This window comes from Dermacentor silvarum, chromosome 9 (genome assembly GCF_013339745.2).
Source record: "Dermacentor silvarum isolate Dsil-2018 chromosome 9, BIME_Dsil_1.4, whole genome shotgun sequence".
In the NCBI taxonomy this organism is placed as follows: Eukaryota; Metazoa; Arthropoda; class Arachnida; order Ixodida; family Ixodidae; genus Dermacentor; species Dermacentor silvarum.
Genome location: NC_051162.1, coordinates 119,173,612 through 119,315,689, shown reverse-complemented (window position 1 = coordinate 119,315,689; position 142,078 = coordinate 119,173,612). Strand labels below are relative to the sequence as shown.

The window sequence follows — 142,078 nt, the reverse complement described above, 5'->3', positions numbered from 1 at the left end:
TACTCAAGTGAATTCACCCCTTTTGTCACTCACTAACGCTTGATGTTCACGTCCGTGAAATGAGTATGAAGCGAGTGCGGGTTAGTGGGCTTAGGGAGAGAAGTACGCCGACATATGCGAATAACTGTTATCACCATCAGTATAAAACAAACTTCAGGCACTAGTAGTCACAGCGTTAGCAAGTTTCTGTGATTAAGCTGCACGGCATGAAGAGTGGTTCATCAAAAAAGTACAAATTAAGTGTTATGGTTCATTAAAAAAGTACAAATGAAGCGTTATGAACAAGTGAGGTGGACCCGGACTGGGGTCTATTTTTAAATAAAGTTCTTCTCTCTCTCTCTCTCTCTCTCTCTCTCTCTCTCTGGACAAGTGACCACCTTGTTCGCATACTGGGGACTCTTGGAAGTGGACGTGGCCATCTATTATACAGAACGAACATTATAAAGTAATTTTTATATAAAGTAGCATGCGCGCATAGTTCAGCGACTAAATAAATAAACAAATCTAGTGTATATGGCTAAAAAAAGGCAAATGAATCTAAAAAATCTGACTGGCGTAAGTAAACAGCAGGGTCTAAATAAATAAACAAATCAAATTACTAACAAAAGGTGAATGAATGTCTACAATGTAAACCGATTTTGCGCCCTTAAGGTTATATTTTGTATCTACAACTCATGTCTTTACACCTTGTACTGGTGTAAAGGTGTAAGCTATAGACCGATTTGCACTGCTAAAGCCCCTAATGTTGTAAACCGGTTTACAATATAAAAGACCTGATTGGCGTAAGCATACAAGCAGGGCCTTCGAGGCTCGGATTGCGTCCCAGAGCCCGAAGAAATCTGTAGTCCGTGTCTGTCCTCGTATACCAAATGAAGCCCTTGCTGCTAATCGCTTGGTGGTACAGCGGCGACCGCCCCACTGCATGAGTTCAATACCATCAGGTATTTTGCACTCTACATAGCGGTGAACTGAGCTGCCGGATCTCAAGCAAAAAGCACTCTAGACTAAATAGGAAATGGGCGTCAGCTGTGGTAATAACAGTGCGAAGAAGCAGACTTCTCCAATTGTAATGAGCGGTGATGATGTTTCCGTTATTGCATCAAATAATATTGCGACGAATCACATTCCAGTTTGATCCACAAAGAACACAAAGATGCAAAATTCATGTATAGCACGAAACAATGCCCCCTGCCGAATGCCACGTTTAGTGGTAAATTCCAGTGCGAATGATCCCAGTTTAGCCGGAAGAGCCATGACTCCCTAAGCGACGTAGCTAGCTGCACAACGTAACTGGTCGTTGTATATGTCCATAGAAGCTGACATGAAATTTACCGCATTTTTCGCTTGAGTTTAATGTTTATTTGATTGAGCGCAGCTGACGATGTGAGGTATGAGAAAACAATTCGGAAAATACTCGTGTTTGGTCATAGTGATTGTTCTAATTGAAATCGAATAGGACTATTCCATTCGTTAATCGAAAGTTTCTAATGATCTCGCACCCATACAAGACCTGATAGGAGAGCTTGAAATGCTAGCTTAGTCCCCCAAACGCATGTCATACTACTTTAAACCATTTGTAGGCTGCATAATTTTCTGTTGCAGGTTGCAAGGACTAGAACCTGGACAGCAAACTTTGTTCTCATATGAGCCACTTTGCGACGAGTGTTACAGGGTCCGTGCTGTGTTTTACGTGCAGGAGTAACGGTCCCGCAGCAGTCAGTGTCGCGCAAATGTCACACCTAGAGAGTGCCACTAAAATAACAACGTTCTCTTCGTGTTCCAACGTGGGTACAGTCGGCCACGAAAGTTTATGGGAGAAGGAATTTGCGAAATAAATATGAATTCCCGCAAAAACTGAATACAAAGCCTCGGATTCAAAGTTTTCAATGTTTAGTAGCATTTGCGACCTACACAGTGACCCATTAAAAGGACAACAAAAAACTTGTTGCTTGATCCGTATGAGCAAATTGCTTTTCTACAACACCCACAAAAAATCTTACCGTGAACAGAGGTTTCGCAAGTTAGAAAATACGCGAATAAGAAAGGCGAGTGGTGACGCCGCCTTTAAAAGTATTTAGAGGCTCCAAGGCCTGCAGCCTTTAATACTGCAATGCCTGCAGTATTTCTTTAAGAAATACGTAAAAATGAATACAAAATAAAATACTGAGCGTGAGAAACCGAAGTACACTACATAATATTGCAACAAGCTTTTTAGGCAAAAAATAAATACATAAAGACAGATAAAATAAATTTTTAAGAACGCGCTCAGGGTTTAAACTAAGACGCAAACAGATGTCGCTTTGAGTTCACTGCGGTTTCGCAATAGGCCTGGCAATGTGTTGAATTTTTCTTACATCGACAGCAGGCGCAGCGAAAGAAAATTTCCCGGCATTAAAAAGTAATTTGTTCACTTGAAAATTGCCCAGAATTCTTTCTTTTTTTTTCTTCATGGTGCGAGGCAGATTCAAGTCACCACTACCGAAAAAAGAAATCAGCAGTCCTTTATTGCATTTGACGTTCTCTTCTGAACAAGTTTTTCTCCGACAAAACAAGAAGAAATACGTGAAAAAAAAAGCGGAACGGGGATTAGCATGGCCAGCTGCCTGCCGCCGTTACTTAATCCCCCAGAAATCTCCGTTGTGCGGTCTCAAATTCTTTCTATGTTGTTCTTTTTTTTTTGCGTCAGCAGCCATAATGCCACTGCCTTGGTAGATCTGCTGTCCTAGCCAGAATTTCCCGCCCTTTTTATATTTGGTCATTGTTCTCTTGCTACCTCACTTTCGACAGTCGACGCCGAGGTCTCGGGAATGTTGCGAAAGAGAGACCTGGTTTCCGAGAAACCTGGGACACCCTCATTATCTTGTGGAGGTCTTGAAACCGAGGAGCCCAGAGCTTTGAGAGGATTAGAGCCGGATTTAAAACCGCGAGCAGAAAATGAACGGGTAGCTTTCACTCTTTATTTTTTTTTTTGTATCGCCCATGATTGTCAAGCGTAAGCTTAGAATGGTTCAAGAGGATTTCAGTGACCGACAGCTTTAAAGTAAGAGCTGCCAGCGTTTGGCGATCGAGTTCAACGACGTAACGCTGCTCTTTTGAATTATCGCAGAGCTTGCGGAAAGAACCAGGACAGCTACAGTTTGTTTGTTTGTTCAGGCAGTAATTTGTTTAACTTGCATCTTGTAATGCTCTGTGTGAACCTTAGTACGGCTGCTAACACGGGAGGACATACCAGATAGGACGATAATGCGCATGTGGTCTCGTCGTCCTGTCTTATGTGTCCTTCCGCGCTGTTAGCCGTACCCATGTTTCACTCAGCGCATTAGAAGACGAACCCAAACTAGCGCGATTTCTCGCTTTACTCAGTTTCTTCAACAATGGCAAGAATGCTAACACCGGGTCTTCTTTGCATGTTCCCTGGCTGCAATGTGTAAAAATTCCTTGCTTTTTACACTAACGCAATTCGTTCATTTTCTTAATTTTACTTAACTGAAGCAAGATAACCAAGCTAACTTGGGAGGAAGCTTTATCTCGGGCCCACCCCCGATGCTGCCTATTCAAATACATGTAAAACGCAGAAACGGTTCTCTGGCATTACCAATGGGCCGATTTTGATTGCATTTGTTGCATTTGAGAGAGAAAGCTATATCCTAGTAACTGTTTGAAGCTGTATTATGATTTATGATCTGAATTGGTTTCAAAGCAACTTTCCAAAATTCATAAGTTTGAAGAAAACGGACGCACAAAGTTTACAAATTTGTGGCTGTGCACCAAGGACCCATATCGTAGTTCTCTAAACTTAATCCGTTACAGCATCCAAAGCGGACAAATTTGGTTTATCAATTTATATTTTTCGTGAATTTGTCACATTGTTTACCAGGGTTTTGCAAAAGTCTTACAAATTGCTGGCCTACTTGAGAGTAATTATAATACATCAATTTTGTCCGCTTTACATGTACCATTAGATGGCATTTACAGAATTGTGGTATCTTTTTTCTTTGCTGAGTTACATAGTTGTAAAATTGATAGTTTCGTTTTCTGAAAACTTGCAATTTTCAACGATATTTGTTAAAAAATGTACATCCCAAATCGAAAATTCGTTACCAGCAGTCACTAGATTCTAACTTTTTTGTTTTAGGTGCAAAAAACCTCATTAAATTCGATGCAGTGGTTGCCGGGAAAAACAATTTCTCCTTCCCCGTGTATTTAGATACAAGACCCCGAGCTAAAGCTTCCTCTTAAGTCAATCGGTTTAAGTAGGATAACATCGTTGACTAAGCTAATTGATTGTTATTGCGTTATTCAAATCTGAAGGTAGTCAATTTGCTTCGTACCCGCCGCGAAGTCTCGATAATAGGCGTGGTGGTGCTGTGCACGATGTTTCGGGTTCAATTTCAGGGTGTAGTATTCCGATGGTGACGGAGTATAAGAAACGCCACTATGAATGCCATGCTTTAGGTACAAGTTGTTGAACCCCAGCTGGTCCATTTTTTTACCGTATAGATTAAACACACCACAGATTTTTGCCTTTCTTTTTGCTCCTCTTAAATTACACTGTACATCTTATGATTGTACACCTTATGTACACCTAAATAAAGGACAGGGATTAAAATTAACCAAACCGATTAATAAAATGACAGCCTCACGAACGTATCAGAGTACCGTCAAGAGTATGGTCAACAAAAAGCTCCGCGATATGATGCGATAAAACAAAACCCTTAACTATATATGTCACGCGTTAGATACGGGCGTCCTAGGATGGGAACAAGAAAAATATGAACCCCTCTCCGTTTTAGTTTTTCCGCGTTCGAGTGCTCGCACGGCACTGCTGATTATTCAAAAACTATTGAATAAAAAATTCTGTGTTTCGAATATTAACTATTCGATTTGAGCACCGAATCAATATGAAATGTATTCGATTCGTTGTTCAAAACTTTCGAGTATGCTCTCACTCTATAAAAGGAAAGTAAGAACGAAAGGAAGAAATAAACAAACAAACAAATCAACAAAACATTCAAATAAGCAAGCAGTCTTGGGATCACTGTGGTAGTAGCTGCGTCCATGCACACAAAGAAACTTGCCAGCGAAAAACAGCGCATACGTCATTCAGTGCTTATCTGGTGGATACGTTTGATGCAGGAATTTGCCAACTCACATCAGGCAATAAATATCTGACACTCACCCTTGGACAGGTGTCCAGAATTTCGAATAGAACGGGCTCGCCGTCCACCATCATCTCACTTTTGTACCGGTTTTCTGCAGGCAACAAGAAAGAATACGCTGATAAAAACATTCGCACTTTGAGCAAACCGTTTCATCGGCTAAGCTTCACAAACGCTGCAGTCGCAATAGGGCAATCACTGAACAGAGGACACGGTGACAAACATGAAAGTTCTGTGTGTCTGCTTCCAAAAAAAAAGTGTGATGAGCAGTTTTCAACGAGTCCGAGCAATTTCTGATCTGGCACTCAAGTTTCATAATTTATTGTATCCCATTCCGAGGATCGATCACCGATTCCCCGCAGTGTCGAACGTATTCCGGCCATTTACCACTGAGGCGCATAGTTTCTCAGCGAAGTAAAAGTTAACAGCATCACAATGACACTAAAAAGGAACGCTAAGTCATGGTCTAATAGGGCAGCACACTTCCATGCAAAGACAGTAAACACAAGCGATGTTACAGTGCTCATGCTTGTTCTCTGTTTTACGTCCTTGTATCGAAGTGCACTGCCATATTACATCATGATTAACCAACTCGCCCACCAGTATGTAAACACTAGGTCAGTTTACTTTGACACAGTATTCGTTGAAAACTCTACTTGTGTCAGTTTTGTAGGGATAGGTTGGTTATTAGAGGAGAAAAATAAAGTTGAGAAAGTTCCATTTTAAATTCGGTGCCAAAGCCCCAGCGCCGGTGTACGTCAGAGTGACGTCAAAATCTGTGACGTCATGGCAAGCTAAAGCGGGAACTTCGAGGCACCGTCGCCGCCCGCCTTTAGTGTTTGCGCTATCCCCCGCTTACCAAGCCTCCCCTAACGGTACCATTGGCGTTCTTTTGGTACTTTTAGTTTATTTATTTATTTATTTATTTATTTATTTATTTATTTATTTATTTATTTATTTATTTATTTATTTATTTACTCATATACCTGCATCGCCTAGTATAGAATAAAGCTATAACATTTTTATCATAAGGATCTCATTATTATTTGCAAATCTCGTAGCTGTTCGAGTGCCGCCAGCATGCATGCCATTATCTATTTAATTAAGACTTCGCTGCATGCTGGAAACGTGCGAGATAAAGCTATCAGTTCTCGAAGAAGGTTGCGTACCTGTTTGGTGGTCATACTCTCCTATGTACCTCTTCGTCAGGAACCTTACAACCAGTGCTGAAAGAAATATGGAACGGGCATGTCAAGAAACGAAGACTTATTAACATTAAATGTGCAAGAAAAAAACAAATCTGGGTGTAAGTTTCAGTTTTTGACCTAAGGGCTTGACTGCACTTCACTAAAAATCCCTTTGTTCCTTTTGTTTTGTTATAATTACTATCGAATCAAGAGGAATGGTGGGCTAGGCCTCTTCAGAGCCGACTATCCCAAAGTTCGAAATATATAACCTGCCAAAGAAAGTATCTTATACTAACCTGATATTTTTATCTAACCTTTTACACATACCTGTGAAACAAAGAGAAAGCAAGATGCAAACAGCTAGCACTGCAAGCGCAACCACGTCACAAGCACTGTCACCGCAGGCACGGGCACCCGAAGTGAGGTCATTCGGGACAGTCACCACATCATCCCTTCAGGTCGAATCACCACGTCGTCGAATTCCATGCTAGCAGAAAGCGCCATAGGAAACCAGAGGCAGTCAATGAGATTGCTGTATACTAAGAAATCGCAAAGGGGGCTGACGGCACGTCTCTGCTTCTTAGGACCCCGGTTCAAGTACTTTGCTCAGTGATATAGAAGCCATCTTTTTAATGCGATAGCATTATACAAGCCAGAACTGCACCCACTTTTTGTGACGAAAACTACGGACCGATTCCGAAGTCAGTGCGCCCTAGCGCATCGTCTCGAAGCGCTAGCTGTCACGAGGGAAGAATACGAGGAATTGACATCTGACGCGCGCGCCAGACATCCCAAAAGCGACTTTATCGCGAGAGAAGCATGGCGTGCGATCGTAGCCTTATGGTTAAAGCATGGGGCTGCCGTGTTGGAAGACAGAGGTTTGATCCCACCATCGGTCACGCATTTCGCCATTGCATTACAGGTGGACTTCACCCACTTTGGAGCTATCTAACCGAAACATCGAAGTGTGTTGAGCCAGATAGCACAAGGCCTGCTAACTCCGATCCATGACGTCATGCTACCTAGACCAAAATTTCCATTGCCAAGCCTGGCGTGACGAAAGCGGTGACGTCGAAATCACCGCTGCTTACTCGCGAGCATCCCCGTTAGATTATATGGCAGTCGGACTAGGTAGCGTGACGTCATGGATCGGAGTGAACAAGCATTGTGCTTCATCGCAATCTAAGCATGCTTTAGAGAGCACGAAGGCCATCCCGCGTTTAGTGTAATCGAGTAACCATTTCTCAACGGATCGGCGTCATTTGTATGGACTCTGAAAATGAGCGTAAACCGGCCAGATGACTCTAACACTGCTAGGCCAGTTTCCAGGCTGGCTGGCTTTTCAAAGCGGACGCTTTCTTTATATTGCCCGATTTATACTACTCGTAACACTACAAGAGGGAAAGAGAGAGAGCCTTATTTCGTGTAATATTCGATTACTTTGCTACCTACCGTCCGTACTCCACCCTTCGGGTTACACTGTGAGTTTGAAATCGAAGCTGTCTGTGCCTGCTAGGTGTTCCTGCCGAGTGAATGAACGAGAAGTGAATTTCTGAGCCACGCCACAGATGTCCCTTTCGAACCGGCAACCGCTCAACATATTGTGTGCAGATATGACTTTCCCGTAATCTATATACGTGTTCTAAACTAGGAGGTCATGTGCAGGAAACGATATGTCTGCCCGTACGTATCTGTTTTAATGCATTCGAAAGATTCTACTAATAGTTACGACGAAAATAGCACAAACAATTTTATTCGTATTGTAAGGCAACAAGTATATGTCACTAATATTTGTAAGGTGTCATGCTCGAGGGGATCTCTAGAATTGCATATTGGTAGGTCTCGCTTCATGCATGTCATAAGTAAAACGTGAAAATTTCCTACAACTTTACCAAATTCTTATTGAAGCGTGTCGCTAAATTGAGACAAAAAGGAATATGCAGATGCTACGAACATGTTGGCATATATGTGAAGCGAAGCTTTCATGAAGCGGTAAATGAAATGCTTTAAATTTGCCCATTTTCGACACTTTGGCATAAAGGAAACTGGCGCATGCGCTCTCGCTCACCCGTGCTACGCAATGTCGCAAATCTTTTATTTGCTTATATTTGCTTATTTATTCTCATTTATTTTAGATGCATACCGGCTGCTTCTTGGCGGACTGCCCGTTATGGGTATGCGCCATAGTATACAAGTCAGTACCGTCATTAACACGTGGCGATCACCTTGAGCCAGTTGCGGTTGGCACGAGAGATGCATACGTACGTTTGTAGGAGCTTTAAAATGACAAGGCCGGCCACGAGGTGGCTGACGGCCTTTACTTCGTTGTCTTTTCGTATTGTAAGGCAACAGGTGGACGTGACTAATATTAGTAAGGTGTCAGGAAACCAGCAATAAGAAAGAAGTGTTTGTGGCCTAATGGATAGACCATCGAGATGCTGCGCCAGCGGGCCGAGATTCAATAGCCTGGCACCAGGCCTGTTTCTTTTTTTTTCCTGATAGAAATTATATGCACACTCCAGGCGCATTTCTGCCGCTGGCGTCGCCGTTATGTTTCGTATAAAGTCTAAAGGCGACAACATCGTCTCCGCGCTGCCGTGTGCTGTATGTGCGTGTGAAAGGGTGTGAGCGGGAGCCGACGACGGTGGCTCAATAACACGTCTTAAGTTCGGTAGTAAAGCGGATTTGTTAATTTTCGGTAATTAGTATCCCCGCGCTCTGTCATTCACTCACCGGCCAAGCAAGCCGTTGTACCGCACAGTACTTTCTCAAAAGTACGTACTCTCTCGAGCAAAAGTATACGGACCAGGGACTCCGCCTACGAATGTAACTTTAAATTGAGGACTGCAATCCCAACATGGCATTGCTAACTGTCAAGTGCACTGCTCAATTTGAGTTCGTGTGTCCGAATTACAAAAAAAATGTCAAAAACTTTTTTCGACGAACCTGTGGTTCGTATAATTTTTCTCGCGTGTGTGCACATTCCCCTATACCATACCCGTTCTCTCACTAGCTTCAAACAAATCGATGACCCCCGATCAATGTCGTAGCCACTGTGGTAACCCAGTGGCTACGGCCTTCTGAGGTCGACCTGCTACGACCTGCTGAGGTCGAGCGGTTCGACCCCGGCTGTGGCGGCAGCATTTCGATAGAAGCGAAATGCAAAAAAAAGCAAAAAAAGGGAAAAAAACGCTCGTGCATATTAGATTTAGGGGCACGCTAAAGAAACCCAGGTAGCCAAAAATTCATCCGGAGTCTCCCACTACGACGTGCCCTATAATCGTATCGTGGTTTCGTCACGTATTAACACCCCATAGTTTAATGTATGTATTTTTAACAAAGTCGTGACGTCCTTTTGACGCGATAGTTGAGCGCTTCAGCCAAACCCTCAGGTTTGTGAACTCGCTTGCCCATTACTGAGCAAGAAACAGGCGGGATGAAGCCGCGAGTCTTGGTACAATGCCAGGCGGCCTCACTACGTCATCCCGAGCACTTCGTCACGCAATTGTCTCGCCGAAAAAAAAATCAGAGGGTATTTTTTCACCCACCCTCACCCAAGCGATTTCCCTTTCCAAGTCAGTCTCAGCGGCATATTTTACTTATTCCCATTCCCTCGAAGCACCTGACGCATGCGCACACATGCTACGCATGCACGGGTCCAAGGTGACGGCACTGCTGGTTACATGTTTACAGCAGCGCGACGGAAAATCGCTTCATTTTCCGCAGTCGTTTCAGCGTGCATTGAAATAGTAATGCGTCGTTTTAAATGCCATAAAACATGTGATTCATTGATTGCGGGATTTATCGTCATTTTTTGTCATCTAAACTTTTTTTACGTATTTCTCTCACATACACCATTTTACGGAAGCGTTTAGGTGCCGCCATATTGGGCTATGATAACGCTTTTGTTTTCTGTCTTTAACAACGAAGTTTACGGTACTATACAGTCCGATTCGCAAGCATGAAAACAGTTGTATAAATGCGTTCAGCGTTTCATGACCATGTTGCGTGACTTGAACTTCTCATAAAACTAAGAAATTGCTTGTGTAACAGCCCAGGATGGCGGCTCCATGAATCGAATATAAAATCGTCTATATTCTCAAAAAAAATTCTCATTAAGCTCGGCTGTCGTGATGGCTCAGTGGCTGTAGCGTCATAGTGTTCAGCACGAGGTCCAGGGTTCGATCCCTGGCGCCGTCGGCCGCATTCCGATAGGGTGGCGGAATGCGGAAAACTCTCATGCGCCGCGCGCTGGGCGCACGCTAAAGCATACAAGTGGTGAAAATTAATCCGGAGCCCCCCACTACGAGTGTGCATCGTAAACAACGGTGCAGTCCCGGGACATGAAACCTCATCATTTAATATTTGAGCTCTTCATATATCACCATGTACACTATAGGTGTGGTGTGCTTGTATGCGATAATTTGAAGGTTGTTTTCTTTTTCTTTCATCGCGGCCCGTCATGCCGGCTGTCATTTCCTGACGAAGTCAAGAAAAGTTTGTTATTATTTCCGAAAGAGCAATACATGTAGGCATGTGCAGGTATATCCCTATAACTCATGTAATGGTTGTGGCAGGAGATGCGCTATAGCCAGCATCAGAAATAAATATGCAATTAACAAATTCACGGTAGCAAAAAAGTGAGAACATGTTGCGCCGCTAAGCACGAGGTCGCGGGATCAAAGCCCGGCCGCGGCGGCCGCATTTCGATGGGGATGCAAAAACGCCCTTGTACCATGCATTGGGGTTACATTAAAGATCCCCTGGTGGTCAAAATTAATCCGGAGCCCCCCACTGCCTCCTAATGAAAAAGTGGTTTTAGCACGTAACACCCTAGAATTAAATTAAAATTAAAAATTGAGAACTAAAAAAACAGTGTAGTGTTTGCGGGTACGTTGAGTGAACGTGGACATACGGCATTCAAATATTTTCCAAATACTGAACCAATATATAAATGTCAATGTAGAAGAGTGAAAAGCAAGCTAGAGAATCATTACAGACAGACATTGACACATTCCATCCGTGCGTTTACATTTCGAACCCCCCCCCCCCCCCCCCCGCCGTGTTTCACAGCTCACAGCACTGCTCACAAAACAGGTTAGACCATAAACATCTCGCACAGTACATCCCTAAATTTTGAATGCACTCCAATAAGCCTGACTCCCATCCGGCGCTCGATAATCGCAGCACAACGGCGTAGCATTCAGACCTCCAGGGGAAGGTATTCAGCGCACGTGCTCTTCGTCCTAGGTGTAACGCCCACTTATACACACATGATCTCTATATCTCTCTCCTATATCCTGCACCCTGATGTATATCTTCTCCACGTCGTCCACACCTCAACCGCTCCCGTCTCGCATCGATTTCCGTTCCACGAAGCGTTCCGCGTGAGCTCCTGCATTTCATATCATTTCCTAAGCTTTCCCCGTAAAAACGGCGAAACCTGCCACTATCGCCGCTTACCGGAAAGAATGCAAAGGAGCGGAAGGCATTCGTCGCAAAGTTCGTTGCCGTCTAATCGGTCGGCTGCGCGTACCGCACTGTGCATAAGTAAGAGACGTCTACCCACCCCTCCCGTCGTTTTGAAGCGTGTTTGTTCGGCACCTGAACACGCAGTCGCTGATGATGTTCCGTGTTACTTTTAGACAGGCCGGGGTGTGGTTGTTAACTATGCCGAAGGCGTGCAGCGCGTAGCGTTAAAAAAAAAAGAAAGATCGGCAGACTTCAGCGGTTGCTCCAGCTTTGAGCTCGTTTACTGCGAGAGCAACAGCTCCTCGCAGCGGATTATGAGCACCGTACTGTTCCCCTATGTCGCCAAGTTCGTCATATTGTGAGCTCTGATTATCTCAGAAGATTTCGAGCTGTTCGTTCCGATTGGATCGAAACGTATGCACAGCGAAATTCGATTTGACAGTGTGCAGGGGGAAAAAAGAGAACCGGAGGTATTCCTCTCGTACCCAAGCGTGCTACCATGAGCTCCGACTGGCTCTTGCAAGATAGCGTAGAGTAAGCTGTGATAAGCACGCACGATTTTGACCCAATCATTCCGATTTGCTGCAAGCGCCAATATCCTCCTTGTGCATTATACCACCTGACCACTTGTACCACTTGACCACTTGTACATCATATGTACATTATATTGTGCGTTATATTGTGCACTAACTTCAATTTTTCTCAAATTTAACTCGAAAGCGGTTACGTAAAATAGTCATCCTGTGAACATGAAGTCAGGAATGTGCAACTATGCGAACGCGGTTCGAGCATACTCTTGCCCTCAGCTTTTGAGAAAATGTACAGTAATTTATTCTGGACAATTGCGTCGTCACAGGCTGCGAAAAGCGACCGTGAGGTGCGTTTCGCATACCGTGATACCACATCAAAATTTGGGATGCAGCATGAACACATGGCAACCCGCCGCACGATTTTACATCTTCACCGCCTCCGGGTTTAGTCAAAGAAAAGCGGCTTTTACCATGAGAAACATGAAGAAATAGTTACTTCGTCCACGTACTACTGTATGCAGCATGAATACATGGCCCAACCTCCGGGTTGGGTCAAAGTGGCTTTTACCGCGTGAAACATGGGGAAATAGTTACTTTGGCCACGTACTTGTACATGCCACTACTGACATCGTAGCAGTGTACTTAAACAAAATAAATTGTTTATAATACGATTAGCATTTTTGGAAACTTCACCAATTGGGGTATGTGTGACGTCCGTATCTAACCTCTTTCGTGCCAACTTGGCTCACTGATTATGTGCACTTGGCCTGTGCCCGAAAAGACAACAAATTTGGGCCACTTGGTATGTTGCCCAAACAGACAACTTGGACCACTGGGTAAGTACAACAAGGAAATTGCCGCAGGGAAAGTGTCCATTCTTTAGTCGATCCCTCAGAGTAGGTATGTGTGACACTCTTACAAAAGAAATGCTTTAAAATTTATCCTGTGCCGGCGGCAAATTGAACCAGCTCCACATGCACGGCTTTTGCAAGCACAGCAACCCGACGGTTCAGCGCGACGCGCCACGAATGCACGCGGGGCAGCGAAGGAACAATTCTCAGCGTTCGCCCGCACCGGTGCGCCACGCATCTCAGAGGCCACGTTCGGACTTTGCGGCGGCGACGCTAGATGTCGCAACGTCTAAAGAGGGAAGCGGGGGAGAGGAGCTCGGTGCAGTGGGGTAGCCTCATACACGATACGACTTGGCAGTGGCAACACGGCGTGTCACTTACGTCACTTCAGCGCTAATCGCATTAATGTCGACAGCCGTCGTAAGATAGATCTTTTTTTCGAGTTCGTAACGTACCGGCTAGCAATAAGAACAGACTTAAGAAGGCTGTCTTCGGGTGTCAGGAGGACACGGAGGAGTTCGAGACTGTCCCGAATAGCATTTCCGCCAGCGTTTCTCCCGGAGAAAGCGTTATCGCGAAGACCCGTGGGCTCTTCGGCCTCGCACTTTTCGCCGCAGTGCACAGAACTGAGCCAGACTGTGAAATATTCGACTCGCGGTCGAGGAACGTAGCCGCCCACGGCACGCGAAGTGCGCGCAGCGAAGCGTGCCTCCTACAGTCGCGGAGGAGCGGATATATTTAAAGTTCGGCCCGCGCGACGCCCTGAAGACGACGTCACCGACGACTGACGCGTCGGGGAGACAGTGCCGCGGGGGCTGAAGCTAGGTGGGGCATAGACGCATGGCGAAATGAATGAAGGTGCATAGAAGAACGGCGGTGCTCTGGTTATTTTAGTTAGTTAGCCTGTTAGTCTGCATACCTGTTCTCGCCTGATTTCGAGCAGTGTTGCCGAGGCAGCATTCTGCGCTACAGCGAACAGTTAACAAGGCGATAAGCTAGTTTAGTTTGTTATTTGATTTGTATTTAGTTAACTTGTTTGTAAGTTAGTAAGTTAGCAAACGGGTTTGCTTGGTTGCTTGTTTTCGCTTGAGTTGGCGCAGTACTGTCGAAGCAACACACTGTTAGGACTAGTGGTTACCAGAACGCTTAACTATTCATGTATACTGTTTTGTGGGTTATTTAGATATCCTGCTTGCTTGTTTCTTGGTTTTGTCCTATTTGATTTTGTGCAGCATTGTCGAAGGGACAATGTAATTACGGACGGCCGACATTTAGTTAACAGGGTTCTTAGTTAATATCTTGTTATGTTGTTTGCCTGGTCGTTAGGTCGTTTCATTTTCCGTAGCGTTCTATGTCACACGCGTTGCCTGCTATAATTGGGGCGAGAATTGGTGTGCCAGCTACTAAAGATATGGCTTCCTCATCCGCTTGACGTGTGCGCACGAGCCACAATATAATTGTCGCAAACTAGAAACAAGTGTTGATCTTTGTGCAGGCAGAGAAATACGAGGCAGGACCCCATGGTAACTAATTTTTCTTTTTGCTCAGACTAACAAGTAGTTAATACTCTCCACGTCGGTAAACATACATCTATGCACGTATACATCCGTAATCATCGCGAATTGCGGCATTTATGACGCAATATATTGCTGAAAATGGTCCGTTTGCAAGGTGGCAATGAAGTTTAGTCAAATCGGTATACTGATCATCATTACCATTCTTCCCGTGGGAATATTTGTCACCATTTTTTTTTTTTTTTTTGTCCTCGGGCACCAAGCTCAAATCTTCAAAAACCAAGACGCTGCCTCTTCTGTTATCGTACAAAACTTTATTTCCTGTTTTCTCGCTGGCCCCCCTTGTAAGAGTCCACGTGCTTTCCTTTTCTCTGTGTTTCGTATCCAAGTTTACCGTCTCTGTTAAAAAGCTAAGGAAACGTGGCACAGCAGCGAGCACCCATAGTTCCTGGTTATGTTGCATGCAATCGACACTGCAGACGCAGCGCGTTAACGGCGGTTGCAAAAGCGCTCCAGCGTCGGCGAGACCGTCAACGGTTCGTTTTTGACGTTTCTCCTCTCATCCACGCTGGAGGAAGAATTGCGGTGAAGGAAAAACAAAATAAGAAGACAAGAAAGAAAAAATCGTGAGCCTCTCGTCGACGACTCGTAAAGTATGGAACCCGCCAGCACCGAGAGTGCAACTGTCGCAATAGAAAAATGTGTGATGGACGTGTCTGCAGAGCTTTGTGCCTTCTTATTTTTTAATTTTTTTTCGCTCTCTCCGCTATGACCCGTCAAACGAGGGCAGACGTGTACGGCCGGCTGTGACGAGCGGCGCCGCAAGAGTTGCGTAAAAGCGAGGAAAAAATCGCTGCGGGGTGTGAACATGGCTATGACTCCCACGGGAAAAGTTTCACGCCTTTATTGGCGTAATTTTCGCCCCTGCCGACAATCGTCGTCACTACCGCGTGCAAGTTTTAACACCGGGTGACCGGTGTTTTACTGTCGGGCTGACTCTGGAAAGTATAAACGTGCAAACCTTCCAAACAGGACCGGAACCAGTGCCTAGAGCTTACACCCTTTGAGGTGCAATTATGTCCCGCCATGCAGATACACCAGATTTTTTTCTCGCAAAAGTTGTCCCCATTCTTAGATGCATGTTCTCCTTTATGGACAAACATATATAGGGATAAACACATTTAATAACAGGACAGGAACCAGTATAAGCCAAGAGAGTAACTGATTTTGTGTACTGTTACGCCTTTATTAGGTGGATTACTAGTATAGGACAGAAACCCGGCTACTGCACTGTTATGAATACTGTTTGTTTATCTCCTTAAATATAAGCGAAAGAAATGCACATAAAAAAATGCCGCCTATTGCTGTGTGGAAAAATAGACCCCAGAGGGTATAAATTTTCCAAGTCTTTCCAGGCATGCAACTTGCAGGTTCATTTTGTTAACCTATCTGCGAGCTCACCGCATTAATGGTCGACAGGAAAAAGTCAGAAGGCATAAACACCACGTAGGCGCCGTAAGGTGGAGTCACTTTAGCTTGAGTCACCTGCATATAGCACGGCCTCAGAGATGAGGCAGCGCGCTCCCACCCAATCTCTGAGGCCGTGCATATAGCAAATCATTTCAGCGGAAGCCTGCAAGGAGGCGATAGTTTCGCGAAAGAGAAAAAAAAGGGTAATCTACTCGAAGGCTCCACTAAAAGATACATAGGAATTTCGTACGGGATTTTCACAAATGGAAGCTTCTCAGTTAAAAGGAAGTTCATCTATGTCTGATCATCGAAACCGGGTCCTACGTCCCACTACCACCCGCAACGGTACAAATTTAAGTTAAACTTACGAAACTTCAAGTTTACTGTGTTACATCCGATAATTCGGTATGACTTCTTTCGTTATATTGAGGTTCAACCGCAGAAGCAATCTATTCTTCCCCAGAGGAACTTCAGATGCACGAAATCAATCTCGAGCCTATCCACTGCAGCATCTTTCACAACACACATTTTAATTTCTGATAAATGCGTCCATTACCGTCAACTATATAGCATTTATTTATCTTGTGATGTGTGACGAGTAATATATTTTTTTCGCTTACGTGTAGTGCCGTTATATGAACTGATTTTTTTTTTTTTTCAATCACGTGTTCGGGTTTTGTCCTACCCTGAGCGTCGGTCATCTTAGTCCGTCGTAAACGAATAAACATGGCTTAAAATAATTTACTTTAGCATATTTTTGCTCAGGGCAAACGTATAGCCATGAAAGCGCTGATCGACTAATATTAACTGACAGAGAAAAATAAACGGCAATGCATTGAGATGCATTGCATTCTTCGCTCGAAAGTAATCTATGGATTGTGTACGGAAAAAAAAGAATGTCTGCCTTCCCTCTTCCCCGTTCCTCCCCTCATACGCCTTAGAGTGGCCCAAGTACTTGAACAAACGATACTGATTTAAATATGCACCTTTCTCGAAAATTTGGGCGAGAAACGACAGGACCGTAGGCTCAACCCTGTCTTTGAATATTATTACAATAAAAACGCAGACCACTATAAGTCCGTCATTCTAATGCTGTCCGAGGAAGTTCTCCTCCATGTCAGACTTATAATTTGTTCTAGTCTTGCTTTTCTTGACGCTTCCCTCTCTTGCAGAGTAGGGTAGCAAACCAAGTGCCACCTAAATCTGGTTAACCTCCCTGACTTTTATTCCCTCTCCCTTTCTCTCGTCCTCTCGACACACACACACACACACATATATATATATATATATATATATAGAGAGAGAGAGAGAGAGAGAGAGAGAAAGTATTCTAGAGCAGGGATCACGCTGACCCCATATATAGGAATAATTTCAGAGCACGACATACCTTGGTATTTACACAGTATGTGTCTGACGTTTCGGCTGGTGGACCAGTCTTTCTCAAAGTAAGAGTATGTACTGCGCATGTACTTGTTACTTTGACAAAGTCTGGTCCATCAGCCGAAACGTCAGAAATATTCTGTGCAATACCAACGTACGTCGTACTCTCTTCTTTGAAGTGAATCTATATATATATATATATATATATATATATATATATATATATATATATATATATATATATATATATATATACGCGTGTTGCATTTGGTTGTTTGAACGAGGCGTGCGGGCGCCATCACTCGAGCAAAGAGGAGGAAGAACGAACTGGACTGTGAAACAACCGGTCAGCGCTGCGTAATCAATGTCGCGGAACAATATATATATATATATATATATATATGTGTGTGTGTGTGTGTGTGTGTGTGTGTGTGTGTGTGTGTGTGTGTGTGTGTGTGTGTGTGTGTGTGTGTGTGTGTGTGTGTGTGTGTGTGTGTGTGTGTGTGTGTGTGTGTGTGTGTGTGTGTGTGTGTGTGTGTGTGTGTGTGTGTGTGTGGTGTGTGTGTGTGTGTGTGTGTGTGTGTGTGTGTGTGTGTGTGTGTGTGTGTGTGTGTGTGTGTGTGTGTGTGTGTGTGTGTGTGTGTGTGTGTGTGTGTGTGTGTGTGTGTGTGTGTGTGTGTGTGTGTGTGATAGTGTCCTTTCATCGAAGGACACTAATCCATACACGCTCTCTACCAAGCATCTCCCTCTCTCCCGTTGTTTACGGCGCTTGCGTCCTGTAGCAACGTCGTGCACAAATGCGCTTCCCGTGATCTACTGACCCATTCCGTTCCACGTCCGCGCCAGATCCGAAAGCTCCGACTGGCCGTCCGCGTTCTCCGGTGTTATTATTTATAGACCGCGCACGAAGAAGCTTCGAAGCGGCAGTATAGCCGCCTAAACGGGAGGACAAGGAAAAGAGAAAAAATTCAGAGCAGCTCCGAAGAAGTCTGCTTTCTAAAACATCGCCGCCGCCTCCCCCTCACCCAAACACCCAGTAGCATCTTCTATCCTTAACAAAGCAAAACCAAGTGGGCAAGTGAAAGAGCGATAGAAAAAGAAAGAAAGAAAGAAAGAAAGAAAGAAAGAAAGAAAGAAAGAAAGGAAGAAAGGGCCGTTTTAAGAAAGCGTCTCACATTGGCGGCTTCATTCCCAAACGCTTGTTGCGCCCTCTCTCTCTCTCTCTCTTCTCCGAGCAGAGGGGGAAAGGAGGAATGGAGCAGAGAGTTGAGCGGGGAATTCCCGAATGTCTTTTTCTTCGACCAGAATAGAGTCTCTCCTGCCAAGAGCCCTCCCTGTTCTCCATGGCCGGGGAGCTCTTCTATACCGATGTTATTTCTCTTGCGATGTTTCTTCGAGCTTACTGATACTACGGCTTCCGGCGTTTCGGACGACGCTCGTCGACACCTCATCTCATGTTTTCCTTTAGATTGTTTTAGCTATAGACTGTTTTAGCTTTAGCATGTCTAGTTTGTCTCTCTAGCTGACTCAATTACTGGTCGTTGGCGCAGTTATTGGTGATTGTAATCAATTACATTTTTGAATGAAGTAATTGTAATCGGTTATCCTTTTTTTTTATAACATGTACAAGTCTGCGACGAAGATCACCTGGCTGTATTCATACAGTTCGCTCGGTGGAATGCATCCAGCGATTCCCTGTACTCTACGACTACGGCGTTCTCATTATCGCTCTAATTAAGAATGAGCGTTTGCCCAGAGCGTTTACTGCGATGTTAATTTCAATCCCCTTGCTTTCTTTTTCCAGGTTTTCCCTGATTATTTTTAAGAAAAATTCAGGTGCTGTCTAGACACTTGGAGGTTCAGGCACAGAAAAAATGCGAGGGTTTCTAACTACGCGAGCCCATATTTTTCAAAGAATTACTACCAGTAAAATGTAAACCAGATGGGACGCGCTACGAGATTTGACTGAACCATGGGTTTCACGATATTTCAACCAACCGGCCAGGCTCACACTCACAGAACTAGTAGCAAAAGACACCAGTATTTTCAGATTGCGTAGGTTCAGTTAAAAATCTGCTTACTTCAGGCATACCAGCTGCTCCTATAACCATAATGGTGCCGATTTCCCCAACTCAATTAACTGGTGTGAAAAGAAATTATGAGTCTTTTTCCCAGAATTTTCAAGAACTGGCATATTCCCAGAAAATTACAGGTTTTCCCGGATGGTGAACACCCTGTCACTATATATATATATATATATATATATATATATATATATATATATATATATATATATATATATATGTTGTTGCAGCGAACACTTTCAAAATTTATTTAATGTTGCCTGTGTTAATGATCTGGTCTACTCGAAGAGGCGGACATTACTGCACAAAAAATTTAAATGCATAATCGACTAATCACCAAAAATGGAATAATTAACTTTTTAACTAATTACCTGATGGCCCATATTGCAATTTAAGAATTGTAGGCGTGGAGTTCGCAAGGCGCATCCGCTTGGAATTAATTCTCAGGATGACACCAGGTTAGAGATATTAATTCCCGAACTTTGCATTGGCCTTCCAGTTAAGTTTGTGCTTCAATGCATAAAGCGACGTGTTCTTAAGGAACTAACTGGAACGCCGATGCATTTCTCCGCAAAGTTCGGGAATTAATATCTCGAAACTGCTGTCATCCCGAGAATTCGTTCCAAGTGGATCCGTCTTGCGAACTGCACGGCTAAAAATTGTCAGTTGCAATATGGGCCATCAGGTAATTAGTTACAAACTTAATTATTGAGTTTATGTTAATTATTCGAATATACATTTCAATTTCCTGTGAAATTATTGTCCGCCTCTTCGAGTTGACCAGCTCATGAACTGGAATTGTGCTATCTGCAACAGTTAACATTTAAAAATTTTTGAAAGTGTTCGCTGAAACACCCTGTATATATATTTATGTATCAGTTTGTGTCTATCTATGCATATTTATCTATGTACCTCTGTATAGAAAAAAATTCCAGGGATTCGCATCCAGGTATTCTAGCTAGGACCTGGAATTCTTGCTGGCCTTGGTCCTCAGATATAGACCAGGACAATTCTTTTTTTTTTTCAGGTGCGAAGCTTTATTTTGGAGAGACCGGCATGGGTTTACTTTGTAAAGCATGCTGGCTCTCCCGTAATCGAGAGCAGACGTAAGCATGAAATGGCTACCGGCAAAGCAGGCTGGTGCCGCGAAACAGGCCAGAAAGCTTACTGAGCCGAAATGAACCTGTTTTGAACTGAACTTCACTGCAAGTCCCATCTCGCCCAAACAACAATCTGCGGCACGCCGGACGCTGCCGGCGTGGTCACGCAGCGTGGCGCCATCTCTCGGCGGAGGCGGCGCAACACCCGGGCCGCGGAACTCACGGACCGCTGGTGTTGAAAAGAGCACAGGCAACCCTGTCTCAGCGCCAAAAGATGACAATCAAGTGTATGCTGCCCTGCATCTGCCTTTTGAACGCCTCTATTGGAAATGAGAAATTAAACTTCAGCGTGCTAGAAGTTACAGTTTGAGTGATGTTGTGAACAAGAATTAGGACGAAATCGGAAGCAATATTTTTTTCTAACTTGTTTGGGCAGTAACTAGCGTATGCAGCGTACAAGGGTTTGGGGGCCAGAGACCGCATTTTCTGAAGTGTTGACTGGTTGCCCGGGTGATCTCGTTTTGCACTCGCGATGATTCCCGGATGTTCTCGTTTTGTTCTCGCCCCATTCTCGTCTTGAGTGCCCGGATAACGGCTCTGGATTGTGGCTCAGCGTCTCTTGAAGGTTACCGACAACGGGAGCTAAAAGCACTTCATGCTTAAAAACAGTCAGAGAAAACCCAGCAAAACATTAGAGGATTTGAAATTAACCATGTAGTAAACGCGCTTTATAGCTTAGTACTACAGTCGAGTGGATGACAAGTTTCTCTTTCATGAACCTTCTTTCACCTTGACGGATTCCGCAGAACTCCTAAGCCTGCCTGCCTGCCTTTCTCTCTATCTATCTATCTATCTATCTATCTATCTATCTATCTATCTGCCTATATATATATATATATATATATATATATATCCTTTTTTTACAACGACAGTACTTCGAAACTCAAGACTGGACTTGCTTTGTCTTTCTGTCCTTTCTGCAATGCCATCGTCGCAATCGTGTCGTCATCATCTGATGAACTCCTCTCTGATGATCCCCATGCCATTTCGTTAGCTCAAAGGAAAATACTTTTTGAGGGTCCCTTCGAGAAGATTGTCCTGAACTTCACCACTCCGCTGGTCCGTTTAGTCTGGTGGTGCTGCAGCTCTGGGTTTTAGCACCGGGAACGTTTGTAATACTTTTTTGCGATTTCCTGAACGATACAAAGGGCAACTGCAGGCTAAATTCTTTCGCAATCTCGTTCTTCTTTACTGCAACATTTACTCGTTATTATTCAATGCACATTCGTGTCGGTTAAACAATTTCATTATTACAATTAGTTACTTTATTCCTATATAACTTGGAATTTTCTTTATTATTATTATTATTATTATTATTATTATTATTATTATTATTATTATTATTATTATTATTATTATTATTATTATTATTATTATTATTATTATTTAACATTGTATAAACAGGAGCATTTCATTCATGTTTTTGAACTACCATTTGTAATACTATCTTGTATTACTGTAACACTGTATTACTGCACTGTATGCACCGTATTACATTTTATTAACCAGCTCTGCAAGAGCACTTAGATAACATTGTATAACCGAGAACCATCAATTTCTGTACTACTAACCACTTTGCTGCACCGTACGTTTTTTTTTTTTTTTTTTCTGTATTTGATGTAACCACTCCCCTCTTCAATGCCCCTGGCCCCAAGGGTACATGAAATAAATAAAAATAAATAAATAAATTTTTGACTCGTACCATCCAACTTCCGGTCGATTCCGCCCTCTCCCTCACCTCCCCCCCCCCCCCAAAAAAAAAGAAGAACCAAAAGGAGTCGATACTCCAATTACACTGAGGAGCAACTAACACGCCAATCAGCTACCCAACATTAGGCGAAACATTTACCGCATCGCTTCGGAGAACGAAGTTAGATAGCGCCAAACAGAGGGTCCTAGGCGTGCGAATGTTAATTACTTTTCCAATTCCTTTTTTTTTTTCAGTTCTGCTAGCCTTCTACGACACCCTAGGGGAATGTTCCCATTTGGCGTACGAGGGCCAAGAGAGGCGCGGAGAGGAGGGAGTGTTATAAATTGGGCCGGTGGAGAGACACTCCGTGAGCGAGTCAGCGGGCATAGGTGCGCGAAAACGATTCGTACGTCGTCACCACTTCGACTGGTTGCCTCTGCCAACCGATCAGAGTGCAGCCAGGCGTTACGAATAACATCGGCGTGGGCGGGTGAGTGGTCAGACGAATAACCGCGTTTGCCGACAACGTCGGATATTCCGTGCACTGCAGATAGGTTATTGCAACCGCACTGTCTGAAAAGTGTCTGTGTGTGTGTGTGGGAGGGGAGGGGGGATCGGTGCGTGGGTGCGGGGAAAAGGGTAATGGAGAACGAATTGGCTTTTTCTTTAATAAGCGTGTTAACTATTCCTCTGTCCTTAAGCCATCGCCACCTAAGCTAACTAACCACGTGGGCCTGTACACGCTCAACGAGACTCCCGACAACGGCTCAAACGTGAGCCCTGCCAGGTGCGGCAAACCATAGAAGCTTACGTAGTGCGTGACCTCGGAGAAATCTGAATATTTCCGCAGCCTTGGAAAGTAGTCTGGTATTCGGATTTTCAGCTTGTACTATGGTGCTTGTGAGCGACATAGCGTCGTTGTTTTACTGACTACGATCACAAGCTCATCGAGATAGATAGATAGATAGATAGATAGATAGATAGATAGATAGATAGATAGATAGATAGATAGATAGATAGATAGATAGATAGATAGATAGATAGATAGATAGATAGATAGATAGATAGATAGATAGATAGATAGATAGATAGATAGATAGATAGATAGATAGATAGATAGATAGATAGATAGATAGATAGATAGATAGATAGATAGATAGATAGATAGATAGATAGATAGATAGATAGATAGATAGATAGATAACGCGAACGACAGAACTCGGCGAACTGGAAAGAGTCCGTATCTTCTACCCAAACCAGTCAGTTTTTTAGATTAAAATATTATCGAGGTGCACGAGCTTAGGGCAACAGAAACAAGTGCAAGTGAACGAATGAAGGACTGAGGGTGTGTAGCCAGGGACGTTACGAGAAATTTTGGAAGCTGCGCTAGGAGTCCCTCCACTTTGCACTGTCCTGCACTCAATTACTGTCGCGGCACATCGCTTGGTGGCGCGTCGAGCCACCCCATTTTAGTCATTTCAGTGCCAGTAGCGCACATACATTTCGGACTAGCATATGCCGCAGCCTCGGAGAGCCAAGGTTAGGTCATAAGAGTAGTACAGCAGAGTTCTGATGACCTGTTTCCGAAGAGGGGGAGCGTGCCGATATCATCGGGTAGGCCCCTGGGTCCCTATGGCGTTAATCTTGCCCGGTGTTAATGACAGAGAGCACTGATGTTGTCGGAATCATAAAGGTTTGTTTGTCTCTTCTTTTGAGTCAAATCAATCTTAGTGCAGAGCGGGTCCCTAAGTGCAGAGCGGGTCCCGCTGTGTGGTTCAAACAGTTCCTATTTCGCCGCTTCCATCTTGCACGCAGGGCGCTCAATGTATAGAAGCCTCTATCTATCCATCTATCTATCTACCTATCTGTCTGTCTGTCTGTCTGTCTGTCTGTCTGTCTGTCTGTCTGTCTGTCTGTCTGTCTGTCTGTCTGTCTGTCTGTCCATCCGTCTGTCTGTCCGTCCGTCCGTCCGTCCGTCCTGTCGGTCGGTGGTCGGTCGGTCGGTCGGTCGGTCGGTCGGTCGGTCGGTCGGTCGGTGGCCGATTGGTCGGTCGTTCGGTCAATTAGGTAGATATTAGGTATTCGGTAGATACTGTCAAAGTGGCAAATGTTCGCCAAGAAATGCTTCGCATTTAAAACTGCATTTCATTGCTCAAAGGCAAAGATGAAGAAGGAACTACGCGTAGTACATTGCCACGTTGCTGCCGCGTCCGGTATTTTCACGCAATCTCGGTGATTTCGAAACGTACCTCAAGGTTGCTTTCGGCCGTCTGGAATCACACAGAGGTCTACATCAACTGAGCGTCAAATTTCTCGAAAGCGTATGAGAAGAATATGAGTAAACCACTTCTTTACAGTTACACATGCAATGTACTTCATACCCAGAAACAATATTTTTCGTAACTACTTTCCAGTGAATTTCGAAAAAAAATGTTGAAGGCAATGTGCAATGTATTGTACAAGGGGTCTTAGGAGGATACAGTTCGTGACGAGAACAGGCGCACGGCCATAACAGCCTTACAAGCTTATCGCTCTAAAGACTAGCATATAATGAGTAAAAGCTAACACCAGGCTGCTACAGTTCGTCGCCTTGAGCCGGTAAACTTGCACGCTAATGATATTGCAGCGCAGAGAGAATGGACAAATGAAACTTAAACTTAGGCTAATATCTACTATCTGCTACTATCTGCAACATCTGCAGATTTGGCCAAAGTCTTACGTGTCTATACCCGCCGACTGCTCACACCGTGGTGGCAGAAATAGCAGTTTCAGCCACGAATACGACCGCTCATTGTATACAGGCGAGCAAACGCCGATCACAAGGCGATCAATGGCGGGCTCCGTCACGTGAGCAAATATGGCGGCGACCATGGTTATGGCGCTATAAAGGTTTCATATATAGCGTGGAAAGAGGCGGTTGAAAACGCAGAGGAGCGGCGGCGCTGCTATATCGGTAGCGATTTACATTTTTTCTAACCTAATAATAAATTATACGCTTTACGCCGAGCCCTTATCTGTTTAATCATCATAAGGACCTACCTTACCGACTCAGTACGTATATACACGATCGTCAAAATCGTATATTAAAACCTCCTTGTTTCAGGGTCCCTTTGAGCTAAAGCTTCGAACCGCACCATAAGAATTCCTTTGAAGCCGGCAGATGCTGAACACGTTGCGTTCAATATATAGGTTTATGTCATTTCTGCGTGTTTCTAAGTTAAAGGTAACATGCCGTGAAAGGGGTTATCGCCGTGCAAGTCTGTGTTTTAATACTGACTAAAATTCTGCGATGTGTTTAGAAAGAAACAGCGAAGTTCTCCAGAGCAATGACTGGGGTTCTAGACGTAGGATGACATGTTTGTCATCCTCGCAATGCACGTGTCACAATAACAGTAGTGTGGACAATTGCTATTAATTTATGCAATGCGTTGACAAACGTCAGATTTATACGATTGTAAAGTATCGTACGTGATTGTGTATAATTGCATAACGTCGGCAATGTGTCGCAAACATAGCAGCAGGTGTAAGGTTGTCAATACGTTGCGGAATCCTATGAATTTCTCCATTGAGCAACCTCTTCTCGCCGCCTTACCTACTGTTGGAATATTTGATTCCCCTCCCCCGATAGATAACCCCAACCGGAGATATTCTCTGGTCAACCTCCCTGTCTTTCCTTTGCCTCTCTTTCTATCTCTCTCTCTCTCTCTCATTCTTTCTTTCCAATTGCCTCTAAGCAGTAAAACGTTGGGCTTAGAAGTTGCCACGTCTATTAGCCGTTTGCATAAGTCATGTTATGCTCTTTGTTAGCTCGTTATACTATGTTAATTTGCTCTAAAGGCAGGGTAAACTGAAACGCTGAATGAGTGTATATTGATAAAGTATTCTTGAATAACTACTTTCGTAAATTTTGCGATAACTGGTTTGATTATACTGCAAGAGAAAAATGACGGTCAGGCTTCAATTTTGAATTTCGCGGCCGAAACCCCAGGGCGAGCTGGTACGTGAGTGGGACGTCACGTTATTGCAAATAATTTTCTTTCTCACTTTCTTTCCCGTGGTTCAGTAAATGTGCTTGTTACTTCACTCTTTGGCTCTTTCGGAATACAGTGTAGTCAATCTTTACCAATAAAAACTTAACTACGGCCGAACAGACGGTCTCAAAACCTGTGGCGTCACGGCGAACTAGTGCGGCAATTTCAAGGTGGCGTTGCACTCCGTCCTTCATTTTTTGCGACTTTTCTGGCCGATACCAAGCGCCTTCTTACGATAAGAGTGGCTTATTTTATATTTTATAAGCGTAATTTACTAACACAGATAAAACTATCTTTATCTTCAGTGCCTCTCCAAGTGTCACAATGCTGTGTGCAGGCTCTGTACAGCACAATAAATTATCTTTTGTCTACCATTGTTCATACATTTCTCGAATATATTATTTGAAAAAGTAAAACATTTATAAAATCCGACGGATACGTTGGAGTCGATATGAAGTGGTAATTAAATGCTAGACAAAATACAGTTGAACCTCGTTAAAGCGAAGTAGGACAAGAAAGCACATTCGTTATATTCGATAGTCGTTGTATACATTTGCTACACAGTGTTGGCGAGAAACAGATTATATTTATTTCGTTATATCTGATAATTCGTTATATCCGTGTCCATTATATTGAGGTTAGATAAATGTGATGGGTGTAATTGCGTTTATTTTTATGTTACGCAAGGTGTAATTACACATGTTTATGGACGACATCGTTCCCGGGGACATGCTGAAATGCAAATACCAAATTAGGCGGCTGCACGATAGTGAACGTCGACACCATGACGTCACGAATACGAAGGCTATGTGTAATGCTTGTCTAGGGAAGAATGTAAATGAGAGATGTATGGGCACATAGAAGTAGGGCACATGTGTGTAAACATGAATATTTTATACCCCTTGTTTCACAGTGGCATGTGCACATGATGGCGAAATCATCGAGACTAGGCACATATATATTGACAGCAAATACACAGACATTCCAGACGAATTCTCGCCGTCGCCGTGATGTTCTGTATGCATTTATGTATATGTATGCTGGATAGTCGAACCCGGATATATCGAATATGAAGGGGATCACAAAAAAAACTACGGTATATAAGTATTTCGATCGATATATAAAATAAAACTTTTACGCAAGAATTTACAAGGGGATTTTAATCTTGTTCGTTATACACAATAATTCGTTGTATCCGGGTTCGATACATCAGGGTTCCACTGTATGTTTATCTATGCCGCGTATGCAACGTAGACGCCATAATATTCAACCACCAAAGTTGCTCAAGTCAGGTCTTAGGTTCCTGACTGAACTATTCTACAAAAGTTCCGAGAAAAAACAACATTTTTTTTATGTGGCGGCCGTGACAGTGGCTCGTGTGCAATGCCATTACAGATCTATAGACGGCGTGTCAAAGCTTTTTAAGGGTGCCCGAAAATTTTGCGCACCCACGTATAGTTGGAACACTGTCCGAACAGTTCAAGCGGAACGATAAACCTTGCTACCGCTGTCACTGGATGGTGACAACTGCTCATTTTTTTAGTGGCGCGTACCTAGTTGCACGTACCGAGTGCCGAAGTTGTCTGTTCAGGCACATACACACTTCGCAGTCTAATTCAGCATTCCTATGAACGGGTAAAACCATAAGCCTGCAGAGAAACGACGCTACCTTGGCAATAATCTATAGTTCAAGTAGTTATGCATTCAATCCGGAAGTCGCTTTCTCGTTCAGAAATCTAAACGCGCGAGGTGTCGCATCGCTATATATAGCCATGCAGAACCACGTTGACGCAGCAGCCCAACGAGTGGGCGCTCTAAAAGACGGCAGCTAGCAAAAGCCCAGAGGTATACAATCTGCGAACATGGCAGTAAATTGGTTAAAGTGGCCATAGTCACTCGCAAAGTCGCTTCGTACAAAATGTGCGTCTATTTCTTCGTTTCATCGTAGGCTACAGAACCGCGCTGTCACCGAAACGTAATGAACGAGGGATCCTTAAAAATTAAAAAAAAAACGACAACCATCAGCGAGCACAAACTTAGCTCCACAAGCTGAGAACCAAGCAGTACAATCTAGTTCCATAAACTGGCCACATAGTCGCTCGAGATGTCCGCTTTGGCTTTCAGAAAGGCGAACACCCGCACGTCCTATATAGCTTCGTCGCAACCGTTGCCCGCAAAATCCCATGTACCGCCGCGCGGGAGCATAACGAGGGATGTACGCTCTAAACTGAGACGCGACATCGACCTTGATCCACAAAGCCAGCGTTGCCATGTAGACTCGACCCAGGACGAGGCCACGCGCTCTGAGCGGAACCGCAGGTGTTTCTAAGTGGTCCCGCTGCTCAGCGCCCCGCCAAACATCGATTTCCTAACCTCCGGTTCTCCTCACGCAAGAGCGCGTGTGTTGCTCAAGAGCAGCGCGGCGAGTTGTTCGTTCCTAAAGCGCGACTCATGCATGCAGCCCCTCTTCTTGTCTTTTTCATTTTTTTTTTTTGCTTTAGTTTTTTTTTTTTCTGTTTCGCAACCATCAGCACCGAGCGCTGAGCTTCTCGAGAAAGGAAAGATAATGTCATCAACATCGGTTTGCGGCGAAACCCGCACTATTACAACCCTTCCGTCGACTGCGATGGAATTTGCTGCGAACGCTTCAGTAAACGCAAAAAAAAAAATCCCTAAACCGACCTCCTTGGCAGCAGTGAGTGCGTAGAAGCGATCACCATCCAGAAGAGCGACACCACCGACCGGATGAAGCCCGCCGGTGGCCGATATAGAGAAACCCGCGCGCGCACTCGTGGCTAAGCCTAAACGGCCAAGCCGACGTTGCACTCACCGCTCTTTCCTACGCCCGACGCTCCGAGCACGGCGATCTTCACTTCGGAGAGCGTCGATTTCTTGCGCCGAATGCCCCGGATGGCGTTGGAACTCATCTCGCCGTCGAGGAGCTTTAGGTATTCACCTCATCGTTGCGCCGAACTCGTTCTCTAAAACACGCACGCGCACGCACGTTCACGGGCGCTCCTAGAGAGACCACCTCGGAATGGAGCGAGAGGAAAATAAATAAATAACAACGAAAAAAAAAAAAACAAAGACGCGAGATAACGGCGAGAGGAAAAACCGCCAGCCACACGCTCAGCGCAGACTGCTCCGTCTGCTACGCTTGTCGTCTGCTGGCGCCTTCGACGGAGGAAGGGAGCGGGAGAGTGGGGGGATGGAGAGGATGCATTTGGCGCGGTTTCTATAACGGCGTAGTACTCTCGCCCGCTCGCGCAACCAGCGCGAGACCGGATGTGGAGGAGGAGGAGGAGGTGTGACGTCACGTCCGGTTGCTGCATCCTCATCCGAAGGAGCAGCGACGGAGGAGGCAGAGCGGCCGGAGGGTGATGATGGAGAGAAGAGGATTGGAGTGAAAAGGAGTTTCGGGAGCGACTTGGACCCCCAAACTAAGCCACCGTAACCGAACGTCGTCTGGCGATGCAAGCTTTCTCTGGCGCATTATATAAACGCGAGCAAGCTGTGCAAAACGGAGATAAGAAGAAGAAAGAAAATAAATGTTATACAGTTAAAGAGTATTTGAATAGCGGAAGTTTCAAATCGAATGGAATGCGAATATTACCGAGAATAACGATACTCTAGTATCGAATCCAATAGCGAATATTTGCAACATAAATATTCAATATATTTGAATAGTTTATAACTGCGTAAGTGAGCATTAAAAAAAAGACGATGTTACAAGTCTGTAAACTAAATATAATTGGACATCTTAAGGGGACAAAACTGAAATGTCGTACACGACCCTCAATTACTCCAGTAATTTTTAGTAATACATTTTTCGAAGCTCGCGTATACAATGCAACAACTTTAAGTCAGCTGTAAACTAATATATCCCCATATACATAATTAAACATATATTGGTATTCACGTAAGCTGCGAACTAAAACCTGCATATGCGCGTGATTAAACTAACATACGCACATTTTCTTTAGACACTCTAAGAGATAGAATTTACACAATTGTGACGTGTGTCTTGGGTAGAGAGCTATTAAGTTTTAAATATTACGTTTTTATTGTTTATTTCTTTATTTATTTAGTTTTCATTATTTTATCTATGAGTTTTCGCCAATTTTTGTGAAGGTCGGAGACACATTTCACGACCACTTTCTAAAATTAGTAGAATTTATCTTTCTCTCTTAAGCGCAACTAATTTCAACTCTATTCCGTGGTTATCTAATGAGATCATATCTGCGGTTCACAGGCATATGAATAGGGATACCAGAGTTGGCATTGAGCTACAGCTCTCTTACAAGAGTGCTCCGCCACCTTGCGACACTGTCTTGTGGCAAAGCCTTCCAATTTCTCTCAGGCCCAATCACGGTAACGGGCTTTCATTTTTCAAACATTCAGCACAGTTTTTTTCTTGCACAATTATACAAAGGTGCCTTTCCTTTTTTTGTCTACGGCGATTGCATTATTTAAATGCACTTACCGTTTCTCTTTGTCTCTACTCTTTTTTTATTATTGTTTCGCTTTTTACATTATGTTGTATAGGCGCTTTTATTTTATTTTGTTGGCATGGAACTTTACGTGATTTATGCAATATTTATATTTTCAATTATACATTACAGGCCGCTAATCACTTATTTCATCAAAGCAAAAATGTACAATCAAAGAGTACAAAAAAATTAAAGATATAGACTACCGTTCAGAACACAAATCGAAATAGCCATGCTGATGGAAAGATCGTGTTTCGTATTGGCTAAAACGAGCACTCGTTTCCTCCTACAACGAGGATCTATATTTTTAATTCTTCACGACCAGTCGCGACAAATGGCGTTTGGCTCCCCACGTGGCAAATGCACGACAACAATTAGTATGCTCTGTCACGTGACTTTCCATTAGTGAACGCCGCTCCTAGGATGTTATTTAAATAATGAAATGCAATACACTTTTTTTTATTACAATGAGCAGCTAGATTTTCAATTGTGGCGAGTAAAAAAGGGGCGCTGGCTTCGCGGGACATGACGCTATCTAGCCGACACATCACAAAACCATGATTTTGTTCTGGATGAGTTGGCTTGGCTTGTCTTTAGGTATAATAAGAACGCCGGGGACCAGCCATGGCATAGGTGCATACGTAGTGAGGAAAATAAAACAGTAGAAATCACAGAAAGGTGCGTAAAGCAACACACACTTATTGTAGCAGCGTTTTGATTTTCAAAAGTGGCTGAAAGAGTCAAAATGCGGATGGTTAATTAAAGATTGCTCAGATAAAAAAAAATTCTGCTTACAAAATTTACATGCGGTTTTCTAAGCAACCGCTGCAAGTAGAAATACTACCTGGGATGAGCTTTTCGTTGCGCCTTAAATAACTGGTTCCTTAAAAATCTATTTGTCAGTCCCTATAAATTTATTTATAGAAATCCTACGGGGTAGTATTTCTAGTCCATAAGGACATAGCGAGCAACAGTGATGAATTTCACAGCATTAATAAGAGGGTAGCAGTTGTCGTAATAAAACTGAATATGAGGTATAGAATAAGGGTAGTACAAGCCTACGCCCCAACCTCCAGTTATGATGATGAAGAAATAGAACAGTTTTATGACGATGTTGAATTAGCGATGAAATAGGCGCAAACTCAGTATACTGTAGTTATGGGCGACTTTAATGCAAAAGCGGGGGAAAAGCAGGATGGTGAGAAAGCAATTGGCAATTACGGCATCGATTCTAGGAACACTAGTGGAGAGATGGTGGTAGAATTCGCGGAAAGGAATAGGCTCCGAATAATGAATACCTTCTTCAGGAAGCGCAGCAACAGGAAGTTGACTTGGAAAAACCCTAATGGAAAAACAAGGAATGTAATAGATTTCATACTCTCTACCGATCCCAGCATAGGGCAGGACGTATAAGTGTTAGGTATAGGTAAAGAGCAGTGACCATAGGTGAGTGAGGTCTAGAATTTATCTCAATTTGAAGAGAGAAAGAGTAAAATTGGTCCAGGCCAACATAGATGCAGTAAGGGTAAAAGCAGACCAATTCAGGCTGGTGCTCGCAAACAAATATGCAGCTTTAGAACAGGATGATGAAGACAACATAGAGGTAAAGAATGAAACTGAAACTAGGCTGATCTCAGAAGCAACAATTGAAGTGGGAGGCAAGGCACCAAGACAACAAGTAGATGAGCTCTCCCAAGTTACAAAAGACCTAATAAAGAAACGACAAAGCATGAAAGTGTCAAGCTCAAGAGATCACATAGAATCCGCTGAACTGACAAAACTGATCAACAAGAAGAAAGTAAGGGTCATTCAAAATTATAACGTGGGAAATATTGAGAAAGCGGTAAAATATGGACGCCGCATGAAATCAGTGAGAAGAAAACTTGGCATAGAACAAGGCAAGATGTATTCACTCTCTTACAAGCAGCTAGGGTAATATCATCAGCAATTTAGATGACATACTAAAAGAAGCGGAAGAATTCTATACTGACCTGTACAGTTCCCAGAGCAGACAAGCTACTTTCATTCGAAGTAGTGATGAAAAGGCTACAGAGGCCCCTTCTATAACGAGCGATGAAGTTAGAAGGGCCTTGAAAGACATGACCAGGGGAAGAGCTGCTGGAGAAGATGGAATAACAGTCGATTTAATCAAGGGTGGAGGAGATATCATACTTGAAAAGCTTGCGGCCCTTTATACGCAATGCCTCATGACTTCAAGTGTACCAGAAAGCTGGAAGAACGCCAACATTATACTCATCCACAAGAAGGGAAACGTTAAAGAATTGATAAATTGTAGACCCATTAGCTTGCTCTCAGTATTGTATAAAATATTCACCAAGATAATTTCCAATAGAATCAGGGCAACACTTTACTTAGCCAACCAAGAGAACAAGCTGGCTTCAGGAAGGGATATTCTACGATGGATCATATGCATGTCATCCACCAGGTAATAGAGAAATCTGCGGAGTACAATCAACATCTCTATATGGCTTTCATATATTATGAAAAGCATTTGATTCACTAGAGATACCAGTCATTAGGCATTATGTAACCAAGGAGTAGGGACGCATACGTGAATGTATTGGGAAATATCTACAATGACTGCACAGCAACCTTGGTTCTCCACAAGAAAAGTAGAAAGTTACCTATCAAGAAAGGGGTCAGGCAAGGAGACACAATTTCTCCAATGCTATTCACTGCATGCTTAGAAGAAGTATTCAAGCTCTCAGACTGGGAAGGCTTAGGAGTAAGGATCAACGGCGAATATCTCAGCAACCTTCGGTTTGCAGATGACATTGTCCTATTCCACAACAATGGGATCGAATTACAAGAAATGATTGAAGACCACAACCGAAAAAGTGTAAGAGTGGGGTTGAAGATGAATATGCAGAAGACAAAGTTATTGTTCAATAGCCTGGCAAGGGAACAATAATTCAGGATTACCAGCTAGCCTCTAGAGTATGTAAAGGAGTATGTTTATCTAGGTCAATTACTCACAGGGGACCCTGATCATGAGAAGTAAATTTACAGAAGAATAAAATTGGGTTGGAGTGCATACGGCAGGCATTACCAAAATCCTGACTGGGAGCTTACCACTGACGGTGAAAAGAAAAGTGTACAATCATTGAATTCTACCGGTGCTAACATATGGGGCAGAAACTTCGCGGTTAACAAAGAAGGTCGAGAACAAGTTAAGGACCGCACAAAGAGCGATGGAACGAAAAATGGTAGGTGTAACGTTAAAAGACAGGAAGAGAGTGGTGTGGATCGGAGAACAAATAGAGATAGCCGATATTCTAGTTGACATTAAGCGGGAAAAATGGAGCTGGGCAGGCTTTGTAATGCGTAGGTTGGTTAATCTGTGGGCCATTAGACAATTACAGGATCGGCACCAAGAGAAGGGAAGCGTAGTCGAGGACGGCAGAAAACTAGGTGGGGTGTTAAAGTAGGAAATTTGCAGTAGGAAAGTTGACATCAGCTAGCGCAAGACAGTGGTAATAGTAGGAATTTGCAGTAGGAAAGTTGGCATCAGCTAGCGCAAGACAGGGGTAATAGTAGGAATTTGCAGTAGGAAAGTTGGCATCAGCTAGCGCAAGACAGGGGTAATAGTAGGAATTTGCAGTAGGAAAGTTGGCATCAGCTAGCGCAAGACAGTGGTAATAGTAGGAATTTGCAGTAGGAAAGTTGGCATCAGCTAGCGCAAGACAGGGGTAATAGTAGGAATTTGCAGTAGGAAAGTTGGCATGAGCTAGCGCAAGACAGTGGTAATAGTAGGAAGTTGCAGTAGGAAAGTTGGCATCAGCTAGCGCAAGGCATGGGTAATAGTAGGGATTTGCAGTATGAAAGTTGGCATCAGCTAGCGCAAGACATGGGTAATAGTAGGCATTTGCAGTAGGAAAGTTGGCATCAGCTAGCGCAAGACAGGGATAATGGTAGGAATTTGCAGTAGGAAAGTTGGCATCAGCTAGCGCAAGACATGGGTAATAGTAGGAATTTGCAGTAGGAAAGTTGGCATCAGCTAGCGCAAGACAGGGGTAATAGTAGGAATTTGCAGTAGGAAAGTTGGCATCAGCTAGCGCAAGACAGGGGTAATAGTAGGAATTTGCAGTAGGAAAGTTGGCATCAGCTAGCGCAAGGCATGGGTAATATATATAGTAGAGATTTGCAGTAGGAAAGTTGGCATCAGCTAGCGCAAGACAGGGGTAGTAGTAGGAATTTGCAGTAGGAAAGTTGGCGTCAGCTAGCGCAAGGCAGGGGTAATAGTAGGAATTTGCAGTAGGAAAGTTGGCATCAGCTAGCGCAAGACAGGGGTAATAGGAGATCGCAGGGAGAGGGCTTCGTCCTGCATTGAACATAAATATAGACTGATGATGATGATACATTTATTTCAAAGAAATCGAGGAAAGAACACGCAGCTCTGCATCGTGTGGGAACTGCAGCAATGTCAGCGAAAACATACACTGTCCGACGCCCAGCAGCTAGTCGTCCTGCATACCTGTCTCCAATCCGTCATTTTTTAGCCTCTCTATCCTGATTGCTCACGTTGCAGCTCATGGCGGTATACCCCGATGAGAACGGAACCGTAGCGGTATACCGCTATGAGAACGGAACCATCGCTCTACACCGCTATCAGAACGGAACCGTGGCGGTATACCGCTATGAGAACGGAACCGTGGCGGTATACCGCTATCAGAACGGAAACGTGCTGGTATACCGCTATCAGAGCGGAACCGCGGCGGTATATCGCTATGAGAACGGAACCGTCGCGATGCACCGCTATGAGAATGGAACCCTGGCGGTATATCGCTATGAGAACGAAACCGTCGTGGTATACCGTTATGAGAACGGAACCGCGGCGGTATATGCCGCTATGAGAACGGAACCGTGGCGGTCATCGGCCTCGCAACTCGAGCAAATATTGCTAAAGTACGGCGACAAAAGTTACCGTGTAGCCACCTGACTACAGCAGTTGACAGTGTGTGTAACTCTTTCATTACACGTTCGCGAAACGTATACGGCAAAATTAAAGCAACAATGTCGAAAGCTGGGCCAGTCGTGGTACATGATCGAAGGTGAATAACCCTGCTAAAGACACAACATACACACAGAAAGATAAGACTACGGGACTGCGTCGTCCCAGCTTCGTGCCATTGTCTTTTATTCCGGTGTAGGTTCTGTTTTCACCTAGTTATTCACCTTCAAGCCAAGTTAAAAGAGTCACTTTTAACTTCGTCAGATTAAGAGAAACAGATAAATTAGTGTAGACTGCCAAACTATTCTGCCAAAATTCTTTTTCTTGTCCTTAATTTCACGGTTAGAGGTTGGCTGCCGCCAGAGAAAGCGAAAGCCACAAAGACTTTTTTTTTTTTTTTCGCTACGAAACCACGTCGCCGGTACGTCAGTGGGGCGTCGTGGATTTCAAAGTATGTTTACGTATTTGCACAGTTGTGATCGCATTAAAATTTCTCGGGACTTGGCAAGTTCACTCTACGGCTTCTTTAAAATGCAATGTAGTCCATTTTTATCAATAGAGCCAGAGAGAAAAGAGAAGAGAAAGGCAATATGGTTGCGTATACGGGAGTACGGTCGGCAAGATTGTGTCTCCCGTGTATTTTTCCACACAAGCCTGCCGATTAGTGCTGCAACCGCCTCGAAAGCACAAAGGGCCGACACCCGCCCGAGAAATTCTACTTCTTGCAGGGCAGGTACAGAGCAAACAAAGAGAGGAGACGAGCGTCCACCACTGCTGCTGTTGGCAGAGTCAAGTCGCGCTTGTTCGCTTTCGCGTGCCAGTATTTATCCGTGTCGCGCAGTCACTCGAGGGGGCTCTCACATGTAACCGGGGTCCATTATTAAAGGGGACACTGGGGCTCGTACCCTCCGCCGGGTGCCACCGCTGAGCGTCGGCAGGAGCGGCAGCTTCACGCAATGGCGGCGAGTGGCGGGATGTGATGTGATATCAATGCATGTTAAAACGAAAACGAAGAAGGTATAAACGAAGAAGAAAGAAAGGTGTGACGCAATGCGCGCAAGTACGCCGACGCTCTGCGTCGCTCAAAGCACGTCGAAGTAGAGATGCATACAGCTATATTCTCGTCATCACGAGGAAGCTGTCATGACTGAGCTATACAGGGCGAAGCAACAACACTGCCACGAATAACAGCAAGCATTCAGCAAAGCGGCCAAACTTGCTCATCTAATTCCTACTTGATTTTGCGGACGGCGGTTATGCACGCTTGCCAGGGTGCATTTTCCTACCATCTACCCGGAAAACTCTTGAACTTGTCAGACGGCTGCAGGCCCCAGGTGTGTTTATGTCACTGTTGTGGCAGTTCATCATGCAGCAGTACCGATATTCCTTGGAGCCGACCAGCGAAACAACAAGAACGCGAGGAATAATTTTGCAAAGATCGCTCGTTTTTCGTGTTTTTTTTTTCTGGCCCTAACCGCTAGCCATCCTCTCATGGTAGGAGTAATTTTGTTGCAATAATCGATCTGCAGGAAACAGTGGAGGCGTCCGAGAAATCGGAGTGTCCATAATCATTGTCCAAATGTGCAATTTGTAAAACGCTAAGTGTCGGCTTCCCGCTAAAAACGATAAATGTTGTAAATGGCGGCTTCCCTGGAAAGTCGCGTTCTGTACCCTGCGTTTCTTGGTCTTTTCGAGCCGTCGAGACGGTGCATTCAATGATGTAAATTCTTTGACGTAACTGTGATAAACTGCGCAAAGTGTGACGCGGACACGAAATACACGCGACGGAGTTTCCGTACAGAACATTTATCGTAGTTTCATATTTTCATGTGTACAGAACAGAAGCAAAAGAAATACAGTCATGGGAGATCCTTGGTGAAATATCAGACGTCCAACATAGACGTCTCTATCGCTTCAGAAGCAGGACACTGGAGAAACTAATAATCAGGTGCTGCTTCGGGAAGGTACGTCAGTGGAATAATAATGATGATAATGATTATGCACAGCACATTATCAAAACATGCCATTTTTACTCACAATAAGCGTTAGTTCGGGGCCAACTCCGACGCCGCCGATTCAAATACATGTAAAATGTATAAAGTGCTTTTATGAGGCAACCTCTAGACCTAGATGAATGAAATTTGTTGAACTTGAAAGAAAATTTTGATTTAAGCCCGGGATTTTCTTTTACAAAATTTGTCGAAAACCAATGTTTCAACAAAAGTGAACCAGAATGCTCACAAATCAGTAACTCATCAAAAATAGATATCGCAGTTCCTGTAAACAGCATCCGTAATTAGGCCATGTAAAGCGGACAAATTTGATATATTAGCTTATATCTTACGTGAATTTGTTACATGTACGAAGGTTTTTGGATCAGACGTATAATACATCAGTTTTGTATACTTTAGATGTACTATTCAATGCAGTTTACAGAATTGGTGCATCGTTAGCCACTATAATATCGTTTTTCATAGATGAGTTCCAGAGTTGTAAACATGATAGTATCGTTTTCAAAAATATCGCGATTTTCAACCATTTTGAATAAATCAACGGCTCAAATAAAAAATTCCTACAACTAGATTTTACGTTTTCACTTAAATTCAACAAACCCCATAAAACTTGGTGCAGTGGTTGCCGAGAAAAATTATTTTTACATTCATATGCCCTTTGAACACTAAAAAAAAAAGGGGGGGGGGGCGGGGGGTTACACCTTTTGGGGCGTGTTTTGTCCTCAAACAATAATCGCCATATGTCTAGATCTTCAAGAACCAAAACTATCAAGTTTATAACTATGTAACTCAACAATGAAAAGTACTATCACAAATCCGTAAATTACATGTAATAGTACATCTAAAGCGGACAAAATGGATGTAATATACACGACCTATGTTTGAAGGGGTTGAGGCAACAAATTTGTGGCTTGCGAATAATTCAAACTAAATCTTATCCCACACCATTTGTGCTTAACAAAATTGACCAGGAGTTTCCCGCGGAATGTAAAAGTTGTGGACAGACTCCGTGTCTACTTGATCATATGTTCTGGCTGTGCCCTAACCAAAGGGCTTCGGACCTCAACAGTGAGGAGGACTTCGCATATCCAGCGAAGTCCTCCAAGACCAACTACTGGCCGTCCGGATAGCTCACGACATCGGGAAAGCCTTTGGCCTACCGGTGCCTACGTTGGCGGAGCCACCGACTTAGCCTGGGTGCTCTTGTCCTCTGGCCCTAGTTTCTCTGGACCAAAATAAAGTTCTTGCCATGCCATGCCATGCGCGTTCTTTGTTTCAAACGTTTCTTATTGCTCCAGGAAGCATGATACACGCTCGAAGATTCATATAATCTCTGTAAATAATTCAATATCGCATTATTTATGCGAACAATTTTCTGTTTTGCTTACCGGGCACCGAGTCGGGCAGTGACGTCACTGTCTAGGAAGCTCAGTCACGTGGGCCCACAAAGCTGTGACGCACGCACTGCAGCATCGTCTGCTCTCGTACACTCGTTCTGTACCAGCGCGGGCAAACAAACCCACGCCCACAGTTGTGATGGCTAGCTGCGGCAGCTCCGATTCGGACTCCACGTCTGCGTCCGATGCGGCTCATTGCACTCTAGACTCGACTCTCTGTAGTCTTGTCCGGTGCTGTGGGTCACCGCTCATTGTACGTCACTCTAATGTGGTATGACGTCACCAAAACTTTCGTTACGCTTCCAACGCAGTGACGTCGGTGTCAGTCACGCTAGCGATGGGTCTCGATCGCGAGAACGAGCATTTAGGCACTCTTTGGAAGCGAATTAAAATATGTTTTAAACGTTTGCTGTGTCCAACGGTTCATGTTGAGTGTCCATGCATACAAAGGAAGCCTACAGCAGGCTTTTTATAGCCTCAAAATTTGGTGTCTCAACCCCTTTCACACTAATATGTGAGTAGGACATTTACAAAACCCTTGTAAACATTGTAACAAATTCACGTAAGATAAATTATTATAATTTTAGTCCGCTTTGGATGTTCTAACGGATGCAGATGAGAGAATTCGATATCTATTCTTGGTGCAGAGTTACGAATTTTAAGCTTAGCGCTTCTAATTTCTTCTTTTTTTATCAAACTTTGCGTCACTTTTTGGTAAAGAAATCCTGACCATAAATCAAAGTTATTTCACTCACTCACTCATAAATCAAAGTTCCGCGGGCACTTTCAAAGACCTTTGAACCAAAGATTCTTTACTTCAAGGGAGATTGCACGCTGTCACACGAGCTCACCAAAGGAGGCCTTCTCGAAGGGAGCTTTGAGTCAAAGGAGGCCGCGTTCGTCCTTTGAAATCTCAAGGGAATACTCTCGAGCCTAGAGGGTGTCCGATAGCAGAAATAACAACGTTTATAAATACGGAAGTTTATTTTTGACCTGTTTAGAACAACCTTCTAAGTACTAAATACTAGTAATAAAATCCTAAACATTTCTGGGACACCCGCAATCTCGATCATGAACTCGCCGGTACAGCAGCGTCGGCACGGCCTGTCATCAGCGGCAACACATTGCAATAAATACCTCAGTATTTGGTAAAGTAACGACCTTACTACGCGTACATTTTGTTTTGATGTTTCAATGTAATAGAAAAAGTAAATATCGCAGAAAAAATACTGCATAAATGTATTGTAAGACGCATTCGGGCCCATATTCTTTATTACTTTTGAGGCGACGGCAGCGCTAAGGATGCGTTTCGGCTTTTGTTAAAAGCTTAAACCGAGACCGTGTAGCACTGACACATATCCCTTGAACTAATGTTCCTTTTAAAGCTCTATGCTTCTTAACTTCAAAGGACCTTTGGCACGCCCGTGTGACTATTCGTTCTATTTAAAATGCAACTAGCTTAATTAAAATCAGCCTAGGGGTTATCGCAGAAAAGCATTTCTGCGTTTGACATTATAAACAGGGATAAGGTGCCTCAGGCCTTTCTGAGGCACCTTATCCCTGTTTATAATCCTTATTCCTCGTGTGCTACTCCATTAGTCAGCCTTCATTTTTGATTTTGCGTTTGACATTGTTTGAATAGCCGGCATCACAGTTGGGCCCGAGCTAGGGTTGTCGGGACTGGTGGTGTAGCGTTTATTAGGGTGGCAATGTCTCAAACGACACGGCTAAAATGGCTGTTTGTCCTCTCTACGAACTGAAAAAAAGTTTACTTTAAAACATGCTTCAAAATTCCCGCTATACCTTCTTTTGTTTTTTTTTTTTTTTTTTTTCGTTTACGTCTTGCAGCGCCCTCGCCGAGCACGAGTGTTTTTTTTTTTTTTTTTCCTCTATTTTTTATTTTCTCCTGAGGAGCGCTTATATTTTGAGCCTACGTTGAGAACGCTACCTCATCGTCAAATTGTCTGGACCGCGGACGAAACCGCCAGTACTCTGGAGCTTTGTAGCTAGTAAAGGAGGCATTGCTTTGAACCAATGCCTCCCTCTCCGTCTTGCGCTGCTTTCGGCTAAACTTGGCTAAGCAATACTCGGCCAGCAGGCAACCGCGGGCAGTGAGATTTCAAAGATGGTGGACTACAGCAAGTGGAAAACAATCGAGGTGGGTGATTTACGGTCGTGTTTCTGTTATTAAGCGGCGCTGCGGCGGCAGAATAAAGCCGCGGGAAGTGTGAGTACCGAAGGAAACCGATTCGAACCGCTCAGATTGTCTCAAGTTTTCAATGAGTAGCGCGAGAGCATCTTCGACGGAAACCCGAACTGACCCTGCGTGGATCCTTCTAGAACGCCGCTTCAAAACCCTGAACATTACGAGACCGATCGCCGACGTTATATGTTTCTGGACGAGTGCCCGCTTCTCAGTAGAAATCGTTTCACGTGCTTCATAAACAATTCACTTGTCGACCGCCAAGCAAGACTTGCTCGTCTGTCTAGCGGGTCTTGCTGACGGTGGATGTAAATGCCGTTACGCCCTTTTGAACCACTTCGGTCTTTACAAAAGGTTGTTCGTATCATTGCTCTGTTTAACTGGGCGTATTATTGCTCTGTTTAACTTATGCGCCAAAGTTTAACTGAGCGCTAGGTGCTAGGTGTCACAAAGATTGCTGTGCTTTTGAATTACTGTATTTCCGTTTTCGCTGCGACAATTGTCGCCGAGCTGTTTATTCGCGCCGTTTCTTGCGGGTGCGTTAAGTGGTGTCAAAGCGCTTCTACGTTCCTGCTGTCGCGATTTTTCCTGTATTGATGGCAAAAAGAGGCAGATTACATCGTTCGATCATTTGATGTTCTTATGATGGAATGATTGAAGATATTCCCAATATTCTACGTCGACGTTTTCTCGTAACGCTGCCTAGCAGGGCTCGCAAAACAGTTATTTGCATCGTGTTTGCGATGTGACAAAGAATTAGCACGCTGAGAGTAAAAAAAAAAAGTATCTATATGCCAACGCGAGAGACACTTTGATTCAATGTTCAGCAAAGTGACCTTGGAAAATTGTGTAGGAAACGAGCGGCAAATGATCTCTGTTGAAACGTCGAACCCGGATATATCGAACACACATATAACGAATTATAATGGATAACGAACAGCAGTAAATTCTCCTTGAAATTTTTTAAGTACAATTTTTATTTTATATATTGAATTACCTGTATATCGAACTTTTTTGTGATCCCCTTCATATTTCATATATTCCGGTGCATACTTAATTGTTTAGGTTTCACTTCCCAGACACCTGCAACGCTTTTCCAGTGTTTCTATAAGCAGCTTCACTCGAGTTTTTCAATCGTTCTTTCGCGGCTAAAAATGGAACGATGAATTAATGCGTTAGTTAACCATGTGTCACCCAAATTTGAACATTAGGAAAATCAGCATCGTGAGTGCTATACGCATAACTAAAACAAGTGTCACGTGTGCGTATATCGGGTCACACAACTTTATGTTCAACTGTTCATTGCTTGGCGCGCCTTTGCCAGACCTGGTCTTTGTGCCATCATCAACTCGTCATCATCATCAGTCCGTATCTAAAGGTTGACTGTGATTCACCTATTACTTAATGAAGCTGATACTGTCAAGCTGTTCCGTTTACTGATTTGGCTGTTAATTCATTGCTTCACACATTGACTTGTCAACTGCCTTTTAATAAAATGCCCAATTTGCTAATTGTACAATACAGTCTTTGCTTTTAGAGTGCTTTTTTGTTTATTTTTTGCTTGCAGTTATTTTTATCTGTGTTCGTTTCCCCTCTCGGGAGGGCATAAGGAACACAGGTATGACAAACTAAATGTAAAGTTTTTTTTACTGATATCAGCTTGTAGCATAGGCAATTGAACATTGATATAATAAATGCGGATCTAACGAATTATCGCATATGACAAACTAAATAACGAAATTGTCTCCCCGCTGTTACACTGCCACAGATATGTTTATAACGTATATCAGATGTAATGAAGCTATTTTTTGTGTCGTGCAACTTCATTTCAACGAGGTTATACTGTACCACCTGAAATGTCGATGCATTTTTATTAATCGACATGAAGATTTAATATATACGTGAGATACTGGTATTTTCTAAAAATTCTTAAAGCAACAAGCACCTTTCCCGAACTATTCGAGTTGGTGATGTTGACCCTTGGCACTGTTTCAGGTGTCGGATGATGAGGACGACACGCACCCGAACATTGACACGCCGAGCTTGTTTCGATGGCGGCACCAGGCACGCGTCGAACGGATGAACGAGATGAAGAAAGAACGGGAGGAGTTCAACAGGAGGAAGGCCAAGTGAGTTCCACCTTTGAATAAATATATTAATAACAATAAAACTGGACCTACACTTGAATTAATGTCGAAACAGTCATACGCAGCCGCTGGTTGTTTTGCCCAACAACCCTGTGTTGTCCTTTGTAGTTACATGCATTATTGCGCCAGGCAAATATTGTGTTCTTATCCAACATTGTGTTCCTATCCTCTCCATGCACTTATTAATTTTGTCAACTGAAAATTTAGTTTCATCACATTTTGTGCGTCTTCGGAATAATGAAAAAGTATACAGCTCCAGAACGATTAAGAATTTTCAATTTTTCACTGAGTTTTGTCCAGTTCACACAATGTGGATTTCGTGTGAGGACTGTCAGTGGGAACGCCAGGTACGAGAGCATGAACTCCTTCGCGTATAGCATACTGGGAAAACACCCAATCGGCCACTTTAAAAATGGCACCCGATGTAAAACATTGTGGAAAAACAATGAAGGAAGTGAACCCGCTACTTGACGACAATGCTCGTGCCGAGAGCAAACACCAAGCCGTCAAACTTGCCGCGCAGGTCTAATCAGAAATGTGAAGATCTATATGACACACTCTAAGTATCATTATCTTCATCGGGGTTCTTGCTTTTGATGCGCTATCTTGGTGTGCACGCAACACCTGATACAGAAGGGGGAATTTGCAGCAGCGCGCACAGATTGCTCCGTTGTTTGTCCAGGCACGACAAGATGCTGCTGGAGGCCCGCAAGCGATGCGAGGGCAAGACAGGCAAGGACCTGGAGCAGGCAAAGCGCGACGTCGCCAAGCTCGAGAGGAAGGACAAGGAGCTGCGCAAGGAGCAGGAGGAGTTGGACAAAAAGGAGAAGGTGAGGAACGACTGCTTCGCCATTGATTAGGGTTGCCACTTTTGCCAAGCACACACAAAAAAAGCGACATCGAGAAGCGGGAGGAGGTTGCCAATCGTCCCAAATTTAGTGGATTTAGTGGAACAGTCCCAACTTTTGTGAAAATTGCTCCGTGTGCCCGGCTAGGATGGCCAGATATCCCTACTTTTTTTTCTACTAAATAGCAATCACTAAACCATGAGAGAAAGAAAGACCGGCTGAGCCGGTGGAAGACTGGTCAGGTGGGAACCCTACTGTTGATCCACTACTGTAGGTCACTGACCTACAGATTTCTGCGTGCCAAAGTAAAGCAAATAAAAATGTCACTTATATATTTTATAGTACATTCAACTCGTCACTTTCGAGTGGTCTCACTGCATGCTTTACATTTGGCTGGTCCAAATCAAGGGCTTCAAACACATTTACTCGAATGAATTCGAGGTGTTTTGGCTTTCATCCTGTGTCCGGGACTGGGATCTGCTGGAATTATGGATCATGGGACTCACGGGTGCGGCGGGGAGTAGCACTGTTCATGCCCGCAGCTTTAGGTGTCCTCCATATTTGTTTGCAAAAGCCGCACTGATGTATTACTTTTTTGGCATCTGACTAAGCTGGCTAGTGGCTGCTAGTGTGGCTCGTGCATTCTTTCTCTGGTTCCAATCGCGAGTAGATCTTGCATTGTTACAATCCATGTCCGAATGGAGCAGCAACCTGTGGAAATTTCTGTTAACTAAGTGATGAGATTGTTCTTTATTGACAACTAATGTTTGCAGTGTTCTGTTTTTGCAAGGGGGATCACAGAAGCAAGGGCAGATTGTGTTTGTGTTTAATGTGATAGGTGGACACCCCAGAGTGTGCGCATGTGTGCGGCTGCTTTGCATTCTTGCAGTCGGGGGTGCTTTCTGGTTTTGCGAGACACCCATTACCTGCTGAGCTAAAATTACTGTTAAATTGTAGATCAACCATCCATCTCATGTGCTGCTTTTTTTTTTTTTCTTCATGCTTTAGCTGGCACCTTGGAACGTTGATACTATCAGCAAGGAAGGTTTTCAAAAAACGGTGAGTTGTTTACTCTTCCACGTTCCAAAAGCCAGTTTGCCTGCATTCACCACTGTGTTCACTGTTGGTGGGGCCATCACTATGCACAGATTTGCAATTCGCTAAAGCGTGGCAACTTTTTTGTGAACAAAACGTCATGCCAGAGCATTCCACACTTTATTGCCTGTCATGACAATCCTGAAAACTATTGTAATTACTCATAAAAGGCCTGCACTTTTCTTAGTAACACTGTAACAATTTCTCGCATGCACACCTGTCGCGTGAAAATGAACGCTATTTAGTCATTGCCAGTAACTTGGCTCGAAATACTTGACCGTTATTGTGTGAACTAATAGCAGGTTGTGTCAATGTTATATGTGATGGTTACTTCTAATAGAGTACTTGCTAAAGAGTGTTAGAAAGTGTCGGTTAATAAATGGAACTAGAGCTACTGATACCACTGTAGTTGTGTCAGGACCATCGCTGTTTTTAGTGCAACTGGTTTCATTCAGAAATCAAATGAACATGTTCGATTTTTTCTCGTGCAGATTCTGAACAAGCCAAAACCAAAGGAGGAAGCCGTCTTGACGGAAGAAGAAAAAGAACAGACACAGGTAAATACACTTGTACCTTCAGGCATGACACCATTCTGAGTCCCGCTAAAATATGTCTGATATAGCGAAGCAATCTTCAGTTGTATAAGGGAGCGCTGGCACGGACATTTCCAATATATCTTTCATTTGTTTTCAGGTAAAACAAAATCCAAGCCCTCTAACCCTAGAAAATATGCTTGCAAGTGTCGCAGCACATTAAGTAATTGTCGATTTTTACGAAAGTTTTCGTCTAGGTACACCTTGAGGTGGATGCATCACCATGACGTCATGATACATTGGCCAGCTCCATTCCTGCTATGACTGTGGCTACCGCATAGGAGCACAGCCAGAAAGAATGCACGCAGCTGTCTTGCTCTTTTTTTTTTTATGAGCAACGTCATCTTACCTAGCTTTATTGCTACGCAACATTAGTAAATTTTGCTCTGTGTCATGTCATCATGATGCAGTAAATGCTTGTTAATCCAACCCTCGTTAATTCCGACGTATTTGGCCACACATCAGCTAATTCAAACAACTCTCGGAGCACAGCGAGTGCGAATCGGCGCTAGCATCGAAACAAAGCGGTGGAGTCCGCATTGCCATAGTCATCAGAGGAACCGTACCGGAACAACAGTAATGCCGGAACACTTCGTGTCTATTTGTTCCCTTATAGGGCTTTATTATTCTTGCATTTGCCAGCGCGCATGACGCCACATTGGCCACATGTTCAGAATACAGTGGAATCTTTTAATAGGCGGTAATCTAAATGTGCAGCCACTCCCTGCTACAGGTGGCGCGAAGTGAGTGTCATTTTTCACTCCGGCGGCATCATAGGCATCGTATTCCATTGTCCCTCACCAGCTTGATTTCGTTTTGGTTTCCAATCACTGTCTTAAAACACTCCGCAATAGGAAAATGACATCTTGCGTCTTGGGTCACTCGGGCACCAATAGCTCGAGGAGCGTCGGTGTTTGTGTCGCAACAATTCGCACCGAGTGGGCATGTCAAAACTTCCCGGCAAGATGCCCTGCTCGAAGCAGCTGTTGACTAGGGCGGAATTCAAGGAGCACGAACGTAAGCTTGCCGTAAGCTATACCAGCTCTGCCCACGTCGGCATGTCGTGCTGCAATGTTCGCGCGACGCGTCGCAATACATAGATGTCAACTACAGTTGACTCTGTCAGATTTTTTAGTGGGTGTGGATCGTACGCTTTCCCGGTTAGTACATTTTTTCTCGTGTTTATTTCCAACACATATCAACGTTCTACTGTACCGACTAGGCTGACTTCCTGTTTTGCTAAAGGCTCTGCATTGTTTTCGACTTCCCCGCAGAAAAAATTTGTATCGGAGAATGAGTCACTCCTGAAGCAGTTCGGGATGCTGCAGAAGTATGAAGACAGCAAGCGCTTCCTCCTGGAGCACCCGCACCTGGCGAGCGAGTACACGGCCAACTACCTGGTCCTCTGGTGCATACGACTCGAAATGGATGACGTAAGTGGTCACATGATTGGCAGAAAGCACACCAGCTCCTTTTTTATAACCTGTACTAGGACATTAAAGAGAAAGTTTAAGTCAATTTAGACTGGTTAAGTATTCTCTTGAAACATTATTTTTGTTAATTTAGTGGTTACTTCTAGGGTTATGCTAATACTCGAATATCACTGAATCGAATCGCATGGGTAACGTTGGAGTATATCTTGCCCCAAATCAAGTATCTACTACAAAACTGCAAAGTCGTTGCTCGACTTCTGTTAATTGACTTTTACGGTGGACTGACGAAATTGCCAAAGTCGAAACGGCGTTATCAGGACGGAGAGGAAACACGAGTGGGTCGAATGCACTTGCCCGGCTATAAACGTTTAATTGTGGAGTGCAGTAACACTTTCGAAAATGCAGTAAATCGTCCGAAATACGACTCGCTGTGAGTTATAAGGTGTGGTTCAAAAGCATATAATAGTAGTTTGGTGAACGTGGCTACGCGTGCATTCGATGACATCGGATGGAAAATAAGCTGCCGCACGCGCCGATCGCGCGGCACGTAATCTGATAACAACCTGTCATAAGTCAGTAAAAGGGAATGCCAGGTTCTTCACCGCAGTCATAGGGGGAGAAAGCCTAATCTGCAATTACAAAGTGCGAGAGCAGATTTCAAATTCAGACACCTGAGAATGGAATAGCATTGCATTCGGACCGACCGATTAATTTGATTCGGGAATCAAGTATCTACTACAGTCGACTTCTGTTAATTTGACTTTTACGGTGGACTGACGAAATTGGTCGAAATATCAGGTGGGTCGAATTTGTATAAAAAAGTTATTTTCGGAAAATGCAGTAAACATAACAGTTTACATATACAGTATAAGGTGCCATGGTTCAAAAATCATAGGCGGGACAACCTGTCAGAGTAAAAAAAAGGGAATACAGTCGCCGACCGCTTTTTCAGACTCCGAAAATTCAGACTTGTTAGATATTCCGGACTTCATAAATGCACCGTCAGGGTTCCCATAGAGCTAATGCATTTTCGCAACCAATTTTTCAGACGAATTTAGGCTCCTAAGTTTGATTTTCCGGACTAAATCGCTGGTTCCGAGCCAGACTACCCGTTCTTGAAGGCCGCCATGTTGGATTTTCCGCTGGCTTGCCCAGGCTTGGTTTCCAGTGGCCCGTTGTATAGCCTCCAAGATTTGGAGACGCACTAGAGCGCGCGCCATCCTTGCTTCGCGAAGGCCATACGTGCTCTTCCTTAGCTGACAAAACGCTCTAGAGGACAGCACTTTTTTTTTTCTGTTATTCAGTCAGCACTATCGGCATAATCACTTTGCGAAATCCGTTTTTTATTATTATTGCTTTTTTAAGTTCGGTTGCTATTTTGTCCGTGGTGTGCGCACCTCGGGGACGTGTGCAGCTTCGCATTTGTGTGATCGGTGCCACCTCCTGTGCCTTCGCGAGAGCCAAGTGGTGCGGAGCGTAGCCTCCCCGATCAGTTCTGGCAGCGTGCCGTTGCTGAGCTGTTACAGAGTTAGCAAGATTAGACTTCTCCGCTCGGCTGCGCGCCAAATGGGAATGAATTAATGAAATCAACTTTATTCAAGGTCCTGCCAAATGGGAAGGCCGGAGCGAATGACGTCCTGCCGGAGCTGATCGCAGAGGCCATGTGCGAAGTAACGGGGCTCGTTTCTTCGATCGTGATGGCGATCACCACTAGCGGAGATCGCCAACGCTCTGACGCTGTTGTCAACTGTATGCGAATACGTCAGTCTTGCACAAATCCAAGCAAATATCACCTCCAGGGGTAGGATGACGCAGGGTATTATTAAAGATTTTTTTATGCCACTCTAAGCCTAATAAGTTTTCTTTTTTAGGGTGGACTGTTTGATTTATCGGACTATTTTCGGTCCCCGCAAAATCCGGGAAATCGGTCGGCGACTGTACTTTAACAGCATTTTAGTGATACTAAAAGGCTTATAAATTCGTTATTACAAATGAGAACAGCATGAAGATGATTAACTAGAAATAACAGCATGATTGCACAGGTTGAAAAAAGAACTATGCATAAAGTAAAAACAATGTCAATTTAAAACATATCAATAGATAAGCCGATCTTTGTCTATGGGCTGATCTTCGTCGATTTGCTTTGTTATTATAATTTGTTGCCTCCATGACAGTGCTCACATATGCCGAGCAACTTCACGCGATCTGGTACTGCTGGTGACGGGCAAAGGTGTTCAGTGACTCGATTCTCTCACCCCATTCAGAAACACGAGCTCATGTCCCACGTCGCCCACCAGTGCATCTGTGTGCAGTACGTACTGGAGCTTGGCAAGCAGCTCGAAGTGGACCCGCGATCCTGCATTTCTTCGTTCTTTACGCGGTGAGTCTGAAGTGTACTGATCCCACCATAGTGCCTCAGCGGCACCGGTGTTCTGCGGCCGAGCATGAGGTTGTGGGTTTGATTCCCTGTCACAGTTAGACGCATTCCGACGGACACACAATTATGAAATACATGCATACGAAGCCCTAGGTGCATGTTAAAGAGCCTCGGGTGATCATCGTTCAAAAAGAAGCATAAGTAACGTCAAAGATTGGGTTAGTTCATTCTGCGCAACTCAAACTGTAACAGCGCGACTTTGGACCAGCATATAAATCAAAGAGCAGACAAGGACAAACACTTGTCTTTGTATGCACTAAAATTCCTTTCACTTTTGGCAGAAGTGATGTGCTTGAAATTTCAGTAATAGATTCTATTCTTTGTCATAAGGTTCTGAAATGTGGCGCAGTATTTAGAAGCCACATTCTCATTGTCCTAGTGAAACAAAGGACACTAATATTGAGGTGTGTACTACTATATAAGCCTTAATTTAGTAGGCAAGGCTTTCAATACGGTCCTAAGAGGTCAATAACTGCGATCTTTGCTCTTCAGTCTGCTTCAGTCTGTTCAGCAGATACTTCAGCTCGAAGAACCTGTCAGACACGTGGATTGCCAATCATTCAATAAGTTGTTTCATTACCGTCAGCATTCAGATGGCTGACCAGCAGTACAAGGACGCCTTTGAAGATGAACTGAAGGGATTCAAGGAACGTGTCCAGCTGCGAGCCCGAGAGAAGCTGGAAGAAGCAGTCAAGGAGATCGAAGAAGTGAGTGTCAGTGAGTGTGAAGAAGTGAGTGAGATACTTTGTCATTCGCATGCTAGGCATTCATGGCATGTGCAAGGTTAGGAAATGCGCATGTGTATCTGCGTGCGCATGTGTTTCGGATGTGTGCTCAAATGTTTCAGCAGGTAACGGAATCGGGCAGTTAGCTCTGCTATCTGAAGTGGAGGTCTGTTGTGGCAGGATTAGCACGTTAGCATTCTAGTACCTATTTATTGGTCTGAGTGCCCACTAAGGACTCAAGAATAAAACGAACTGAAGGGCTACATTTTTTGATAGTCACAACCACATCAAGTGACAGAAAACGAAGCCACAGAGAGTATATGGAATTCTTATGTTTAATTGAAATGTCAAATTAATCCGGTAATCAAAAATTCAAAGCTCACGAAAAGATAACTTGCCACAAGTGGTGACTGAACCCACACCCTCCGTATTACGCGTGTGGCGCTTTACCAATCCAGCTACTGTGGCGCCATCTCTCAGGTTGCTTTCTTGGGTGTTTGTGCGCAAAATTGGCCCTGTGTGTTCCACTCCACAGCCAAGGCAGTGGAGGTGGAATGCCCTTTTAAGCGCAGGTGCCATGTAGTATGTGATTTTAGGAGCAGGCAACCGGCCAGTTATCCCTTGTACGCTACTTTATGGCATCAAGCTTCAAGCTGAACTGCATGAAGCCAACAGGCAGTGAAGTCAGGGAAAACATTGCAGGACTGTTCCTTTTTAAGTTAAAATGTGGAAATAATTGGGGAAAGAGAAACGAAAGTATACGTAAAGACAACTTGCCGCAAGTGAGAGCTGAACCCTCGCCTTCTGCATTACGGGTGCTGTGCTGAACTAATTGAGCTACTGCGGTGGCAGTCCTCCCATCTGCTTTTTGGGGAATAGGTGCATGTGTACTCTATAGATCTAGCCCTGGGAGTGTCAAAAGCATGTTTCACATCCACCACCAGGGCTGTGAGTGGTGCTGGCTAACACTTCTAGGACTAGGCCAAGTGAAACTTCGTTCCATCTATTTGTCAGCGGGTACTTCAGCTCAAAAACGGTCGGCGGTGGTTGATGGTCAGACTTGCTGTACAAAGGCACTGAGGGAAATGGTGCTTGAGCTCTCACGCAGTATAGTTGTGGGGCGGGAAGAAGGGGAAGGGGACGAAGGGCCCTAGCACTCACTTGCTCGTTCTTTCTTTCATTGGGGCTGTTCGCTTGCATTAACAATCGTCGTCGATGGTTTCTGCTCACTTTCTTTAAAGCTTTATGTTCTCTTTATCTCATTATTTCTATGTTACAGTAAATAAAAAACAGTTTATATACCCTATGCTTTTCCTGGCTTAATTGTCTGTTGGCTTCATGCGGTAGTTACCGTATTTACACGATTATAGGTCGACCCATTTTTTCAAATTTGACAATCCAATGTTGGGGGGTCGACTTAGAATCGAAACCGAACCGTGTACCGCTGGTAGCGGCAAGAGAAACGAGAAATCAGGGTCGCTACAGCGTGGTTACAACTTTGCACCTACGTTTCCATGGTTACGGTAGAAGCATAGCGTATTAATTTACCGTATTGCATACATTTTGATTGCGCACACCACAAGCGCACGGCTCTTGTGGGAGCATCGATCATGGAAGACCCGCCGTTTGGGGGGTATTGGTAGTTGGCGGAAGAGCCGCCGTTTGGGGTGTATTGGTAGTTGGCGGAAGAGCCACCGTTAGGGGGGTATTGGTAGTTGGCGGAAGAGCCGCCGTTAGGGGGGTATGGTAGTTGGCGGAAACATTGCAGGACTGTTCCTTTTTAAGTTAAAATGTGGAAATAATTGGGGAAAGAGAAACGAAAGTATACGTAAAGACAACTTGCCGCAAGTGAGAGCCGAACCCTCGCCTTCTGCATTATGGGTGCTGTGCTGAACTAATTGAGCTACTGCGGTGGCAGTCCTCCCATCTGCTTTTTGGGGAGTCGTTTGGGGGGTATTAGTAGTTGGCGGAAGAGCTTTTCTTTGAGATCCGATTGTTTTTGACGGCTGCGCGCATCTGCCACTTCTGCTGTTGTGCTGAATCGTCGCGCCTGTCATGAGTATCTAGTTCACTATACATGAGTGCCAAGAACTTTCGGCGCTCGTTCACAGCAGCGTTCAAACGGGCTGCTATTCTCCATGCCGAGGAAAATAACAACTGCGCAGCGGGACGCAAGTTTGGAGTCAGTGAACGTGTGGTGCATCAGTGGCGGCTTCAGCGCAAGAAAATTTGGCCTCCCTGGCTGCTGTGTGCGGGTGGGTCCTCTCTGCGGGGGCGGCTGTACCGCATGATGTCGTGGTGCGGTCGTTCGCGAAGTGTGGACTCGCACTTGATGACGACGTGCTGTGGGACCGCACAGCTATGACGGCAGCAGTGCCAGTGAGGTCGACTCTAGTGACGATGAGTAGTCTTAGCAACCCCATCAATAAATTTGCCTTGTGTGAATGCACTCGCGTGGTTTTTCTCCCTCCCCCCCCCCCTTTTTTTTTTTTTTTTGAGACATGCAATTTTGGGGGGGTTGACCTACATTCGAGTCGACTCACAATCGTGTAAATACGGTACTAAGAAAAAAAAATCAAGCCTCTTGGTTCATCACTATGAGCTCAATTTCTTCAGTGCTTGGTGGAGCACATGGAGGAATGAAGCGTGAACAAGTCAGAGCTAATGAGAATGCATTCTTTCGTCTCTGCTTTCATTTGTTTCTACGGTGACGGCCTGATTTTTTACTTGAATGGTCTGGGTCCTGCGCCATCTTTGACGACAGTAAATGTAGCAATGTGAAATTGCTTTCTCAGTTTGTTTGTTATTAGAGCTGTTTCATTTCATGCTCTCCTGCTTGTGTTTAATGGGTTTACTATAGCACGTAACACATAAGCACATTAAAGACAAGGGAAACACAGCATTGGCAGTCACAGCTAGTACAAGGCATAACCAGGTTGGAATTTCTTTAAATAGGTTGTTTGTATACACGCATACATTGTGATGAATTTCGACTGTGAAGCTGGGAAACCTTATGCAGTTGTAGTGATTGCTAAAAAAAAAAACTTGCAGGAAGAACGGCAGCAGAGGCTAGGACCTGGCGGTCTTGACCCAGTCGAGGTGTTCGAGACCCTGCCTGAGGTGAGTTGCGATGGCCCATTTGTCCTACAAAACGACCAAGCTTTGGTTGCATGTTGTAGAGCCCCAGGTGGTCAAATACATTCACACGTCTTGTAAAAAAAAAAAAGCAAGAAAAGCGTGTGTAAATTGGGCACACGTACAATCTGAAGTCCCTAAAAAATTGGGCAGATTCAACTGCAGTTGACGTCTATGTAATGCAAAGTGTTGCAGCACAAGATGCAGTCACATGGGGAACTGGTGTTGTTCTTGCGGCTTCGGCAAGCATACGTTCGCGCTACTGCAAGTTGGCCTTCTTGAGCGGGCATTTCGGCGGGAAGCTTTGGCGTGCCCGCTCGGCGAGAGGTGCCGATGCGCGTCGACCTGGTGGGGCCCCAAGCAGTCTGAGGCGCAATTTGTCGATTTCCTATTGCGTTGTGTTTTAGGACGCCAACGGTTTAGCAAAACGAAATTCAGCTGGCGGGCAACAGCAGAATACGATGCTGCTAGCATGAAACATGATGCTCACTTTGCGCCGCCTGCAGCAGGGAGCGGCAGTGCATTTGGGTTATCGGTAGGGGTGTGTGAATATAAAATTTTCAGGTTTCAAAGCGAACTCGAATAATGAAAAAAAAGTGTGAATGGAACCACCACGCTGGTACTGCAGCGTCGTAACAGCAACACCAGTCACGAGCACAGTGAAATCGACATTGATTCCAACAAAAAAAAATGTTTTCACTTCTGTCGACTTGTCTATAATTTGACTCGAGATGTAAACAAGCGTTTTTGCCAAAATAATACCATAAATCGTGGGATTTAGAATATTCATTTTAAAATCATCAATCTTGCTGTATTCGAATTTACAGTTAAACCTGCGTATAACGAACCTCCATGTAACGAATTCCTGGATATAACGAAGTTTTTCTATTCCCCGCCGTTACTCCATTGAAGCACATGTATTTGAGACCTCGATGAAACGAAGTGGCAGCGATATAACGAATTTTCCCCTCCGACAACTTAGAGATTTCGCCCTAAATTTTGTCATTTTTGCGCCAGCAGCAACCGGAAGCACCTTCTCCGCCGTGACAGAATGCGAAGCGAGCGCACGTGTGCGTGCGTGCGTGTGCGAGGCAAGCCTGCATCTCTCGACCCGGCGATCTTGCCGCCGCGAGCGTGACCTTTCCCCCTCCCTTCATTCAAACCTGATCCTGCCGCTGGCTGCAGCTGGCCTAGCCCGCCAAGCCTCCTCTCCTCTCTCCTTTTCCAGTTAATGTTCCCGAGGCGCTGGTACACGCTGTGACACATGACACTCGATGAGCGCGGACACGCACTGTCAAACGCTGGCGGTGTGTGGAAGCGCCGCTGGAGAAGCGAGCGAAGTGACCTTCGTGCTGTTGTCTATCGCATCAACGCAAACTGAGCGCCGAGAACACACAGCACGCACAAAGCTACGAGCCGCCAACGCACCTACACTACTAGACTCTGCCCCAACGCAGATCGCTTTCAAGATACAGCCCGCGCGCCGCCGCGCAGAACGCAATTTGTGCCAGAGTACAGTAGAACGCTGCCCCACTATCCCTCCCCCTCGCTCCCTCGTCGGTGCCTCGAGCACAACGGAAGAAGGCGCGCTTCCTCCCTGCTTTTCTTGCGCGCGCGAGATTTAGACGCGGTCGTCGGCTCCCCTCGCACGTTTTCACTCGCACATACGGCGTGCGGCGACTGGTTATCGCCCTTGGACTTTATATGGAACATCTATGAGCCAAACCAATTTTAGGGCCACAACGCGTCATAGACACCATCTTTATATAGCAAATTCGGATCTCAGGGGCCATACTTTAGCTGGCGGAAAACCTAAAATACGTCATAGTTGTCGCCCCCGGCACTTTGGGCGGCCAATGCCATCGTCAAGCCACCAAGCAAAGCGACAAGAAAAGTCAAAATGGCCGCTCGAGCCGGCGCGGGGTGGCAGTTCGCAACGTATGATGCGGGAACGGTCCCACAGTTGCGACGCAACAGCGTGGTTACCAATGCATTGGGTTCTATGGGAGCTGTGCCGGGACAGGTCGAAAACGACGTAATAGCCGGGAAAACGCAGCCCCCGGGAACGTAACATTAGGGCTCTACGCTACGACGTCATCGTGACGCTTGCTCTTCGTTTCCGATGCCTCGCGCTTGTGCGAAATGACACGCGTCCACGCATCCGGTACCTGGTGTGACATTCCAAGAATGAGTGCTTCGACCAAAACGGAAAACGGGTGCGCGTTACAATTGAGGGCGTGTTAGAATCGAGTAAATACAGTAAGCGTTTCTTTTTCGAATTTTCGTGCCGAACCTGCGTATAACGAAATCCTCTTTATAACAAAGCTTTCGGGAATTTGTCAATTTCGTTACAGTGAAACCTCGTTAATTTGGATCTCAAGGGAGTAAAAAAAATGTCCGAATTATCCGAATGCCGAATTATCGAATGGACAACAAAATCTGCATCTGAACAAGGCTTTTATTCCATACCTTCACTTCGTAAAGAAGTCCGTGATGGTTGTTTGCTTTTTCGTCGAAAGCTGGGCGTCAAGGTCGACTTTTCGCACATGCGCCAATCCGTCCAGTGCAAGCGTGTTACACGGAGCATCGAGGCAAAATTCCTCCAAAACAGTGAGGGCATCCGGAGCTTCTTTGGTGGTTCGCCGTGCCGGAAGCTCTTCGCGAGGGCTATCTTCGTCGGACATCTCGTCCGTCGCACCGAGGGCATCAGCGATGATTTCCGCATCGGTTAACTGACCGGCTACGGTAACACCGTCATCGATGCCAAAGTAGTCGTCGAGCTGTACTTCGGTAGGAAGCAGGGCTACGAGTGCCCTATCTTCTTCATCCTCGTCAGGCGCTGCGACCTCCTGGCTTTCAGACGGCTCCAGTTGCCCGAATCCACTGTGTCTGAAGCAGTTTGCCACTACTGCTGCCGGCGTGTTAGCCCACACGTGTGCCAAAATGTGGATTGCGCTCAGGAGCGTCACATTGTAGGGCACTTTTCTATCCATGCACCGAAGCATACGCTCCAAAACTTGTCTTCTGTATTTTTTCTTCACCTACTGGATGATGCCTTGATCCATAGGCTGTAGGGCGGCGGTCGTGTTCGGCGGCAGGAACACAATTCTGATCGCCTGGAGATCAGAAACGCTGCAGTGCGCGCTGCAGTTGTCTATAACTCGCAGCACCTTACGTTTTTTGGCACTGAACTGGCGGTCGAGCCCTTGCAGCCAGGGGCGAAATACTTCTGAAGTCATCCAGGCCTTCCTATTTGCATGGTACTCGACTGGTAGGCGCTTGATGTTCGAAAAACATCTTGGTTTGCGCGCCTTTCCGATGACGAGAAGACGAAGGCGCTCCGTGCCCGTCATGTTTGCGCCTAACAGCATGGTGACACGCTCCTTACTCCTCTTTCCACCAATGCAAGGGTCCCCCTTCAAAGTAATTGTCTTGTCTGGCAGCGCTTTAAAAAATAAAGCTGTCTCGTCTGCGTTGAAAACATCGTTGGGGTTGTAGGCTGCGATGTGTTCCTGAAGTTCGCCGTTCTGCCAGTCCGTGACCACTTTTTCATCCACTGGACCTCTCTCGCCGCACACGGTCTTGAATACCATGTCTTTCCTTAAAGCGCGCAAGCCAGCCCTCGGACGCTTTGAATGTATCAATGTTCATGCGGAGGGCATAGGTTTCTGCTTGCGCGCAGATCAGTGGTCCACTTAGTGGGAGCTGCGCATCCCGTGCGGCACCAATCCATTTCAACAACGCATCTTCCAACTGAGGGTGTGCTGCGGTTCGCATACGCTTGCGAGCTGCATGAAACTTGTCGTTCTGGAAAGCTTCCAAGATTTGCACCTTATTTTTCACGTAAGTTCCCAGGGTGCTTCTCTTCACGTCAAAGCGGCGCATCACCTCTTCACAGGAGATGCCTTCATCCAGCGCCTTCAGAATTTCTATCTTAGTCCCCAAGTCCTTGGCCACGTACTTAGCTCGCTTAGCAGGCGTCGCCATCACAGCGGAGCGCAACACAACAGTACCACAACAGCAACACGACGCGCGCACGCACACAGAACAAAGGACGTCGTAGAATGCGCATGTGCGTCGTTCTCATTCTCTCTCGAAGTGATGACAGTAGCGATGCGTGCTCCAAAAATGCACCTTGAACTAGCAGTGACCCCTCGTACGTTTTCGGTTTCGTAATGGAGGGTTGTTTCCGATCCGGTATGGCACGTAGACGCGCAGCGCGCCGGCGGCGGCAAGACGCGCTCCGCGAAAGCAGCCGCGAAACAGGTTTTTCTTGCCGCGGGAGGTATCGCGCCTGGAGCGATTTTTTGCCTGGATCGATCTTGGATCGCGCCAAAACGTGCCGGCGGCGCGCCGCGCACGTTTTGCCACTAGTGTATACGTGCCAGTGTACTGATTTCTGCGCTCCAAAACTCCAAAAACTCACTTCAGCGCCGGTCTTGGCCTGTCTCCAGTCCGAATTAAGCGGTGCACACGTAATTTCGTGCCGATTTAACGAGAGTTCGCTGCCATAGACATATGTACATTTTTGAAGGGAGGGAATCAGCAGGCCGAATTATCCGAATTTCCGAATTAATGGGGGCCGAATTAACGAGCTTTGACTGTATATCCAGGTTTAACTGTAATGCAGGGTGGATTTCAAACAATGACAAGCATGAAAAAATCTCGCATTACATTCGAGTAAATACACTAATTGAAGAGCGGCATATATGAGGACGTGAGTTATACGCAAGAAAATACGGTATAATTTTCTCTGTAACTTAAGTGCAGGGACATGCTCAACGGTCAGTCCTTCTCTTGTACTTTTCCTTGAACCTTTTCTACTGTCGTTGCTTCACAGTCGATGCAGAAGTGCTTCGAGTCTCGCGACCTAGACATGCTCAAGGAAGTCATCGCCAGCATGCCCGAGGAAGAGGCCAGGTACCACATGAAGCGCTGCGTCGACTCTGGCCTCTGGGTGCCTGACGCCAAAGCTGCGGAGGCATCGGAGGCGTCGGCACCGCTGGAGGCGTCCTCCGAGACTTCGGGTGCGGAGTGAAGGAAGGAGGACCGCAACAAAGATGATGTCATGAATCGAATGAGGTGAGGCATCGTTTGAACCACTTGCATCTATAGCTTTGGATTGGCTGAGTCACATGGAGTTGCAGAGAATGTGACCAGAGTGACCAAGCAAACTTGAGTAAATGAGGGCTCTGAAAAGAACTAGCCTCAACAGAACAAGCATGGTTTGCCAAGAGAGAGCCTAAGGAAGGATTGTGGGATATCTATGTGCAACAAACTGTAATGTATAAGATTGTTAAAGAGAAGAGTCAATGGATATGCCATCATCGCTCATTTATGGCATAAGGATTCTTAAACAAATGTTTTTTTTTGTGTGTGTGTGTGTGATGAAACTCTTATTCTTTTTGTCATTTTCTGTCTTGTGTCAAGGTTTTATGCAGATTTTATTCTACTTGTTCTTCGAAATTATTCTAGTATTCTACGCTGATTACTGTATTTACTCGAATCTAACGCGCACTTTTTTTTCCCGATAAAACAGGTCCAAAAATTGCGTGTGTGCTAGTATCGAGTACAACCCTAAATCTGCGTTACCATATAGCCGTCGGCATTTCAATATGGCTGCCTGGCAAGCGCGTCGAGCCTAGCTACTCTTGAGCCTAGCTGCCGTAGCTTCCTCCATGTGCTGCAGTACTCGTGCTTAGGCAATAGTTTACCGTCTGTCTTCACGTTCTCTGCGTCTGCCGCATCACTGGCATTTAGAAAATCCGAAACTTGCGTTCGGGACTGCAGAAGGAGAGGATTTTCGCCAGCAAAGCAATGCGGAACAGTTTCAGTGGACCGAAGCAGGACGTAACCTGCGACGATCCACTTCGGCGATACGATCGTCTTGGCCCTATCTTGAAAGCAATCTGCGACGGGGAAAGTCCGCCGCACGCCGTGTTTTCACGCTCATAGGTTGTGTTGAAGCGAGAGGCATGATAACACGAAGATCAATTCGCTCGCTGCGCTTTGTCACTCGAGCGTTTTGACAGTTCGTTTCCGTGGTCAACGAGCGAGATGTGTTCATGTTTGCTTGTGCGCGTGTGGCACTGTGCTTGTTCATTTATTTAGTAAGCAAATGTTTGCAAGTTTATACGGCCGATAAAACTGCTATACTTACTTCGTATAGCGGTCTACTATTGCATTCGATGCTTCGCCGTTCGGGCGAAACTGCAACTTTTTTTATTTATTGCAACTTCAGTGCATCGGGAGGAAATCTGTTTTTCCAAATGAGAGAAAGTTGTACAGTTAAACCTGGATATAACGAAATTGACAAATTCCCGAAAAACTTCGTTATAAAGAGGATTTCGTTATATGCAGGTTTGGCACGAAAATTCGAAAAATAAACGTTTACCGTATTTACTCGATTCTAACGCGCCCTCAGTTGTAACGCGCACCCGTTTTCCGTTTTCGTCGAAGCACTGATCCTCGGAATGTCACACCAGGTACCGGATGCGTGCATGCGTGTCGTTTCGCACAAGCGCGAGGCATCGGAAACGAAGAGCGAGCGTCACGATGGCGTCGTAGCGTCGTATAGTGTTACAGTAGAACCTCGCTGTTACGTTCCCGGGGGCTGCGTTTTCCCGGCTGTTACGTTGTTTTCGACCGGTCCCGGCACAGCTCCCATACAACTCAATGCATTGGTAACCCCGCTGTTGCGTCGCAACTGTGGGACCGTTCCCGCATCATACGTTGCGAACTGCCAGCCCGCGCCGGCCCGAGCGGCCATTTTCACTTTTCATGTCGCTTGGCTTGGTGGCTTGACGGTGGCATTGGCCGCCCAAAGTGCGGGGGGCGACTACTATGACGTATTTTCTGTTTCCGCCAGCAAAAGTATGGCCCTTGAGATCCGAATTTGCTATATAAAGATGGTGTCCATGACACGTTGTGGCCCTAAAATTGGTTTTGGCTCATAGATATTCCGTATATAAAGGTACGGCCACGCTAGCGGCAAAAAACGCGCGCGTCATGCAGCGAGCGGCAAGTTGCCGCGCGTCAGCGTCTCGCCGCGAGGCCACCGTGGCACGCGCGTCTTGCCGCGCGGCAGCGCGATAAGATCTCCCGCGCTCTCCGAACAGGCGAGCAACACCGCGAGCGCTCTCGCACCGGCGGCGTTCCGGTTGTGATGGCTCCGTGACGTCACCCTCGTCGCTCTTGATTGGTTCTTCATCTCGCGGCACGCGGCATTTGCCGCAGAACCCATTTCGTGCGGCACGCCGCAAGACCCCCGATTCCTGCCGCTTTTGCCGCGCGTGGCATGACGCGTTGCCGCCGCGCGTTTTTGCTGCGTGTTTTTGCCGCTAGCGTGGCCGTACCCTAAAGTCCAAGGGCGATAACGCAATCGCCGCGCGCCGTATGCTGTATGTGCGAGTGAAAACGTGCGAGGGGAGCCGACGACCGCGTCTAAATCTCGCGCGCGCAAGAAAAGCAGGGAGGAAGCGCGCCTTCTTCCGTTGCGCTCGAGGCACCGGCGAGGAAGCGAGGGGGGAGGGATAGCGAGGCGGCGCGCGGTCAATCCTGCTACATCCCGATACATTTTCAATAATGTGCTCCAAAAGGTGTTTTCTGCTACATTTAAAAACCAACTAATCAAACAAGCGACATCATTCATCACATGCACTCGTCATATGTGCACATGGATTCGGAAGTAAGAGGTGGGTGCGAGAGTAGGGCTGCAACGTGTTTGATATGTGGTGGCTCCTGCCATTGCTGAAATGGCGCTTTCAAAACTAAGAGGTGAGAGCACACAACTTTCATAATAACGCTATATGGAAAAGCGTTCTGCTGGTACAGCAAAGCCTTTACACTAGGTGACTTTCCTGTCAGGTCAAGTGAGTGCATGATGGCTGATATTTTGCTAAATGGGAGCAAGTCGTTGCACATGCTATTGAGCTTGTTTCTCTTTGTTGCACTGCTGCCATTTTGCTGTTTTCGGCTGGTGTAGCTTAGCGAGTGAGCATTGCGCTTTTTGTTGAGCTAAATAATTCTTGGTAAAAATGTGCTTGTGTTTCATTAAATTGGGCTCCCTCCTTCTGTAGTCTCTCTTGCTTCTCTCAAAGGCAATTTTTCACTTGAAAATATGCATTTAGATGCTCCAAAAGCTTGTTTTTCTGCTCCAAAATGCACTTTTGGCTGCTCCAAGAAGCTGCTCCAAAACGGCCTTGACCAATCACATCACTGCATAGGCACATAAGCACGTACACGCGTGTCCCGGCGCGATGCAGAAACGGCGACCTTGCCACTTGAGAGAGGATGCAATTTCCGCCGCTGTTCTTTTTTTTTTTTTTTTTTGTCATGTTCGGCGTTGAGGGGTCTTTCCCTAAACTTTTACTTTATGGTGGGGTTGGAGCAATGCTGGTCGGAAGCACCGCCGCGTGATTTGGCATGACTTGGCGTGATTTGTTGCAGTGGGTATGTTTGAATTAACCGCCGCAAATGCTTGCACGTTCGGATTACCGGCCGTTTTCGCCCATTGGAACGCACAGCACTTTGACTGGGCCACAGCCGAATAGACCGGAAGTTCAAATTAAGCATGTTCAAATTAACGAGATTCGACTGTATACTTATGCCTGGGGCAACTGACACTTCCTTGGGGAAGTCCAGAATATTCAGTAAGTCTGAATTTTTTAGTCCATAAGAACAGTCGGCTTCAGTATTTTGCTGTATTTTGAGTTGTGAGTGAACTAACATTTGCAGATCCAGGCTCTGGCGGCCATATTCTGATGGGGCCTCAGTGCATAAACACTCGTGTATCATGCATCGGGTGCGCATTAAAGAACCCCAGGTGATCAAAATAAATCCAGAACGTCCCATTACAGCGTGCCTCATATTCAGATAGTGGTTCTGGCACGTAACACCCCAGAATATAACTTTCAATAATTTAGCAAATGTTTGATTTGATGTAACCAATATTGCCTCGAATAATACATTTTCGAGTCCATTATAGCAGTAGGATTGTCATTGAAATGAAGCATGGCCACCGAAATGTTGTTTACTTTGTTATGTTCATGTTCATTATATTGCGGTTCAGTTGTATTCATTCACGTTTTTCTTTGTCAGTTTGGCCTGGCCATTGGCGATATCGACAGAAGCTTAGTCGCAGCTTAAATTCAGTTCACACAGCAGGGGGGCGCACTTGCTGCAGCAGCACAGGCTTTTCCTCAGGCTATCACGATAGTGTAATTAATTATTCGTTACACTCTCAAGGGTTGGGAATTATACATCAAAGAAAAATAAAAATGAGTCAAGAATTGAATGTGAGTATTATACGCATTTAACCCTTTGCAGTCATGCGCATTTACACAATTTGTGGTCATTCCAGTCAGGTGGCATTTCAAGCATTTAGACGCCACGCAGAAAAAGCGCGCAGGTAAACGATCGCATGTTAAGTGGTTTATTTCAGGAAACCAGGGTGTCAAACTGAAGAAAAAAATTTTGTAGGTGTTCGGGTTCAGCACGCACCAATTTCGTTTCAGTTCAGAAAAGTAAATAACTTTTTTTGAGCCGGTTTGTAGCACTAAAGCAGTTTGTAAAACAGTTTGGCACAGAAGATACTTTGGCACAGAGCATTGTATATTGCACTTGGAGGCACCAAAGAAGCATTGAACCATGGCTCGCAAAAAAGAAAGCCTGTGCTGTTTACAGCCGTTGTTACTGTGCATTGAGAAGGCGACAGCATTCATTGCTGACTACAGTGTCAGTGTTACAGGAGCCATGCTGATGAACAAGTTGGTCTTCCTGTTTTTCCTTCTTCAGGACACCTTCTGTCTTGCTTTCCGTCTGTCCTGGCGTGTGTACATTGCAGCATATCTAGTAACAGTAGCGAGCTTGTTTAATGGACGAATTGAGTTTCAACGGAAACGGCGATTTAGCCGTTTCTTTGCCCGCAGAACACAACTGGCATGGCCGAGTTCAATAGTGGAAGCTTCTCTGCCTAGGCGGCCGTACAGTTACCAGCACACACCTTTACACACACACACGCACCTTCCCAGGAAAAACGCCCATTCAAAGAATCTCTTTGAGCACCCGTTTACTCCATTTGCACCCGGTTCACATTCACTTAGGGTTCAGTTCCATTTGGAATTCCGGTTCATGTGCAGTTTTCAGTTTGGGTTTGGTTCTACACCCTGCAGAGAACCTGTTTTTTTCTGAGGCTCTCAAAGGTACTTAAGCCCTGTGTGGTAGTGCTCGAAGCACTCTCTTCGGTGGAGGCCAGTATTTGCACTGCAGGTCTGTAGGCTCCTCATTGTCGCTCCCTTCTAGAGTGTTCTCATTCAGTGACGCTTGCTGTTCACCTGAACACGAAATATATTCTTCTGCACCACTGAAATCATCTTCCGATCCACTGAACTCAGGTGAATTTTCTCCAGAAAACGCCCACGCAGAAAACGCCGCCATCCTGTCGGGTGCTTCACGGCACAAATTGTGCACAAAAACCCTTCAAGCATAGAGGAAAAGGGAAAAAATGCTACCATCGTCCAAAGACATTGCCAAGTGCACTTATTAGCTAAAAAAGTTCTCAAAAGCTGCCATTACCGACCCAGATAACTGGCGAACGTACAAAATCATGCGTCTTGTGCGGTTCCCAATGTTTGATCGTAATGGATATTTTCACGTGTCTAGAGGGACCCTGCACATAACCACAAAGGGTTAATAATAACACGTTCACATATCATGGTCAAAAGTTCTGGAGTCTGTGTTTGCATGGCGCTGTGTATGGCATAGCCACTGGTAGAACCAGAGGGGTGGTCCCAGAGGCTTCCCTCCCCACCCCTCGCCTTCCCCCTGAGACATGCAGTTTCTGGCACATGGCTTGTTCCTGGTATACATTTCTTGCATGCAAATGTCGATGGTATTTAACAACTGTGTAAATGGCTACACGGAAATTAATATAGCTCTCCCTTTTGCTTTGCAGGCCAACACAAGCAAAGAAATGCACAGAAACAGAAAAAAATTTTGGATGCCTGGAGACGTCCTTTTGCCGAGTTCAACGAGATACAATACATGGACACAAATTTACTGCTTGTTTCTTTACAGTTTGTTTCGTTTTTGCAATGTACATAGAAAGTGTCAAGATTTTTCTTTCTCTCTCTTTTTTTTTCTCACTTTGCCAACACTTGGTAGGAACGTGTTTGCTGTTTTACCTTTGAGGAGTTTCCGCATACGGAAAAGAAAAGGCTAACGAGGACGACAGATCGTTACTGGTAGCCAGGAAAGTGAGCATCACAGCTTTTTTATTTTCACACATGGAGGTAACTTGCCAGAAAACATGCGCCTTTCTGTGTGGAACTGTGTCGTGCTTCCTAGAAAATGGTCCACAATTAAACTGCTGCTGCGATTTCAGAGAATCGAAACTGGCGGGCCGTGTAAATTTTTATGTAAAAAACATTTTCTTGCCGAAATAAAGTTGCACCACTCACGTATTCTGTTTTTGTGTGAAAGTTCTTGTTCACTCATTCTTTTTTGATATGACATGGTTATTTAAGTTTCAGTACAAATTGCTGCAATTTTATGGCTAGTATAGCTGAGTGATTGATAAGAGGTCCTAAAGCGACACTGTAGCTATGAGAGATACTGTAGTGAAGAGCCTCAGATTAGATTTGACCAGCTTCAGTACTTTTTGCTTTTCTCATAACAAATATGCACCTGAACGAGAAAGAAAGAAACTTGACTCAATCTTAGCACCGCCATATCTCTAAGTATGTGATAGCATACTGAGATGGACGTCTCGACAGCGACGCATGCGTGCATTACAGGCGACTTTGCTCTCTTTCATCAGTGTGACACTTCTATATTTTGTATCTCTTACAAATCTGTAATTTCATGCATACTGTGATGCGCTCACATACGCTCAACGCAGCTCAAGCTTTTGGTTAGATACCTCCAAAGTAGGTGAAATCCACCTGTAATGCTATGAGGAAATCAGTGACCAATGGAGGAATTGAACTCTGTCTTCCAGCACAGCAGCCCAGTGCTCTAACCATTAGGCCACGATTTCACGCGTGCTTCTCTCGTGCTGAAGTCACTCTTTTAAACGTCTGGTGCGTGTGCCACATGCCAGTTTCTTACATTCTTCCCTCATGATAACTAGCGCCATGAGACGCTGTGTCAAGAGTGCACAGCCTTCGATGTCGACCCACATTTTTGGGACTTCAGACGGTGATGCCTCCCAATAGGTGTAGTCCACCTATAATATGCTGTCAGCCTATCACATAAAAGATTCGTCATTTTCGGCCAAAGGCAAAGTATTGAAAGCTATAGCAAGGCTTTGCGTTGCCCTGTAGACGGCTCAGAATGCTGGTTTGACGAGCAGCGTTGCCAGCGCTGTTGCCGCCGTCGCACCTCAGTGGTGCACGAGATGAGACGGAAGGAAAACTGCTGCTGTTTCTCAGCACCCAAAGAAAAGGTTAGATCTAGCTTGACGTCTGCTGTCTGTTCGGCTCAAACCAGTGTATGCACCGCAGTATGGTTCTGCACACAGGTGCTCACGAGGAACATTAATGTGTGCGTGCACAACACTCGTTACAGCAGTGGAAGTGCCGGGGTAAGGTGGCTAGCCGGGGGCCAGCCAGCCGTGACGTAGGCCTGTACTTGAGGGAAAAACGCGGTACAACTATAAGAAAGGTCCGTACAACAACGTAAACTGATTGTCATCATCATCATCAGCCTATTGTATTTTATGTCCACTGCAGGACGAAGGCCTCTCCCTGCGATCTCCAATTACCCCTGTCTTGCGCTAGTGTATTCCAACTTGCGCCTGCAAATTTCCTAACTTCATCATCCCATCTGGTTTTCTGCCGACCTCGACTGCGCTTCCCTTCTCTTGGTATCCATTCTGTAACCCTAATGGTCCACCGGTTATCCATCCTACGCATTACATGGCCTGCCCAGCTCCATTTCTTCCGCTTAATGTCAACTAGAATATCGGCTATCGCCGTTTGTTCTCTGATCCACACCGCTCTCTTCCTGTCTCTTAACATTAGTCCTAAGATTTTTCGTTCCATCGCTCTTTGTGCGGTCCTTAACTTGTTCTCGAGCTTCTTTGTTAAGCTCCAAGTTTCTGCCCTATATGTTAGCACCGGTAGAATGCAATGATTGTACACTTTTCTTTTCAATGACAGGGGTAAGCTCCCAGTCAGGATTTGGTAATGCCTGCCGTATGCACTCCAACCCAATTTTATTCTTCTGTAAATTTATTTCTCGTGATCAGGGTTCCCTGTGAGTAATTGACCTAGATAAACGTACTCCTTTACAGACTCTAGAGTACGTTTATCTAGGTCAATTACTCACAGGGGACCCTGATCACGACTGATTCCACAAACTGATTGTACCAGTCTTTATTTACCTTTAGAAGTTGCTGGAAAGTAGTTCAAGGGTGCTCGTGAAGGTGACCCGCAGACCTACAGCTGTTGATTCACTGTGCAACTGTGGTTAACCACAGTTGCACTCCCTCCAGTTAAAGCAGGGCGATGGGCGGCTTTCACAATATGCGAGGCGGGCTATCGGCAACGCTATCACTTCTCAGCGTTGCTGGAGGAGGGACTCTATTTTAGAGGCTGCTTAGATCGAAAACTTCTGCTTACAAAATATCCACGCGCCTTTGGAAGTAACCGCTGCAGGTGTAAACACTACCGAGGGTGAGCTCGTTGCGCCATAAAAACTGGCTCCATAGAAATCGGTTGTCAGTCCCTTTAAAAGTCAGTGGGGTTCACAATACGCTGTGAAATGGGTTCTGCTGAATGTTTTGCTATATGTCACTCTTCAGTGAACCCCTTAATGCCAACGTCGGTCATTGGGTGTGTGCCGCTCTTCGCAATGAACCTCTTTGACGATTTGATGCCAATTTGGGCCACCGGATTGTGCCTTTGGGTATATGCTGCTCTTCAAAAATTTTGAGAACGCAACCTTTTAACTGGCAAGAAAGACTTGACCTACAATGGCATCAGTGCTTTATTTCTTTACTTTGCTCAAATACATGCAAATTGAAATATTAAACTGTTTCTCAAAAAACTAAGGCAGATACAGTAGGTCAAGATTATTGTTGACCAGGTAGTGAAAAGTAAATGCATAGTCCAAAACTGGTCTCTGGCACTTGTTTCCTCATGTCATGGAGAACTGGTCGCCAAGATTATTTATGTCTCCGCTCGCTCATAAACATCCTTTGCAGTTTACACTAAGCAAGCTTCTATTGTGTACTGTCCGAAATCGACTCGACTTCCAAGGTGCACTGTACAGTCGTTGAGTACGTGGATGGCTTTCCAGACTGTACCAGTTGTGCAGACTTGTGGATATTTCTTCCTTGCCAATAGTAAGGGGATTGCCCTAGGGAACACTGAGGAACAGCCCCCAAAACGTAATCAATTCCTCTACCATCTCTATATATGTACTCACACAGGTTCACCGAACCAGTGTCCCGATCGTTGAACATACTTGACCTTCAGTGCTTGACTATCACTTATTGGCCGCCAGCCTCACTTTCAAGTTTAGTGCGTTCATGACATAAAAACTGCTGTAGCTCTCCATCCCGATCTGTATCGGCAGCTGTGAAATAGCCTTCAGCAGTCCCAAAGGCAACATAGCAGGGTCTTGGGGAGGTTGAGATTCAGGCACAAAATTCGATACACTTGGGCACGTAACAAAGCCGCTCCTCTGACGCCGTTAGCGTCGCATCAGAGAGGTGGCGCCAGCAACTTCAATGTAAGCTTTGCTTGCAGAAGCTTCATTTTCCTTGCGCTTTTGTTGGTTTCAGTTCAAAGCAGTGCACACATTTATATGTTTTTAATTTTGGCCTACTTGAGAGTCTTTACATATATATCTTTAGCAAGCACTATATTTGTTTAGGCAACATGTTTTCTTCTATAACAGTACCTTGCGGAAAAGAATGACGGCAACTCTCGGGCAATTTGCTGCCTATCTTGTTAGGGTTTTTATGCAAATAGGTGGTTGCAGATGGATTTATTTTGCTTATGCGGAAAGGGCCTTAAAAGTTTCCGAGTTATTGGGCAACCAAATATATGGTGGAAGTGACTGCACCAAATGTATAATATACTTGAATAAACTACTTTTCTGTACAACACATGTGGTTGGGCTGTGTCCTCTTCTGCAAATGCATAAACAAAACATATTTGAACATGGTTAAAAAATCCCCATAAGCATGCGCGTGGCAGTATCTAAAATGGCACATGTGGTCATTTTACATGGCTACAAATAAAGGCGTGCACGTAGTACATGCAGAAGTGGTATATAATATATATTTATTTTAAACAATTGCAAACAGGTGGGAGCTTGAAATATTGAAAACAAAGATGTGTAGCTACCTGCAAAAAGGCATATTTAAAAAAATTATCTAAAACCAGATGAAAAGCCACCCTAAAACACACAAGGTTTGCCAGCAGGTAAAAAAAAAAAGATTGCAGAACAGCTTGGAGGTGCAGCATAAAGTAACAAGGAATAATTGCTGATTACATTATCTTCAGTCTTCTTCCAAACTAGATATGCAACCTAATCACAGCAGTTTTCCCAGAAACATTTGCTCACCACTGTCCAACGGTCTCTTTGATACAAAGGTCTTACTATGAATTCTTGCTCAAGTGTGTCTCGACTCTCACCAAGGATTCGGATACGAGGGAGCAAAGCTAGAATCACAGGCTTATGACTAACATTGTGGTGCTAACTGCAATCCGATCTTATTCTTGATAAAAAGCTAATGTTCCCATACCTCAACGGCCTATTTGTTTGACATACAGGGTGTTTCACTTAACTTGGGCCAAACTTTAAAATTATGAAAATTCTACGTAGTTGGGCAGAACTAAGGTAATGTTTGCCGTTGCTTGGAGATACTCGGATTATTTTTTGCATTCCAGCTTATTAGATGGTCTTGTAAAAAATAATAAACTTCTGAAATATTATTATTCCATGTAAAAGTTTCCATGAGAGAAATTGTAGAGCAACATGAGAAACAGAAACTTCAATAGATAAAATGAAATTTGAGGTCCCGTGGTTGGTGGGGCCCCTAGTCAAGGGCTCCACTGGCACGAGCGGCTCACTGGGCTTGGTCCAGGAGAGCCAGTTCACTGTCCTGGTCCTCGTCCGCAAGCCGAGCAACATGAGAAACTCCCGATCCAGCTTTCTGTTGCTCAATACGTGCTACATAAAAGTGTTTTTCCGAACGTGAAAGATACCCACGAGGTAGTGTTCAATAGGGCAATATTCGCTTTTATTCTAAAGTTTTGCATAGTTGCACACCCCCACATATTAGTGACATTTCATCATATGCCAATGCAAAAAGCAGCTCATATTCACACCTCAAGCTTGCATACTTACTTACATAGTCCATGAACAGTGCCACTCTGTAAGAAAACATTTGCACCTTTAGGGCTTGGCCCCCAACAATAATCATCATATAACTTCTGCGAGATTTTTGAGCACACTGCACTCATTACTCACCTACCAAGAATGCTATGTGTTGCTAATATGGCTATGCTATTCGTGACATGAAAGTATCGGCGCACAGCATTAAAAATGGGACAGACATGCCAGCTGACAAATCTTGCTATGAGACGAAAAAAGCCAGGGTATACAAAATAATTTTTTAGGGTGCATATTAATAATGCTCCCATTCATCAAGAATGTCTAGCATTAACATGCTGATAAACCCTTACACTGCACCCAGATCCCTTTCAACTGTCAAAGGCAACTCCTTGGTGCAAACAAGTGCTAACCTATTCGATGTGCTCCTAAAGTCCACAATCACTCATGAAAATATCATTAGTGAGAGCCTGTGAAGTTCTTGGCATTTTTTCACCACATCACCACAACATCAATCTGACGTGAAAGTTATGGCACCAACAAATATGTGAATTTTTAGGCATGCCTCAATTACGAGGCGACTGGTCGATCCTGGAAGCACACAGCAAAGACGCTGACTGAATGGGCTGCAGCTGTTTCAAGCCAACATACGAAGGAACTGCTGCGGCATATTACAAGAATGTAGGTAGATTATTTTTCATGCTACCACAACCTGTACCATTTATTGCAGTAAGATACACTTGGGGACATGCTGAGAGCAAGAAAAAGCTGATGTAACAAAATCAAATACTTACACTTGACAATGTCTGCAGGCAAGCAGTTAAACATGCACTCTATTTGGGCTGTGTATACAATGTACACTAACTCGGTAATCAAGCAGAAAAAAACTTTCTGGCAAGGAATAAGTGACATCACATTAGGAAGCGAGCAATTGTGTACGTGATAAGTATATATACGTATACAGTCAAACCTCGAGATAACGAAGTTGTACTTGTAGCGAAAAACTTCGTTGCATAGAGAATTTTGTTATATCGAGGTTTCGGTAATTCAATAGAACTAAGATGGGGAAATAAAAATAGCTTGTTACATCGTGCATTTTGTTAAATTGAGGTTCGTTATATCGAGGTTTGACTGTATATTACTAATATAATACCACATATTACTACAAACTAGCACCTGCAGGTGTCGCCACTAACATTACACATTACTGACTTCATTGTGAGCACACATTGAACAGTACATAGTATGGCCTGTACGGGCAGACGGGCCTCTGTTGCCTACACACAACAGTGTTTTATCAGCCGATTTCCCAACTCATTTGACAACACCCAACATCGATCTTGGGTAATCAGACGCACAAGTATTTAAAAAAGTTGAATACAGATGTTATTCTTATTGAAAACAATCTGAGCATTCACTATTTAAAGTAGTTGAATATTTGTTCCTTTTTGAATATAAGGGATAAGTAGACATGGGAATTCCCAAGGAAGGAAAGCAGTGCTTGTGGAAACTGTTACGAATTGTTCCACTAAAAGGATAGCAGAGGTGTTGCTTTCCAAGTGAATGCGTGGGGCAGATAATTTCAATTCAATTATTTTTAAGTCATTCAACAAGCATGCCTAGCTTTCCGGCAGCCTACTTATACGCACGAACTTGTTTAAATTTAGGCAAAAGAATTAAGAAAAGAATGCAGTGCTGCTACTTGCGTCTGACGACGTGTTTTTCACATTGTTTCATTGCAGCTTCATGGATCACCAGGCAACTAAAATAATTTGCCTATCATTTAAGCTCCTCAATTGACTGGACGGCTAGTCCTGCCTAATCCTGCAAAAACTCCACTCAATTGTCGATGGTGCAGTACTGCTTCCTCAGTTTCTGCTGTTATTTTTTGAAGACATTAACCATTATCATCTTGCTTCCAACTCTGCTTCTAGCTGGAGACTACATATGTCCTCTCCGCCTGGATGAAAGACTGGTGAGCATTCATGACCCTGTGCGATCTGCTCACCTCTTCCCGAGGCATTTTGACTACCGCAGCTGAAGTCCAGATGCACAACAGTAGTAGAGTATGACATCCTTTGCGCTGTCCTCGCCCAATAAAAATATGGTTACGATGAGTATGATCTCATTGCTCATGCTAGCAGCACATTTACCAAGGCAGATGTTAAACTGCTACGTTACACAAGAATATTTATCCTCTGAACACTTATGAACTGAACACTTATGAACACTTATGAACTCTGAACACATCCTTATGTGTATGGCCACACATTTTGTGTAATAGACCATCATGCACTCTATGCTGGCAATCCTCACTGCACGACTCCTCCGACCATCTGGCATGCTGCGGCAATGGGCCCACGCGAGCATGACATCCGGGTAATGCACCGCTATGGATGCTGCTGCTCTCTCCCACCCAATTTAGTCTAATGTTGACAATATCTGCCCTCTTAGCAATCTGTTGATTTAGAAGTTGCTGTCTATGACATGCACTCATGTTGTCTCTTCTCAAAGATTGCGAGTTCATTCGCCACACCACAGTCACCTACATTATGTGGACAAATGGCTTGATGGAGCTTTTCAACCTGCAACATACTCGCCATGTGCCATCTGACCAATCCAACTGTAAGCTGTTCTTCGATCATCACATTCTCCTACAATAAGAGAAACACACTACCTACATCATGCTCTTTGTTTCAATCCCAAGCTGCCACTAGCCTCTCTCAACTTTTCCTAGTGCATAGCCATAAATCTTGCAGCACAGTGAATACAACAGCTCACCCACTTCCGTATGGCAGTAGATCCTTCCCACCAGAACACTTTGATGCTCGGCACCAAATCCCCAAGTTTCACTTTTCTCTCACAGCGGGTGTCGCTTGTTGCATTCGCAGCCTTTCCTCCAAGCTGCCAAGTGCGCCACGGATCTTACGGCGTGGTTCAATTGAGCCTCTCCCGTGAACTCTGTTGCAGACCCAGTCACTCCACCTTCACGTCAGCACTGATGCAGTTGCGAGGTTGTTTGCACAGACCAGTTCAAGCCTTTCCGTAATTCCTCTCTCTTGTAGTTTCCTCAGGTAAACAGGATGGGGCTTTTTTATCTCTGGTAGCCAATTGTGTAGCAATGGAGAAGCGTCATGTCAGCAAGGCGCTTCATGCCGCATTTAATAGAGTGCTTTATACAGGGCCAGTTGCTGCTAGTTTTATGGTTGAACTGCTGTTCCTCTTATAACACGGTGCACATTTTGAACACACACACACACACCAGTAGCGCACCCAGGATCTCTGCAAGGGGTGGGGAAGCAAGCACTTTGCATAATATGCAATTTCCTTGCTTTAGCCAGAGGAATCCAACAGCAAATAAAATGGCTAATAATCATAATAATAATAACACCAAGGATGATGACGATGTTTTTCTTCAGCATTTTACTCAGTCTTGAAAGAGCTTGATAGGGCCAAGAAGCCGGTCTGCAGAGCAGTTGAAGCTCTTATCTTTCCTAAATGGTTGTGGCAGCAGTGAGTGGTAGTGTCCGAGAAGGTCACTTATGAGACTGATGGAGTGCTAGAACTCGGGAATGTCAGTAATAGCGTGGACAGAGCACCAAAATAATAATGTGTATGTTACAAGCTGTTACTCGCGTGGCGTCAGCGCAAAGGTGCACGTTGGACTGGTGGGGCTGTACAAATGTGTGTAGGGGGGGGGGGGGGGGTTAGGTCGGTCTCAGGGGGTTGGGGTGTTAGAACTTCCCCCCCTTCCCCCCACTCCGGGTGCCACTGACACACACACACTGCACGTGTGTGCCCTGTTCAGGACACAGCCCGCGGTGTCCAACCCCCACCCCCTGGCTATGCCCCTGGGATGAAGTGTTTCGCTGGCACGTGATTTCGACTCATCACGTCACATTTTCCACCCATCAGAAAGTTCTGTATCACTAACATGTATGAAATCACCTTGAGAGATCATGATGTGCATCTATATACTATCAGGCTAAAAAGAAAGTTTACACCCTCTGTTACGCACCTTATAATTGTCCCCAAACAATAATCATTGAGTCTTGCTGGTGTTTCCTTTCTTGAACATTCTAAGCTCGCTAGATTTTCTGTGAAAAATAATATGTCACATTGATAATGCAGGAAGCTATTCGTGACCTGGAACTGAGCGCACGCAGCATTACAGAAACGAAAGGCACACGAGGTAAATGATGCTTATCATTTGCAGACAAGATAAGCCTCACCGAGTGCCAACTTTTCTTGGTGTGCACCATGATGGGAATATCTCCAAACGACACAAGGCTATTTAAAACCATACCGATTTCTTTCTCACACTTCATAAATTTGTAAGAGAAGGCCGATACAAATGTTATCGTACGAGTGCAATATCTTTTATGTGATTCATTTGGCGTTTCCAAGTCCTTTGCAAACTGTATAAAGGCAAGCTTTTTCTTCCTTCTTTCCGTGAATTATACTCAGTGGTTTGAAGATGCATGCCCACTTGATCATGAGTGCTTTGTCGACTCTTTCCGCCCTCTTGCCATACTGGCTCAGCCCAGTCGTGCAAATCTTTGCCTTAAGCCCTGTCCAATAAGATAATCTGCAATATTTTATACAAATCAATAAAGAAAGCAGCTTGCAACCTGGTCATCTTATTAATGACTTTATACTCAAGCCTGATGGTGTTTGACATACCTAGAAAAGCTGCCCATCTTCTCATTACGAACTCTAAGGTTGCTGCAGTACTAAAAAAAGGAAAGACATCACTCTGCATCATGAGAATACATGACAATGATACAGCAGATTAATTAATAATAAGGTTTAGTTATCTTTATGGTGACAAGGTAAATATATATATATATACAGTTAAACCTGCTTATAACGAACATCCATATAATGAATTCCTGGATATAACGAAGTTTTTCTATTTCGCGCCGTTACTCCATAGAAGCGCATGTATTTGAGACCTCTACGTAACGAAGTGGCAGCGGGAAACCCCTTCGAAATAACGAATTTTTCCCACCGACAACCTAGAGATTTCATCCCAAATTTTGTCATTTTTTGCGGGAGCAGCAACCGGAAGCACCTTCTCCGCCGCGACGGAATGCGAAGCGAACACGTGTGTGCGCGTGCGAGCGTGTGCGAGGCGGGCCTGCATCCCTCGACCCGGCGATCTTGCCGCCGCGGGCGTGACCTTACCCCCTCCCTTCATTCAAACCTGATCCTGCCACTTGCTGCAGATGGCCTAGCCCACCAAGCCGGCACTCTCCTTTTCCAGTTGATCTTACCGTTGCGGTGGCAGACGCTGTGACACATCACACTCGATGAGCGCGGACACGCGCTGTCAAACGCTGGCGGCGTGTGGAAGCGCCGCTGCAGAAGCGAGCGAAGTGACCTTCGTGTTGTCTATCGCTTCAACGCAAACCGAGCGCCGAGAACACACAGCACGCACAAAGCTACGAGCCGCCGACGCACCTACACTGCCTAGACTCTGCCTATGCTCTTCCCCAACGCAGATCGCTTTCAAGATACGGCCATAGAGAAAGGAATTCAATTTCTTTCTCTACGATACGCCCGCGCGACCCGCCGGGCAGTGCGCAGTTGATGCCAGAGTACAGTACAACGCCGCCCACTATCCCTCCCACCTCGCTCCCTCGCCGGTGCCTCGAGCGCAACGGAAGAAGGCCCGCTTCCTTCCTGCTTTTCGTTTTTGTGCGCGCAAGATTTAGACGCGGTCGTCGACTCCCCTCGCACGTTTTCACTCGACCATAAAGCATACGGCGCGCGGCGACTGCGTTATCGCCCTTGGACTTTATACGAATATCTATGAGCCAAAATCAATTTTAGGGGCCACAACGGGTCATAGACACCATCTTTAGATAGCAAATACGGATCTCAATGACCATACTTTTGCTGGCGGAAACCGAAAATACGTCATAGTTGTCGCCCCCGGCACTTTGGGCGGCCAATGCCATCGGCAAGCCACCAAGCCAAGTGACGTGAAAAGTCAAAATGTCCGCTCGGGCCGGTGCGGGGTGGCAGTTCGCAACGTATGATGCGGGAACGGTCCCCCACAGTTGCGACGCAACAGCGGGGTTACCAATGCATTGGGTTCTATGGGAGCTGTGCCGGGACAGGCCAAAAACAACGTAACAGCCGGGAAAACGCAGCATCCGGGAACGTAACAGCGGGGATCTACTGTAACACTGTGACGCCATCGTGACGCTCGCTCTTCGTTTCCGATGCCTCGCACTTGTGCGAAACGACACGCATCCAGTACATGGTGTGACATTCCAAGGATGAGTGCTAAACGGAAAATGGGTGCGCGTTACAATCAAGGGCGCGTTAGAATCGAGTAAATACGGTAAGCGTTTTTTTTTTAATTTTCGTGCCGAACCTGCATATAATGAAATCCTTTTTATGACGAAGTTTTTCGAGAATTTGTCAACTTCGTTATATCCAGGTTTAACTGTAGTTTGCAACTCGCTGGGGTGGCTCAGTCAGCTAAGGCGTTGCGCTGCTGTGCACGAGGTCGCGGGATCGAATCCCGGCCCCGACGGCCGCATTTCGATGGAGGCGAAATGCAAAAACGCCCATGTGCTTGCGTTGTAGTGCACGGTAAAGAACCCCAGGTGGTCAAAATTAAGCAGGAGCCCTCCACTACGGCGTGCCTCATAATCGGAACTGGTTTTGGCACGTAAAACCCCAGAAAGAACTGTAGTTTGTACAGATCCCTTGAAAACACCCCTTGAAGCTGTTTGCAACGCATTACCATTTGCGTAGCTCCTTTTTACCAAGTTGAAAAGAAAGCTCAAACATTCTGTCATTGCCCGCCATTTACCCATTTGTTGCAGAGGCTTTCGTTGATACGAGAAAAAAAGAGCTACCCAAAAGGCAGGGCGTAGCAAACAACTGAAAGTAATGTAATGTTTTTTAAATGAAGGAATGAATTCTGGGGCCTTACATGCCAAAACCACAATTTGATCATGAAGCACGCTGTAGTGGGGGCTCCGGATTAATTTTGACCGTCAGGGTACCTTTAACGTGCCCCTAATGGATGGAACACGGGCGTTCTTGCATTTCGCCTGCATCGAAATGCGGCCGCCGCGACCTGGATATGTTTTTCAAATGTTCTCTGCAAATCTTGTAGTATACAAACATAACTGAATCAATCACTACCAATTAAAAAAATTACTAGCAGCTTCTTCAGGAGGTTGCCAATAACATACAGCTGGTTTCATCCGCACAGAAGGTGTTTTCCTCTTTAAACCTTGCTTTGTGTCAAATGCGACACTTGGTACATCAGATCGTGGCAACCAGCAGATCCAACAGAAGTAATTGAAGCCAAGATTTATGTCAACTCAAATTGGTCTGAACACAAGCACGACACTGCGGCCAACCTTCATGAAAATGTCATTTTATTTCAAGTGTCATAAAAAAACACAAAAAACTGGACATTCGTGCCTCCATCTGCCCGCATGGTGCATGCAGCAGCATCGAGCAGCAAAACGCTGATCTGCAACCTGAATGCAATAAAGTACAAATGTCCTAAAAACTATGGTACAAAGTACGCGAAAGAGGTATCACACTGGCTCTGTCACAAGCAGCCCTTTTTTTTTTTTTTCTAGCATGCGTACTCGTGAAAAAATGCTTATTAAATATTTATATATATTTATATATTTATCAGAGCAATTGCAAAAGACAAAAAGATGCGTTCACAATGCCCTGCGCTGCCTGCAAAACGATCCTTTGGCGGCAGCTGAATACTATACTTGTGGCTGGAAGGTAATAAGTCCCTGCACGCCAAGTAGCCACTTCAAAAATGTACGAATACAGAGTCGATGCACATTGTTGTATTGCCACATTTGCAAGTCATACGACGAGCACCACTATAGCTTGCTTGTTAACCCTTCCTGTACGGACTTGACACCTGCCTTGAATCCTTTCTGTTCAAGTACACAGGTGACGGAAGTGACAGTTGTCACAACTCCGTCTTTCATATAATTGATCTGCAGATCGTACATACTGTACATCTGTGAATGTCGTATTGCTTGCTGAAACATGCACCAGGAAGTGTGAGAATGCTTTTTGACAACATGCCAATGACCTTCACTGGGTACCAATTTGCAAAAGCAGTGCAAGGACTTGCACAGTCGTGTGCAAATTTTCGATATCAATACCAAAGTGGTGCGTCGACATGAACCTAAGCTTCTTTTTTTCCCCTGCATTCGTGAATCGTGAAAATAGTGTTGCACAATGATGAAATGCTTGATGAGGTTTAGATGCTCAAAAGTTTTCAAATTACTGATCGAAAACTGGTATATCTTTAGCCACGTGAAGAAACAGTGTACAGTGTTGTCCATTCTTTAGGAGAACAACACTTTAGTATTTAAGCCAATGCAATTTCAACATTCTGCTTTGCAGCCTATACGACGTCATCAGTGGCCGTACGCTGAAGGTTAGTAAGCACGCAGGTCTTTCACGTCAAGTGCTCAAACCTTCCTGCCTTAGTTCACCCTAGCTACAACAGGTGGCACTGGTTTGCAACAATTTATGTTGAATGGAGGCCTGGGCCAATCTTTACAGATTACCACTGCCAAGGCCAGAATGGGTTACAGAATCGGGCCACAAAGAGCACTTGAGCACCAATGTACTGCATTTTTCCAAGATTGGACAACACTACACAGAGATGCGCACACATGCACAAAAAAAGGATAACGAGCCTAAAGAACACTACTATGTGCATTTCTCAAAATAACCCCGTCTAAATTTTTGAGGCTGAAGCTGCAGAAATTCCACGAAAAAAATACACAAGATATGCACACACACACCGTGCCAACTGGCCAATGTGCATGGTGAAACCTTTCAGGCCTATTCAAATATCAACAGTGCTGGACACACACAAACAGCTGCAAAAGTGAACAGTACAATGATGTAGCATAACGAATGAAAAATGCGGGAGCTATCAAACAAATCCGTGACTTTTGTTCGCACGTGGCAGAACATTACGAGTGGGGGGGGAATAAAAATGCACTGATACAATAAACACTATGATGAGTGGCAGTCATTATTACAGCCCCCACAAATGTGACACCATAAATTAGAGTAATGGGACATTATTTAGTGGAAAGAAAGCCAGAAACACAAGATACTTTCAAATCCTCATTATGACCAATAACACAACATCAAGGCAAAGATACTATAGTAAAGTTTTTTCACATTCCGCTTTTACAAAGTCCTCGTGATGTACAATGCTAAGTCAATGCCCAAACCGAGACTGAACAAGCAATAGCTGGCTCGAAAAATGACTATAATAACAGTGCAGCATCTTATTGTACTATGGCAATGCCAATAAACAGTGGCCCAGTTTTTCCAGAGTGCAGCATATTAGCATAAATGGCACAAGGTCCCAGATGCTTCGTAGGTTCACTTAATATGGTAGTCCTAATTGCTTATATTAAAAAAAAATCTTCAGTTCAAGTTGGCTATAGATGTGTGGCACTAACAAACACCATGAGGCGTTGTTATGCAGCAACTAAACCCTTCAGCTATCCAGAGTGTGGCTGAAACTTCCCTGCAGAGTTTGAGTCAACTACAACAGGTGGCGCTAGTGAGCAACACTTCCAACTGACTGAGTAATTGAGCCAAGCCTTGCAGATAACCAGCACCAAAGCTAGATCAGGTTATAGCAATTATGACTATAAAAAGATTTGGGGATTGCTCAAGTAACCAATAGAGCACTAATGATTGATCCGTTCACTGGTTTTTTACCTCTGGAAACTTTTCTAGCAAGCCCACTTCAACCACAATAATAGATGGCGCTCATAAGCAATGCCTTGCACTTTTTGGAAATCGAGCCAAACCTCAAGGATTGCCGTTTAGAGAGCTGGGTCAGCTGACCAAAGCACAGCTTGTGCTCTGCGCTACACACAGAAACTTAGATGCTTAGCACATACATTCATCATTCTGACCATGAGCATATAATGACAAGAAATCAAAGAGCAGCTGCACTAAGTCTCAGGCACTTGCGTCAAATGTTGGCCCTTGAAGCCTGTTCATTTCTCGACAGGGAGCCTGACGTACGATCATTCATCATCGTGGATCCAAATTTTGAACTTAACATTAAAAAAGTTAAGTATGAGGACTTGTGCAAGCATTTATACACCAAGTGCCACAGTCCTTAAGAAATTTAGCAATGAGACCCATTCTCACTTGCAGGACCAGCACGTGCCAACATCATGGGTCACTTCTTTATGACTAAATTGTTTTTATTCTGTGACAAAACGCTCATTACAAAAGCCTTTAAAATGTACACTTCTCCGAGATTCCTAAGAAACTACCTCATCCACCTAACACACCTTTTTGAACAAACTTCAAGGAGCGACTCTTCGCAGCTCCTCTGCACGATATGGATCCGTGTATTTTATTCACCAGCTAAGTATTCATAGAAAAACGCGTTCATATTTCCTTGCACTCCTCCAGAGATTCCTATGACGCTAACCCAACCCTCCAGATGTTCACAATGAACTTCAGCTCTTCAGCGAGCCACAAAAGCTCCAGGACACAACATAAGTCTATTGCGTGGGTTCCACATGCGAAAGGTGAGAAACCCTGCCTTTTGCCACATCAGCAAACCCACAACCCACCTAAAAGGAGCAAGGGGTCAAGGAAAGAAGAACAAAAGATTTCACACAGAGCAGTCCTGAGACAAAAGCTCGTAAGCTCACTGACGGCGTGGGAAATGTGCTTCTCCATAGCAATGTAGTGTGCACAGGGGCTAAGAGGAACTCATGCTGAAATAGATTTTCTTTAAATTAGAAGATAAATCTGCACAGCTTCCTCACAGGGACCCCGCTGCAATCTAAGGCACGCCATAAGTGCCAACGTATGTCCGGTGAGATGGGGGGAAAGGGAAAGGGGAGAGGGTGTGCAGTGAGAGTAGAAGGAAAAGGTAAGGGACCTAAAAGGATGGTGGTGGTGAACAATGCGCATAATAGTAATAATAATAATAACATAGGCTAATTGTGCATCGTCAATCAGGCCAGGCCCGCGTCCTTAGCCATGCCGTGAAAGATGGAGTTCTCGGCGGCTAGCAGGCTGGCCGGCGTGTCAAACTCGGCCACTCGCCCTTGCTCCAGCACCAGGATCCTGCGCATCAATTGGCGATTGGTGTAAACTGATTGGCTGATCTTAGGGTAGATGCGTCAAATTGGAAGCTTTAAGTTTCACACAGAAATTAATTGCAAAAGAAAGTGGCCAACTATGAGACAAAACGTTCTGCTAGACATGTGAAAAAAAAACAAAAAGAAAACGCATACACGATATTTGGTTCAACGGTGCACTGCCATGTATCCGCAGGACAGTCGTCTTCCCTTCACGGCTCCATAATTGCACACTCTCATGCACCATACAGAAATCCAGCCTTTCGAGAAAAGTTTTTGATGCAATATGTGGTAACCTCTATTGAAGTCGCCGTGATCATTTCCACAGTCGTACAGTGCTAATGCGACCCTGACAGGGCTGACAGTACCATACCTGCCAACCTCGCAACATAAAAATTCGGAGACCGCTGCGCGAGGGGGCGGTAAAAAAGTTTTCACGCCCCCTCCCCCCCAAAAAATTGCCCGATTTCCATTAAAAAAAAAGTGTGTGCCCAATTGGTTAAATACTGTAATCGGTCAGTCTGAGTTACAACTATTGCTTGAAAATCTTCCTAGGACTGGCCAAAATGAGGCATTTTTGACGAGTGATGAATGTGCAATGCATTCACTGTCCTCTAAGTTCCGCCGGGACGGTCACTGTCACTTTAGGGATTGCCACTGGGGTCGCCATAGAGGTCAAGCACGTGCATGCTGGCTGTCCAAGTTCGAATTATCTGGCAAAGGCCAATTTCAGTATCAAAATAATGAATGTTTGGGCCTATAGAAATGAACGAGCACTGGTCAGCTGGGATTTTCAGTTGGGATCGAATTAAGCGAAAAATCGAAGTGGAGTCGAATTAACGGAAGTCTACTGTACTACCGCGTTTGCTCTAAAGGAGTTTGGAGCGAAGACGCGTTCGTTCAATCTGTGACGCGCTACCATAGACTGCTTGAGAATTATGACCATCATGCTATCTTCATTTGTGATAATTTAGAATTGGTTGCAACTGAGATAAAACTGAGCTTTCATTATACCTGGGATCGTTATAAGTGGGTTTGATTGTATTGGTAATTTGAAAATATAGTCTCATTCAGTGTTTGTCTTCTGGGGATGCTTAGCTCTCTCGCGTCCTTCCAACGTTCGACGTGTCTCCTGGCATTTGGCTTTCCAGCATTACGCACAAGTGATGGAGAGAGTGTGTCGCAGCTGCGCAGCTACGACAAGACACAGCGCGAGTGTTACAATGCAAGTGCCACCTGACAGCGTGAATAGCTCGGGCGCGAGCGAGAAGCTTGTGTGTATTTCGGCTAGCTGGTGTTGCATAAAAGGACAAATAAATGCCCTTTCTGAAAATTTGTATTCACATGTATGTTGGCACCTTTGTTGCCAAGAGATTTTCAACCCTAGTCTTTGGCATTCCTTTTACGATTCCCATGTTTAGTACGTAGGGGAAAGCAAAGAAAGAATTTCTGGTAGAACCAGTCTCACGATGAATGTCTTAGTTATTGTGATTAGCGTTGAAGCAATGTAGCGACATATTATTACCGCCATCGACACGGTTCATGTGTGAGGTGTGCGTGCAGCCGCATGGAGTTTTCTTCCTCATCAAGGTACTGCTGCTGCTTGTGCAAAAGCTGGTGTGAAAGAGGCTAAAAAAAGAGCATAATGCATACCCAGTTTACATATCCAGTGACCCAAGTTGGCGGGAAAATAGTTAGGCACAGACAAACAGGCATACCGCAATCTGTGTGAAGTTCCCAAAGAATGCTAATTGCAATAAAATTTTCCCGCTAAGAATACACCGAGAAACTCTGAGGGGGCAGCGCGCGCGCGCCACACCAACCTATCATAGTCCAGGATGGTGTTGAGCCGGTGGGCGATGGTGAGGATGGTGGAGCCGGCAAACTCGCGCCGGATCGTCTGCTGGATGAGCTCATCCGTCTCCATGTCCACGGCAGCCGTCGCCTCGTCCAGCACGAGCACCTTAGACTTTCGCAGCAGTGCCCGTGCCAGACACAGCAGCTGACGTTGGCCCACACTGCGCAGTTCAAGAACGCTTGATTGGACGTCGGTGTGCCAGTACCGCATTTGTGGACAACTTTTTTGGGGTTGTGAAGGTGCTAAAAAACTGAATTAAGCATGTGGTACAGCCCCCGGAAATACATTTGCTGAACTCTTAGCATGCAAATTAAAAAAAAAAAAGCAGAGGTTCCAAAATGGCCAGGGCATTACAATCTGACCCAAAAACATACTGCTTTCGGGGCATTGGGAATGGCCCACTGTCATAGCTAGTGTCATTGTCACATGTCCTCCCAAATTGGCGATAGAACAAGTTTTCTCGTAGATCGGCGGTGATAACGTGCCGCTTTCATTATGAAAAAAATCATTAAGATACAGTGTTTTACATGCTAAGATAGCGGCAACAGTCATGTCGCTTGTTGGTGAAGTGGTTAGTCAAGGTGTGGGTCACCATAGCCATTGCATAGCCATTCAAGAAATTATGAATATTGAATGCAATGGACCGCATGGACGTTGACACGTGGTTTGTGGACAGAGATAGTTCATATACTGGGAGGGTAAATTCTGCAGGTTTTGTCTTCATCTGACTGCGAAAATCAGAAGCATAGAATTTTTTTTCCAGCTATAAAATCGGGTACGCACAATATTTCAATGCACATTATTTTCTTCTCTTGAGCCAACCGACACAGGGTGCATGTTAAAATTGAGTAAATACGATAATTGGGAAGTTATGTTTGCTGACTGTGTCCCCTCTCCTACGTGTTTACTACTAGGTGATGCAAGTTTTACATGATGCACAAACAACCACTGCTCTAAAATGAGTATAATGGAAGGAAGGCTGAAGGAACAAAGCATGAACTGACCTGAGGTTCTCGCCACCCTCCTGGACTTCATGCTCGAGGCCCCGGTCGAGGCCCGAGATGAATGTCTTCAGGTGCGAAAGCTCCAGGGCTGCCCAGATGTCCTCGTCGCTCTTGGACTTGAATGGGTCCAGGTTGGTGCGCACAGTGCCGGAGAACAGAATTGGGTCCTGCGCCAAGGGAGAGTGGCAGTGAAAAAGACATCCGACAAAAATGCACAGAGTTAAGAATTTCATTCCATCACCAACATTTTTTGACATGACAAAGTTAAGCAAAGTGCACAAACATAAACAACTGCACAAAGCAAAATAACTGTCGGGGAACACCAACGTTGGGAAGCAGTCGCAATGACAAAGTCCACTACCGCGTCAGCAGGGCCGGCCTTATGTGGCACGCTCGGCGCTCATTTTGCACCGAAAACGAAGTGATACGCTTGCTTGGATGGCACTGAACATGAGGGGCTCCAGGGCACAGGCGAGATGCGGCACTGCACGAGTCTCTACTCGAATATATCGAATATTTCAAAAATCGAATAGCAGTTATTCGACTTGTGCATCAAATTATTCGAACATTCACTATTCGATTCGATGATATTCGAGTATTCGCAGCAAACCTACGTGCGAGTCATAGACAGGAGGAATGAGTAAGCGGGGAGCGCAGCGTGTGTGGCTTGTCCAGCTCGATCACTTGCTCGTTGCTGCCTGGTGAAAAGCGAGCGCAAGCAACACTGCCCTGTTGTGAGGCAACCTCCATGCTGTGGAGGGTAAGGTACTGATAAGAGGCTCCAGCAATCGCAGACGCACTGTGAAGTTTGGTGGAAGTCCTTTGCCATTTTCTTCCCTTGTTCATGGGGCAAATAAATGGCGTTCAAAACACAGTGGGCATCACGTCTTTCTGGCATGACAGTTTCAGGGCATGACACCAGTAAAGGCAAAGCCTTTGAGATCGGCGTCTTATTATTCGGAAAGAGCCCTCGCAGGGTGTGGATTTGGACACCGCGATTGGGGTCTCACTGCGTTCTCCGAGATTTATCTGACATGACCCTTGGCTGGCATGGCGCAATGTGCGGAGAGTAGTATACAGTCGACAACCAATTTTTTGTACGCCTTCGTGGCACTATCACGTACCCCCCATAGAGCCAATGACGAGGACTTCTGAAATTTTGGATACTGAAACCTTTCTCTATCCGATTTCCTGGACTTGTTCCCATGACTGCAGGACTGAAATGGCAATTATTGAAGCCATTTTGATTATCTCATACACCGATTAGTATTGCGCTCTCGCATGCTGATCCACTTGCAGCTCTAGTAGCAACCTCGGCAACGCTAGGCCTAGCTGCTTCAAACGTTAATTAACAAGCTTCCTGCTATTCGGCGCTGCACTCTTCATTGAAATAATTAGCTGGTGCCTGTAATGGCGCAGACTCCGTCTATGTGATCCTCGCCAATGGCTTCGAAGTGCAGAAAGTACGGCATCAGACATTGCACACTGTCGGTTCCCGAAAGTCAGCTTCGCCGCAATGTAGCGATGTTACACGGTAAAGCATACGCAATGTATTATGGTGAAGCATACCAAGAATGGAAGGGGGCCACTGTTACGTGAAACAGTATATAATACAAGTTACGTTTTTTTCTTATATGCCATGTCTTTTTCTTGTATACGATTATGTTCGGATAATACGATTTTCGGGTGATATGCTTTATTTTCCGGTTCCCGTGAAGATTGTATCAACACGATTCCACTGTATGACTTAACTACACACATGTACACCCACTGTCTCCTGTCGCAGTACGAGCACCGATACGCCTAATAAGAAGTGTACTGGCAGGCCTTCAGACCTATTCTGGACGTGCCTGTGTTGATTTGAGACCTTGGAGGCAGTAAAAGGCATGCATTCATTTTTCCGGAATGCCTGATTTTTCAGACGTTCTTGCAGCCCCTAAGGAGGGAGAAAAATTGGACGTTGACTAAAAGCTTTGGTTATGCATTAGATCCGGGTAGGCGAAGGAAGAAAATGAGAAAAATGAACCCTTCCTATTTTAGACTTTTTTTTTGAGTGCTTGCAGGTCGGTTCTTGTTTATTCAAAAACTATTCCATAATTATTTCGTACTTTTAGCATTAACTATTCAATTTGAGCATTGAATAAAATAGAAATATATTCGATTCATTGTTCAAAATTTTCTACTAAATTGCACATGCCTACAGTGAAACTTCATACTATAAACACCAAATTAACAAACTTTTGAGATTAACACACTTTTGAGAATCCTGCTGACTGCTTATAGCGTTAACGTGAAAATATTTCAGTATTACAAATTTAAGAATACCAATCTTTTCAGAATAACGATCATTATCAAGTTTCTGTGTCATGTTAACAACGCCCGAGTACTACGAATTTATATTCCGAAATCTGGGGGTTCTTATATTTCCGTCACAGCAGCCGGAACAGTAGGCTAGGGACAAGGCGTAGAAAACAGACGCCATGGCGCATGGGTTCGGGAAAACCTGAGACAGTGCCGGAGGAGAACAATGCAGAAGGGGACTTTTTTTTTCTATTGCAGAGGCGACAATGCATCAGGTTTTGCGAGCGCATGCGCCGCCCAGATGCATGTCGCCTAGCAACGGAGGTGTGAATCGTCCTTCTTACACCCTTCTTTCTGTGGCCATAACGGCTATGCACGCAGAGAGACGTAACCTCTGTGTTGCGGGGATGCCACACAGTGTCAAAGCTTGCGCTTTGAAATAGTGCAGGTGACCACGACAAGGAATGTGAAAAACAAACAAACAAAAAGAAACATTGCATTTTGGAGGCGACATTGAACTTGCTCTTTGTCGGTAGTTTTCTTGGCATCAGCGTCATTTTTGCGCTCACCACTCTTACTATACGGTGTTTCGGTGGTGCGTGGCAGTGGAATCTATAGAAAATAGCAACAGCGTGGCCCAAGAGCCAACAGTGCGGTTTTTGTGGATAACTCATACGGTGACAACTGATGAACTGATGGGTTGATGGACGGAATGGTTAATTTTGGGGCTTCCACTGTAACGACCTGTCAATATAACGAACAATTTGCCACGGTCCCCTGAAGTTCACTATATCGAGATTTCTCTATTTAGTTCAAGTGGCAAACTGGCAAGCATGGATAAGCTGGGCTTGTGTAAAATGTTTGAAGACAGCATGGCATAGATGATCGAGGCTCATTAAAAATGGTTTGGCGACAGGTCGGCATGGCTGTGCCAGGCCTGTCTACATGTTCAAGAGGTAAATGCACTGACTTGCAGGCAGACAATGCATCTAAGGACTCGTGGACAAATGGAAACAACACCCCTTCATCGAATGTCCGCCCCTAACAATTAAAAAGAGGGCCTTGCCTGTGGTATGATGGTCAGCTTGGAGCGGAGGTCGTGCAGGCCAATCTTGGTGACGTCGACACCGTCAATCATGATGGTGCCCTGGGCGGGCTCGATGATGCGGAAGAGGGACAGCATCAGTGAGCTCTTGCCAGCGCCAGTCCTGCCCACAATGCCAACCTAGAGCATAGGGTGGGGGATGAGCCAAGACACTGGTACAGCTTAGGCTAAAGACAATGAATTAACCTAAAAGGCTAAAATGTTAAAACAATCGACTTCCATAAATTCGACCCTGACGGGACCGACGAAAGTGATCGAATTAGCCAACGGGTCGAATTAAAAAAGATACAAAAAAAAAACGTCAAAACACACTGCTGATTCATTTGGCAGTATTTGTCCGATTCTAGCAGGCCCCCAAATCAAACATACGCCCGCATTCTGTGTCCATATAGAAAACTAATACGAAAATGATATTAAAGCTCCTAAACTCGCAATCTAAGGCGCACCCGAGTTTTAGCAAGGAAAATGGCCACGGGTCTAACATGTCTCGCACAATGGCGGTCGGTTTTCTATAGTCAGCTTCGCCGCAGTACAGCCGTGTTATGCGGCATAGCATACAAACGATGCGGCCGCGGTTTCTAGTCCATTTTTCCACACACACACAAAAAAAAGAAGATGCGCATAAGAATTGGGTAAAAACTGTGATCAGATATAGCGAGTTTCCATTATTGCTTGAAAATCCTTCTAGAGAAGGCCGAAAATAGGCGTTTTCAACGGGAGATGTGTGTTCAATGCATTCACCGTTCCCTAAGCTACGCCGAGAATGCTGCTACTAAAGGAATCGCTAATTAACCGGTGTTGAATTAATGAAATTCTACTGTATTATCTGTCTAGTCAACACAGCAGGTCTACATACACCAATCATAACACCTCCATCAGTGTGAAACATCTTAAATGCTGTTACGGTTTGGTCTACACTGTGACACCAAAGACTAGCCGAGTTTTGAATGCGATTGCTACTGCTCTGGGCCTTTTGTGGTGATGTTTGCAAACACGCCAATGTAGCTCTGATACACCAAAACATTATGTACTAAACTGTAAGGACAGCACTCGACACCAACATGCACCAGAATGTGGAAATGGGTTTCTACGTGCCCATTTACCAGCCAAGGACAGCACAAGGCAGCTCACGCACTTGCAAGTACTGCAGACATCTATACCAGTCACCTATGGGGACGCAACCCAAGCCATGTGGCAGAAGCCAATCAGAGGATGCGGCTGCCCAATTGTCTCACAGGTTGGCAGGGCTTGCCGTGGTAGCATGGGGCAGACTGGCATAGGCTTCGCTAGGCTTGACCGACAATAGCAGCCAGATGCAGAGTGTATTTGCTACGTTAGTGATTATGGTGTCAGGATACCCAAGTTTTTTTCTGATTGTAATTTCGGCTTACTAGAAGAGTTCAGATTCGCAAACATAAACCTAATTCAATACATTATCAAGCAAAAACAGTTCGAGACCATTGCTGGACACTTTCGGGAAAAGCGGCCTGGCAACAGTGAGCTGAAGCACTCGGATGAGTGCCAGCATGTATATGTGAAGATGCTCTATATGTTCTTGCTCATGACGTATGAAAAACGCATAAGCACACAGGAGCGAGCAGTTGTGTATTGTGCCGATGAGCATCTGTGTAAATCGAGATTAAAACGACCCCAAAGAAAAAAAATAACCTGAGCAGCATTGTAAATTATCATTCAACAATTCTAAAGAAGCCACTGTCGCCACGAAAGGAGGTTTGATAAGCCAGGAAAGGTGATAAAACGAAAGATAAGTGGCGAAGCGTTGTTCAACTTCCTGCACCACTTGATCGTGGTATCACAGATTTTGACGGCCTCTCGTCGGGCCTAGTTAATGTTTTATCAATAAAGATGGGCTATACTGTATTCTAAAGGAGCCAAATGTTTAATTCAGCAAATTTTGAGAACCTTCATTGAGCCACACTGGCTCAAATACGCGAGAATACTTTGAAATCTGTGACGTGCCACGGTGACGTAGTAGTGCTGAGGGTCTGGCACAAAATTTAAGCAATGCAAGTTAGCCCTTCATTTTGTTGTACTTTAAGCGCAAGCTAACGAAAGTAAATTTTTTACTTTATAAAACTTTTTTTTTTGGGGGGGGGAGGGGCGAGTTGGTTCAAGGCCGAGAAGGCAAAATAGTAGCAGAACAGAAACGAGGACGAGACGAGAATACCGGACTTGCGTTAACTCCCAACTGTGTTTTTTTCAGGATCTAATAAGTTTATATACATCACGAGACCAGCAAACAGGTATCACCATCATGATAAAGTGGGCAGAAAACAACGAATCACCGAGACCCCCCAAAACAACCATATCACCACCACACACTTTTTTTCCCAGCCATGCAAATCTGTGGCAGAAATGAACAAGCAATCCAGAAAGCGTGGAACGCCAAATTTCTGGTAAGGTACTCTGACCTTGGCTGAGAATTCTCAAGCGCTGACAGGTAGACTAAAACTACAAATTAAAAAAATTTGAACTTAAAGTTTAAAAACAAGAATTGAAAGTTTAGATGGAAAAACCAGCAGGGATAAGAGAGAACTTAATAAAAGAAAAATGAAACGCCTACCTACCCATAAAACAAAACAATGGTTCTAGCTATTCAATAAAGAATGAATAATAAAATATAAATAACAATGCACTGCGTCACTTTAACATACGTGGTTATTGTTTTTCTGTTTTGTTGATATTGAAAAATGATGCAGTGCATCAGTTAAACACGAGTGACAACAGAAAAACAATAACAATACTTGAAGAGTGAGGCGCCGCATCAATAAACTGGCACATTATACATGTCCTTCCAGGTAGGCGATTTGTGTACCAATGCATTTGTCACCAGACTTCAAAATATGAAAGGCTTCAACAATGTCCCTTTCTGTTCAACCATGTGATCTCTTTAAGAAGGTTGTGCGTGCAAATTCACATATGCAGACACACCTTTTGACAGTGGCACGTATTCCGCGCCACTGTCAACTGTTGGCGTGCCGCTGAGGATAGGTACTTGCCTACCACGCTGCAGGCCTTAATGTGATTCCTCAGTAGGAGTGTAGTTCTTTTTACATGGTCATCATATCCCGATCAGACAGACTCAAAGTGAGGTGGGGTAGCCAAAGAAATGCTCTCGCATTCAAGAAGTCTAACTAAACAGGAGCGTACCTTCTCGCCGGGGTGGACGGAGACCGTGATGTCCTTGATGATAAGGTCCAGTCCCTCACGGTACCGGGTTGCATACTCCCGGAACTGCACCTCACCATCCTTGGGCCACTCGACGGGGGGCTTAGACTCCGGAATGTCCCATGCGGCCTACGCACAGTTGCGTGCAGTGCCATTTATTGCTCTCATCATCATCATCGTCAGCAGCCTTATCATAGTCCACTGCTGGACAAAGGCCTCACCCAGCTATCTCCTATTAACCATTGTCTTGAGTCAACTGACCCTATGGCTGCCTATTAATTTCATCATGCTCTAAAAAAAAAAAAAACCCTACACAACTGAGTTTTTTTTTGCCAAGTCCAGTCTTTCAACTTTAGTCAATCCTGGACGGAATGAAATTGCTCATGTATTCATGGTTGTACTTACAAACTAAATGTTTAGGTTGTGTGCACAAACCTATTCACATATTGCTTATGTATGGTTGAGCAGTGAGCAGGAGAACACCAGGGCAACTGAGGGACGACCACAATGGCTGTCTTTTGATTTGTCATCCCTGACAAGTTACAACCCAGGACCATTCGAGGCGTTGCTTTTAGCCAATAAGCATTGACTTACAACAGCTTTTCTGAGAGTCCTAGGCTGTTTAGGACAACAAATTGAAGAGGCCAGGTGACTGCCAGGGACGAACTGCCACCTCCGATTTCAACCCAGAACATGTACATATACACAACACAAGGGCGCGCCTTTCAGGCGCGCCCTTGTGGCGCCCTTGCCACCTGCCACTTTGCGGCAATAATAATAGCAACTTCCACAGCTCCCTCAACAATACTCCAAACACAGCTTGTCTCGCAAACAGAATGAGCTTTGAGACGCTCAGACCGGAAACTCTTATCTCACTTTTCGGAGGCACGAGCACAGCAAGAGCTTCATAAACGCAGTTGCTATGGAAACGAGGATGTTGGGCCGCCAGTCCCAGTACTCCTTTGCGAAAAACAGCATGTAACTTATGCCCATCCACTCTCCAACTCAGCCGGGCTGACTGGGGCCTCTCGTAAGCTTTCCTTCCTCCACACATTAACTGGCGACAAAACCTCTTTAACTAGGTGTGTGCGAATACCGAATAGTAGATTTCGAATCGAATATCGAATTGAGTATCAGAAAATTTAACACAACCTTTCATGCTTCCAAATGTTGTGCTATATCGTATAGACTTGTGTAAGGGGCTGCACTTTTTTTTTCTCAGTTCATGGGACTGAACTTTTTGGTCAAAACTGTGCACACCCCAGATGTACCATTGCGATCAGAGGTTCAACACGCAGCTCTCGCCATTTAATAGCGGCTCTTGGAAGTATGCGGTGCACGAAAATTCTCCGATGCGCGCACGACATCGGGCACCGAACGCAAGTGCTTCTCCATTAGAATTTTTTTTTCTCCAAATTTTCGGCTGCCAAGTTGTGGCTGTGGCCCTTGCAAGGGTGCAGCTCTTATGCGAGTATATATGGTAAACACAGTGCTGCACCTGCTTAGAAGGCTGATCACATTACTTTACAAGAATCTTGCTAGCTATCAGTAACTTCGGTACCTATGAATCGAGATGCGTATTAAGCTAAGTACGCCAGCACATGATAACTCAGTTTGTATACGAAGGTCTGGAAAATATTTTTTTATCAATGGAATGTCTTTCAAATAGAATTAAGTGCTTTTTCTCTCTGAAGCTGAAGAAAGAGCGAAGTTGTCCGAAATACCAATGGGGTTTTCAGGTTAATAATGGGCCATACTGTGCATAATGGCAATCTTCTACAGCTTAGAAAGTATTGCTTTCTAGTTTTCTGCCATAAAACAAGAGGGATTTTCCATCTTTATGGCAGGTGGCTTCTGTGGGTTATCATCGGCTCATTATAGGGCCAATCTGCACGACAGACAATAGTGGAGAATGTGCATCATTTCACTCGGCACCACTCCGTGCAGTCATCGGCGACGCATGTGTCGAACGCGGTCGGCATTGACGGTAATGAGTTCTCCAATTGGGAGGCCCATGGCAAGTTTGCGCGAATAGGTCTGCTGTGAATAGGTCTGCGTTGATTCAGTTACCATAACTTTAGTTGCCGACACCTGACAACGCAGCTTCAATTAGGCCTATGGGCTAGACAGTGCGGCCAATGGTGTGGCCACACCGAAAATTCACAGCCAGCTGATATGATAACGGGGTGCAAATCGACATAAAAAGCTTGTCGCTAACATGTTCCTACGGGTGGCTCATCAGTGATCGGTCGTGAAGTCACGCGTATGGGTCCGCGGTTGATCAGCCGGCAACTACTACGAGCACGCGTGCCAAGGTCATCCGAGTACCCGCATGGGGGTAGAGAGCTCCCAACTGTGCGAATCTGCGTGCGTGAACACTGAACTTGCCTGTTCAATCCGTTCAGCGTGCCTTCCGGTGGCTATCAGACCGATCTTTGTACATGCTCTCATGCTTTTCTTACAAGCTGCCGATGTAGTTCCCTCTGTCCGTGTCGCATTGTTTCGATTGGTATCGTCGACCTGGATGAACCTTCTACCAATAGAAATTGCATGCTGGTGGAATGCTGCGTACATCAAGACATCAACCACATTCATTTATTCACCGAAGGTACCGATATTCGATAAATACCTTGCGAGTAGAAATTATTTTGAACGTTTGCTATTTATTCCAGATCGAATACAGTCAACGACTGGTTTTCCGGACGCCTGATTTTTCGGACATGCCCGATAATTCGGAATCCTCCTTGGTTCCGCCACGTACCCCATAGAGTCCTTGTACAAAAACGTCTGAAATTTCGAACGTCTGAAACAACCACCATTTTGATTATCTTGCCACTTAGAACAGGTGCTCGCACGCAGATCCCCTGGCAGCCGTAGCCACTGCCGCGGCAACGCTTGGCCTACCTGCTTCGACATTCACTACCAAGCTTCTTGCTGTCTGGTGCCATGTTTTTCATTGAAAGAATTCGCTGCTGTCGGTAATGGCGCTGACTCCGCTGTTGTAATCCTTGCCAATGGCTTCGAAGCTTGCAAAGAATGATGCGTTGCATAATGCCGATTTTCAAAAGTAAGCTTCACCTTAATAGTGTTACGGGGTGAAGCATACGTAAAGTATAGCAGTGAAGCATACCAAGAGTGGGAAGGGGCAATTCTCATGGGACCCAGTATCTATTCCTTAATTATACACACGTGCACCCGCCGTCTTCCAACACAGTACGAGCACCGACACCCCTAAGTGTACTTTAGCGCTATTTCGGATGTGCCTGTGGCAATCAACCCTTGGGGGCAGTAAAAGGCATGCATTCATTTTTTCGGACTGCCCCATTTTTCGGACGTTTTTGCAGACCCTAGGGGGTCCAAAAAAATCCGATGTTGACTGTGTTAGAGTATTCGCACATCCCTACTCTTAACAGCTACTGCAGTAACCAGACAAGGTTTTGAGCACAGTGTGGGCTGAAACACTTACTTCAGTGGGTGACCGCGTGTACTCCATGATCCGCTCGACGGCCACAATGTTGGTCTCAAACTCGCAGCTCATGCGCACCATCCAGTTCATAGTGGCCGTGATCTGGGCAAGTGAAATTCACCATCACATACAACAGCCTGCCCACACTGAAGCTTCCACATACACTCCAGCAGTCAAAACTCGACTGCGCTATTCATTGATGTCACAAGAACTCACTGAAAGCGCATAGGAGAAGCGAAAGACCAACGGTGCCCCCATCCAGGTGATCGCTGCCGAAGACGGCAAACAAGGCAGCGGACAAAACAATCAGGTTGCCGCAGAACTCCAGACGCACAGCCAGCCACCTTGGAAGAGAGAGAGAAAAAGGATGTCATGCACCATTTTACACTGTGTTATATACAAAGCTAATGCTTAATAAACAGTCAGCAACCACTTGCACATGCAAACACTTGTGGTAAAAAGCGAAAGTTGGATTCTCATAACAGATCATCCATTGCGCGCAAAACAATTTGTAACCGTTAAGCTTCTCTTTTATTTTGAGTGGCGTGCATGAGTGGCGTACGTTTGCTACCAAGCTTCCTGCTGTCTGCTGCGTGTTTTTCATTGAAAGACTTCGCCGCTGTCAGCAATGGCACCGACTTCATCTTTGTAATCCTTGCCGATGGCTTCGACGTGTGGAAAGCATGACACGTTCCATATATATGTTGGTTCTCAAGTCAGCTTTGCCGCAATACAATGTTACGTGGTGAAGCTTACATGATGTATTGCGGTGAAGCATGCCAACAGCAGAAAGGGGCAACTGTCACGGGACACATGTATTTAAGCATGCATGCACCCACCATCTCTTGTCGCAGCATGAGCACCGATACGCCTAATAAGTTTACTGGTAAGCCTTCAGAGCTATTTCGGACATGCATGTGGCAATTTGAGCCCTTGGGGGCAGTAAAAGGCATGAATTCTGTTTTTTCAGACTGGCCGATTTTTCTGACATTTTCGCGGCCCATTGGGGAGTCTGAAAAATCAGATGTTGACTGTACAGTGGCCATAGAGTGCCAAAGGCGCAATGCAATATATTAATAATTATCTACGTCTTAGAGCATGATAAAAATGCTGGAGTAGAGTGCCATGATAAAAAATAGATTTTAATAACAACTGAGTGTATCTGAAAATTTATAGTAATATTTTCAGATACACTCAGTTTTTATTAAAATCTATTGCACTCTACATGCAAGAACTTCCAAATGCATCCTTATGCTGGTGTTAGAGAGTCTTCACAGGGATTGCTCAAGTTTGCAGAGGTTTACGAACACATGTTTAAAACTTTGGAGAAGGTTGTCTACTGGGCTTCCGGAGCATCTTTCAGCTCCAAGGTTCATTGTAGCAGCTAATTGTAGTGCAAGTTTCAATGTTCATTGTTTTGATGACAGTAACATCAGGGGCCCAGGATTTCCACAGCAAGCAGTGACAAGGGCTGACCCTTCAATTCGCAAAAAATTTGTCACGACTCATGTCTTGGCTTTTTCCCCTACTTTCAGGAATCGGAGCAGAAGAAAGAAAGCTCATTCATTTGGAGTTTATTTTATTTATTTACAAAACATTGCAGACCTTTCACCTAAGGTCCAAGCAGAAAAGGCCATTTTTACGGTTCGAGTAATCGAAAAGAAAGACAGAAAAAAAAAGAAGCCGACATGCCAATGGTTATATAAGTTTACAAATTTAATGACTTATACATAGCAATATGTCATCCCAGAAAGAAGGAGAGATATGCTGGTTATCCGTGCAAACCACTACAACACAAGTAACCACTGTGGTCCAAGAATTCGAAGTGTAACTGGTCCCTTTTGAACTGCTTCAAAACACAAAGCTCATACGAATTGAACAGACACTAGACTGAGACGTGAGACAATGCAGTGTTCAGCAACAGCATAAGAGGAATGCCTGAAAGAGCGCTTGCCTGTTGGAGATGGTGGACGGGTAGTAGCACATCTGGTTGTTGTCGACGCGCTGGTTGGACTCATGCACGAAGCGCTCCTGCGCCCCGTAGGCACGGATCGTGCTCACGCCTGACAAGGTCTCCGAGAAGTGCGTGTAGATGGGCGACCGCGTCACCGACTCGAGCCGCTTCAGCTGCCGCGATGTGGCCACAGTAGAATGCCTGGCAACAGCCGAGGATGATGGTGATGCAAGAACAGAGTTGTATATCAGCAGATTGAACAGCCACAAATTATTGAGGTTTGGATATGCACACAGCTGAGTGTGTCTGCATTGCTCGTGTCTGCATAACGCATGCAGAATTGTGGAAGTCTGAGCGTCATGGCCACACGGCTAAGAGAGACGACACGAGTGTTCCTATGCTAGAGCCACCTGACAGCATGAACAGACACACACAAGGTGAGTGTGCGTGTGTCCCGCTCTCGTGTCCTGCGTTGCATTCCACTACAGCTAAGCTTAATAACTTCACTTCTGACTTCCACACGACTCTCATATCTCCCAAGTTCAGCTTTTCTGCGTGACACATGTGATGGTGGGAGCTGGTGTTGGGGGGCTACAACGAGAGGTTGCATGAAGGCCAAACCCCATATGCGCGAAAATGCACGCGACAGCGACGAGCTACGCGACGTAGATCGCCTTCGCGCAAGCTGTCGCTTGCACGGGCAAACCCCATTCACGCGACTGCTTCAGCGAGCGATCTCCATTGTTGCTAGCATGAGGGCGTCTACTCGTACTAAATGTGGCGCGTTGTCAGCGGTATGCAGTGTAAAATAAGATGTTTTGTTGCACAATAATACATAAAATTTTAGATCGTTGTCCTGCAGTATTTTTTTTTATATGCAATTACATAAACATTACTGTATTTGCTCGCTGTGTGCACGTTGCTGCGAGTCGAAAAGCACGTGGAGACAACCGGCAGTACGTCACTGATGTACATCCCGTTCCGGTGTTTTACTATTGGCTGCTTGAGCACAGCACTTCCGGGCGACGGATTTCAAATGTGAAAAACCGAGCGATCGCGCGATTTCGACCACGCGACACGTCGCGCGAACGGCCCGTTTCGTCGCTCATACCGTCGCTCGTCGCTGTCGCGTGCATTTTCGCGCATATGAGGTTTGGCCTTGAGTGTAACACCACCTGATGAAATGAACAGACACACACATACAAGGTGTCTGTGTCACTATCAGATACTGTGTTCTGCGCACTATGCCCAAGCTCAGCAAGGGACGTTAGTCTTTCACGCACAACTCTTCGTCTGCTAGCATTCAGCTTCCCTGTATGACACATGCAATAGCAGGGATTAGTGTCGTACCGTATTTACACGATTGTAAGTCGACTCGAATGTAGGTCGACCCCCTCAAAATTGCATGTCTCAAAAAAAAAAAAAAAAATTGGGGGGCGGGGGGGGGGGGGGGGGGGGGAGAAAAACCACGCGAGTGCATTTCACACAAGAGACATTTATTGATGGGGTTGCTAAGACTACTCATCGTCACTAGAGTTGACCTCACTGGTACTGCTGCCGTCATAGCTGCTGCGGTCCCACAGCACGTCGTCATCAAAAGTGAGTCCACACTTTGTGAACGACCGCACCACGACATCGCGCAGGTACAGCCCCCCATGCAGAGAGGACCCACCCGCACACAGTAGCCAGAGAGGCCAAATTTTCTCGCGCTGAAGCCGCCACTGCCGCACCACACGTTCACACGTTCATGGAGGATAGCAGCCTGTTTGAACGCTGCTGAGAACAAGCGCCGAAAGTTCTTGGCACTCAAAACAGGTGCGACGATTCAGCACAACAGCAGAAGTGACAGATGCGCGCGGCCGTCGAAAACAATCGTATCTCAAAGAAAAGCTCTTCCGCCAACTACTAATACCCCCCAAACGATGGCTCTTCCGCCAGCTACCAATACCCCCCAAACAGCGGCTCTTCCGCCATCTACCAATACCCCCTAAACGGCGGCTCTTCCATGATCGATGCTCCCACAAGAGCCGTGCGCTCGTGGTGCGCGCAATCAAAATGTATGCAATACAGTAAATTATTACGCTACGCTTCTACCGTAACCATAAAAACGTAGGTGGAAAGTTGTAACCACGCCGTAGCGCCCCTGATTTCTCGTTTCTCTTGCCGTTACTAGCGGTACACGGTTCGGTTTCGATTCTAAGTCGACCCCCCAACATAGGATTGCCAAATTTGAAAAAATGGGTCGACCTACAATCGTGTAAATACGGTAGTTCTGTAGCTACGATGAAAGATGGAGCGGGTGTTCCGATGCTAGTGTCACCTGATGGTACGGACAGACACACACACACACACTGCATCTGTGTTGTTCTTGGGTCGAATGCCAAGTTCACTACGCATAAGCAGGCTTGACGAGCAACCTAAGCCTGAGGAAAAAGGAACCACTACTCACCTGTATGAGGTAGTAGAGGACAAACACGGGAACCGCGACAACCAGGAAGATGGGCGTCGTCATGGTGATGATGATCAGCGTGGAGACCACTTGCAGGAAGCACATGAGCCACGACCGCACTGTCATCGGGATTGCTAGGTCCATTGTGTCCACATCCTGTACGAAGAATGCATGGCCAGCATTTCCCATTTTATACTCAGTTGAACCTCGTTATAAAAGGTCACACCCAACAAGAACACATCTGTTATATCAGATACAGTGAAATCTCCTTGATACGATCTTCATGGGAACTGGAAAATCAAACGAATCATCCGAAAATCGTATTACTCAAACATAATCATGTATAAGAAAAAGAAATTGTATATAAGAAAAAAAACCATCCTGAAAAACGTATTATGCAGAATTGTATCAACGAGATTCCACTGTATTTGTTATAGGCATAAATTAACTACACGCTGCATTTGCTTTGTTATGCCTGGTAGATCACTGTATCGTGTTGGTTATATCTAGGTTCAGCTCACTGCTCAGCGGCAACCAGCATTACCATTTCACCAAAAATTGCACTTGAGAGTTCTTTGCAGGATCCTTCGGTTTCCGTGTGTTTGCAGGTTGAAATCTTAGCGTGCTGAATAGAAGATGACGAGAAGGAGACTACAGGACATGATGAGCACCAACAACTGGGAGTTTGGAATTTAATTATTATAACCATTATTGTCATAACCACTGTTTGCCTTAATATGACCTGTTGGAAAGGAAGCGGGGTGGAGGGAGACGAGTTACCATTGAGTAAAATTAAGCCGACACAATGGCCAACCACACACTGCCGACGGACCACAAAAGCAATGAAACAACAAGCATGCATTGCAAGGTGGCTGGCAGCTCAGGGGAGCTTTGAACTGCCATATGGGTAACAAGCAAAGTCATGCACTTACAAATATGCATCTAGTCTGCATGTCATGATAAATCTTCATTATTACCAAAAGGATTTGTTAAATGCACTTCCAGGACATTACAGCTTCGTTAAAATGAGAGTTTAAATGCACAGATTTCTGCTGGAACTTCAAAGGGGAATTACGATTACTTTGTCATATTCATTTTAACAAATTTCTTTATAACGAGGTTAGAGCATAATCAACTTATTTCTTCCACAGAGATGAAAGTTCTAGGAGAATGCTCAAACAGCCTAAGCAGATTTCAGATGACTACTTAAGGCTGCTCTTAAAAAGTGCATTGGGAGTGCAGAGAGTGACTTGGCGACCCCCAGCCGACTTTGGAGAAGCATTTATCGATGTGCCCCTGCGGAGTGGTGTGGAACTATTGCATGGGTGAGTGCAGGAAAATGAGGTTTTAAATACGTAGGGTTCTATGAAAGCTTCAGAGATGATGACGATAACTTCATAACATTCGTTTTTTAACCTGTTGCATTTTAAGTTGCTACTTCATGACATAGCTTTGCTGTATTCAATCCCTTGCTGCAAAAGACAGTTCTGGAAAAATGCTCTGGCAGTGGAAACTGAATTTGCATTGCTTTTTATGGTCGCCCTTTGACAGCACACTGGAAGCAAAGAGGAATGGCTGAGTGACGGCCAACTGATTTTGGAGAAGCAGTTAAGCTTCAGTGTTAATTAAGATTACTTTGATCATATCCACTTATTTTCTTTAACCCATTTCGTTATAATCAGGTTTAACTGTAATCAGCCTTTCCCTGCCAAGACATGAAAACAGTTTTTGAAGAATGCATTGCTAGTCTAAAGCTGATTTCAAGTTGCTCTTCAGATTTGCCCTTTAACTCTTCAAGAACAAGACACAAATACCTTTCAAAAATGTTTGCTTTCCATCTAAGTCAGCGAACACACACAGAATATGCATGATTAACGAAAGGAAAAAATATTTTGTAAACTTTTTCAGCCGTAGGAGGGCAACACCAGGCAAAACTTGAAGTGGGGTTCATCTCAAGCCACCTCTATGTTAAGCACTTGTATAGACTGTGAACCACAGATGCACACTGCATTTGCTTTACATTATGTCTGCGATACCATTGCAGCCAGAGATCTTGCACTGGTCTGTCTTCTCCGACTGTGCTTTCAAAAGAAAGCGAGTTGTGTGCCAAACTTCCTCTTCGTCGTCCCGTGTTTTTGCTCTTATCCAACAACTGACACTTCCTGCCGGTCATTCAGTGTTCGCTGAAGACATTTAGCGAGAAACACTGCAACTGAATAGCGAAGCTTGGCAAGCAAAGATTTTTTTTCTGACAGCACTCGATAAAAAGTTAACAGTGCACTGGGAATGGAGGTGGCTTGGCGAACATCAACCGACCTTGGAGAAGCGGTTGACGATGCGCCCCAGCGGAGTGGTGTCGAAGAAGGACATGGGCGAGCGCAGGATGTTGTGCAGCAGGCCGTTGTGTAGGAGCATGGCGCCCTTCAGGCTGCCCAGCGACAGCGTCAGAGAGCCAAAAAGGATCGTCACACCTGCACATGTGGAATGACAGCAAGGACAAAAGCAGCATTTCAGATCCTTTCTGTCCCGAAAGCCCATCAAGACATTAATCCCTCAAAAGATACACTAAAGAGAAAAATGACTTCACCTGCATTACTAGACTACCCAAAAACACCATTCTTACTGCGAGAACACTCTTGCTAAGCCAGGAAAGGCGGGCGTCGATGTCGCATTAAAGTTCTCGCACCAGCCTGCTGTGACGACATCGATTTTGACGGGCTCTGCTAGGGCCTAGTTAATTGTATATTGGTAAAAAATGGACTAAAATGTGTGTTCTAAGCGAGCCAAAGACTGAACATGGCAAGTTTCGGTATCTTTTACTGAGCCAACGCGGCCCAAACCCGAAAAGATACATCCAAATCCATGACGTCCCACTGAGGTACCAGTGCAAATTTCAAAAAGTGAAACTTTGATCTTCATTTTCTCATCTAACAATCAACTTAATAATGCGAAATTAATAAAAATAGGGTTTTCAAAGAATACTTTATCAGTATAGTCTGGCTTAGTGTTTCTCTTTAGTGCTTAAGAGATCTTGACGATCTCAGCATGCCATGAGCGACTGTCACTTTTGGGCTTCAGACGAGCTCGCTTCGTCACGCATATTTTGCCACTTTCTGAGCGGCTTTTCGTAAGCTGAGCAAACAGTGTTTTCTTCTTACATAATGTAGATGGCAGTTGACATTTAATCATGATCACTCCTAATGAATAAAATTTTCAAAAAAATTTGGCCACACCATAGGGTGAAATTCGAGCTGCCGTGAAGTCACACATCAAGGCAAAATTTGCGTAGCACCCACACAAAGTATTACAGGGGCTTCCAATTACTCTGTATTTCGGGCAATCCCTGCCGAGTCTAAATAATCTGTCGGGCACTTAATGTCACCTTATATTAATTAGTGTGCAAAGTTTTTTTTTTTTTTTTTTGGGGGGGGGGGGGGAGGGAAGGAGGGTTCCCCTAACTGCACCTTCATCTTATCATTGAGTAAATACAGTAGCTCGTCTTTAAAAGGTTCGCACAATACATGTAGTGGACATCCGGAAACTAATCTGTCGATCCAAGTGTCGAACCCGGATATATCGAATCCACATATAACAAGTTATTGTGTATAATGAACAGCAGTAAAATCCCCTTGGAAAATTTTTATATAAAATGTGTATTTTATATATTGAATTACCTATATATCAAGCTTTTTTGATATCCGGGTTCGACTGTATTATGAATAGTCCAATGTATAATGGAAACCCATCTGGAGAGGAAGGAACATCACTGAAATTAAACATACACTCACCGAAAGACTATTAAGTCAATTGATGTTGTGAACAACAGAATTGGCCCCGAAACGTCAACCAAGATTATTTAAGCGTGTAACTTTTATTTCAATGAAGAATTATGAGTGCACTTTTTGATAATGGAGCAATAAAGCTGACTTATTGATATATAATCAATCCTGAAAAGATTAGCACAAGACGCCTGGTGCCGACCCCTCCTGGTCTCTCACCCTGCGCCAGGCCCAGTGCACCGTAGACTCCGAGGCGCAGGTCCCGCTTGGCAAGGTCTTGCGATCCGTCGGGCATTGGAGCGTCGTTGCTCCAGGCAGTGAGCCACACGTTGGAGCCGAGCGAGAAGGCTTGTGAAGCCAGGTTCATCACCACAATGGGCACCATCCAGGCCACCCCGATTGCACCGAAGTAGGCAAAGTACACCCGCCACTTGACCTGCATCGCACACAGTCACAGATGAGGAAAAGCGTAGTTGCCTAGCGGATAAACAGGGATAAGAGGGGACACACAGCCAGAATAGCAGGACAATGAACGAACAGCTGTTACCAATACAAGACAGGTAAATGCTATGTAGAGGAAAGCAACTTCAAGATAAAACTTCAGGAACCAATTGGTCCAAGCACATGTCATCAGGAATGATCGCACTAATCACAGACAGACCCTTAGGTGGGTCACCAACCATCGCAGATTTCGCTGGACTGCCCCAAATTTCATGAAAAAGCCCCTGAGTCCTAGATCTACCCTTTGGTAGATATGCTTGCCCCGCATTCAGGCCTGGCGATACTTGGCCAAAGGGGTATAAACAAAAGTCAGAAGAACAGCTCACCCGTCCAGTCTCAGCTGCCTCAGCCTGGACCAGCTTTGTGCCAGCCTCTTCCGCCGGAGAAGACTTGTCCCCTTGACCAGCACGCAGCGTCGACTGTGAGCGTGTTAGCGACCGGCCCGACATAGACTCGGTGCCGGCACTTGAGCGACGAAGACCAACGCCTTGTCCCGTAGTCTGCGGGACCGAGCCAGGCCCATTGGAGCACTGGCTCTGTGTCTCGGACAGCTGCCGGGACAGGCTGCGAAGGAACTCCTTGCGCTCCGCCAGCGAGAGTTCCGACGTCGACTTGTGCTGCGATAGCTGCCTGCAAGTTGATCCGATGAAGTTCAACATTATAAAACTGAAATCACAAAATGGGCCACAAGGAAATCCTTCACAAATGTATGCCAATCTGACAGCTCACTGCGTTCGAGTGAGGTCGTGGCTGGCTATATTTAGTAACAGCTCCCACGCAGGCCGCGTTGCAGCATCACGCCATCAGCTTTCACAGCTGCAGTCATACAAACACTTAACTGACCTCCAGTGTGGAACCTGTAAAATTACGGATTACTGGTAAAAAAAATTACGAATTACCGATTTGAAAAAATTTGCTTCCGCAGTCATTAGTCGTCAGAAGCCGCTGCTTTTTTGGAAGAGGTGTGAAAAACCGACAGCATTTATTTTACTGCCAGGCGACATGTCAGAGAGGCGTATGGAATCATTATACTCGTATGAAGAGGAAGAAATTAGATCAGTGACAGAAAAAGCAATGCTGAATATGACGCCTAAAATATAACCAAGCTTCGTTATCAATATTTATCATGTTGATGATGATAAACTAGAAAGTATTGGAAGCAATGCAGTAGCTTTAACAAAATCACCAACATCATCAGAAACAGATCTACAACTGTAGTCCGTGCACAAAGTAAAAAAAAAGAGAAGAGCTGTGCTACTACTTGATGTAATACTGTTAGAGATCTTGATGGTTTGAATTTCTCAGAAGGACCCAGACAACAGTCATGGGACATTGTAGAATCTCATCCGAAGCGCTCTGTGAGGATGCAATGTATTATAACATTGCTTCGTGAAAAACTTACACCTCTGCTTTACACAGATGCCCAGCGCTTCTGTGAAGATGACTACAGAGAGAGAGAGAGTGAAAAGAAATGCGTTGAGAGTTTCACCATCTAAACTTTGCTCGAGTGAACCGATAGTTTTCTGCACTGTTGCTGATATAATGATAAAAAAAAGGCTTAGCGTAGAGCATTCCTGGTTTCATAAACAGAGCAGAAGTAAGAAGACCCCTAGTTACAGATACGAGGTACGATTGACTTTCAATGAACGACAATTCAGGCACAGCAATATGCTTATTTAGCACGTTATACCACGGAGTACCACTGATACCAATTGGAACCATGCAATAAAATTGCACCCATAAACGTTTGCAATGTCTCGCCGGTGTTTTTTATATACGCAGCCCAGGATTACCCAGAAAGGTGGAAAAATAAAGAAATGCTGTGCAAACATCGCTCGCATGGCACCCGAGAAGAAGACGATGAAGTATGAGCTAGGTTCGCTCGATGATCATGGCTAGGCACGGTCACTCTCAACGACGTCCACCGCGGTGCACAAATACACAAAGAGTATCCCCTTCGTGTACTTGCCAATTTCCTTGTCGAATGCAGGTCGAAACATTCTATGCCTCGCGCCAAGCTACTAAAACGACGAAGGAAAAAAAAAAACGTAGGTGGCAAGACGTACTTGCTGATCTCCGGACTGCCGACGTGCAGCAGAAGGTCCTCGACCACGTTGGGATCCTCGTTGAGCAGCCCGTCCTCCTGGCTCTCCTCGCGGAGGAAGTGCAGGAGCACCTCTGCCAGAGCCCCCTTGCGGGCCAGCAGCTCCTTGTAGGTGCCCTGCTCCTCGATGCGCCCGTCCCGCAGCACGATCACCCGGTCCACTTGCGGCAGGTACGAGATGCCGTGCGTCACCAGCAACCGTGTCTGCGTGGGCGCCGAAAAGACAAGGAAACTATAGGACTCTCTAGTGACTCGCTTTGACTCTCCGAAATCAATTACTGAAAACTGCAGTTACACTAGAACCTGTCTACAAGAAAATCGCATCAGACACAAAAATACTTTCATTGTATTCTATATTTGTTGATCCTAATATTCCGAGGTTCCCAAAACTGGGCTTCCCAAAAAATTAAATAAAATTTTGTGCATCCAACTCTTCGTGTGCGCGAACACGCCATTTATGGTGCATGGGCCCTAGAGAGATAGCGTAAGGTCAGTCCCCGCTGCTGCGCGGAGCAACACCGGAAAAAAAAAACAAAATACATTTCATTGTCTACATGTCATCACGAGTTCCTCCAGAGCGATGGCCTGCAAGATTAAACATAACATGCCAAAAACGGACGCCACACGTGGTGATAGTGATACTTTGGCTAGGCAGGTCCGGAGGGGAGGTAGGCCCTGCATGTCGATCTAATGTGCCTGTCATCTTTAGCAGATCTACCACCTCCAAGACAGTACGCATTAGAATCGAGTAAATACGGTATTGATTGACAGCCTCATGCATGGCTGCTCGGACATGTCACGTGCTGAAAGATTCCGTAACGCCTGTCTGGTGTGAAAAAAAAAAAAAAAAACACAATAGCAGAGACTATGGCAGCTTCTCTAACTCACCTTGTCCTTGAGTACACCCTTGGGACCGATGACTTGGTCGAAAATGTGCTTGCCCACGTGCGAGTCGACGGCACTCAGCGGGTCGTCCAGCAGGTAGATGTCGGCATCGCTGTACACAGCACGAGCCAGGCTGACACGTTGCTTCTGGCCGCCACTAAGGTTGATGCCCTGCAGAGAGCATCGTTATTGAGAATGCATACTTAAAGTACTGTGTGGTGGTGGCCGCGTCAACCCTTCTTGGTTGAATGACTCCTGTAGGAACCGGTGCTTCACAGGAAATATCCAACATCCAAGAAAAACGGAACAAAACTTATTCTCAAAAATGTGAGTGTCAGCAACACTAATTACAATGGAATCTCATTCATACAATCTTAATGGTAACCAAAAAAATAAAATACATCCGAGAATCGTATTATCCAAAGCAAGCTCCAAAAAAGTATAAAGATAGCAGTACTTATCAAACTCAATAGCAAATGTTCGTGCAGCGTTCAGCAATACTGCTCCGCATAACGTATTATCCCGGGCCTCGCTTGACGCCACGTTAACTGCAGTCAACACACTTTTATATTCAGCAATGTTGAATAGCTCGTCAGCTTGTGCTGAATTTTCTTCTTTTCAATGTCCATAAAGAAAGTTCGTCTGAAAGTTAAAAAAAAAGGAGCTGTCATTTCCTCCCTCAACTGAGCAGCGTTTTACCGCCGGCGGCATGCTGAGTGCTTTTTTTCTCCAGTGTGGCTCGGGCTTAACTCACTGTTTGTGGTCATTAGAATGTTATTTAAGCTAGTACACCAGAATATAAAGCTACGAGTTCTTTAAAAATACCAGTAATAGCCCACATGTACAGTCGTATTTGCAATTTCATGCGAAAATGTGATTGCAATAACCATATGAAAATTCAACATTGCTCCTATGTGGGACACTTGGCGGGAAAAGAAAAAAAGAGAGAAACGTATTATCCAGAAAAATGTATTATGCAGAATCGTATCCACTGTACCTAATTTGTCGACTTTGTGCCGCAGATAAATATGGCTGTCCCCAATGTAATGTCCATGCGACGCATCATGCTGTGGTTAGGCTTCTGTGCTTTATTTTTAGAGGAAGCTGCCTTGGGTGGCACAAAAAATGGTCTTGAAGTAAACTGTTTTCGCACCATTATGATTGAAGTCTGTTTACGCAGTTGAACCCGGATATATTGAATCTGAAGGGGATCACAAAAAAGTTCGATATATAGGTAATTCGATATATAAAATAAACATTTTATGCAAAAATTTTCAAGGGGATTTTACTACTGTTCGTTACAGGTTCGATATACCCAGATTCGATTGTACAACACATTGCTTTGTTGGCAAATCATGAGAAAAACCTTCCGATTCATTGCCAATAATTCCAGTGACCATTTTTCTTTTTTTCCTTGTCTTTTGTTGTTCAGATGCGTGTAACATGAAATTTTGACTTCAATTGTGAAAATTGAGACCAGAGAGGGTTTTAAATGCATGGATGAATCTTGGACATACGCTGACATATGCTTAATATTTCCCAGCATTTGCCACATGTGGACATCTTTGTGATGTATAGAATTCAGCCATGTTACTGGGTCCAAGACACTTGGCAGCATAGTGCTCCATGAAGATACCTTCTTCTTGCATTACACACGGCCGTGTTATTGGATTTGTTTTGGCTACTAAAGACAAATCATCGATATTTCATGCATGTAGACCGATTACCAAGTGGCCTACTAAAACTGTAACATCCACCTCCTGGTTCCTCAAACTGTTTCGTATGAACAAGTATATTTACTGAACTATTTAGGGTGTTCTGATGCTCGCCACTGTACCTCTTTATTTTAGGATTTAGAGGGCTTGGACCTTCACGTAGTGAAAAAAAAAGATCAGCAATTTCGGACGAAGGTGAAGCATTGAACGCGACAGCAGGGTTTAACATTGCGCTGAAGGCATCTAGCACGTTTTCATGATGAGGCCGAAGAAAAACTGTCTGCGTTTGTCAACGTCAACCGATAGGATTAGATAGATTTAGCTTCAGGTTTACTGTCCGTCCCGCTCTCGCACCGGTGTATGCCCCACGGTGTAGTATGCACACAGACGCTCAGCAGAAACGCCAATGTGTGTGTGCCCGACCGACGCTCATGCCAGCAGTGGTAACCAGAGCACAGCCCTGGCTCTGACAGAGCCCATCGCGCAAAGCGTAACAGTGGGTCCACTTGGCTGTGCTAATTCTACGGCCAAACTAACTGCGCAATCTTGAAGACCGTGGACCGCACATGCATATCGATACCGTGACAGCACGGCACAACTGTGCAAATGCGCCTCGAGCATCAGTACAATTGTAATCGCAATAATATGGTTGAAAATACCACTGCAGCTTGAAATGCTGGTGGTACAGTTTGGCGGGCGAGCATACCTTCTCGCCAATCTCGGTGAGGTCTCCGCCGGGCAGGATGTTGAGGTCCGACTGCAGGGCGCACTGGTCGAGGGTGCGGTTGTAACGCTCGCGCTCCATTGTCTTCTGGAAGAGGATGTTGTCGCGCACCGTGGCATTCTGGATCCATGCCTGCTGTGCCACGTACGCCACCGAGCCCTGGATAAAAGTGGAGGGTGAAACACAGCATCCAACTGCCCAGCTCACATACTGTTCACGTAGCAACAGTGAAGGATTAAAAACTACCAAACTGAGTTGAGAAAGTAACCCTTTAATGGGAGAACATGTGCCAAGAAAGACGGGCAACACTCAAGAGACAATGATAATCGTCGGTTGTTGAAGTCATGGGTGACCGTCCATCGGCTATTTAAACATGTATCACCTTACATTCCCTATAAATCGCTAGTGCTCATGGCCCATTCGATAACATGCAACACTATTTGTACAGTACTGCATGTGCAATTTGCTTAGGCAAGACTCTTCCCACTATAGAAGATTCAAGAACTTCGCACAGACACAGCGGCTGTGTCTTGAACTGAATGACAACTTGGTATCAGTTATAATCATGCAAAGAATGGCCACGAGCAAAAAGCAAAGCAATGTACCTGTTACAGTACAAACATGCAAACAAAATAAAACAAACAAAGAAGCAGGAGCACGCTTTCTCTGTTGCTTTCCTTAACTTTTGGTTAGCTTGAAAAGCAGCTGAACAGGTTTTTACTTGTTCCCGTAAAGTGCCTATACGTTATGGGATACAGTTACAAATAAATACAGGTACCACGTACACAATACAGCTGCCTTCACATTCCGCTGGCTGTTGTCGATTTCGCAAAGGTGTTATCACAGGCACCAGAGCAGAGCTATAGGATTGACACTGTCTGGAATTACGAGCACAGCTGGCAAATAGTAGATTGATTGTTACAAGGGAAAACTACTGTGAGGCAAAGATAATGAGTAAGGGACTGCATGTGTTGGTTCTCCGAATTTACTGCATTTATTTGTTTAAGACCCACACTTTGTTTTCGGTATCTTGGCAGTGTACAGCTGTTACACGATTCAAGCGTGTGACAACTTGCTAAAACTGCAGACGACAATATCAATGCTGTAAAGACTAATGCTAACACTGGCTACACGCCACACACAAGTTTATCAATGATTCAGTGTGACTGATCAAGTTCCACTTTATTTTCCATCAATCTCGCTTCCATCCCCACCAGAGCTTTCTACCTATCAGGGCACACTCAAACATCACCATTCTGTGGATGCATGTATTGTGCAACCTTTGAAATTTTTTTTCTGACCTTGAAAGTAAAGGGTGCCGGTCTTACACGAGTAAATATGGTAAACAAACCAATGGGCATTGAAAGAAGGCCGAAGACAAGCAGGTAGTTTTTTTTTTCCCCAGCCATTTTCATCTTTGCTCAGCTTTTAATGCGCACCGGTATGCCAAAAGATATAAAGTTAGAAAATAGTCATTGACTGTGGTGAATGGCAAGCTTCTTCAACAAGCTAAATCAGCAATAGAACTCGGGCTTGCAGCAGACAAAAGGGACACACCTGGACGTTGACAGAGCCGTCGAGGCGCTCCATGTCGCCGAGCAGCGCGGAGAGGAGGGACGATTTGCCCGACCCCACCTGCCCCACTATGGCCACCAGTGCACCCTTGGGCACCTGGACGTCCACCTCCCGCAGCACGGCCTCCTCGTCCTTGGTCCAGGCAAATGAGCCGTTGCGAACCCTAATAGGAGTGGACACTGAGGAGAAAGGACCGACAAATGAGCATTTGCCTGCACAAGGATGCACCCAATAGACAAAGAACACAGAATGGCATTCGTCTTACATACGTTAACCTTTCAGGTGCCAATTAGTTCTATTGATTGAAAACTTACTTTCACCACATTTCTCGCAACCTCAGGACCATAACAAGCGTACAGCTGCAGTATAGATAAAGAATTTCCACTTCTTTAACGAGTTTTACCAAGTTTACAGGATGCGAACTAAAAAAAAAAAAAATTATAGGGTTTTACGTGCCAAAACCAGTTCTGATTATGAGGCACGCCGTAGTGGGGGACTCCGGAAATTTGGACCACCTGGGGTTCTTTAACGTGCACCTAAATCTAAGTACACGGGTGTTTTCGCATTTCGCCCCCATCGAAATGCGGCCGCCGTGGCCGGGATTCGATCCCGCGCCCTCGTGCTCAGCAGCCCAACACCATAGCCACTGAGCAACCACGGCGGGTTACAGGATGCGAACTCCATGTGAAAACTCGCTATAGGAACATCAAATATGAGAACATCAACTATTTCATGTTCGTGTCTAGCAGGCTTCAAAGGCACTTATCCAGCCACTGGTGCCTGGTGCAAAACATTGTGAAAAATAATGGAAGAAGTTAACCCGCTACATAAACCAACATATTGACACCAAGCAAAAACACCCAACCGTCTACATTTCCTCTCGTTATACTAAAACATTTTGCACATGTTATTCAATCTTGTAGCACAAGCATTGACGTACGGCCTTGTTGGTAAGGCAGACTTATGACTGTTTTAAGCGCACTGACGATGAAGACAAACGAGTGGTCAAACCCATGCGCGAACTTCAACAAATACTTTATTAGGAACAGATGCACATATTTATACGTATACAAATCATGCTCATCCTATACGTATACAAATCATGCTCATCCGCAAGCATGATTTGTATACGTATAAATATGTGCATCTGTTCCTAATAAAGTAAGTGCATGCGCAAGCAAACAAGTGCTGTGCGCATGCACTGTGCGCATCACGTTCAGAAGAAGAGTTCGTTTCCTGACAAAGCAATTGGGAAGGCATGCTCACACTCATCATTTAGACTTGCCATTTTTGCTACTTCAATAATCAGCCTAATGATTTTGCTTCTGTGTCTCGACAGGACAAAGCATTTTGGAAACCCTCATCGAAATGCGGCCGGGGTTCGATCCCACGCCCTCAAACTTATAGCACAATGCTATCACCACTAGGCCACCACGACAGGTCAGGTAGGCATCATCTAATTCAATATAACATTAGGTCACATACTTACCAAAATATGACATAATTATTATGTGCGATGTGTCGCAGATCTGAACCCATTTACCACTGAACAAAAAAAGTGGCATGTTTCTGCGACCAGTGGCCAATTGTTTGTCGATAAAAAAGCACTGCAGTGCATTAGAGAGGAACCAAAGACTCAATCTCGCACATTTCAAGAGCATTTCCTTGGCCAAAATGGCACATATGTGATATAATACTTTGAAATCCATGGTGTTGCAGTGACATGTCAGCGCTTGGGATTTGGTGCTAAAATCAAGAATGGCAAGCTCAGCGTTAAAATTTTCTAGTAATAACCAACTGTTTTCAACTCGACAAAAAAAAAACAAAAAAAAAACAGAGGCTTCTAAGCAATGCTTTACTAGCATAAACTGATTTCGTGTCACCCTTAAGTATGTGGGCATGCTGAAGTGTCCGATCTTAATGACGGGATTACAGTTTTGTTATTGCTTGATACATGATACGCGAGTTCAGCAGCCGTACACTGAGAGTTCAGCAACTGCTGAGCAGACAACGCGGTGCGGATTAACACTAATCTCGAAGGGCATTTGGCCTTCCTATTGGCAAAACAGTCTTGCAGTTTCTACAGCGCTGCAAACAACCTGTGAGGTTGATGGTGGGAAATGAGATTGCTGGTCCAGCTTACCGTCATCCTTCTCGTGAGAGACGTACTCCTCGAGCTCCTCATGGCCTAGGTACTTGTTCATTCGCTTCACTGACACGCTTGCCTGCAGGTCAAATCAACAAGGCTTCACAATTGCAAAAGGGTAGCACTTCTGGCAAGCTATGTGATGCACTTTCAGAATGTGCTTCATTTTTACTAACAAAGCAGATGGAGAGATGATGGAATAAACCCATCTTTATTTTCGTGCAGCTTACCTCTCACGCACATCACTTAATTTGAACATCGAGTAATCTGACCCAGTTTCTACATCCAACCAGCATCAAATTAATGAAAGCTGTCTGTTAACATCGTAATTAAACAGGAAAGCACAAGCATTTGACAGTTTCCAGCATACAGGAAGAATTAAGTGCAAAAAAAGTTGTAAAAATTCAATAATTCAAAAAGTACAGACAGCAGTGCAATGGATTTTTCACAGAAATGCTCAGAAAAGCATCAAATTTTCTTTTAATAATGAAATATTTATTGTCCGAATAGCTACATTTGTCACCAACTGGTAGCACTATAACACTGTGTGCCACTCAAGTGAAGCGCCACTTGTCGGAGGCAAATGTTAAATTCTTTACGAGAATATAGTTGCAAGATAAAAAATAAAAACAAATTATTTCCACAACAGCTACATTTGTCAAAGACAAGTAGCACGGCAGCACTATGATAATGATGATTCCTATTGGCATCTCCTTTGAAATGAGGTGGCGACAAGTAGTCACCTGACCTATTTGAGCTAATGAGGTTTTACTACATCTATTGCAGTCCAGGGGTGCTATTCTGTAAGAGTCCAGCTAGTGGACCGCCCACTTCAGCTGTCGCCATTGGCTACCGCTTCACGAGTGCGAAGGTGCCAGCCAGTCTCCTTCGCGCCCGTGAAGCGGCAGCCAATGGCAGCAGCCAAAGTGGACAGTCCACTAGGTGGACTCTTACAGAATAGCTCCCCAGCATGATGTCAACACGTTTGACACAACTGAAGCGCCACCTATTGGTGGCATATGCAACTATTCTTGCAATAAATTTTTTTTTTTCCTTTAAAGACAAACTGTCTTTCTGCACATTTCTGTGAAAACCACACTATGCTACTACCTATACTTTCCGAATAATTGAATTCTTTTACGTTTTCTCTCACGTCTGGATCACCCTGTATATTATTATTTCTACATTTTTATTACTTTTGCATGTCAATTAAACATAATTAAGCTTAGAACGACAGACAGTTCAGCTAGTTCATACGAATTCATGCTAGAAAAAAAGTTAGGCGTGCAGACTCAGACACAACAAGAAATAATAACAAAAACACTGTTTATGTTCTCCATTTCTCCCTTCTTGTGTCCGTGTCGGCACAATAAGTTTTTTTAACACGAAATGTAATTAATTTCCCCTATGATTTGTCTGGCATCATTGTCTGCTTTCTTCATGTGACTAATTAACAAGATCCAGCCTCTCTGGATCACCTTAATCTTTTATGCCCCCACCATAAAAGACCAAAAATATGGCTGTATTTGTCTGGCATCATTGTCTGCTTTCTTCATGTGACTAATTAACAAGATCCAGCCTCTCTGGATCACCTTAATCTTTTACCCACCCACCATAAAAGACCAAAAATATGGCTGTAACGACATCACAGATTCCGAGTACAGCAAGTGTTGAAAAGCACACAGCATTACATCTCTTTTTTTTTTTAAGTTTTGTGCTCACCTGCACAAGCATGGAGATTAACATGGGCAGCATGGACAGCGGGAAGCGAAGGATGTGGAACAGCGTGAGCGATACAAACGCCCGCTGAGGATCCAGCACGTTCTTGTCATCGATGAGCACGTACGTCATGAACGACATAAGCGACACCTGGGCGCAAACACGAACACAAAAAATAAACAATTTTTTTTTTCATATCAAATATCAGTCACGGTATCGTAAATGGAAAAGCACCTTCCTCATAATGATGATCACAGATAGAAGGCGTCATAGAAACTAAGAAGTAAAAATCTGGACAGCTTGAAATATAACAGGTCTATAATAGATGTGACCTTAGAGTGGAGTTTTCCCGTTCCAGTCAACGTGGCAGGAGTTCCTGAGCCCAATTGCATGTTATGTAGTGCTTCTAAGCTAAATGTAAAGAAACACGTACGGCAAAAAAAGCCATCAAATTGTAATTAATTTAGGACAAAACCACGATGAAGACAGCAAAAGAAAAAAAAAAAAAGCTCATGCATAAAAACACACATGAAAAGCAGTTCTAGGGCTTCTGGCAGCTTGTTTAAGCTAACTTAATGCTTAAGTGCTCATCGATATAAGTGCTTTTCGCTTGTCTGTGTCCACTTTCAAGTCATTGTAGTCCGCAAGTTCCATCTTTTCAGCACTATAAAAATCCTTGAGGAACAACTGCTATCTTTGGAAGGAGCCGAGCTCTGAGAACGACTCACCAGGAATGGGGCACAGGTCCACAGGAAGGACAGGATGCCCGACACGTAGGCCATGCGCCGCAGGTTGCGCACCTCGCGCTCGCGGATGTTCTGCACGTGCTCCTGGAACGAGGGCTCCCAGGCGTACAGCTTCAGCACCTTCATGCCGCCCAGGATCTCGTTCATCAGCTTGATGCGCTCATCCTTGTGCTTCATCTGGCGCGTCTGCAAATGCAGGAACAGCAACATTCGGCGAGAGAACGTCGCAGGTCACATCCGTCTGCAACAACTGACGGCCAACGAATTCGTGCAGCCCAACACCCAAAGGCAACACTGAGGCTATACAAGAAACTCCGTAGTTTCTTTTAACTACGGATCAATTTTAACCACCTGGGGTACCTAGACCTGAATCTAAGTATGCACCTAAATCTAAGTATGCGAGCGTTCTTTGCATTCCGTCCTCGTTTGCAATGCGGCTGCCGTGGCCCGGAATTAAACCCACGACCTTGCGCTTAGCAGCGCAATGCTCTTTGTGTGGTGTGCATGTTTATTTGCACAGTCGGTCATGTTAACAACTACTTTCATTGTGCTTCAGGCATGTTGGACAAGAAGCTTCAAGAAGGGTTTGAGCCTCTGGATGGGGTAAATTCCAAGCAAACCTCGAGCTTCCAGAAGTAGGCAACTAGGAAGCCATTGATGGGCAGAAATAAATGACCAAGGATGGAAGAAAAAAAAACGTAGTTATGGAGATTGTGTAAGGTACCTAGTTCTGTAGCATGGCCTTGGATGGATGTACAGACTGTAGTTGACGATAACCTAAGGATCAACAGGCAATACACCACAGTCTAACTAAAAAAGAATTTGCATAGATGCACCTGCCACTTAAGTTCAATTATGTTAACTTATTTTAGGCTTGTGCAAATATTCATTATTTTCTAATATTCCATTAAAAATTATGCTATCCGATAATCACTTCATCTCGAATTTCAGTATTCGAAGTTTCCGAAGTGTCCGAAACGAATGAATGTACATGATAAACTTTTTAAAGCGCAAACAAGAGACAAGACACAAAAGGAAGGTCAAACACAGGACAGGCGCTGTACGTATTTTTCCACATATGAACCAAATCTCCCAATTTCAACACCTCGGAAAGAAGTAGAAAAATCTGCGCGCATAACCCCCTGGAACAACAGCATAAAACAACATTCAAACCTTTTTAAAAGCCGTCTCCATTCGCTGATGCACAACTCGTTCACGTCATCGCCGCTTCGGCTAGTGGCTCTGTTCACCACCTCTTCTGAGACAATGATAATCTTCAGCTTCTAGCGCATCGTAATCCGAGTTCAGGGGCGGTACTCTTGGGCAATTAGTTTCGCGAGATTTCACTTTATCACGAGGTCACACTTCACAGCATCGTGATGACACACGACGAGCGAACGCGAAACGCTCTCACGACCTCGACCATCACAATATTTCAAGTAGATTGAAAGAGGGTTCATCTGAACAGCTTCACTTTAAATGTCCACACAAACCTGGAGTTTTTTGGAGTAGGCAGCCAGGAAACCGTTGATGGGCACCATCAGCACCATGATGCCGACGCCCGAAAGCACGGCGACACCCAGCAGTTGCCAGAGGAAGTAGAGCGCCAGCGCAATCTGGTAGGGCGCCGACCACAGCATGTTGAGGAACACCATGAGCTCCATGAAGCGCTGGGCGTCGTTCGACATCAGGTTCACGATCTCGCCCGTCGTCGACTCTTTCTTGGCTGCATTGGACAGCACAAGGCTCTGAAAAAAAAAGCGTAAGACGCAGCGAAGGGCAATCAGAAAAATTAATAAACAAGAGGGGGAGGGTCTCGAACAAAGAAGAGTTAAAATCAAATTATGGGGTTTTACGGTATTTACTCGATTCTGAAGTGCCCTCAACTGTAATGGGCACCTGGTATTTTACAGCCAGACATTGAAAATACAATTAGCTTTTGTAACGGGCACCTCTATTTTCATACTTCAAGAAAAACTGAAAATGCGATACTTTCGATTGTTCCATTACCAGATCAAGAAATAGTGATTTGTTCTTACTTGAAAAAAAAAAAAAAAAAGAAGCAAAAACAAAAGTTATTCCATGGGAGTTACACCATGCCAATTGCTACTTGTCACTGCTGTCCCATGCCTCCTTATCCCCCGAGGAGACTAAGGGGATATATTTGGACACCACCTAGTGCAGTTTTAGTTTAGTACACAATTCCAACATGCCTGTCATATTTTATAGAAATTTACTTTCAAAGAAGGAAAGAACACAGTAGGTTACGAGGAATGCTGCAGTGGAGAGCTGCAGATTAAATTTTACCACATGTTCTTAAATTTTTTTTTATTGTGCCCCTAAATCTACGACGTGTGTGCTTTTGCACCTTACCTTCAACAGAATGTGGCCACTGCAGCTTACTAGCTGACCACTAACTAAAGTAATTACGATTTTGACATTGAGCTGGGCGCCATATATTTGAAAATTGTGCTCTGCAGGAAAGCCAACTTAGCACTTTACCCATGTGGCACTATGTACCCATTCATCATGCGAACACCAACAGAAAATTAAAAAGAAAACATCACAGAAAGGAGATAAATGGCACAGCTACTAGCGCCACTTCCTTTGCCTTTTAACTCGGTCATAATGGGAGCCCAATTCAATTAATTTTCCAGAAAGAGTGGTTTCTGGAGTTCACCTACCTAAAAGTGACAAACTTTGACTAGGCCACGTAACCCTTTAAATGACAGTTAGGATGACAACACGGCAAGAAACGTGAGAAATGGTGTATGTAACGCTAAAGATAAAATGCTGAATGTATGCAATTAATTGTGCATTACAATCGTGCAGCAATTCAATTAAATTAATAGATGAATGAATGCTTTTATTCATCCCTGTCAGTTATTCATCACTCCAGACAAAAGGTACACAAAAGTAGCTTGAAGGCATATTTCTGTTTTGTCAAGGGTGTAGACAACGCAAGAGCTGTGCTGCCTTTACCCGATGCTGGTGCGCATGCGTGAGTTGCATAGAAAAATCTGAGGACTTTTGCTTCTTGAAATCTGCCTTTGCTTAGGTACTTCAGAGAGGATGTGTTTCACTCCGTTGACCCCTAGCTGATGGCAATGCACACTACACGAGAAACAGCGCTTAACTTCTGTCCAAATAGGATCACAGCGGCCGATGCAGAGTGGCGAAGATACAATACAACAAATTTGCAGTGACAACATGTCATTATTCATTGGTCTGCAGCCACTAAACCGGCATCTACCTAAGCTATCTATCAACTATGAAGGACACAAGACATTTGTGTTGGTCTACTCACCTTGCGATAGATGGCCGAGATGAGACAGGTACGGATGCGCATGCCAACGATGTACATGCGGTGGAAGTACCGCGACAGCACCAGTGACTGGACTGATGCAGTAGTGAACATGAGCGCCGCGTAGAACACGCCTTTCCAGGCGGGCTCGTCCGAGCCCACAAAGCCAATCATCATTCTGCGTTGGGGGAGAGAGGGGAACAAGAAAGAACAAAGAGGTTGAACACACTAAAAATAAAGCTTTTTTCTTTATTTCCAGGAAGGCTGCACGAAAAAGTGCCACTGTGGCGAAACATTAGATTACCTTCGCGGATACAATGAAGTGAACATTTGTTCGCTTTCAGCTCAAAGTGTACCTTCCAGTAGCAAGAATGTCAATAAATGATAATAGTAATAATAACAATAATAACAATAAAACAACTGACTCGCCCTTTCGACCCTGTGAAAGAGGATGTCCAGTGAAACTGGAAAACCACCATCACAACTGATGAAGGGGGTATTCTTTATAAATGCGAAAGCATTATACGGCCCATGGAAGTGAAAAATCTGCGTTGACACCCGATGGTACCAAAACCCATGTGACTAAGTGGTGACGTCACATCTGACATGATGGCGTTACGTGATTAGGTCATCATGTCAAACGTCGCATGATGATTTCATAACACCAAAGATAGAGCGATGATATCATGTCAAACCTTACGTTACGTGAGAATGGCCTCATCATGTGATGATATTGCCTGACGATGTCATGTGATGACGCGATCACGTCAAACGTGACATAACGCGATGATGTTATCATCAAGTAATGATGTCACCTGATGACATCATGTGATGCCTCCTGGGGAAGCAGCAAACTCTGCACTCCCCGCTTCTTTGTGCTGCCTCCTGGATTCGCCCATGATGACCTAATGTAATTACGTCATCACGTCAAACGTCGCGTGATGACGTTATTACACCAAAGGTCGCCACCAAAAGTCAAACGTTACGTGATAACTGCATAGTCATGTGACAATATAGCCTGATGACATTATGTTATGTCACCTGATGACGTCATGCGATGCCTCTTGGCGAAGCAGCACACACTGCACTTTCCACTTCTTTGCACTGTCTCCGGGATCGCCCCAAATTTTTGTGTGAGCACCGGGCAACGAAAATTCCCGACCAACTAGAGGCTAACAGCTTCGCTGTAAAGATCTTTATTATACATTCATGTCACAGTTGCATATCCAGCCCGCACACTCCAGACCCCCTCAGCTGACAGCGAATTTTTGTCCCGGCTGTATGGTGCAGCTAGGCCTAACCAGCATTACTTCTTCAGTACCTAACGGCGAAAGTTGCTCTTGCAGAGTCAATTGCAAAGAAAATTGCAGAGTCAATCAAATTCTTAGTATCGTCATACAGCATTCTCAAGGACATCAAATTGCCTCGCAATCAATAGTGGGGTGGGGGATAGGTGACAAATTGAATAGTGAAGAAATTGTCCCTAGCCGCCATATGTCTGCGACATTGTGTGCGTCATTTTCGAAAAATCGAGCGAGACACCATACAGCCTCCGAAACTTCAGTCACCTTTTTACATTGGCCATAAAGGTGAGGAGAGAGGGATCTGGCTCAGCGCCATCACAATTGCTCGCGGTACAATCAAGGCTTAATTGGATAGGCTTGACTTAGTCCAACGCGAAGCTAACGCAGCCACTGGTCCATGCATGGCTGCGTTCGATGGCGCAGAGAAACGCCGCTTGAGGAATACAGTTCCGTTTTTATTTGTAGCAGGGTTTGCCTCACGGTGCAGTGTGGTGCAATTGACGCAGCGGTAGCATCACCATGATTACTGTCAAGCATAAGTGTTAAGTGTTGCACTAGTAAATTTTGTAGGCCACAAAGCACAATTTTCCTGTTCGCTACTTGCTGTGCAATAAGCTTTTTCTTTATTGTACCTATGGTTGGTGAAAAAAATTGCATTTATGCAAAATCAATAGTATTCGTATCAGAAAAATATTCGATTCGAGTTTTCATTATTCGAATTCGGTTCGAAATTGGTAATTTTATATTGCACACAACAGGTATTGTGTGTGGATTCAGTGTCACCTGACATAGATTTGTGCTGTATTCCGAGTCGATCGCTTTCGGGGACATGAGATGCGATCACTTCCATACTCGGCACCGGACGCGTTCATGTCTACGGGCGAGAGCGTGTGCTGAAGGAACTTGAAATCTGGTGAAAGTGATTGTATCTTTGAAAGCGATAGACTTGGTGCTTCTCAACAACGCAGTTCTATAGCTTCGTGCAAGGCTTGCCAAAGTAGGCTAATGAAATTTTGACAGTGAAGTTTCATTTTGCAATGTATTCCCTATCTGTGATGTCTCACTGTGCAATAACGGAATTCTCGCGGAAGCAGATTTTTTAGCTTTCCCCACCAATTTCGTTATTCCGAAGTTGAACTGCAGTACGAATACATGTACACAATGGATTAATAATACATTACACATAACAATAAAAAATAAATAAAATCATACTGGAACATAATAAAAGATTGGTTACCGTGATTTTAGATATGCATGGACATGTGTACAACATAGGTTTAAAAGGAAGACATTAACATAAAAGATGACTTCACAATGAGTGCAGGAACAACAGGTTCTGATAGGTTGCAAAATGTGAAATAGGTACACAGCGTATATATCCATGTTCTGAAAGCACTCCATCATCTGTATAGTCAACATCCTATATTTTGACTTCCTACAGGCCACGAAACCATCCGAAACATCGGGCAGTCCGAAAAAATGAATGCATGCCTTTTACTGCCCCCAAGGGCTCCAATCTCCACAGGCACGTCCTAAATAGCTCTGAAGGCCTGTCAGTACATTTATTAGGTGTATTGTAGCTTGTACTGCGATAGGAGACAGCGGGTGCACGCGTGTATAATTAAGGAATACATACCGTGTCCCGTGACAACCGCCCCTTCCCACTATTTATATGCTTCACCACAATGCTTCGCATATGCTTCACTGCATAACACCGCTATATTGAGGCGAAGCTGACTTTCAGGAACTGGCATTATGCAACACATTGTGCTTTCCGAGTTTCCAAGACATTGGCGAGGATTACAAAGGCAGAGTCAGTGCTAACAGCATCGAATCGCTTCAATGAAAAAGATGTCGCAGTTTGACCCGAAAGGTGAAGAAGCATCAGTTGCGCTTCTTCACCTTACCAGGATGATAGTTCTTACCAGGATGGTAGTTTTATCAGCTGTATAAACTGGGACATGCAGCAGCACCAGCAAAGCGCAGAACTGTTGTTGACGCCTGTCACTGTTTTGCCCGCGTTCGCACCGAACGCGCGCGGCGTTGGTGACTGTTGCCAGGGCCTCTGGGGGCGGCTTGGAGATTTTCGACGAGATCAGAACGGGAAACTCGTCGAGCAGCATCGGAAAAGTCTTTACCACTTTCTCGCCTCGCGACTTTTTTATATACATACGCATTTCGTGCCGCTACTAAACGTCGCCTCCTCTCTCTCCCTCTCGTCCCCCCACGGCCTTTCGCGCGATGGAAGAAGTCGCGTTTGCTCTATGTATATGGTGATTGTAAAGAAGGAAAGAGACGCTTAATTCTGCAGTCCTTCAGGGAGCATGGCGCAGAACGCGCGTTTGTTCTCCGCCGTGCGTTCGCTCCCCGTGAAAGCGCGCGTCCCTCGCGCTCTTTCACTTGCACATACAGCGTCCGGCGCGCGGCGACGCTTTCATCGTCCGTTGACGTCATACGGAACCTCACACGGCAGAAATCCTCTTTGAGTGTCCATATAATTGCTATTCGCAATAAAACACAGCCCCGAACAGAAAGAAGCTTGGCAACGATCGAAGTAGCTAGGCCTAGCGTTGCCGTGATGGTGGCTACGGCTGCCAGCATATCTGCATGCAAGAGAGCGCCGGTTTGAGGAGGCGAGAGAATCCAAATGGCGGCGATGGTGGCTACGATTAATGCCGTTTCGGACCTGCGGCCATGGCAAAATGTCCGGAAGATCAGACGGCGAAGGTTTTTGTGTCTGAAATTTGACACGTTTTTGTACATTGACTCTATGGGGTACATGGCAGTGCTTGTGAAGGCGTCCGAATTATCAGGCATGTCCTAAAAATCGGGCGTCCTGGAAAATCGGCCGTTGACTGTACATACTTAAAAATTCCTTAAGAAAAATTTTAGCCAATCTTCCAGAATATTTAACAAAAATACCGAGAGCAACTTGAAGTGAAACATCCTGGACACACATGAAAGCTTTCGACAATGCCTTCTTAGCCAGCACTTCCTCGCGTTAAGCAGCACAAGCAGCCACACTTACCGAAGCAGCTGAGGTGAAACGAACTGTAGAGTGTCGTGGACCAACTTGAGGATGCTACCGACGACGAAGCTTGGCCCGAATGTCTGGATAAGTGCCTTGACGATGCTGAGCCGGGCACGCCGCTCGCCACCAGCTGGCAGCGAAGCTGTGCTGCCCATTCCAGTCTTCTTGTGAGAGCTCCGGTCGGAGAACTTCACCTCGCCGCCGTCGTGGTTGGCGTGGTTGTGGTGGAAAGCGGCCGACACGTCGCCCCCTGCTGCAGCCCCGGCTGCTGCAGCCCTGCCGAAGAGAGAGAATTCCTGTATTTTCCAACGTCCAACCCACCCGGATATGTAACCCACAAGCCTTCAAGGCTATGCTGACATTAAAATTTGGCTCTTCCATTTGTTTTTCGTTGGATGAAGATCTGGGACCTCTCTAAACCTTAGAAAATATACTCATAAGTTTCAAAGCTCCTCAAATAATTTATTATCACATTTTTCGACGGCCACTTTCAGTTTTCTTTCTACTGTGTCGCGAGGTCATCACACGAAAGGTGATCACATGGAAGCAGGACATTACGAAGTTTTGACACTTGCTCAGGCTCTCTGTTTCCTCCTCGCTGTGAGGGCCGAAATAGCAGCAGAGGAACCGACCGAGCAAGCCAGAACAATCATCAAATTGTCTGCTGCCACTAATGGAGTAGCTATTGGATCAGGCACGTGTGTGCTGACTGCTCAAGTTCGAATCACCGGGCGAAGGCCAATTTTATGATCGAAATAACGAAAAGGTTGGGCCCCATGCAGGGGCACAAGCTTTTCATTATTTCGATTATAAAATTGGCCTTCGCCGGCATGGGTGCCATCTGGGACCTTCAGTCGGGATTGAATTAGTTGAAAAATTTAATTAATCAGAGTCGAATGAACGCAAGTCTGTTGTATTATTGATTCTTCCCTTCCTTCTTTCGTCTTTTGTACCCCTTTCCCCTTCTTGGCACAGGGTAGCCAAACTGTCTGCTTAACTGTCTGCTAACTGAGGTTGTCCTCTGCTTAACTTCCCTGCCTTCCCTTTGCCTTTATCTTGCTCTCTCAAGATAGCCCTAACAGCTACAGCAGTGAAAACGAAAAAAAAGAAAATAGTGATGACAGAGAGCGCACACACACACGCACACACATGCATGCGCACACACACCTGTCCCTGTGAAACTGAGCGGCCGCGACCTGCTTGAGCCAGTGGCGGTCAAAGCCCGGCACAACTTGCTCGGTGCGGTCCTTGAAGTTCAGTGCCCAAAGGTCGGAGGTCTCGAGGGGATGCCGCCAGCCCTTGTAAGCCAGTGCGTCAAACCATGAGAACAGCAGCTGGGAGAGGAACGAGGAACCGGCCTCCGGGCACTCCTTCTGCAAATGGACAATGCCAAAGGCAGCGGAGCGTCAACGAGATTAACTCGCCGGATCAATGACATTTGCAGGTGCAAGGGGGGAGTTCGGCATTACACCAAAACTGTTTTTTCAACCTCTCTTCTTTGAGTTACAGCGCTACCCACCGCGGTGGCTTAGTGGCTAAGGCGTTGGACAATGCCAAAAGCAGCGGAGCGTCAACGAGATTAACTCGCCGGATCAATGACATTTGCAGGTGCAAGGGGGGAGTTCGGCATTACACCAAAACTGTTTTTTCAACCTCTCTTCTTTGAGTTACAGCGCTACCCACCGCGGTGGCTTAGTGGCTAAGGCGTTGCGTTGCTGAGCACGAGGTCGCAGGACGGCCGTGGTGGCCACATTTCGATGGAGATGAAATGCAAAAACGTCTGTGTGCTTGCATTGTAGTGCACGTTTAAGAACCGCAGGTGGCCAAAATTAATCAGGAGCCCTCCACTACGGTGTGCCTCATAATTAGAACTGGTTTTGGCATGTAAAACACCAGAAAGAGTTAAGGCGCTGAAAACTTGTAGCTATGTGCAAAAATTCTATGTATGTATTTCAAATACGAGATACATTTTTTTTGTTATCTCATTTGGTTCCAATTTTATGCAATTAGTTTAATTATTTTTAAAAAAATTTTCAGTTTCTCAGATATTCACTAAACAGGGTATTAATGACTTCTGCAAGATTCAAGAAAAGCAATGACACCAACCTTATGGTTCTGTCTACTCAAGAAGAAGGGTTGCAAGACTTGGAAGTTGAGCTCCAGAATAGGACTCTTCCGAGTGTCAACTTCTTGGAACATGAGTCTTTTAACCCTTCCAGTCAGCTTTTCTCAGAGGTGAAGCATCCTCAACATCGTGCTTTTTTCGCAGATATTATAAAACGAACACAATGGTTCATTTTTGGTTGTGCAGAGATTCAAGAAATGACACAGATAATGACAAATGCTCTCGTGGTGTGGTCCCCACATTCCCATCTGACAAAGGAATGTCAAAAGGTACATGGTGTGACAGAAACGTGAAAACGCACCAGTACATCAGCGATGCTGAAAGGGTTAAGAGTGAAGGGCTGCTAGACTTCATGGCACTATTTTTCGGGTGGATATTAAAAAGTGTAGACAAGTCCGACGTCCTCAACCCCTGACATGCGCACATGGCTCGTCAACATACAGCCCCTCAACAAACCTTGTCGCTGAGTGAATCAATCAAGAGGTTATGCAAGGTTGATTACAATCAGATAAAAACAGAAATGGTCCATGCATTACTTCTACGGACAAGAAAGCCTAGCAATTAGCCTTAGGATAACGAAAAAAAACCACCAAAAGAATGGACACATGCAGTAATTCCCCCAGAAGCCCACAATCTAAAAAAATTCAACCAAACAACCCATGATTCTTCCCACATGGATTATGGCTTGGAAGATGCATCAGAGCATGGACATTTAACAAAGAGTTACTTCCAAATGGAGGAAAGTCAAATCCTTACCCGGAACTGCAACAGAAATAAAAATATATGCAGATCCTTATTTTTTACTTATTTTTTCAAAAATAGGGTGAGAAGAATGAAGACTACATAAATACTCCAGCTTCAAGGACATTAAAGAAAGCATAATGCAAAGGATAACATGCGCCTATCTATCAGTTCACGTTTAACGGGCTCATTAAAAAGCAGCCACTTCAATGCGCAACAAATCCTTACCTTAGCCTGCAAAACAGCAAAAGAACAGATATTCACCCAAAGGCAACAAAATTAAGCATGCAACCCGCAATACAACAGATTTCATAAAACTAACTAGAATAAGCATGATACTGTCCATCAAACAATTACTGTATTTACCCAATTCTAATGTGGCCCCAAATCCATAAAGTGCACCCAGTTTCTATGGGTTCTAGACCCATAAACCTTATGGGTCAATGTATGGCTTATGGGTCAATGTAAGAAAATATGTGTACCCAAATTTAATTTGCACTCGATTTTATAGCAAGAAAGAACTAGCAAGCCTTCAATTTTCACAATCAAACGATAAAACCTGAGAAATTTACCCCAACAGAATGAAAATTTATCCACACTAATGTCCGTCACCGTCATAGTCAGTCTATGGATCCTGTTTTCCATGCAGTCCACTGCAACTGAAAATTCCGTATTTTTTAGCAACTCCATAACAGTGGTGAACAGGATGATGGTAGCCCATGCCCAGGTTAACCACTTCACCAGTTCATCCTGTGATGCCATGAAAATCTCCGCAACACCAATACCACATCATGCGCCTCCATTACCAGTCGCTTATGACGGTTTATGGATTCAGTTTTTCATGCAGTTCATTGCATCTGATAATCCATAATTTTGTTGAGCGACTCCGTAACAATGGCAAACGGGATTGTGGCCTATGCACTGACTAACCACTTCATCAGTGGTTAGTCCTGCAATCCCATGAAAATCTCTGCAACACCAATACCACCATCATGCGCCTCCGCTACCAGTAGCTTAGCATGTAAAATAACCTCTTTTGAATCTGCCTTCATAATGAAAGTAGTGCATTGTCACCGCCAGCCTACATGAAAACATTAACATCACCATGCTGTTATCACAACGGCGATGAACCTGGCTCTGACAGTGAGCTGCTGCCAATTCTGTGGTAATGTGAAGGCAACTTCTCTACGTATTTTTCAGGAAAAAGCGCACATTAGGATCGGGTAAATACGGTATGTTGTGGACAGCAATAGCAAAGAGTCGGTATTAGTCGGTAGCAATCGAACTCGCCTCCTCAGGTGGCAGCACATGCTGCCTGTAGATGGGCTTGCTGTCAGCGAAGCAGTTTAGCAGGAACTGTATTATCACCAGCGGGTAGTACGCCATGTATGCCCCAAAGAACAGCGGCTCTCCCGGTCGCTCCTGCAAAGGATATCAGCAGCAGAAACCAAGTGTTAAGTCTACAGACAATAACGCAATACAGTAGACTGTACAACAAGCTCTACTGCCATAAAATTGCCAGTTCACAAACTGAGAGCAATAGTAAGGTCTCACACTGCACTTGAACTCCCTGGATGAAGATCTAACTACTGTCGAACACACTCTTAACAATATTCAAGAGCCAAGAAAATCTCATTGTTATAAGCGGGCTGTAGCAAAAAGGCAAAAGGGACAAACATCCAAGCATTTTAATTAGAAAGAAAGTACAGGTGAGCTCACTTGTAGCATTACCAGTTTTAACAATACTATTCAGATGTAACAATGATCAGCCAGTGCCCCATCAACTTTTGTGTGTTTTATAGCCAAATAACCCACTCATTACAATGTCCCCATGCCACATTATCAGTTATAACAATTAAATCTGCCAACTGGGTGCTGCACCGAAAGGAAAAAAATCACAAAATCTTTGAAGAAAAGAAAACGCGAGCTGCCACATTCACCTGCGTGTCTCACACCTTTGCCACACCAACCTTTGTGCAACGCACCTCACACGGCAAGCCATTGTCAAATTGCCCTGAGCATCGCAGGCCTCGCACACTCCTCTCCCGTTTCTCTTTTACCCCTCCAACGTCGGCGCAGTCAACTCTTGTATCTTGCATCATTTCTTCTTTCCTTTTTTTTCAACGATTTTGCATTGTTTTTCCTTTCGGTGCATGCACCCAGTAGGCAGATTTAATTCTCATAACCGATAACACGGCATGGCGACGGCCAACGTGGGCCATCGATAGCAGGAGAGCATGACGGCAGCAGCGCCGTCACCACCGACGTGAATGCACCTCAAGCATTCGTATAATTGTTATCGGGATAAAAAAAATTTATGGTTAAAGATTAAAATCATGATCTAAGCAGGATCATCAAAAACCGTTAACTTACTTCTTTGGCATAATCCGGCGCATCTTCATCGGGCGTTGCTAAGGCATGCTTGAGGTGCGACCGGTACGGCACCACACCGCAGAGCATCAGCAGGAACCAGAAGAAGAAGAGCGCTGCTGAGGTCTGGCTGCCCCGCTTCCGACCCGCCAGGAGCAGCAGGCCAGCCAGCAACTGCACGCATTAAAAGTAATGACATTGCACGCTGGAATCAACAGATCAAACAAAAATTTCACAGACTGCTCATGCTATCGCCCCAAGAGGTAATGAAATGCCATAGCATTCGGAAGGGTTCTATTGATGATCTCCTAGCAGACGTTCTAATCGAATGAACCCTTCGATATTTCCTGCAACACACATTACGAGATTTAACTGTAACAGGCCACTGCTTATTTTTTTCGCCTTCAAATTATTTTTTTTCGTCCTGGCCTCCCCCTCTCTCAATGACCACCCTCAACTCTAAGCTCCCTTGAATGATCCATTCAATGCTATTGCATTAAAATTATCAGCAGCAGCAGCTCTCTACACCTTTTGTCTTATTACGCCTGTTACCAGAATCAAATGCATATCACAGGTTCCCTCTCAAGTTTATGCTGCAATGGAGGATGGTCCAAAAATGCACAGCATGCAAAAATGCTGCAAAACAAGAAAAAGAGAAAGAAAGAACCAAAGAAAGCTACAAGTGTTAAGAAATTACAGGTTCACTTTGCAATGAAGAACTGTTGAACAAAGGTAAGTAATCAGCAAAAATCTGCCTGGTTGGAAATATTAACTGAATTAATGACTCGAAAAACTCCAACCAAAGTTTATCTTAAGAAACTTAATGTTTCAGAGCCAGACCGGCTGCACCAGGGTTGAGATGGTGGGAGGCTTAGCAGCGCTTATATGCATTTGTGGTGGTTTGACAGGAAGTGTGGCGGCAGAACAAAGCGAACTCTCGACCACCAGATTAGCCCTCATGGCACCGTAGTGTTGGAGAAAGAAAACCACCGGAGGTGGCTTTTTCTTGGCTTTGGCACATTTAGAAAACGCCGGGAAACATCAATTGCTCGTCAGTAACTCTTCTCATCGTCTATTTCCAAAGGACTGCGCAAGGTCTCCGCACACCTGTCAAACTGCTACAAATGCATATAAGCACACTGCTATGCCTCCTGCCATCTCACCTCTTAACGAGCCCGTCTGACTCCGAAACGTAGAGTTTCTTAAAATAAACGTTGGTTGAAGTTTTCTCAGTCGTTAATTCTGTTCAACAATGCACACAAACAGGCTGCCAAATACAGCAGAGAGCTATAGGTGTGAAACAACTGCAAAAAGAAATGCATATCTAATAAATGAGATTGGCATTAAGCATAAGGCTGCTGGCAGTGGGTGACCAAAATGCAACTCACAAATGTTGCCAGCTTGATGAAGGGTGTGTAGAAGTAGACGGACGGCAAGGCAATGCCTTCAGCGAGGGCTGCGTGGCCTGCATAGCTGAACTCGACCAGGGAGATAACAAACAGCACAAAGGTGATGGCCTGCACGCAGGGGAGAAACGGCAAGGGACGGTCAAACATTACGCAGTAAAAACAGACCCTGTACTTGTACACGTGCAACTCATTCCTGCATGCAAAACCCCCACCTCCATTTACAGCCCGCCCTCAGAATTTTTCTCATGAAAATCAGGTAGTTTATCAGAGCCCCTTTCTCTTACAGCACAAATTTGAAACTTTTTTTTTGCCTTCTACACCTTGTTTGCCTTTCAGCTTCCCCCATATCCCTCAACAAAAACAGCGACTCAAGAATTATAGTTGTGCTTACCAACTTAGCCAGGTCGAGTGCAATACAAAAACAGCGACTCGGGAATTATAGTTGTGCTTACCAACCTAGCCAGTGTGAGCGCAATCCAAAAAGAACGACTCCGGAATCATAGCTGTGCTTACCAACTTAGCCAGGTTGAGCGCAGTCCACGGGATGAGCCGACTGCTGCTCTTGAGCAGGAAGTATGTCTCGATGGGAGCTGTGACCCAGAGGAACCCGCAAGGCACCCATGTCAGCACGGTGTCTTGAAAGCAGATGCTCAGGTCGGGGTCTGTTGTGTTCCATGTCTGGTTGTAGTCCTAAAAATAGGCACACAGAATGCGTGCATTCACATCAGATATATATCTTCCACGAGCCTACACGGCTCTGTCCAGAATGCCAAGGAAAGCTAGGGCACAATTCAAGAGCCTTCATTTGGAAGGAAAAGTTGTCATCTACCTAACTGTAGCACGAAGTCAGAAAGAAAAAATCATAGTTGAAGGAAAAATTCGTCCTAGTCTGGGGACACCTTCCCAGAGCAGTCGCTCTACCATTTAAGCTAACTAGCAGAAGGCTGCCCAATCAAAGAGCGAGGACGAATTGACAACTCGAAGCACAGAGACAATAATATGACAAAACAGCTCCGCGGAAGCCCGCAAGGCAGAGGTAAGTTGTCAATTTGGCCTCACTCTGTGATCGGCTAGTCTCCTGCTGGTTGATTCAGATTGCAGAGCAACCGCCCTGGAAAGGCATTGGTACAGGGTTAGAGCTCTAGACCAGGACAAATTCTTCAACTGTGAAGCTTTCCTTCTGAGAAACCCATACGGGTTTCCTTTGTAAGCTTCGTGCTACTATCAGGTGGATGACAATTTTGCTTTTCATGAACCTTCCTCTACCTTGCCATCTTCCTCAGAACTTATTTGTGAAAAGCATTCCTTTTAACACAGACAGATACCACTCTGCTGCAAGATTTGTGGTTAAAGAGACAGACTTCTATCCTAAGTCGCAGCACCATGCTGCACTATGAAAGACAAGAAAACGCCTACATGCACCGTGTTAGATCTCGGTGCACTTTCAGCCCTAAGGACTGGCTCGCCAAATTTATTATACTTTTCTCCTTGACTATGGCCTACTCTTTCGGCAGAGTAGTGGTGTGTTGTACCTCACTGGGAGGTCAGTCTATTCACGGCCTTGCTTCTGCAAAAAAGATTCTATTGAGACCCTCGTTGACATTAGGGAAAAGTCAATGCCAGTTTCAGAACTCGCAGGCACAGAATTTCGGCAGAAAGCCAGTTAGCTTCTTCAAAACTACGCCCTCTGCTGACATAGCGACTACATGCAGCTTTCCACCACAAAAGCAAAAAAATAGAGGCTGAACTAGTACCCAACATGGCCAAGAAAAAGCTGACAAACATCAAGTCTGTCAACAGCAGTGCAAACGTAACGCCATTGTTCATCCGTAGCATAAAAAAAGGCTGTCCAAGCAAACTTTCCACTCGCCCGCCATATCATCCACTCCCACTGTAAACAAGATTACCTATCTAACATCTAGCCTATCACCAATAATACAGCAAATGCACAATACAATATAGCAGACAATACAATATATAGCCTCAGATATTGAGCAAGCACTTGTTTTGTCTCATAAATGCTGCATTATCATGTTTTTTCTCTGTTTTCATTAGGAGCTACACATTTGGTCTTTAGATACAGTACATTGTTTGTACATGAGATAAATGTAACAGCACATTTGGGCACATTACCAAGATAGCATATTTCAATGGTTGCACATTTTATAAAGATATGACCAGTATATTCCCCTCCTCTGAGGCACCAATACTTGTGTTTGTACCGATAATTGCATTTTGTTATTCTTACGCTTTAACAATGGTACATTTCGTAGAGAGAACTTTCAATAAACCATTGTCCCGAAATTCTTAATTGCTGCTTTATCCCTTCACAGTTCATGTCTGTGCGGCAGCATTCCACAAGACCAGTGCTTGGCATCCCAGAACTTGGCCAATTAACATGCCATAATTGAGAATGGCAAACTGAGCAAGCACAGAACAACAGGTTTGATGAACGCGTGTCATGCACAATGTTTTAAAAAAAATTACAGCCTATCAGCTTAGGCAATACAGCTACACTGTTCTCCAACAGATCCTTTAAGGGACATTGCCTAGAGATATTAAAGGGAGCTTGCATTCGTAGATTAAAACTGCATAACCGTGATTTACACTACGCAAAGATACACATATCAAACTATAACTGGTGACAGGCTAGAAATGCAGTTACAATTACACAACTGTCCAACTCGGAGAGAGAGAGAGAGTAGATTTTAATGAAGAGAAGGCAGGAGAGGTCGGCCTGGAGAGCGTGTCTCTAGCCTGCTACTCCTCACTGGGGTAAGGGGAAGTGGGAGATACAGAGAGAGGTAGGTGACAGGTGATTACGATATCGTACAATGAGCTACTATTTACACACGTTGTCCAATACGCGGTTGTGCACTTTTCACACACTACACGCAGGAGTAGTGTTGTCCACACAGAATGTCATCCCACAAACACATTTCGCGCACTGCACACTGCACAGTTCCTAGAGACGACCGTCTAAGCACAAGCACAAATTCGGAGAGAATTCCTATTGATGTGGCAGCCCATTATGTCCACTCTTTTCCATGATGTCCCGTTCCAGGCCAACTTCTTTCTGGCACCAACTTCTTTCTGTACCACCATCGTATAGGAAGTATGTTTCACAGTGTGCAGCCACAAAGATGAGGTACAGTGCCGTATCGTTGGTGGAACCAGTACTGAATTCTTGATTGATTAGCAATATTTAAATGTACAAGAGCAACAGCGGGGCTGTGAGAGATGCCATAGAGGAGGGCACTGACTAGGAAAGTGACAGCTCTCTAGCTACTTTGCTCAGTTTTCTATGCAGCCAAAAAGATTAAAGCACAGGAACAGCGACTGGAATACCTCTTCTCGCCAGGTACATGCCTTATGTCACCTCTGATGTACCTATTTAAAAAGTGCGCGAGTGCCTTTCAAATGTGTTCTCACACTGGAATCAATAACTGAGAGAAAGCAACTGTGCTGCCAACATCGAGAAGCCGCCGTGGGTGCAAAGGTAGAAGAATAGAGGTTGCAGCAGAGACGTGGTGTAACCACCTGTAAGCCAAGGCCCACAGAAAAACATAAGAAAATCAGGAACGCGACCATAAAGCCATCGCTGACATTCACCACCATCTTCAATGGTGTCTGCCATAATTTTGTTCGACCCCCCCCCCCCCCTATTGTTCTATAATTTGCACCCAAGTACATGCAGATTTCTACAGCATTCAAGGTCTCACTGGAATGCAGCCACCATAGCTGGGAATAAACCCAGCAGCCAGCACTGTGAGCCACGGCAGCAGGTCACCACTGAATTTTCAGGTTATCAGGAAATATAGATATAGATCAAACAGCTGCGCTCAGCAAACAGCTGCACTCAGTCTGAGATACCTGAACACAAAAGCGAGTGCTGACCCAATGACACGTACACACACACACACACAGACTGAGCGCTGTTACCCACGAGAATCAATGCAAGGAATAGGCAAACACTGTTCAGTGTGTCAGATAACATTGTGCTCCTAATACAAACTAGCTCTCAACAGAAAGACAGCCTCTCACAGGCGCACTTCAAGAGATAAGTTCTTCAAACGCACTTATCGGCGTTCGAAGGATTTCTTTTCGGAAGCTGAACGGGATGAGTGCGTTCTGAAGTGCGTGCCGACTAAATTTGCATGCGGTGCTTCAGAGCCCACTCCTCTTAGTCCGCAGAATCACTATCCTGTAACCGCGTTGGCTTTAAAAAAGATAAGCTGGCAGAAACTTTCACTTTCTAGAAAGGCTTCACGGCTCATGTCTGGGTTTCTTGCGTAAGATTACCAGGCTCCTGTGTAATAGCGCTATCATCCTTGAATAAAGATTTGAAGAAGAAGCTGCACCTTGAGAGCTCTTATCTAAATGCACGGAAATGGAGAAATTGCGTTTCTCAGCATGTACTGCACCAAATAAGATGAGCTTTGTTGCATTTAAGCGAAAGCTTTGGCTTGGGGGCTCCTATTAAATACATATGAATGGATAAATAGTTTTTTTTTTCTTGGCAACCACTTCACTGAATTTGATGGTTGAGGTGTGCATTTAAAGGAAAAAGCAAAAATCTAGTCAATCCAGGAAGCAGACTTTTTATTCACGCCATCGAATTTTTCATAAACATTGTTGAAAATTTCTAAATTTCAAGAACGAAACTGTCAACTTTACAACTATGTATTAGCAATGAAAAATCATAAAGTAAAATTCTGTAAACTGCCCCTAATAATGCATCTAAAGCAGACAACAATGATACACTGCTTTGAAATATGTCAATAATACGTGGAGTAGGACTTCTGCAAAACCACCGTAAACATTGTTTACAGTTTCATGTAAGCTATAAATTCACATATCAAATTTGTCCCCTTTAGATGTTCTAACTGATGCAGATTGCTTATAAATGTAATACCTGCTTTTGATGCAGAGTTATGGATGTGTATATTTCATGCTAGATTTATTTTATAACACTACAATTTTTGTGAAACACTCCAGGCTATAAATCAAAATTATGCTTTCAACAGTCAACGGAATTCAACTTTCTCAAGTTCAACATAGTTCATTTAAATCGGTCAAGGGGTTGCGTCATAAAAGCATTTCTGCGCTTTACATGTATTTCAATAGGCAAAATGGGAGTTGGCCCGAGCTAAAAATTCATTTTAATAGGAAGCTTTAGCTCTGGGGACTCATCTCTAAATACAAGGGAAAGGAGAAATCCTCTTTCTCGGCAACCACTGCATCTAATTTGATTAGGTTTGTTGCATTTAAAAAGAAGGTTAATATCTGTGACTGTTGGAAGCGGATTTTTGATTTAGGCCATGGATTTCTTAATAAATATTTTCAAAAATGGGAAATTATAAGAAAATGGAAGTACAAAGTTAAAATTAACTCTGCAAATCTAACTTCAGTAAAATGCATCCATAAGAGCATCTAAAGTGGACAAATTTGATATATCAATGAACACCTTATGTGGATTTGTTACAATGTTTACAAGGGTTTTGCAAAAATCCTATCTACAAATTAGGAATATATTTCACAGGGATGTATATCAATTTTGCCCACGTTAGATGTATTATTATGCGCAGTTTAAGAAATGTGATATCATTTTTCACTGGCGAGTTATGTACAGTTGTAAACACGGTATTTTCTTTTTTAGAAATATAATTTTCAAGAATTTTTATAAAACATTGGTTGACTAAATGAAAACTCTGCTTCCAACAGCCACTGGAATGGAATTTTTTAGTTTTTTTTTTTTCAATACAACAAACCTCATCAAATTCGGCGCAGTGGTTGACAAGAAAAAAATATTTCTCCATCCCCATAGATAGGAGTCCCTAAGCTAAAGCTTCCTAAAATCTACTGACTGATTAAAGCAGATTTTTTATTAGGTCATCAATTTTATTAAAAATTTGAAAATCACTAAATTTAGGCAGCATTCAAGCATGAAGCTTACAACTCGGGATTTCTCTCTCTCTCTAAAGTTAACATGATTGATGCGTTATACACTGCTCTGTAGTATATAAGAAATTTATGAGCAGGACTTCTTGCAAAACCCTCGCAAGCATGTAAAGACTTTCCTGTAAGATTTAAACTTATATTGCATTTCTGCACTTCGGATGCTTTACAGATGGTGTTTAAAGAACTGAAATAACTATTTTGGCGCCAAGTTGGAGATTTGTAAAAGTTGTGCTCCCATTTTTCTGAAGCATTCCGATTTTCAACAATTCTTGTAAAAACTAAACCGAGGCCCTTAATCAAGGAGGGTACTGGTTTAGGCTAGTTCGTATCCTTCCGTATTTGCATTCAACTACGATTGAAAAATAAAAACAATTGAACAGGGCACGTACGGACCAAGATCAAACATTGATGCATGCCAAGACCACAAAGTAAACGATATGAAAAAAACAAACAAAAACTATGGGAGTAAGACTAAGAGAAACAAGCTGACAATGAGTATTAGAGAGCAAATGGGTGTAGCCGATGTTCTGGTTGAGATTAAGAACAAGAAACGAAGTTGGGCAGGCCACATAACAGTAGCGTACCCAGGATCTCTGCCAGGGGGGGGGGGGGGTTGACAGTTTGCCAATACCATCTAAATAGCACTAATTTCAATTTCTTCAAGGGAAATTGTGAAAAAATGCACTTTTTGTGAGTGTACAGACGATTGCGCGTCTTACATCTTAGTTGCAGTACTCAAATGCGCAAGGAAAGAAAAGGGGTTAAACAAAAGAGCGGGGTTAAGTCGGCCTCGGGGGGGGGGGGGGGGTTACAACCCCCCCCCCCCCCGTCGGTGTGCCACTGCCACGTAATGTGTAGAACAGATGACTGGTGGTCTATTAGAGTTGTAGGATGGGTGCAAAGAGAAATGAAGCACAGTTAGGGACGGCAGTGAACTAAGTGGGGTGATGAAAATCGGCTACTTTGCAGGCATAAGACGAAAGGGTTGACGCAGTTCAGGAGTAACAGAAGATCCCCGCAGGGTTTGCCCTGCAGAGGTGTAGGCTGATGATAATAATTATGATTACGGTGTGTGTCAAACTTCTTGCAACCTGAGCATGCAACAAAAGCGAGGCCAGCCAAACAAATTGTGTGCAAGAAACACCATTACTTCTGTCGTGGAGTAGTGTGTCGTTAGCAATGCTTAATGGAACAAAATTTGAGCACCACCATGTGGCCAACACTGCCAGAAACACGCAAGGGCTTGAACGAATATCATTTCACTGCTCAACAGTTCGGCACAACTTCCGCCTGGCAACAGCTCTTAAACAGAATCAGCAAATGTCACAGAGCAATACTGAAAGGTCAAGGGTGTACTACATGGAAATTCCTTGCACAGAGGCGATTCCTACCGTCATTCAAGAGGGTCGTCCCGCACTGCCTCTTGAACACCTCAAGAATATCAGCAATGTGCAATATCTTATCAAGAGGCCGTTCCCTCCTTATCACATGCAAATAACTTGAAATGGAGTGGTAGTGCATTTGTGTATGCTGGCCGATGTCATGAAACATTGAGAAACCAGAAGTTCCAAGTGGTCTACTTGTCAGGGCAATCAGCCCAGCACACGTAACAAGCACATGTCAAAAGCCAATGTGCACAGGTGGGTTTCCTTCTCAAATGTTATCACATATCTCTTGAAGACCAACCTCCTGTCTTCAAGCTTGTACACTGATAAGGGGTGGGAGGTTGGGATCTTGCTTTTAAATCTATTGTTATCTGTGATTATAAATGAATGACACTGGCACTCCTTAAGCATTATCATGTGCCAAGTTCTAATATGTTATCAGTTTTGGACTTTATTGGGTGTCCTGCTTCTGAAGAACTTAAGCAGGATAAGCTGCTGTATGCTCTCGGATTATATGAGGCAGATAAAAAAGTGTGTGTGCGTGTGTGTGTGGGGGGGGGGGGGGGACAGAATTTTTACATGTTTATTTTCTCATCAAAATTTCACCTTGATGCAATGTACTGCCTGAAAACTATGCCGTCTGAAGCTGCATAGGTTCTGCAAATTAATGAATGGTGTGTTCATAGGGCTTTGTAAGCCCCAAGATCTTTCTCCACAGCCCTCGGAAAAAATAAATATGAAGGTGGTTCAAAGGATCTTATCAAAAGGTCACTTCATTCAACCTCTTATCTGACCAGTCAGTGGATGCAAAGGCTTAGGAGAAAGCATGCCGTTAAACTCATCTAAACAGATTTGCTTGTCACAAGTGTTGTCGCACAGGTTATCATAGAAACGAGGGTCTGAAATCAGTCCCATATATCTATCTAGCTATCTATCTAGCAATTTCCCTGACAACACAGACATCCAAAAAAAGGACAGCTACTCTGTGTTTTCAAGCTTTCAGAAAAATCGAGGAGCACATGTCAAAGTGCAAGTTCTCTGAAGTGCCAGAGGCAGTCAAAGTTGAAAGCATGGATCACAGAAATCAGAAACTATTAAGCAGGGGACTATTCTTTCCAGCTAATCTTAAAGGAGGGTGGGGGGCACTGGTATTAATCTTGTTTTTCTTTTTTACCAACACTGATGAAGCTTTGAAACTTTAGATTCCTGTACTGTTTTATGCACTCACTGCATATGTGTAGGATTCAGTTTTAGTGTAGGTCGATCACTGCTTAAGGTCATTAACATTTCAAGTGCATCGTTTGAAAAACAAAAACAAAAGAACATCAAAATAACAATTTCCTGTTTTTCATGATAAAACCACAATCTGATTACAAGGCATGCCGTAGTGGGGGACTCCGGATTAACTTGGCCCACTTTAGTTCTTTGTACATTCATGTTCTTGCATTTCATCATTATCGAAATCTGGCTGCCGTAACTGCGACCGAAGTCACGACCTCAAGCTCAGCTGCGAAAGTCCGCAGCCGCTGGGCTACCGTGACAGGTTTACATGGTATGAGGTCGCCATCTAAATATATGTGGCACTACAAATAAAGTTCCTTGCAAGTCAAGTTACTAGCCTACAGACTAAGAAACGAAATGTTGAAACCAGTCTCTTGATCTACTACAGATTTTACAGCCCACTGAATTTAAGCCTTCAAAATGTGGCAACCTTACTACAAGAGAAAACGTCAAAAATAATGCAGCATGAAAAAAAATACCTATGTATCATGACACAGGCATTTGGTTCAGTTTCAGAAATACAGTGCAGATGTAATTAACCGGGAGCCTTCCACTACATGACCCTCAATGTAAAGGCACGGTCGAAATATGCAAAACCCAATCGGTTGCAACCCCCCCCCCCCCCACCTCCCTATCTCTCCACTGTCATTATCCATCCTCAGTCTAAAATTATACTTATGATGCACTAAATTTGGGGCAAGAACTACTACGAGTCACGAAAAAAGATTTAGAACCAAGCGACATGACCAAACTGACACTCCTACCACAACTACATTAGCACAGACCCCACAAAATTGCTAAGCACGCAAGCAGGTATGTAAACTAGGCAAGAAACGAGCAAAGGTATGTTCTGATGGCATGCTTACGTCAGCCGACGACTAACAATGTGTTATCACTCGTCTCTGCCCCACTCAGATAAAACGCTTCCCATGTCACAGTACTCCACATGGCGCAACCCACTTGATGCGAGATGTGCGTTCACACTTGCCAAAGCACGTCAAACAACCAATACAAAGACTCCAACGACGGCAGTACCCTTGGATGTCTGAAAGCATAGCTTCTAATCTGTGAACCTTAAAATTTGTAAATATCACACGGACAGGACATTGTGGGAAGGTGTGGAATAGCGTGCTTTTTGTTTTTTAAAGCTTGCCCTGGGCACACGGACTTTGTGGAATACATAAGCATTTACAGTTTTAGATGCATCACCCAAACAGCAACCTTGGAACAGCAGAGACTCATAAGCAACACATTCTTATATCACTTTGACTTTTTCAGCGAGTTTGCTGCTGGCTATTTCACCTGCTTCGGACACCTATCTGTATAAACTTGACCAAAGCATGTGCCCCTCTGACGTACTTTCACTATCAGAAGACTTCAAAGGCAGGTTTGGAGACCGAAGAGGGAACCTTTTTCATGAACAAAATTTATTTTTCATAATACTTGACGCAACATTCATAAAGTTGTAAAAAAAGAACCCAAATTCATAATGCTCGCAGAAAATTTGGGAGAGCTTGCAAGTGTGGTGAAAGGTCGCTTCTACTGAACCATGAGTAAGTGTGAGCACTTGCCAAAAGCTAAAGACTGAAGCTAACAACTCCAACATGATTGATGGAATAAGAATGACAGGTGTAATGTTGAGACAGGCAAACAATGAAGTGGATTGGAGAGCAATTGGCAGTACATGATATTCTAGTTAAGGTTAAGAAGATGAAATAGAGCTGGGCAGGATATGTAATGCATAGAGCAATAACAGGTGGTCTATAAGGCTAGCAGAATGGCTGCCAAGGGAAGGAAAACGTGGTCAAGGACAGCAAAGGTCCAGGTGCTGTGATGAAATTAGCAAATTTGCAGGCATAGGTGAGTCAGATGATGCAAAGACAGGGAGGGGTAATTGGAGATCACTGGGAGAAGCCTTCATCCTGCAGTGGACATAAGATAGATGGATAATGATGAAATGAAGCCTGGAATGGGCCAATTACCCTTTACTAAATAGCGCCTTTGTGACCATTATCCCTCTAACTCTACAAGTTCTTTGAAATCCGGCTGGCACAACTGAACGATGACATCATTGGCCCATACTTATAACAATTTTGAATGCACACATCTCAGCGATCTGCAGAGCAGCTGCGAATGAGTGTAGGAAGTATTTTCTACTTTAAGTCATTTTTTATTTGCGTTTTACGTTTTTACTGCAATGCACTGTGTGTAGCAGTGAAGTATGCCTACTATACAAAAAAGAAAGGGGGAGAGCAAGCCAATGGTATTGAAGAGCGAACACACTTCATACTTCATAGTAAGAACAATGTCAATAAATGGTGATAGGTGACTGACTTGACCATTTCACAACTATCCGTCAGGTGAAGGCGACAGCCAACAGGGTAATCGGTAGTGAAAGCTCAATACAGCACATCAACCCTACACAATCGCTAGACTCGAGGGCCTAACTCATGCGTTGAGAGCCCATTCATAAAGAAACTTAATGGAAATGCGTCATGACTCCTTTTATCACCGTAGCCAGGTGCGTCGGCATAAACGCGCTGTATACAAATTGATTCTTCAGCAACTTCTTTTTTTGCTACAGGAACTGAACCAAACAAAAAGTGCGCGGCGAATGAAACCAGAGCCTAAATATAACTACAGGTAGCACTCGGCTAATATTTGAACTGTCTCCAGGTATACACCTTTCTTTCAACAGGTTTCGGCATCACGGATTGCTGCATGGAAATCCAAATCGCAGTCGTTCTGTCCAATTTAAAAGAAATTGTAAGCTTTTTCAGTGCGTCTGTCAAATCAGCATCGAATTTATCTATTTAGAAAATGCTATCAACCCTTTCTTGAGGGCCATTAGAGAGAGGGGAAAATGTTAAACACAAAATCTATGGAAACACGTTTTTTACAAAAGAGATACGCCGTTGAATGTGCAAGCATACCAAAAGAAAAACACGAAAAAGGGGGGGGGGGGGGGGGACGAAATAGAATAAAAACCGCGCCGACGAACTCGTAGCGCAGCTAGTGTCCCTACCGCTTCCATAAATGCGTAGACCGCAAAACATCCCAAGTACGGAGAAGATGAACGTATTTAGCCACCGCTCTATGACGCACCGCGCAGCTGCAAAATCAGTGACATTTTTTTTTTTTTTTTTCCCCGTCCCACCGCGCCATCCGGAATCCTTCACACGGCATATCCGACTATTGCAACATTACAGCGCGGACGCCGTGGTAATCAAACCACGTGCAGGTAGTACGCCTCTCGACATTTCTTTTTTGTTGTTGTTGGCAACAGAGACGGCGGGACATTTTGGTCCTGACCAACGCTCTTAAACTCTGGTCTTCACTTGCTCGCGAGCACAAGTAGTGTTCGATCGCGCAACGCAGAACGAATGACTAAGTGAATGATCCCGTGATGCACCAATGACAGGACGATCGGAGACAGCCGCCAGCTATGTGCGCCGAAGGCGAACCTGGCACCGCTCTCGGGTGACCGCACGTCGACGAGCGCAAGGAAAGGGGGGGCGTACGACGGCGGCTTCGCGAGACGCGAAACATAGCCGCAGGAAACGCACGGTCATGTGTCAACGGGAGAAGCGCAGGCGGCCGGGACGCGCAACACGTGCACGAAGCGATCAGTTCGTTAATTAAAGGGCAAGGCAGCCGACCGACGAAGGAAAGTCACTGTCCGCGAACAAAACAGAGCCGCGTTCCCGAAGAATTCTCCGCGGTCAGCCATGGCAGGACACATTGGAGCCGAAACATGAGGTTTTTTTTTTCCCCCCTCATTTCCGGAAAAGTATTCATTTTTTTTCCCCCTCCGTGAATCAACCTCCAGGGGATCCAGCAATCGGGTGCCGGTTTCTCCGAGCGTATCGCAGCGCCGGCTACACAAGGCCGCGTCGCTTGAAGCGATCAACATCGCCTAGTAACCGAACGTTGCGGTTCGGGTGCCCTTCAAGAACCCGGGCGAGGCATTGCGCACCGGCCAAGCGGGTTTAAAACGACGAAAATATGCGGAAAAATACGCACCCAAAACCGCGAGCCGCAGAACGCATCCATGGAACTCATGCCTGACCATGCGACGCCTGGCGACTGAAGAGAGAATCAGCAGGAAGCGAAAATGTCAATGCCGACGAGCTTCGCCGCGCCGTATTTGATGCCGCGTGCGATGCGCGGCTTTCGGAATTACCGTACACTTTCGGTCGTTCGTGAACGCCAACTGTTGCCGTCACCGCTGTCGCGCAGTTGTGCGCGCGATAAGGCCCACGGCGTCCCGTTCTTTTGTCGCTAACTGTTTTTACGCGGAGGCGAGCGAGCTTCGGAGTGTGACGTCAGCGATTCGCGCTTGTTGCATCAGTTCGTCGGCCGCGGTGATAACCCGGCGTCGATCGCGTCCGGTGGGTGACTAATAAAGGTTCTAGAAGTTGCGGCAAACTATCCG

At 44.8% G+C, this 142,078-nt stretch overlaps 3 protein-coding genes across 4 annotated transcripts in view; 1 reads left to right on the top strand and 2 right to left on the bottom strand.

Moving 5' to 3' along the window:
• The window catches only part of LOC119464165 (ras-related and estrogen-regulated growth inhibitor), a 46,029-nt gene extending 16,359 nt beyond the window's left edge, over window positions 1-29,670 (bottom strand). Inside the window, exons 1-3 of the mRNA XM_037725018.2 lie at window positions 29,359-29,670; window positions 6,329-6,385; window positions 5,180-5,253 (exon numbers count right to left, since the gene is read on the bottom strand). Of these exons, the coding sequence (XP_037580946.1) occupies window positions 5,180-5,253; window positions 6,329-6,385; window positions 29,359-29,455 (228 nt within the window). The 5' untranslated portion in view covers window positions 29,456-29,670. The remainder of the gene's footprint in view (window positions 1-5,179; window positions 5,254-6,328; window positions 6,386-29,358) is intronic.
• An 11,735-nt stretch (window positions 29,671-41,405) lies between these two features.
• On the top strand, window positions 41,406-65,477 carry LOC119464164 (hsp90 co-chaperone Cdc37). 2 transcript variants are annotated; one of them, XM_037725017.2, is made up of 11 exons: window positions 41,406-41,557; window positions 43,598-43,731; window positions 44,432-44,579; window positions 45,606-45,656; window positions 46,184-46,249; window positions 47,560-47,718; window positions 49,983-50,098; window positions 50,742-50,862; window positions 53,932-54,000; window positions 58,856-59,097; window positions 64,970-65,477. In XM_037725017.2, exons 1-10 carry the CDS (start codon window positions 41,525-41,527, stop codon window positions 59,051-59,053), a joined length of 1,095 nt encoding a protein of 364 aa, XP_037580945.1. In that variant the 5' UTR covers window positions 41,406-41,524; the 3' UTR covers window positions 59,054-59,097; window positions 64,970-65,477. The 2 variants fall into 2 exon arrangements, with proteins under 2 accessions (XP_037580945.1, XP_037580944.1); XM_037725016.2 differs by having other exon boundaries at window positions 50,742-50,886.
• A 12,274-nt stretch (window positions 65,478-77,751) lies between these two features.
• Window positions 77,752-141,859, bottom strand: LOC119464163 (ATP-binding cassette sub-family C member 3-like). The gene is given in 30 exon segments (XM_037725015.2): window positions 77,752-81,498; window positions 83,336-83,530; window positions 84,375-84,541; window positions 87,742-87,900; window positions 90,952-91,098; window positions 94,436-94,537; window positions 94,652-94,666; window positions 94,668-94,779; window positions 96,390-96,580; window positions 96,582-96,590; window positions 98,839-98,994; window positions 101,155-101,309; window positions 102,837-103,053; window positions 103,445-103,748; window positions 105,185-105,426; window positions 106,111-106,278; window positions 108,529-108,705; window positions 110,104-110,300; window positions 112,265-112,346; window positions 113,990-114,136; window positions 114,715-114,918; window positions 116,226-116,480; window positions 118,040-118,214; window positions 122,369-122,647; window positions 123,539-123,744; window positions 126,528-126,659; window positions 127,611-127,781; window positions 128,996-129,124; window positions 129,530-129,706; window positions 141,667-141,859. Coding segments are annotated over 30 exon segments (4,839 nt in total). The 5' UTR covers window positions 141,706-141,859; the 3' UTR covers window positions 77,752-81,368.
• Window positions 141,860-142,078: the final 219 nt, after the last annotated feature.

Excerpts from the sequence above, each read along its gene's own strand:
- LOC119464164 (XM_037725016.2), top strand. The coding sequence starts at position 41,525 with ATGGTGGACTACAGCAAGTGGAAAACAATCGAG. Across the intron at positions 44,580-45,605 it reads AGTTGGACAAAAAGGAGAAG|CTGGCACCTTGGAACGTTGA; the intron begins GTGAGGAACGAC and ends TTCATGCTTTAG. Across the intron at positions 50,099-50,741 it reads ATTTCTTCGTTCTTTACGCG|CATTCAGATGGCTGACCAGC; the intron begins GTGAGTCTGAAG and ends CATTACCGTCAG.